Source organism: Glandiceps talaboti, chromosome 10 (assembly GCF_964340395.1).
Source record: "Glandiceps talaboti chromosome 10, keGlaTala1.1, whole genome shotgun sequence".
NCBI classification, from domain to species: Eukaryota; Metazoa; Hemichordata; class Enteropneusta; family Spengelidae; genus Glandiceps; species Glandiceps talaboti.
Genome location: NC_135558.1, coordinates 11,693,001 through 11,807,854, shown reverse-complemented (window position 1 = coordinate 11,807,854; position 114,854 = coordinate 11,693,001). Strand labels below are relative to the sequence as shown.

Below are 114,854 nucleotides of genomic sequence, written 5' to 3'. Positions count from 1 at the left end.
AATGATGTCACACAGTGATGTGAAATCATGAAATGACTCTCCAGAAGCAAAAAGAATCAAAAGTTTATTAAAATACCTTTATTTCCCGGCGTTACCCCCAACAATTTTGATGTGTTACTGTTTCATATCGATATATATATATATATATATATATATATAGTCAGTTTTGTTTTGTTGTTGTTGTTTCTTTGTCTTTGTTTGTGTGTTTGTTTGTTTGTTTGTTTGTTTGTTTGATTGTTTGTTTGTTTGTTTGTTTGTTTGTTTGTTTCTTTATTTCGTTTTTCGTAAACATAACTAACTAAACCTGGCCCCTACTTTCAGAGTTGTTGACTGTGAGAAGCACCCTCAACGGGGAGGTCCACAATGATGCACATTGCGAGTAGCAAACTATGGTAAGAAGTCAGTCACCTGATATCTGGGGCTGGGGGGGGGGGGGTCAAGAAAAAGAACGGTTAAATAATGGTAACAGTTTTTCAGCAAAAGTTCCTGCCCCATGGCGGAGACTCAAATTAAAATAGTTGGCATTCATCAACTTTCCAGAATTACACTAAGTATTACATTCATATTTTTTATCAGTACTCTATTGAGGTCAGGAGTGTCAATATAGACCCAAAGTGCAAGCATTTGAAAAGGTGTGAACAGTGATTGACAGATGTATGTATGTATGTATGTATGTACGTACGTACGTATGTATGTATGTATGTATGTATGTATGTATGTATGTATGTATGTATGTATGTATGTATGTATGTATGTATGTATGTATGTTTGTATTGTAACAAATGGGGGGGGACCTCTAATGTTAAGGTAACCCTCCTCTATGTTACTCTCTCTCCACTCTGTACACGGGATCGACTTGGACTTTTAGGAAATTAGCTCAAACTACACACAAATTAATGTTCATGGTTAACCTGGATCATTTAGAAGTGGCCACGGAGCAGATCGAAGCCCCTAGTCTAGGCCTAGCTGTTGCCTTCAGCTCCAACTTCCAAAGAATGAATCCATAATTTTATTATGCCATTAAATTCTTATAAACATAAAATATACAATACTCAAATGATTGGGTGATAAAATAATCAGCACCATAAATGACTAAAACGGAAGTATTGCCGTCGCCTTAATTCAATGCAAATGATATTGACAAATATGAAAACTAGCTAAACAATGTGATCACGTCATTGTTCTTCCAACTGTCTGTAATTAGTCATTATGTGACATCAACGATCTTTTAATAACTTAATGTTGTCATCTCAGAAGAATACTATTCGTGAAATGCAAACATTTGTTCTAAGTATTAATTCATGACAGCTGAGAGTTCACGGTGACCACGCAAAACACCAAAACTTAGCGATTATTAAAAAGTTACATTCTGCCATCCGTAACAGTATGTATGTATGTATGTATGTATGTATGTATGTATGTATGTATGTATGTATGTATGTATGTATGTGTGTATGTATGTATGTATGTATGTATGTATGTATGTATGTATGTATGTATGTATGTATGTATGTATGTATGTATTCATCAGTATACTAGCATCGAAATAGTAAGTAAAAGAGTTGATCGATAAAAACTGGAATGGGGATAATGAGTAATTGGCAATCCATGTATGCAGTGGTTTACAAGAATTGCCGAAAAGATGATGCCAAGTAACCCTTGGGAAAAAAGTTGATGTCGTGGTTTCCCCCCCCCCCCCCCGAAAGCAAATGGCTTTATGCTAATGGTCTTGTTACACGTTGTAACATTTGACTGTCCTCGTTCCAGGTATTGTCGTACATTTGTAGTTATCTTGATTAAATTAAATGCGAAATGCGCGTCCTTGCCTGGCCCGAGGATAAATGTCAAAGGTCACTGATACGAGTTTAGCTTGGGTACATTTACTATGTTCTAAACCATGACCAATTGGTAAGATGTCATTAGCCATGATATATCAATTGTCTTGATAACGACACTCATCCATCATTTATCAAACCCCACTTGTAAACATCGACTACCCATGTATAGATAATTCTATTTACTTTGGTAGGCCACCGCCTCGTACAGTGTGGTATGTTTGAATGCGATAAGTTTTAGCTGTGTGAGTACGGATAGCTGCAATAATTGTAGCGTTTGTTGTGATTTTGAGTTTTTCTTCTTCTTTTTTGTGCTCTTTTTCGTTCCGTCGTTAACCGGAAAACGAAAGTTATTCCGGTTAAACGATATTAGAACGAAAAAAAAGTACAAAAAATGTAGTTATCTGAAAGATGACCCCGTTACCTTTGACATGCCCCACGACCAGGGGTGCCTAGAGACTAGGTTAACAATTCTGAAAACAAACGCAGAGAGTTTTGTAAAAATATAGAACTTTTAAAAAAAAAACACCACAAGTTGCAAATAAAGAAAGTCTGGCAAAACTACTTTTAAAAAAATAATCGCTATTATCTTAAATGGAAGTCTTTAAACCTATCCTAAATAAAATAAAATTGTAAACAACAAAATCTAGAAACAAAAAGGCGTAGATGATGATACGGAGAGAAAGAGAAGGAAAAGTTACCTTCGCACTGGTGGATTTCCTCACCGAAATCCTAAGCGGGAACGGTTAGTACCATACTAAACGTAACTATTCGGAAATGGTACCGGGGATGTATAGTGAGAGACTGAAAATAGGACGCACTATTCCCTCTATCCTTGCATTGCATTTTCGTTGTGAGTCCCCAAACTATTTCTTTCTTCCACCCTGATTTCATCAGAATTTCAAAAAAGGACCAATGTAGCTATGTAGTTTATTTATCAAAATACATTTATTACTAATTTATAGACGGTAACAGGACAGTTACTGTGATCGTCGATAAAAAGGAGACATTTGAACCAATTAAAATCTATCTGTATATTGAGGTTATCAAGTCACGTGTGATTGGGTGACTCGATGCCCCTCCCTTCGTTCATAGTTTTTTTCCATTGAACTATTATCGGTAAACCAGACTTTAAACTCTTCAAATTACCCCGTCCCTTGACCGACAATATTTAATGAATGATTTCTTTAGATTTTCTGCAAGTCATCGTTGTGTTGTTAAATTATATTATTTATACTATTTATTCAAAGTCATCACATCCATCAACTAATATTTACACATTCATTTTACGTCTCTTAGCAATGATTTATTCAAGATGTCGAAATAGGACTGTAACAAACTCCTATCTCAAAGAAGCATATTCATAATCATCTGATCGGTAAGCAACCGATCCCTACTCGCAGACAAATTGGATTAACGGCTCATGTCGGATTTCTACTAAGTGTGAAAAAACATTTGTGTGGCAGAACTATAAAAAATTAAAGTTGATCCTGAACAAATGAACGACTCCACGTGTATATGTTGTCCTTAAATGGCTTCCCTGGTAACATAGCACTATTGTGAGAACATGGGAATGGAACACGGGCCTTTAAAAGATCCAGCAGCAGGGATTTCTGTGATCTACAGCAAAGGGCGTGGTTAAAATTGCATCGTCACCTTCGGGTTATTGCATCAGCATGCCGGGTACGGAACGCCCTTACTGTCCGGTCACATGGTCAGGGTATGCAAGCAAACAAAGGTAGAAATACTCGGTGTGACTATATCTCGTGTAGTCAACCTGCTGTAGAAGAGGTTTGCTGTTCCCTGTCTGCACTTGAATCAAGACATAATTTTGTAACCTTTCTATACAAACTGAGATTCTAACAATGGAACCAAATAACGTTAACATGGATGAAGTCAGACATCGCAAGGAGGCAGACACTACATCAGTAGTTGCTAGCGACGCACCATCCAGTGCAGTGGCAATGAAAAGACAAATTAACTTATTTGCCAGTATAACTATTATTATGGGATCTATTATAGGGTCTGGTATTTTTATTTCTCCGAAAGGTGTCTTAGAGTACAGTGGTTCAGTTGGCGGTGCTTTAGTAGTATGGTCTTTGTGTGGTGTCATAGCTATGCTTGGTGGCATGTGTTATGCAGAACTTGGTTCGTCGATCAAGAAAGGTGGCGGCGAGTATACATATTTAAACGAAGCCTTCGGCGAGTTTCTAGCATTTTTGATGTTGTGGGTAAATTTCATCATTGTGTCACCTGGAAATTGTGCTATCATTGCACAGACATTTGCTATCTATTCAATCGCGCCGTTTTATGACGATTGCGATCCACCTCCCTGGGCCGTTACCTTGGTAGCAGAGGCTTGTATTAGTAAGTATATACCTCTAAGTATTAAATCTATGTTACTTCTATTCATATATTTCCGTTCATGATTTGTGTTTCTGTGTACTTATTTAAAGTGATACAACTAACAACAATTCAAGTGTGGAGCACTCATATCTGTTATCTGATTCATGTCTTGTTGTTGATAGGAGGTACAAAAGGTTAACATTGGCAAGTTGCATAACGAGGCGATTTCTGTAAAGTATGATCAGAATCAAGTATATACCCATATGCGATACAACTTTAAAAAAAAAATTAAAAAACTTAGAGACCCGAAAATTATTGAATTTTAAGGGTACATGCTCCATCTGGATGAACATCGTGTCTTATCACATGAGAAATAATACAACTTGCTTATGTGAATACCTGTATAAGTAGTTTATTTTGTAGCATATACTTTTAATTATAACAAATGAACAAATATAACTATTTCATCTGTCTTTCTCTACAGTCCTTGTGTATAGCTATAACTGCTATAGTGTAAAAGGAGCTACATGGGTACAAAATATTTTCACAGTAGCGAAGGTCCTTGGTCTAGGCATCATCATATGTGCTGGTATTGTCTTCCTGTTTATGGGTGAGTCTAAGAATTAGACCTAGAGTCGATTTTATCAGACATCGCCAAAACTGTGTGGCAGGCAACCATATGTTTTATACTTGGTTCTGTAATATGGGTAGATATTAAAGAACAACTTTTCAGACATGCCGACACATTCTAAATGAGAACAAAATATAAAATGTACTACCAACTTTAAGAGAGTATAGACTTTCAAATAAGCGGTATGATTTTTTTTACATCTCATGCCATTTTTTTTACGAATTACATAAACAAATAAGAAACCCAGGTAGACGCGCACGCGCACACATGTAAAATGATACACTTTAGCTCACTTTGAACACAAGATCACTGTCCGATGATTCAAACTGTTTATTCATGTTCACAGTGAAATAAAATGTAACATTTTGAGCGTGTGGGTGCTATCAGATTCTGATTTTTTTTTATGTTGGCCGTCATAACAAAAAACATTGTTTGAGATGTAAAAAAACACACCATGCTACCTAATTGAAACGCTATGGTCTCTTAGGACTGGTAGTAACATAGCACGGTTCCACTGAAGTCTTCGAAATCTAGTGTAAAATTTAAATTTTATTTGTGTATTTTTACGAGACGTAAATTACTTGAATAGTATACAATATGCTATATATGTGGTGCTTTGTTTAAATTTGCTGTCTTCAGAGGTGTCCTTATCTACCTACATTGTTTAATAAAAGCAAACAAACGTGTTTGTGTGTGACACAGTTTCGAAAATTTCTGATGCAATAGACGAGAGTATATCTAACTATATGCCATATGTATCTAAAGCTGATCGTCTCAAAGATTCTAATTGATTCACAATTTAGAATCATTTTAATTAACGGTCATACATCCTTGAAATTTTAAAATACACAAAGAAATGAGATACTACATCATGTGAGCATCGTGTATGTATCTTCTTTAGATTAACATGAATGTTTTTGACTGGGGTATCTGACGATACATGTACTTAAACAATAGTACAATTATCCGACATCTGTACTAGGTATATAGATTAAAGCACACCCCTGTAGAAATACAATGGTAACCTCTTGAATATTTACAAACGGTCGCCTGGCATGACAAAATTCCAACTACAGCCTCTTTTACGGCACCGTCCAAGAGGATATCGTCGTAAACTACAGCCGCTTTTACGGCACCGTCCAAGAGGTGTCACCGAAGAAATAACAGCTCTGGTTTGTGAGAGTGTCCACGGATTGAGTACACATTGTTACGATGTATATGATTTATTAGTTATCAGCGAAGATAGTGGTAGCTCACAAGAAGAACATGTAGAAATATTAGTCAAAATTTATGTTGACCCAAACAATGAAATGTAGCAATATTAGTACCTGGTTTTGTAGAGCCAGTCGATAAAATGTAACAATTCTAACCAGACAAATTTGCCGACTGGATTCGTTAACACAAACGGCCCAGATCCACGCCCATTCTAAGACAGAGGTTGTAGCGCTATAGAGTAGTGTAGACACTTAGTCGATACATACAATTTTGTTTCCGTTCAATACCTGCAAAATGACTAAACAATGCTAAAAATTAGGTCAAAGTACGTTGATTCACATGGATGTTATCATTTATCACCATGCTTGATAAATAGTTGATTTTCAGTGTCCCATACACACAGATTCAACTTGTATTATGATTTATGTCATACATATTTATACATTAATCAAGTATATGATGATCGATGAATAATAAATCATTATAAATGTGTCAAATCATATCCTCTTGGTCTGTCATGTCATGTAATGTCATGTCATGTCATGGAATAATTAGTCATGTAGCGCAGATAAACATGATAAAAGGACATCCCCAGATGGGCTGATGGATGACAAGTCAGTATCTCAATTGTCTATGCTCAATGTAACTGTTCAGCGCATACTACAGCCTCACAGTCACTTGTGGTTAAAACACAGCCCGTTTCGTTTCAAGTTACCATTCACTGGCTCTGTATGATACAACCATGCAGAAACCAACAAGAAACTGTATATTCTACACTAAGGTAGCAAGATTTCTTGCTACATTTTGTTTATAGTACTTTGAAATAATCCATTTAAACGTACTGTAACTAGACTCGGACACGCTGGCACCAATGTTCTGATATCTGCATTTGATATCTGCATTGTGGCAGGTTAGTCACTCGGTTGAGACAAAACATAGCAAGTAACTATTCATTCAATATCACTATCTTGAAGTGTAGCATGTGCAGTTTCTTTAATATTGGTTTCTGCGTGGTTGCATCAAACACATCCGGTTAATGGCAAATTGAAACGGGCTGTAATTGCGTAACTAACTAACTAACTAACTAACTAACTAACTAACTAACTAACTAACTAACTAACTAACTAACTAACTAACTAACTAACTAACTAACTAACTAACTAACTAACTAACTAACTAACTAACTGACTAACTGACTAACTAAGTAACTAACTAAGTAACTAACTAACTAACTAAGTAACTAACTAACTAACTAACTAACTAACTAACTAACTAACTAACTGACTAAGTAACTAACTAACTAACTAACTAACTAATTCACTAACTAACTAACTAACTAACTAACTAACTAACTAACTAACTAAGTAACTAACTAACTAACTAATTCACTAACTAACTAACTAACTAACTAACTAACTAAGTAACTAACTAACTAACTAACTAACTAACTAACTAACTAACTAACTAACTAACTGACTAAGTAACTAACTAACTAACTAACTAACTAATTCACTAACTAACTAACTAACTAACTAACTAACTAACTAAGTAACTAACTAACTAACTAACTAACTAACTAACTAACTAACTGACTAAGTAACTAACTAACTAACTAACTAACTAACTAACTAATTCACTAACTAACTAACTAACTAACTAACTAACTAAGTAACTAACTAACTAACTAACTAACTAAGTAACTAACAAACTAACTAACTAACATTGATCATGAAACACCATATAACCGCATATGTAGGAGAAACGTAACCTTCGCGGTTACAGGGATGGTGTGCTAACATTGCTAATTATGCACACACACTAAACTTCTGATAATATGATTTTTTAAAAATAGGGAAGGTAGGTCGGGATTTTATTTTATTTTTATTTATCTTTTTTTTTGAGAAATTGCTTTGATGGTCGCTACAATACCTGAGTACTGTATGTGAAGTAGACGAACAAAATATGCAGACTGTACTATATAAATTCAATTTACAGTCTAAAAAAGACCGGTTATCTTGAATTATGAATTTTAGTAAATGACCATAGATACTTTGGCAAGAAAATTTACACTGACAAAAAAAAAAGTAAATTCGGACCATGTAACCTTTTTTTACTTTAATTTATGAAAAAAATAGAGTCGGAGGCTATAACCAGGATCATTAACGTTGCCAGAAACACACCATTTTTATTTGGCCTAACTCGAACAGCAATGAATTGACTCTTTACCTCCAGGAGACTGTTGTCTAGTAGCCATCGATTGGTTTTTGAATCTGACGATCTCGTCCATCAAGAGTTGGAAGAGATATCAGATTCAAAAGCCAACACATAGCCTCTAAACTAATGACTGTGGACACATATAATTCAATACACCAGTAGATCATATGCCACGTGGCTTACTCCCATAGTAAATTTGTGTCCATAGTGCGATGGAGTGTTGGGTCACAGAATACAAGCCTAGGCCTCAGCAATCTCTTTTACGTGTGTTGTGTTCCTAAATGTATTACTGTACCTAAACACACGAAGTGTGAGAGATAATTTGATATATCAAACATGAATTTGGCCTCACATTTTTATTTTACAGTAGTCAATTTGCTCATTTGGTACATTTTCCGTCATTTGACCACGTTATGTAGGCCGACTTCATACCACAACAGTTTGCTGACCCCTGCTACTTGTTTGACAACAATGCAGGTCGGACCAAGGACACGCTACCCCGGCGTGGTACGGGGATGTCAAAAACAATGTTGTCTGACCAAAGGCCAAAGGTGTTCATTAGTTTCTTTTAAAACGGCTACAATTATAAGTATAAGCAAAACTGCACTGGCATACATTACTTTTTTTTTTAAATATTTTACTAGAAGCAAATTTAGGAACGCCACAAACTTTTCTGACAAATTTTAGATGAAGCGGAAGTGGTGTTTTGTATTTGCAATTTTCATAATTTCAATTTGAAATATATTTGATTATCATATTTCTTATCATGTTTTCTTCTATGCAAAATCAAATTTTACCACACTGAATCAATTTTAATTTCCCCGAAAACAGAATTCTTGTTCAGTGATCTACGCATCGTGCAAAGAATGAAGATGTTATTTGACAATTTACGCATGCGTCAAAATATTGTCAGGTGCAGTCAGTCATGGTGTCTGACGTGAACGATGCCAGAGTCCTTTTCTATGGTCATAGAGCAATAAAATGTGGGGTTTTTTCAGTTTAGAATATGACTGATATTAAATAAATGAAACATGCAGCGGCAAGGAAGCAAGTGTATCATATACAGGTATATACGTCCAGTCTGAAAATGTCGCCGACAACTTTGTGAAAATTTGTCAGTTAGCCGCGACTACACGAAAAGTCTAATTTACCACCTTTCCCAACCTTCACTGTATCTGTGACCCACCTAACCACCATCTCTGTCCAGGGGTAGTACGAGACGAAGTATCACTTTTGACTGTCTATAGCCACCAGGGGAGAGATCACCGTGGGTAAATAAAGTTAAAGGTGGAACGTCGTCTCATACTCATCACATTTACACATCCCGACGTGACTCTGCTCAAGCTTTACCCCCGGTGGAAAGATGTGGTTAAATATGACCTTTCGTATAGTGTACGTATAATGTCACTGGTACCCTTTCTCACTTTAAACATTTCTTTTTAAAACACAGGACAGACTGAGTATTTAGAAGATGCATTTAGGGGGCCTGGAACAGACATTTTTCGACTCTCGTTGGCTTTTTATAATGGTTTATTCGCTTATGTTGGCTGGTATGTATTATTAATGACATTGTACATAGAAAGCTGGACTGGGCAAAAGCTATGCCATGGGCTGAGTGATGATGAAAATACTGCAAAACAATAATTGTTATTTTTTATGAACAAAATATCACAAAAGTTTAGGAAAATAACTACCCAAAATAGATCAGAAGGTGTCACGTGATTTTACGCCCAATCTGATTAAAACGATACAGGGGCTGTCCCGATTTACTTTTTTCCCGCCTTTATGTCTCACTTAATATTTTACCTTTAGGTATTCGGTTACATTATTTGGGTGTTCAGACGAGTGGGGCCAGTCGCCAATATCAGATTTTAATGATATTAGTCTACGATCTTGATAGAAATTTCGGATACTGTCTTACCTTCTCTTATTAAAGTGGCCCTGAGGTAACAAATTGAGATTTATTTTATATATTCTTATTCATAAAGCAACTTTACTAAGTTTCCTACTTGAAAAAAAAAGTGAAACACCATATTTCAAAACCATGTTTGTAATTTAGTAAATTTTAAAAAGCTAGAAAGTGTCTGAAAAGTTTGTTATTGTACGTACAATAACAAACTTTTCACACACTTTTTTTTGGCCATTTATTGAGTAACAAACATGGACGTGGTATATGTTGTTTAACGGGTTTTTTTCAGGAAAACACAGTAAATTAAAGTTGCTTCTTTATGAATGAAAAATTCCAAACTAAATACCACAATTGTCATCCACATGGTCACTTTAATGATGTTTTTACCTCGCAATCAAAGAGTCTATCTATAACACCTACTTTCCATATTCTGCACCACCGTCAGACGGGTCATGTTCTCGTTCAGAACATATACAAAATAAAAAAAACTACAGAAGGGCCAAATAAAAATTGTTTACTTTAATATTTTTTTCAGGGCAAGCATGAACAATATGGCTGAAGAAATAGTCAATCCTAAAAGGTAATGTTGTTATTTTATAATTATCATTATTTTATTATTTTTATCGTTTTATTTCATCAGTTTATTTTCTTATGAATTTCGACGTCACAGTTCATCTCTGTGTTTTCCGTTTGACTATTTTTTCCGTTGTTTGTTTGTTTGTTTGTTTGTTTGTTTGTTTGTTTGTTTGTTTGTTTGTTTGTTTACCCGTCGGTCTCTGACACATCTGGGTATCTACGTCTGTGGATATGTCCTGGGTATCCATCTCTACATGTCTGTCACCTACTGGCCCTATCTGTGTATTGGTCTGTTTATATATCTCGTTTTCTCTCAAAACAGGAATTTCCCCATCGCTGCCATATCGTCTATGGCTGTAATTACTGTCATCTACGTCTTGACTAATATAGCATATTTCACCGTACTGTCACCCCAAGAAATGTTGGCATCTAGCGCCGTTGCCGTGGTAAGTGTTACCCCTACTTTGCATTTGAATGAATATGATTATCATTAGATTTGAGGGGTACTATACGTTTACTTGACATCTATCCCATGTCTCTACCTGTGCATCACTGAGCTTCTTGTTATAAACTCAAATGCAGTCGTTGGCGGCGCTCCACGTGCGGGCGAAGACTATACTTTAGGTCGACCGTCAGTCGATGAGGCTAAATAGATTACTTTTATATAATAGTTTGGAGAGAGAGAGAGAGCGAGAGAGAGAGAGAGAGAGAGAGAGAGAGAGAGAGAGAGAGAGAGAGAGAGAGAGAGAGAGAGAGAGAGAGACAGAGAGACAGAGAGACAGAGAGACAGAGAGACAGAGAGAGAGAGAGACAGAGACAGAGAGACAGAGACAGAGACAGAGACAGAGACAGACAGAGACAGAGACAGACAGAGAGACAGAGAGACAGAGAGAGAGGGACAGACGGACAGACAGACAGACGGACAGACAGACGGACAGGCAGACAGACAGAGAGGGGGAAGAGACAGACAGAGACAGAAACAGAGACAGAGTTACATTGAAGAATTACATTATTTTATCCACATTTAATCACAAATATTAACAAACGTATTTAATTGAACTGACAGACATGGGGTGAACTTGCCTTAGGGAATGCAGCATGGTTAATGCCGGTAGCTGTTGCAATGTCTACTTTTGGTGCCGTCAATGGGGCTGCGTTGGCCAACTCCAGGTAGGATATTGTGTTTTAGTTTCGTATCCGTGAGTGTATGTATGTGAAAAATTATGGATCATTGCAATATGCCCAGTAAATTATCAAACAAAAATAAAAGAAAGCTTAATGTCTCCGTACTACTAGAGAATGTAACAGACCCAGAGCTTGGGATGATCATGAATGGCCAACAGTTGTAACAGTACATTTGAAACACTGAGACCATAGAGGGCGCTCCAACTACGTCCAAAAGTATTGTCCACTCGTATGACTATGACCAAGACGTCCCCTACAATGTCTTCTACAGAAGCCCGTTTTGAGTCAAGAAAATGTATGTACAGGTTGACATGTATAAATAAAGTAGTGTATTATTTGTTGTACGGACGAACGAACGCACAAAATTGAATGACATTTCTTAGTAAAAAATACCCATTAAAATATGACAAAACAATAATATGTTTCTGACCGTGTTTTGTTTCTCAGATATGCGTTTGTTGCTGCTAGAGATGGTATGCTGCCGACACTTCTTAGTATGATCCATATTAACTATCTAACACCAATGCCTACTCTCATTGCCATGGTAATCCCAAATTCTATATGTGTTTCTGTACATGTGCTAATTTTGACTTTGTTGTAGTGTTGCCTGTGGGAGGGGGGAGGGGCACACGAAGTATTTCAGGGGTGAAGATGTTTGAAGACGGTTACGTGTCCACGACGAAGGCTACATTTCATCCTCTAGTACAGTTGCAATGAAACAAGTTCAAGAACGGTGTATGGGTGTGTCCATGTAAAAATAAAGTGTATTAAAGCAAATTATAGTTCTGTAGCGATGGATTAACCCACACGGAAAGCTAAGTCGCTAGTCATTCTCAGGCCCGCGGGTGCCAGAATGATCTGCCGTTGTTTTTTTCTATGGCTGAGTATATATAGAAACGTAGTACATTGTTTTCTAGTGTACAGGCTCGTATATACATGTACATGTATAGATACATATGTACATGGGTGTAGATAGTTTTTCATGTCTATGTATTTTCATCTACTCATGCAAATTTTGTTCTTGTGTGTTTATTTTAATTGTTTGTTTGTTTGTTTGTTTGTTTGTTTGTTTGTTTGTTTGTTTGTTTGTTTGTTTGCTTGTTTATTTTACCCTTCTACTTTCAGATGATAATCACCTGTGTACTATGCCTGTATCAGGACACCGGCAGTCTCATCAACTATACCGGGTTTTCTTATTGGTTGTTTGTGGGTATCGTTGTCACAGGGTTGCTATGGTTACGATACAAACAACCCGATTTGGAAAGGCCGTTCAAGGTGTAGTTATTGTGTTAGTTATTCTGACAACGACAAGAGACGTACTTCAAACCATTTTGCTTGTGTGTGGCTGCGTGTGTGTGGGGGGAGGGGCATTTTATCCGATCATACTTATTTGTGTGTGTATGTGTGTGTGTGTATGTGTGTGTGTGTGTGTATGTGTGTGTGTGTGTGTGTGTGTTATAACGTAGATGGTATGACAAACATCGTGTACGTAACTTATAACTATATAAAAAAAAGGGGATTATTGGTAGTCTTAGTTTGTAATAATAGTAGTATGGGGAGATCAGAGGGGCTACCCTCTTACAACTCTCTGGGTAACCAAGACTGGATTATTTATGGTTACAACAATACTTGTTTACAAATGTAAACGATTTGTGTTTAGGAAATGATTTATACCACATTTCCCACAATACATCATTCAATATGGCGACTTTGCAAGTTCCCTATTGCACTTAGTCTCGGTTACCTCGACACTATATTGTACTTTCTCTTTCCTTTTTTAGGTACCTGTTTTAATTGCAGTAATATTTGCATTGATTTGCTACACTTTGGTGATTGTATCAATCTTTGCCTCGCCCTTTGAAGCTGTGTTGGGAACTATTATCATCATAACTGCGGTACCGTTCTATTTCTATGGTGTCCTTTGGAGAAACAAACCAACCAAACTTAGAAACTTTCTTGGTAGGTTCTTTTCTCTGTATAAATCACCGACAGGGCAAAGCTAATTACAAACGTATGTTCTTGGTATATAGTTTCGTCTAAAGTGTGCCAGTATTTCTCCGCCGAGTGGGGGCGATCTTTATTTGAGAGTGATCAGTTTTAAATATTTTGTCAACATTGCCTTAAATTGTATGGTCATATCACCAAGGAAACCAATGGTTTGTTGATACAAACTACTAAATTGTCACCACTATGCACTTTTCAATTTGGAATCAGATTAATAGCTCAAAATGTAAAAAAAGAAAAATTGGCAAGAACGAACTTAAATTTTAGTACCATTTAACCACAGGCACTCGAATCAATGTGTATGATTTTTAAAAAAAATATGTCTTATTTACATACATATTTTTTTTAAAATCATACACATTGATTCGAGTGCCTGTGCATTTAACCATAAACCCTACACGAAAGAATGAGTCCTATTGTTGTTGTTGATTCACATTTTGCGCATTTTTTCCTGGCAGACACAACATCGGCCTTGGCTGATAAGACTCGCCGTAGAGGGCGGTGATTTTGCGGTGCTAAAATTGATCGTGGTTGCTGTTGTCGTTCTTGTGATAAATATTACTTGGGGAAATTATTTCCACTTGTTTCTTCTGTTGCAAAACTGACCTAATTTCAATCGACAATTTTGACTTCTCAACGGCAAAATGTCATGCAGTCAGTTACAAATACCCACAAACCCTCTTGGTTTTGTCGAATGATTTATTAATTGTCATTCGTTTATTTATTTACCTTCAGATGCCTCGTTGCGGTTCTTTCAAAAATGGATGATGGTCGTTCGACAAGAAATCTCCACATTTTGAACAGTAGTCATGGTAACCATAAACGACGCACAAGTATATACAATTATATTTAAGTGTTTTACCGACCTGAATTAAAACCAAGAACTGGTTGTTGTTTTTGTTTCAAGTTTTCGTTTTCAGGTCAATGCGGTTGGATCCACGCGGTTCATCATCATTTTCCGAGTTTGACACCATCTGTCGTCGTCGACTAAGTCTCTACTATTCTTTTCCTTGTCTACATGATCATAGATGTCTTCCTTGTCTGTACTGTGATTTAGGCCAGGGATTAACTGCTTCTCACATTACTAATATCTGGTCAGTGGAGTCATATTAAAAAAAAAATACATAAGATTATTTTTTTCTTCAGGTTTATTTTTTTCTGTAGCTGTCACCAACTAATTTTTCCACCCACAGTTTAATCCGAACCGTGCCTTTAAAACCAGGAATTTACAAGTATATTCATCTACTTTGTTTAGTACTCTAGTAAATTGTTCGAAATTTTCCTTGCAAAAAATTTACGTATCATCCATATTGCTAGCTATCTCTGTGATTTGTCCATTCGATCTTTGTTTTGCGCGTTATTAGCATCAAGGGAACCTCCACTAATTACAAGTGGGAGGGCCGGGCAATTGGGGGAGGGTAATTTTTACAATTTGGTTCTCGGTGGAGGACCATATTTTTAAAAAAGATGTAATTGGTAATTGGTCACATTTTATTTTGACTAATTTTATTATCGGGAAGGGTCTCATTTTACGCAACAGACCGAGTTCGATTCTTCTTTTCCCCTGAATGCTACTTAACTTGTATCTATATATTAGAGCCATCTGTAGACGGGAAATCACTAGTGATGTATTTATAAATTGACTTTCTTTTATTTGAAAACTTTGTGTGAATCTAACATTTTAAGAGTTCGTGTATATAGGATCAAGATCAGGTCGAAAGGTTCGAGATATCAAATCTTACATTGTGAGTCCAACTTTCATGTGGCACAAAGCAAGCGTCATCAATGACGCAGTGATCGAAAAATTACCAGATGAACTTCCTACGTTTATTGACAATTGCAGTTGTAGAGCCTGGGAACTTTGAGGGCATTAAGGATCTTATTAGAATGAGTATATGTACAATTTAGAATGTCTACGTTCTGAACATTTTTTTTTCAATTTACATATTTCTGTACATATATCTTCACCTTTAATGTAATTGAATAACATGTGATGTTTTAAGTAGGTCAATAGATCAGTGTCAAGTTCAAGTTAGTGGTGAATTTAGTAGAATGGAGGACACAGTATGACATCGCGGTCCATTGTGTGCTTTGTACTCTTTTTTTTTTGGAATAGCCAGCAGCTAATCGTACGAAGATGTTAGATTTTATATCAGGCATTGTTCTCCCTGTCTCATAGGTCCGTTTGTGTCGTGCAAGAACTCTGCCAGAGCTTTAGTAAATAGTTCAATAAACACTCTCGATCCTTGACAAAACCAAAATGTGCTAAACGTTTCAGGAGAAAGCCATTTTCCTGTGCCGAACACGTGACAAACAATCCCATTTCATTGGTTTCAAGATACAAATTAAAAAAAAATTCATATAAACGATGGCACTTGTGTCTATTGGAACTTATGTCCTTCTTAGTCTTTAACATCTACAAATAAAGGTGTATATTTTTTAAATTAGTTAATTATTGTCTAGTGTTTAGTATAACTCCTGAATGGAATTTTAAAACGTTACCAAACTGTACAACAGTGTTTGAATCTCCAGTCAAACATGACCCCCCCCCCCTCCCGTTCACTGTCCGCCGGTAACAGTTGAATTTATACTTTTTCTCCTCCTATTTCACAAACAGTCGGCCTTAAAGAATGTTAAACCCTGTAGAGTTTAGTATGGTGTGGTGCGTTGTACTGTAAAACGTTCAAGTTCTAGAAACTGTTATTTAAAACCATTTTCGCTTTAGAAGTGTTGTTACTTAATAAATACCCCCAAACCTTTACTGAATCCATGGCAACGGTTGAATCAGCCAGGAATTATATAGTAGAATAATGTCTCTCTACTGATGTAATGTGTGCACTCTTAAAGTTTCATGCGATGGAACTGAACACGTTTCCGTAATTGGATGCGCAGTAAATACGAAATAAAACCATAATTTATAATAACTGTATATGTGGTATTTAGTTTACTGGAGATACATGCCCTGAATTGAATTACATGTACATCCTTATCAAACACATTTTCTTGTTTCTACACGAAAAATTGTTCATCGGCCTCAGGGCAGAACGAACGACCCGTCGGGATACAAAACAATTGCATTCCATTAGCTAATTTCTCATCTAATTTAAACACTTTTTTCAAATATGTGTGTAAGAAGGAAGTGAACACCTTGATGTTTTGTTAGCGATAATAGTATGAGTCAAATTGACTCTTCCGTAGTTACTTATACCATTTGAACTTGACCAAGAAATAAATACGAATTAAAAGATGTACGAGAAAAGATTTCGTATGTAAATGTGCAATCTGGTTAAAATCCGATGTGGTGAAAGTGGCTAAATGCTTTATTTACCTCTATTTCCATAGTTTTTTGTGTCGTTTGTTTTTGTTCCGAGTGATCGCCGCCTTCCCAACCGCTTTCACCACATCGGATCGATTTTAATCAGATTGGTATATGTGGTACTGTAGGTCTACCGGCATATAATGTTAGAATTCGGTTATTTGTATCTACTGCAAAGAGACCATGTCAACCGATGTAACATCAGAGAAGGTAAGAACGATATATAGTCTTCAAAACCTAAGTTTCCCAGCTGTTCAGTATTTCACTGTTAAGGCCTTCAGGGTTCAAAGTTCGTGGTCTTTTGATCTAAGCTGTCTCTGGGGCATCTACATTCACATGATCCTTGCCCCTCGTTGTAAATTTTTTTGATGACAATAACAGTTAGGTACATGTACTTCAATGAATGTCCAACTGTATGTGAAATACTACGGTTGTAATAACGACCTCGATATCAATTAGTTGTGCGTTAAAATCTGTATTTTGATATCGCAAACCGTGACTCTAGTTTCAAAAACGTGCAACGAAATCTTGCAAGCAAACAATATCACTTTCCCATGGAGCTTCAAACGAATAATATGTAAATCTCCAAGTCAATTCTTCAACGGCTTCAATGTCATTTTCTATCACTTGCCTTGCATGAATACACCTCAGCTCAATGTACATATCGCGTTCCATTTATTCGACTCTAGGAGGCGCCCTTTAATGGACACCTTTATTTAACAAGCACGCTCTCGGCTTCTTAAAGTCGACCACCTATTGCAGTATAGAGTATATTTGCAGGTGTACAATTATGTCTTTGTGGTTATCAACTTACTTCAGAAGTTTCCATCAAAGTCTAATTTATATATTAATAAAAGGTATACGTGGTCCTCTTTGTATTGTAAATCATACGCGGTTTAGTCTGGTTCTAATTCTTTCATGCATTGACGCGTAAGATCTCAATACTTATTAGTTTTCATATCTTATTCATCAGCCAAGCAATTGTATTGATATAAGGCACATATACCTGTAATTGGGGACGGTGTTTGGATAGACTTTCTGCTGTCGATATAATTGTTTCCCTATGGGACCTTAAGACGTTTTGTACCGCTTGAGTAACGTATAGGCTCTGTTGACCACAGAAGGCATTTCTAATGCCCGCTCCAATGCATGTATATTGTAAACATCACAGTCACTTGTGATCCAATATTCTATTCAAGGCTGGTCATAATACAAAATTATGGCGTTATTTACGAAATATTCAAAAAATGCCGTCACTGGGGTTTGCATTGAAAAAGAGTATACCATATTCCAATGCAAACACCAAAACACCGGTGACGGTATTTTTTGAATATTCGTAAATAGCTAATAACGGTATTATTCGTGTTTTGTATTTTGACCATCCTTGAATAGACTTCACAAGTGAGTGTGATGTACATCGGCAATTAGCCTTGGAACATGCAACGAAAAACGTGAGTGACAACTCCTTTGTAATTTGTGGCCAGTCCCCAAGAACTAATAATGACAGTGTTCTACATACACATGTATTTACGAAATAACAACACTCTCGCTAGATCATTCTCAATGAAAAGTGAGCTTCGGACGGTGCCGTAAAAATGTCTGTGGTTTTACGGTGATATGTTATTCAACTGAACTAGAGAGAATCTGATTCTAAATAATACCCCTGGCAGGTATATGTAAAAAAGTTTATGGTGGACTGACGCCATACCAAACAATGCTATAAAACGTCAGGAATTTGTATTTATTTCAAGAAAAATAAACACAAAAATTTTGCATTTTGGTTGATTGTAGAAAGTATGACGAAAGTCATCTACATTCAGTTAATTATTTCTTGTTTTTCAGAGTTTACAAAAAAACACTTTCTCGATCAGTTTAGTGTTGTATTTCCAAATTGTTGAATAATTAAGCAGAAGAAGCATTAAGAGTACATGCTTCAAATTTCGTGTAATTTGATAAAGACAACGAAAACAAAGTACACATGTTCTATGAATATTATTGATACAGCTTTTAGTTTTAATAAGTCATTTGCATAATTAATGATTTCGGTAATTAGGATATATCTTAAGAATGCATGCTAATTTGGTACACACAACTGTGTCAATTGCAAATTAAGCTTAGTTACGTTGGATCAAATATTACAAAGTGTTTCAAAGTTATTAAGTTATAATAGATATTTATATAGTCAAGTAGTTAATTCCTTTGATATTCAGTCTACAAGCAGGAAGTATGTAAACGTGAGTCACACTTTGGTCTTGCGGTCAATGGCCTAGGTTTGACCATGGAGCTGGTATCAGACCCGGGGGTGGTACCAGTGGCCAGCTCTTGTAGGGGTGTGTGACCAGTGCTGGAAACCCCCGGCACCCCATTTTAGACCCATTTTGACCAAAAAGCAATACCCCATTTTAGACCATTATAGGTTTTTTAAAAGATGAAAGTTTAGACCTAAATACATTTTCCTTAGCTTAGGAGGCAACATTTTGGGACAATTAATGGCAGTTATGATTTGGTAAAGGACAATGGACCACATTTTAGACCAAGCAAAATAACAAATAATGCAAAGTGGACCCCGTTTTAGACTCTTCAGCTCGAAAAAAAAACATACCCCATTTTAGACCAAAGGGCTAGAAAATGGATCCCAAAGGGCGGCACATATACGTATACTCAAATAAGGGGAGTAGCACCCCCGGGTATTAGACCCCCTAATACGTCCATGATTTGACAAATCTCAGATCACTAATAGAATTTTAGTTGTCTGACTCGGAGGACAAACTTACCAAATGAGTACTGGATTAACTTAAGTTAGTGATGTAAGATTTACATAATTTCTTATGCAAATCCAAGTACAATTCTTAGAATAATATTATGATATTACTATCCACTGATAACATATCATTTATTTGGAGAGGAGTTAGCTATAGAGATCCTTGCGAGTTTTAAAATAGTTGTGTTTTCTTGTGATTTGTTTGATTTTGGAAACAAGTCTCCTTCTCAGAGAAGAGCTGATCTGTTTTTGTTGTGAGCGGTGAGAAGTACGTCCCTCCCTGTGTATCTGACTGTTTGATAACTGTTCGTTAAGAGATCCGTGTGTGTATCGGTGTCCAGTGTGTCGGTGTGTGTGTGTGTGTGTGTGTGTGTGTGTATGTATGTGTGTAGGTGGGTGGGGTTATCAAGCAATTCTTATTTTTTTCATCTCAAAATCTCTTTAATATGGGGTGGGGGCCTAAAAACCTTTGCAAAAACTAACATTTTCCATCGGCATATAGTTTCTCATTAGCGAGCCACACCATGTTGTAACTTCTGCTCGTTCCCAAACAGCAATAGTGTTACAGTAACACTAACAGTACTTTAGCATAGGATATTTCAAATACCCATATTTCCTTACCTAACCTTTGACCTCGTCGGTCATCGACCACCACACACTCTTTATTTCTTAACTCTCGACCAAAAAAATGAATAAAGCAACGTTTACATCATTGATCGAGTTGGCCAAATATATGGACGGTGAATTGTGACTTTTTACACCGAAAATCGTTTCAAACTAACATCCGATTCAGTCCTTGGAAAATGTTCCTAAATCGTTTTTATAGAATTTTAAAACAAATAAATTTATGCCTTCGAGGGAATCGATTTTTTTGTATATGACACTACATGTAGACCAATTTGAACCCGTCTACCAAGGTGTTGTTAATTTAGTTCTGCTTTTAGAAAATTGTTTATTTATTTGTTTATTTTTCAGGAGTTCTTTACATTTTCTTGCCGAATACTAGTATCCGAGTACGCCCGTTTGGTAATGGTACTACAATAGGTCTGATCACGATACACTGTGATAAAACGTTATAGGCCTAACAGCATGTTTACATTATTCTGTTTTAGTACTCATAACACGACGAATTGTCGAATAAAAGTTTTTTATTATTTTCACGCTTTATAGCAAGCTCCTGTCTGCATCAGTGAATCAGACCACTTGTCAATGAGTAGGCAATGACATGCGACATATCACACAAAGTTGTTAAACTTTAAATAACACAATTCTAAACCACATTATTATTGTATATGGATAATTAGTGTTACGTGTCAGTTGGGGAAATGTACATAAATCTATACCCGTAGATGTACTATAGCTCCGAAATATTACCCCCCCAAAAAAAAAAACAAAAAAAAAACCCAAAACAAAAACAAAAAACCAACCCAAACGAACAAAATAAACCCGCGAAAACGTAGCCTAATCAATATCCATGTGGTCAGAGGACGAACCTTTTCATACAATCTAAAAGCAGACTACCTTTATTTGTTCTGTCGTATCAATACGTTCAATTTCCGTCAGGTTGTTGAACTACCTGACGCCCTCCAAATTATTTGTACATCAACATTTCTTCGAGCTGATTGGCTTAAAAAGTTAACTATAACTACGTCATTCGATATGCCGGAAATGATATCAATCTATTTGTGATCACGTGATTTCAGTAGCCCGTGATTCACCTTTGAACTCAGATCAACAAGCAATCAACGGAGGAAGGAAACGTACTATCGATATCGGGCTCCGTATCCTAACTGCTCTATTACGCGAGATGAGCCGCTGATGGACAGAACGGTGACAGTGAACGTCTATTTTGAGACATAAGATTCCCCCTGGTCAATGGAAACAGGTAATTTTACACTGAATGAATCTATTGTTAACCCACATGCAAAATATTTACACTTGAACGATTGCAAGCGACGCAGCGCAGTGATGTGGTACACCGTTAGCGTTACGCCGCCGTACACGTGTAAACAAGAACGTACGGCGAGTCCAGAGTCGTTGCACGACGAATGCATTGTAAGTTGGCAACGATTTTATGGAGATCGTTATCAGAATGTCTTTGTGTACTACTACGAATACGAGTACGTCTGGACAGTGATGACTGCTTACGTAACCACCACTGACCAGTCCAAGCAATGTCTGGCCAGGTTTCTTGATTCATGCGATCGATATTGCTTTTCAGTCCGAGTGACACATCAGATACATGTATGGACTTTATTTTGTGTGAATCAAAAGTAAGTGTCCAACGACCAGGTTGTCATTCATACGATCACGCACAAACATTGCGTGCTGTTTTCCAGTTTTATTAACGTCACTCATTGAATTCTGAGTAAAAGGTGCGTATATTTCCTTTGTTTGTGGGAAAAATCGTCTCACCTTGTTTGACCCAATATGGCGTCCCGTGGATAGAGGTGTGAGGAAGGTGAGACTTAAGTTGGAACAGACCGTTCTTTGTTAGGGTCGTTTCACATTTCAACGTACCATAACTCACTGCTGTGTTTACATTTTTCTCTCAACTCAAACAGCATCGCGTAACGACGGTGAATAGCAAAGCGTTTTGGTAGAAAGTGTAAAACCTACAGACAGTATCACAATGGATAAACTGCTCAAGAAAAGTCACAAGAAATCCAAAGAAAGCAAGCCTTCAAAATCAAGTGGCAAAAAGTCTTCAGATGTTGATGTGGACAAAAAGAAAAAGAAGAAGAAAGTGGAAGAGAAAAATGAGACTGACAAACATACAGATGCAAACAAACCAGCAGTCAGCGCCAAAGAAAAATCTGCAGACCGTCACACTTCAGAAGGTAAGTTGAATTAATTTAATTTGGTGGTTGAGTGATTGCTGTAATGGAAAGAAATGAATATGCTGTGAATAAAAAGTGTTATGCTCATACATATCTTACACCTTACTCACCAGTAAATGTGTTGTTGAAAAATAATTCTGACCTTCAAAGGAATTGTTTTGCTTCATGTAAAGAGAAAGTTAAATATGTAAACGGTTTGACCTTCGGCCTTCAAGTGTGAGTGACCTCAGGAAAATAAACTTTATATGTCGTCTATCTGTAGACACCGATTTTTTTAAATCTTAAAAAAAAATAGTTTACTTTAAAGTCATTTTGTGTTGCTTTGCAAGTATAAAACCACCTTTAGTGTTGACAGGGGTTAGGTTACATTGTATTGTGTTCAGTTTGTCTAGTCCGACCCGAGTGTGATGACAGTTTGTGGGTACACCCTGAAATGTTGTCATCAAAGCCCTTATTTAGTTTGCCTAAGTGCAATGTTTAAGATCTGCGGACTATTAGTGCTAATCGGACATACTACAGTAAGTAGAATGCTATAGGTAATTCTTCAGTAGGCTTAAAGCTGCACTTGCTGTAACTGTGGTATCATTTCATCGATCAGAAAACCAACTGAAATTCACTGAAAATTACTAAAATACCAAAAATTAGACACTGTACATGCCAATTATTGGTCTATTTTATCTAATAAGTAGTATTGTAATAAGTTAATTGTGATTCATTGGGGGCGCTGATTTCTTAATTGCAGACCAAAAAATCAATTTGATTTACATATTGCATCATACTATGTGTCCAGCTACACAAATATGTTTACCTACAGGTGATTCAATACTGTTCAGGGTGTATGATATTACAAAGTAAATCAGTATATCTAACAAAAAAGTCCCAAACCCCCATTCCAGTTACAGCCAGTGGAGCTTTAAAGATTTTAATTGAGTACATTCCTTTCATTTTTTCTTTACAAACAACTAAATACAGGAAACGAAATCAGGTTTGGGGTTTTTCCCCTGTAAAAAATCAGCTTTGATACCGCTATTGATGTCAGTGAGTGATCCTTTTAGCTTTGCATACCTGTTTGTTATGACAAAAATCAGTCACTATTTAACATGTTAGAAACCAGGGATCTAAATAATAAAAGAAAACTAAACACAGCAGAGTCAATATTAGGAGAATTTAAAACCTTTTTATGGTGTCTTTATTCAGATTTTTTTGTGGTTACAGCAGTACACTATCAATAAACAATATAAACAAGGCGATTTTCTTCTCATGAAATGATACATAAGTACTTAGTTGGCATGGTAACGAAGGTAGGAAAGTGATATTTAATATGTAGCTTTGATTTATCAGCTCACTGCATACTTCCGTGCAGTTGTTTTAAGAAACAGATTTCCGCATTGAAACAAAAACATCCTTGGGGGTTATTTGATATTGGTATAAACCGTTTCAATGCTAGTATTCCAGATATGTTTACTAAGTCAATACAGGTTGTAGTTGACAGTGGGAAGCACACTAAATTACCAAGGTAAGTCAAACAGATTGACACCTTGTTTGAAGGGAATGAAAATTGTTCACATATTTCAAGAAAAAACAAACATGGCAAATTTTTCAAGTAAATTAATTTGATTACCCAGTCTAGTTCCTATACAGTATCGGTACCATTTACACTGTACAACCATGTCAGATTAGAATTAAAATGACAGTTGTCTTATATATAATCAAATTGAAATTTCTACTCACAGAGTCAAAAAAATATTCATGGAAATGAATCTGTGACTAGAAATTTTTCATTTGATATATTGAACCCATGAACAGTTATTCTCATAACAGTTTTCTTGCATCGGAGCTATAGAAAGAATTGAACCAGAACAAAGTAGTGATTGTATTTAGTTCTTATAACCTCACTGATTAGATATTAGTTTTACCCTAATCCTGCCACGGCCATTGTTGTTTACATGAACTTGACCTGAAGAGTTATCCAAAACTATAGGATTCAAACATTGGGCTTTAAAACAACAGTCAATCTCATTTTCGACATATTTCAATGACAACCATAAACATATCTAGTCTAGTCTAGTTTCCTATACACATTTATACATGTAGGCGACAGTGATTGTAGAAAACGTCGACAGGTATAAGAATCCAGGTGATTGGGGATTTTGAATTTTGATTTTCCCATCTGGGAAATAACGAATTCAAAATCCCCACTCGCAAGGATTCCAGGCTAAGGACTAGACTGTAAAATATGCACAGCGAAATACTTTGATTAGTCAGAACATTTTAACCGTTGACATTTATAGTTCTCCAACTAAGAAAATGACATTTGACATATTTTAAAGGATAAGGCGGTTATTGCTGTTCACTTTCCATAAACCTATTTTTTATTAACTTTTTCTCCAAAAAATATAATAACTGTATTTAAATTTGCTCAACTTTTGGGATATCTAACCATGGCGGATTCCTGATGCTATCAACCAACTCTATGACAGTCTGGAATACAGAATTGGTTTTCTGTTTTCAAAATTTAACGGCTATTTTTAGATTCCCCAAAGAGTCGACTATCAAAAGATCTGCAAGGTTGCACCAAACAAGAAAGAGAAATGTTGAGATCACAGTAGTGACTACATTTCAATATCAGAACTGTTTGTTTTTGAGTCACCAATATGTTGTGTCATTGCCACAAGACTATAACATGTTAGATTTTAGCCAAATTTTAATGAAATAAATCTTTGTTTAGACTGAAAATTGAATAAGAGGAAAGTTGAATATGTTTGGATGAAGTATACATGTGATATGTTTAAAAGAGAGAAGTATACGCAGGGCAACTGTAGGACAGTAACTTGTCATGATTGAGATTACAAATCAGCTTTATGTTAGGGGGTCTAACCTTTTTCCATCCTATACCTAACCCTTAGCCAAACTCCCTAGCTTTGTTGCAAAATAGTATCATCTGTACAGGCCATCCACTGTTCTATATACCCTTGGTACTGTTAACCCAGAGACTAAACGTGAAGGTGCGTTGTTCACCTAAATAGCCTGCTAGCCAAGTCTCTGGGTTATGTTACTGCATACACTCATCTAAATAGCCTGGTTAATACTGCTGTAACATACCAGTAATACTAAGTGAAAATGATATCATGTAAAACAGCTGTGAATGAAGCACTGTAAAGTTGAGCTAATTATTACCTGTCGTGTAGTTTATAGTTGCGAATGTAAATAAGTTCAAATATTCATCAACTCAAAATCACGCATGATGACACATTCACAGTGAGTCAAGAACATGAGTCTAGTCAATGTGTTACATGTGAAATTGTTGTTTTTTATAGCAAATACCCAATGGCATAGTGGATTGTGAGTGAAATAAGTTAGACCAAAGCAGGATATTCAGTAGTCACTGGAGTGACTGTATGAGTCATCAGGGTATTGTTCTACATCTATAAATAATGGCAGGTGACTATGTTGCTATAAATGTCTGTATCAGTTCCTTACCACTTTTGCTACATGTAGTTTCACTTTCCAAATAAAAAAAAATATCTGGGAAATACAAGTAGTGTAGAGTGTACTAGAGTTATGGGGACGTAACACAGAAAATCACTTTTGAAAGAGTATTACAACCAGTAACACTGAAGTAAAGCACTTTCTCTGTGTGCTACACTCATTTATAGCATTCATATTACAACCAGTAACACTGAAGTAAAGCACTTTCTTTGTGTGCTACACTCATTTATAGCATTCATATTACAACCAGTAACACTGAAGTAAAGCACTTTCTCTGTGCTACATTCATTTACATGTATAGCATTCATATCAAGTGGAAAAGTACAATGTTTCAATTGGTTTATTTAGAAGCCCAACATGTGGCCTTTCTAATGTGGTCAATTAGCAAATGAAACAGTATACTTTTACAGTTGATATGGATGCTATAAATGCTTGTGGTATATACAGAAAACACTTTACTTTGGTGTTAAGGGTTGTAGTAAAAAGGAGGCGTATAGACTGCCTGACTATTGTCAAGGTTAAATAAATGAATAAATCAAAAATAAATAAATAGATAGATTTGTCATGTTCAATGTCACCGCTAGGATGTAGTCCAGCTTGCAGGTGAAGTACGGGACTTGATTCTGACAATGTCCCTCACACCGAAACAAAAAGAAAACGAAAGGAGAGGAACGTTGTCAGACTTTAGTTCTGACTTAGTTTGTCTGCAAGCAGGACTACTCAGGATGCAATTTCCACTGTATGTATTGTCAACAGCCTCGGGGTTGCAGCGAAATATTTCCCACCTTTGGTACATTGTGTAACACCTTCTGTAATATTTGACCCTGAAGAAGGGAAACAATACAGATTTGCATTTCAGTGACTCAGTGTTGTCGTAAAAGTTTTAGAGCTCTAATAACAGGGAAGAGGAAGTCTGCTTGAATTTGCATTAGGTGGTGCATTCAAGCATGTCTTTAATGGGAGAACCCTGGTAAATGTATTGGAGGGTGCAAGTAGATGTTACCTACCTACATATACAGCTCGTAACAAAAAACAAGCTAATTTCATGTCTTCAAAATGTGGCACAAAATCACTTTGCTCTCACTTCTTCACAAGTACGATGTACTTAATAGTAATATTGTATGGCTGTAGGGCAAAACCTTAGTAATAAGATAGGTACATGAAAGGTGTAAATTAAACGGATACATTGAAAAGACTAGACTAGAATCGTTGCGTCTCTCCCGGGGATTTATCGTTTCTGCTTGAAAGAGATATTGCCTCGGAGGCAGTCGTGGGACCGACGACTAATGAAAAACAGTTGTATCTCAGTGTATCATCGTATGTATGGGTGGTACATTCATGACTAGAATGGCAATGAAAAGGTAATAAAAATGACAAAGATGTCAGAACAGTTGTCGTACATGTACATGCAGATTTGTTGTACGTAGTATTTTGTTCAGATTTTAGAATTCTGGTAATTTAACGTACACAAGGTGATATCATAGTTTTCTATGTATGTTATACTTTCAAAAATTTATTGTGGTAGCCCTTAAAATGATTTGGGAAGTAAGATACCGTTATAACATAATATGATATAATAGGAACTACACTGATAATTGGGAAAGTCAGGAAGGACAGTCACATGCACAGTAGTGGACATAATCTGGACCCGGAGTCTGGAGGATTATCTGTGGCTTTGATTATCCTTCCACAGCAATGGATAACCTCTAGACTGCATTATGCATATCACAACTGAGTTTGGAATGGAACCCAGTAAAATGACGGCAAAGTGGGAGTTAAATAGGGTATATCATAATTTTGGTACGGATCCCAGTAAATGACAGGGCAAATTTGGACTGAGATATTGTATACCATATATTTTATCATGGAACCCAATAAAATGACGGCAAGTTTAAACTGAGGTATATTTGGTGTGGAACCCAATAAAATGACAAAGTATTAAAATTAGAACAAAGGTACCTTTATCATAACCTTGAAGTCGAACTCAGGAAATTAACTGATATAGGGCAAGTAATTTTGGACTGAGAGAGTACATTGTACATACCATAATTTTGTGTGGAACCCAGGAAAACGGATTTAACGATATTGGTACAATATTTACCATAAATAGTTTGGTGCGGAATTGAATAATATGACTCATACACATACAGAGTGCTGTTAGTTTGGATGGAACCAGGTTAAGTGATTGCTTGGTGACGTTTACTCACGGAAATAGAGTAAATCCCAAATGAAAACACTAAGGGTGTCTGCCATGAACCTTATGTCATCAGATCTTTAGAAAGTCTGGAGTATTTGTTGTTTAGTATTTGGATTCACCTTGTAGCCGACTATACTAATATTTGTGTCCATCAAGAAGGATTACAGTTTTAGTTAGTCTAGCTAACAATGTCTGCGGTAATCCGAACAATGTCTCTGTTGGAGTAATCATTCTCCCTAAAGGCTGACTGGATGACGACCCTGTGGATGATATGATATGATACCCCTATATACCAGATAATGGGAACACCACCCATCTACAAACTTCCGTTCACCTCCATGAAAATTTGAGATACACATAATACAGTCTGGAATCTGTGGTACCCTGTAGACGGGTACCCCTATATACAAAATATTGTGAACCCCACCTGTCTACAACCTTTAGTTCACCCTGATGAAAGTTTGAGATACAAAAGATATAGTCTGGAATCTGTGGTACCCTGTAGATGGGTACCCCTATATACAAGATAATGTGAACCCCACCTGTCTACAACCTTTAATTCACCCCGATGAAAGTTTGAGATACAAAAGATATAGTCTGGAATCTGTGGTACCCTGTAGATGGGTACCCTAATATACCAGATAATGTGGCTTCTGTCGTGTACTAAATTTGGTTCACCTCGGTTAGATTTTGACCTGCAGACACATAGTCTTGAATCCATGGTGTCCCGTTTTGTAGTCTGTATTTATTTAAATTACAGGGATTCTAGGCTACATAATTGTAAAGTCATTTAGAGTTCTTCGACTGACTTTCTCTGTCACACCAACAAAGTCATTTCACCTTTAAAAGTGAGCATTCAATGGGCTGCCAATTTAATCCACATTCCAATATAGAACAAGGTAAAACCTTTAATAGTACGGTCTTAGACAATCTAGCTGTGTGTGAAAACTTTAGGTAAACACACTGTGTACAATGCACTCCTTTGTGCATTGAGAGTGTGTGTGTCAGCGAGGTCACCAAATTCCACCTATTACAAGGTATGCGTCTACATCAAGCATTGTTCATCTTCCTATTCTAAACCGACTTTAATTTGGTGCTGGTACTCTTTATTTAGACATCGTTCGACTGTTGATCCCTCGTCTATAATTTTAAGTCTAGATCTTATACGTATACCTGTCTACATTTTCTACGATCATTATCCCCCATGATTGCGGTGATCGTAATATACATGTATAGGAACTAGACAGTGTTGGAATATTGAGCAAGACTGAGGAACACTGGCCCCAACATATTATGTGTTGTTGTAATGTAGTCTATTTGTTAAAAAGCCAAACATAAAGTGTGTAATGGACAAAACAAGTAACATTATCGTTAGGGATGTTTAGAGTACCCACTATGGCAAGACTAAAGAGCACTGGGTCCGATGTATATGTTGTGTACCCTTGTCTGTTTTGTAACCCAGACAAACTGTAGAAGACAAGTAACATTAGGGTTTGGGATGTTAAGATAGAGGCCACATGTACATTGATGGAACTGATTTTCAGAGGCTTCAACCGGTCTGTTACAGGAAAGATATTTTTAAGATCTGAGTTTGGCACACTCAAGTTTTACTCTTTACCTCAAGTTATTTATACAAGTCATATAGACCCAAGATCTATGCATATATAAATACATATATAGCTAAATAAATGTTTATAAAGTTATTTTTCTCTGTGAATCATTAATATGTTGCCTCGTTAGGCTTTTTGTGAGTTGCAGCAATCAGTCAGACATTAGCCTAGTCTTGCTGCTAGACGTTCGGGCTTTCTTTCGATACTATAAGTGAACGAAGTTCGCAGTGAGGGCTTGTCGATAGCGATGTTCGGGCGTGTGTCGTATTCTATCGGAAGAACATCCGAGGTCTAGCAGATAGACTAACATTAGCCCTGTCCCCACCTGAATCGATTTGAAACCCATCGATTCAGTTATTAAAATTGATTCAAAATTTGGTTCTGTGCCCACAAGATGACTAAGGAATGGATTTGAATCGATTCACTTTTGCGTTTGCGTTGGTTTTGAACTGATTTGCTTTGAAATTATTCAAAACCACTCCTTGCAAATGGTTTTGAACCGATTCAACTAAATTGGTTTAGACTAGTTTTAGTGCATGTTGGGGCTGGAGAACCGACTTTGATTTAATTAAAAAAATTCCATGTGGGGACAGGGTTAGTGAGGATGAAAAGTTGGCCTAATTTTTCAAATGGTTTAACCAGGTTGCGTGATAGAAAAGTATTGGCAAACATTCTATTTTAGCATTTGTTTGATTTACAAATAGTTGCTTGCTAAAAGCCTTAGTGGAAGTTGTAGACTGTGATTTTATTAGAATTTTTAAAAAAACTGCTGTTAACCTTCTAAATGGTAGCACATTTGCAGTGTGCTGATAACAATTAAAGAATTTAGAAAAAAAAATGAAATGAAATTAGCATGTCTGACTGCTATTGATTGTAAAGTATTTGTGAACTTTTGAAATTTTATGAACTTTTTGAAATTTTACTGCTAAGTGTTTTACGTTTGTCCACCTGACAGACAAAATCTGACCGTAATGTTTCAAAATGTTGCATATCAACTTATTAGGATGAACCAGGTGGCTATGAATTGCTGTCATTTTTCATTGCAACGGGGTAAAGGTGTGAAGATGTACAACAGAGTTTGCACGTGGAACGAAAGCCATAAATAATGAAATTCTTTCCCCTCACATGACATCATTACGCACGTTATGCAATTGTGAGTCACTGTCATTGACATGTGTATACAAAATGATGAAGTGTTTATTTTTTATGAAATTGTATCATATTGTTACTAACTGTAGATGAGTCCTATTGTTGTATAAAAAATCATTCAAATTCTTGCGACAATGTTAACGCAATTTCTCCCTGAAGAAAACAGGAAATTGCATTGGCTCGCAAAGAATGACTCCTCCAGAAAAAAAGTTAAAGTTAGAACACACGCACACCTGAAAGGTAAGATTGATCAAAGTCATATAATTGTCACGTTCATATTAGTAAAATACTCTGAATACTTTTGCCACTTAGCCACTGATATTTTACATTGTATCACTGACAAATGGACACAACCTAAATCATGTGTTGTCTATGTCTAGTCTAATCTATGAATGATTAATGAAACAAAGATAGGTAGAGGTTACAAATAAAAGATGGCACTTTACGTCATCCTCTGTTTGCTAGGTCAGACATTTGTTTGCCTCGTGCCAGACAGGACAAGACATTGTCTGTGGGTTAGTGTCTGGTTTGTAGCCATGTTGAGGATTGCATAAACTGTGGTACATGCAGATAAATTTTAATAGGTTGTTCTGTCTTTCTCCATGTGATAATTTTGAAGAACACTTATCATCTGTATAAATATATATATTCAAGTCCTAACGTTGACCTTCCATTAGCCCACAGACTTGTTGTTAGCTTTCAAATCATGTATGAATGTATTGAAAACTGACAATGAGTCTATAGCTAGCTGTCCATTGAAATGTGAATTTAACCTTCTTTTTAGGTCAACTCCATGTAAAAGACAGTTAGTAGTGCCATGGCAGGATTAGGGTTAAGTTCGGGACTTGATGAACTTTGGTATTCTCATATCAAAATACACTTCTTATTTCACCTGCTAGAAATCAAGTTATGAAGTTGACTTCAGGTGAAATGTGATTTTTAAGGAGCACAGTTTGTAACTTTATGGACTTTGGTATTTCCATATTAAAGTATACAATTATACGTGTTCCACCTGCTAGAAATCAAGTTGTAAAGTTGACTTTAGTACAACTTCAATGTGTGAATTAATTTTATGAACTTTATGGAGTTTGTTTTTTTCATATTAGAAATATGTATATCATTCCACCTACAAAAACAGGTTGTAGCAATTGTGACATAATTTTTTCAGTACCAATAAATTCCAAAACATCGCAGTATTGGTTTATAATCCTCTTCTAGCGAGTTCGCTACATTCGCTACTCTCGAACTGAAAGGACATTCGCCATTTGTGGATTATCATAACTATTGAGTTCAAGATTGGCTTCGCAGTCTATAGCAAATGGTCAGACTTGTATATTAAGACTATTTAGTGAAAGTAGCAAGGCAGTGAGAGGAGATGGGTATTAAAGAGAGTCTGAAATAAAGCTAACCAGACAATACACCAATTCATAAACATTGTGCACTGTATAATCTGTGTGATGTGCAAGCAGCATATATAGTGCGTGAGTAAAGCCTGTAAAGTTCAAGGTATACAGCTGTGAAACTCAATGAGATATTGATTTTCAGACGTGAATGAGAAGGCGGAATAGTAGAGCCTTCCCGATTTCCAACTGATCAAGATCTTTTATTGTCCTTTTCACATTTTGTGCTTTTCAGACTTTTTAGGCTTTGTGTAATGACAGGTATGAGGGTTGAATATTGAATAGTCGCCTATCTAAAGTGCAATCTACGGTTCTGTCATCAGTTCTGCGTAATAGAATAAAGTATTACATTGACGGAGAGCAGTAAGGGGGTGTATACATGCTATACACTACTGCAAATCACCCGCTGTTCTTAGCTGTCGTTGTACATACTAAATTTACAGCGTCGCGACAATACGTATCACAATCAGAGAAACTGGTTGATTTAATTAAAATCCTGCAGTAATTTGTTAAATCAATTAGGGATGGATCGCGCAGCTGAGAAGAGTATTAGATTTAGGTAATTGTGTTTTTTTGATTACCTACGGTGACATTTGGACTTCTGTGTGTTGTATGAATGATTGTTTTGTCAAGTGTCACAGATTGTCACATTTATACAGTCATCAAACCCCTCAGTTAGTCATTGATAATTGGAAGGCCCTACATTTATGTTTGTTCAATTACTTTTCTGTGTACACACACCATTGTTGATATAGAAGTAGTTTTGTCAGGGGTTGTAAGTAGGTAATGTCTTTATAAGTTTACAGTACAATTAATTGGGGTTTGTCAGGTAATATAAAGTATTGGAAAATTGTGAGGTTTGTTATTAGATTTTCTGTTAATTGTTTGTTAGTTTCAGTTGGTTCAGAAATGTTAGTGACAGTGATGATTGTATGGTTTGTGTGGTGGTTATAATGGATATGATGATTATGATGGTGGTTGGGATGGTGGTGGTTGTGATGGTGGTGGTTGTGATGGTGGTGGTTGTGGTTGTTGTGGGTATGGTGATGGTGGTAGTGGAGGTGATGGTGCTTGTGGGTGTGGTGATGGTGGTTGTGGTGGTGATGATAACTGTATAACAACAACAACATTGATTACGATGAGGATGGTGGTGGTGGTGGTGGTGTTGGTGGTGATGATAATGATGATGCTGATGATGATGATGATAACGATGGTGATAACGATGGTGGTAGTGATGATGATTATGATGGTGATGGTAATGTTGTTGTTGTTTGCTTGTTGGGTGAAAAAAAAATATAGTGCAAAATTCAATGTAGGTTTTGGTATTCTTATATTCACCGGAAGGCAAATTTGACCATATTGCTCAGAGTTATTATCCTTGAAAAGTTTACCAGGGTAGTAGTTTACAGAGTTATATAAAAAGTCTAAACTTGCACACAAAGCCCGCATCATTAACAGTTACATGCACTTTATTAATGTGGTTTATTTTTAGAGTGTCATGGGGTTTATTTTAAGAGTGTCATGGTATGCATAATAAAATAGAGTGGTACAAGATGTACTGTTCAGAAAATGGCAATAAAAATTAAGACATTATTTATTTAAAAAAATTTAAAATATTGAAATATTATAAGTCGTACACCGTCTCTGAAAGAAAATGTGTTTCTGAAATGTCTGTGAAATCAGCCTTGCACCATATTGTGTGCAAACCTCACAGATGTTTCAATAACTAAATACATACTTGTTGTGTACACAGAGCCAGTAAAATTCAAAATGTTACGTCAGATTCATAATGAGCAAAAAAATAACATCAAAGATGTCCAACGAATATTGCATTTTTGAATGTGTAATTGGTTTGATGTGAACCAACTTTATGTTTGAACAGGTTTGGCTGATCGACAAAATTCTTGGACTTCTTGATTGATGGAATACGATACCAAGATATCGAATATGACAGGTTCATTTTCATGTGGTGGTAAACAGCAGTTTTTGTAGGTCGAACAAACGGAAGTACAAAAATGTGTCAAATTCTATCAATTTTTCACAAAAAAATTGAAATCAGGTTGAATCCTGCAGAATTTAATAGTTTTCCATAATTGTAAATTTCAATAAAGTCATACTTGCTATATCCTTTCGACAAACGAAAAAAAAAATCACAAGAATTATCAAAAATTGTAAATGCAGAGTTGATAATTTGAGATGATGTAGTGATTCAATGAATTGTTTATGTCAGACTCCATTAGTCAAACTGTTGTCTGCAGACTTTAATGATGTACTATGCCATGTCTTACAGTAATGACTTTACAGACACAGCAGATGTGGAGGTTGTCATGGTAATAGTAGATGGGGAGGTGTGTATGCATGTATATGTAATGATGGTACATGATATATATATATCTACATTTATCTCAAGACATTGAAATTTTTTTTTTACAGGAGAAAATAGACTATAACACATTATAATGCTAAAACGCCACAGAAACGGCAGATGTGGAGGTTGTCATGGTAACAGTAGATGGGGGAGGGGGTGTTGTAACAGTATTAATGTACAGGTTAGCTCGTGACCTCAGACCATCCAACCATTTATTTCAATACACTAAAGGGTCTTTCCAGGAGAGAATAGACACAGTGCTATGTCACCACAGAAATGGCAGATGTGGAGGTTGTCATGGTAACAGTAGATGGTGGGAGGGTGGGATTGTAAGTTGAAGTAACAGTATTAATGTACAAGTAAACTTGTGACCTCGGACCAGCCAACCATTTATTTCAATACATTAAAGGGCTTTCCAGAAGAGAAAGGACAGTGCTATTACTTCACAGAAACTACAGATGTTGGGGGGAGGGAGGGGGTTGTCATGGTAACAGACGGGGAGAAGGGCAGGCTGTCATAGTAATGATGTGTATAGGAGGGTTGCAATGCCCTCATTTTAAACATGTACGGTAGTATGGTAGTAGACGCATAGGCATTTATTACTTAAACTGTCTTCAACAAACCACATATGCCTCGGGTAAGTACCGGTAGAAAATTGATCTTAAGATCTATAAAGAAAAGTTGATTCTTGTTTCTGAAGAGGTTAAGTATTGGATAGAAAATTTCCCCCTATTAAATTAAGTTTGTTATTAGCAGTTTTTTTACCCTAAGCTGGTACGTTATTAGCCATTTTATTTTAAATTGCCACTTATGCGACATGATTCCTAATTTAGAATGTAGTACTGCTTTGTGATGGCAGGCTGCTTGATGGGAAGTAGCAGGTGTAGATACCTTAATGACTAACCGTGACCTTTGACCTCCCAGCAATTTATGTATGCACCATGAGAACAATTTGATGTCATGCATGGTTAAATGATGTATAACACAAATTTATAGTCCTATGTGATCTAAATAATGTATGTTAATGTGTATATATGGCCATTATATAAATGTTATAGTGGATGTGGAGTTTCAAGGGATTCATATTTTAGTTCTGAAGACAAAATTTAGGCTGCCTTTAATTAAAACAAAAAGTAGGCTGCATATGGCCATTAGGCCAAAAATAAAATTATTGTTTGGTTCCGGTTTAACCCGACCCCACCTAGTTTTTCATACCGACGCTAACTTTTATTTGTACGTATTTGAGAAAAAAATGATAGAATTGCGAAAATTGTGAAGTCTCTCACAAGGAATAGTGGAGGCAGAAACTGACATCAACTTAAAAAGACAATATAAAACTGTTCTTCCCATCTGTAATGGCTGTACATCTGATGAGAAGAAATAAACAGCACAGAGACCATAACATAACTACCTGAACGAGACACTCACATGTAAAAAAAATGTATGAAAAAATAGAATAAAAAATCTATCTACCCCCATATTCTAAAATTGAATGTACTTGTAATCAAAACCACACAATTTTTTTTGTTAGAACTTATGTACATGCAATAGTGGACTTTTTTTTCTGAAAACAAAATAAGGCTATATTTGAAACAAAAATTATGCTGCGTATGGTATATGTACATGTCATATTGGTACTTGATGTTTCACAGGATTGTTATGTCTAGAAACAAAAATGAGAATATATTGATGGAAGCTTGAATGTTTAGGCTGCTATAGGTTACTATATCAACATTGAAATGTTAAGTATAATATTGAAACAATGCAATGTACCGTTGAAACTGATGGAAGCAAAATTTTCATTTATGTGTAGTGTTTCAATCGTTAAAATGTCAGTTTTGAAAAAAATGGTATGGACTTTTTTACTTATTTAAAAAAACATTCCGGAAGAATTTTGACCAAAAAAAGAAAGACAAAAATGGTCAGAATATTGATGACTCTGGATAAACATGATCACCTCACTCACAAGAAATAATTTCATTAATTATTCAACTGTTCTATAATGTCAGGTGTTATCATTTCAAATTGATAAATCCTTGCCTGGCCTATTGAATGTGTAGTTAAGCAGAAAGCAGAAATGAAGACATCATTTGATGATTTTGATCAAAAAATGAAGTTAAGTATTATGTATGTATTTAAGTCATACGTGATAAAAAAATTGAGGTGTTGGTCAAATTTTTGTGTAATATTTTATATGTACCTGAGGGAGTTTGTCCGTAGCCACAAGCACAGTTTATGATAAGGATTTTAACTATTTATGAAACTGTCCTAAAGAAATCGTAAAATTTTTGCAATGTATTCTCGTAAGCCAGAGTATTTTTTCCCTTGCGACTCCTATTTTACCGTTGCTATGAAGAGACACGATGGTGCAAACAAGGATGGTTTGAAGCCATGGACTTACAAAAAATATACTGTAGTTGTCAAATTAAAGGGGTATATGCTGAAGGAGGGGGGGGGGGTAGGGGAGGGGAGAATTCTTGCTGTATGCTTGATGTCATTTGCTTGTTCATGATTGGCTCTACAGTTGTCATCACTGAAGTAGGGAGGGTTATTTTTGTGTTTCCCCCCAGATCTACAGACTGCATGTGCTGGACAATCACACCAAAGAAGGCAGATGCAGGGATATTGGCCTAGTATTTGTAGTACTTAAACCTGTTATCAGGATATTATATTTAGAAATGAATTGATAACACAATTTAATACATACACTAAAATGTTCACAATTTAGTTGAAACCCAAAAATAACCCTCCCTACTTCGGTGAAGACAACTGCAGAGCCCAATCATGAACAAGCAATTGACATCAGCCCCACATACACACTTGCTCTAAAGTACTAAATAAAGAGAACTGTAACTGTCATAAATAGTAGACTGAGTGACATGTTTGTTGAGGATTTAAAAAAAAAAGACGAAGAAAAAAAAGCATGTTGTCGCACCATTTTAGACAAAATGTGCCGACCAGAAACAATTCTTTTTTATTCTTGGCCTAAACTAGGGTGTAGCACTTTTATTCAAACCAATCCTTTGAATAAATGTATATGATAAATTTGTGTTCATGGACTTAAAATTTTGAACAGGAAGACTTTTATTTGTAGAAAGTGTTGTACCCAAAAATATAAATGTCAAGCTTACATGTATGTAAGCAAATTATAAATGGTAAAGTGTAGTAACACTAGTAACACATGTGCAGTCACTGTTGTTGAGTTTTTGTATGAAATTATTAATTAGGGAGAGATTACAAAAGTGAAAAGGGTCAAATTATGTGCAAAGAGAACGTATATCAATCGTTCAAGTTATAAACTCCTTGTCAAATTGTTATTATTCATTTTGTAATTTCTCAAAGTATCCAATTTCCTGTCATTATGTGCGCAAACACATTCATTTATAAATAAAACATACAGTTATAAATGAATGCAGTTCAACCGTATGGCTACGTACATTTGAAAGCATCGCATGTTAACATGACAAATTTTTATGATCTGCTGTTTGCGGGGAAGGGTATTTTTTATGATATTTAGCCACTGGGCAGACATACCGATAGTATTGTGGTGTCACTTTTAAGTAGAATGCGGGGAAAAATATTTTAAGTTTATATCTTTGAACAATGATTAGAGAATCTCAGTAATTGGTACTAAGGAAAATTATACTACATTTGTCATCTTGCAACGGTGAATTTCAGTTACACACGTCAGAAAATGAGATTTCAATATTTTGGAAACGTTGAAAATATTACAATTTTTGCATTACAGTATTTGTTTACTGATGTTTATAGTGTGTAATCTAGGCCCAAATTTACACATTCTTTTTAATGTCCCGTTTACTTGCGTATTCTTACATCTGTTATATTCTGTATTATTTCTTTCACATGCATTTGACATTTGGCATTCCGATTTGTCTTACATTATTCTACATTCAACAATTATATTTCATATTCTTTTATTTATGGTCACATTTGACTTTTCTATTATGTATTCGTTTATTCATCATCACATTTGAGTACATTGCAAATTCTCTTTTTCACATATTCCTCTACTTAGCATGTTTATCTTGCATTCGTTAATCCAATTCCGTTATTTCTAGTTCTATAATTTTGTCATAATCGAATGAAATTAAAAACGCTCATTAATCGTTAGTGCTTTGTTGCCATTGGCACTATATTTGAGGGAAATGATTGAAGTGAGCATTGTTTAGGTGGGTCACCTAGATGCAGTTGCAGCAGTGGGTCACCTAGATGCAGTTGCAGCAGTGGGTCACCTAGATGCAGTTGCAGCGGGGGGTCACCTAGATGCTGTTACAGCGGTAGGTCACCTAGATGCAGTTTACAACTGTGCTGATTTTCACAATCTGAAAAATTTGCAGTAAACAGTTATACTTCGATGACAAAAATGGCACTTTTTTGTCATCAATTGAAATGAGCTTGTGATTTAAAATGTATCAATCCAAGTTGTTGATGTTTGTCAGTCTTTCATTCTTCCTGTCTTGTCAAAACTATATGAATAATACATAATAATCATTTTGATGGTATTGCCACTATATTTAGTTCTAAAAAAGTGAAGTGAGTAATATGTGTACCTCCCCTAGTTTTACACGTCTACAATTACAAAGTTGTAATATTGTCAGCATTATGCAAAAAATATGAAATAAACTGTTATACTTTGAAGTTTGATGACATTGGCAAATACTGTTTTTGGTCTTTACCCCCAGTGGGCACCACCCGGAGGGGCTATTACATTGGGTGTCATCCATCCATGCGCGCGTGCGTCCATCTGTGCATGTGTGCACATGCACCCTTATATCTCTGGCATACACAGAGCCATTTCAACCAAACTTGGCACAAATGTAACATACTGTGTGAGCCATATACATGTATGTTCATCACTTTGTTGTGTGACAATCAAATATGGCCAAATGGCGGCCATATTTGTTTTTTAATTTCACAATATGCACCATAACTTTGGAGGTGTAATACGTAGTGGCTTCATTCAAGTGTCTACACCCATGTTATCAAATGAGCTTTCTTGTAAAGACCTTGACCATTGACCTTGAAAGTGTACTTCAAGGTCAAATAGCCAAACTGTGGTTATCATCATAGTTTTTTTAATCATACATTTCAATTGATAATATTTAGTCATGACTTGGGTTTGAGTATATGTGAGGCATATGCAAGTCACTTCATGACCTTGATCTGTATAGCAAATTGGAGGTCATATTTGTGATAAAAAGCACATTTTGCATGTTATCTCCAGAAGTTTGATACATAACAACACCATCCAAGTGTCTACCCGCACATTATCAATGATGAGCTTTCTTATGACACCATGACCTTTGACCTTGGTAAACATTTTCAAGGTGAAGAGAGAGAAAGGGTTACATTCTAGCTGTACACTTGAGACCATAACCTTTGACCTTGACAAACACTTTCAAGGTGAAGAAAGAGAAAGGGTTACATTCTAGCTGTACACTTATTAAGACAACCAAATATTATTTGTTAATTATACTGAAAAGCCAACATTACAAATATTTACACCCCTGGAAAATCCAATAGAGCATTTCCATGTTAAACTTGCCAGTCATCTTACACAATACATTAACACACAAGTTGAGGGGGGGGGGACTATGTCTTTGATTGAAGGCTTGTAAGAGTTGAAGATAGTAAAATTGGATGTACTGTCGCTAAGTTGTGAAGGTTATATAGGTGACATCTCGGTGGAATATTTGACAGCATCCCCTAACAACTCTGTATATAATGCATATCTGTTCATTGCACAAGGTAAAAAAAACCTTGAAGGGGTTCACCTGGTAGACAATAAAGTTGTCATTGCATACTTTAGACAGACAGTAATGGTGTACAAAGCTATTGAAAAGATCAACTTAGATATAGGCAAGCTAGTAAAGTGCTTTTAGGGGTACATTACAGGAGATAATTGATGGTAAAGTCTGATAACGTTTGGGATTATATTATGATCAGCTAAGATATAATGACATGGCCGATGTTACTTTACATATTTACAACGCTTAGACAAATATTGTAAAACATTAATATATGTGTTCTATATCTTGAGACCCTCTCTCTGGAAACCCTCAGCTCACCAAAAAAGAGGGGTTGATTATGTTAAGTGTCAAAGATTGATAGTTTATGTTACCAAGACATCCACTGTGTACAAGGTTAGACAAATATTGTACTACACATACATGTGTGTGTGTCTGCCTCTTGACTGTACTTCATAAAATATTGAAAAGCTGAACTTTCCCCCTTGACAAAAAGGTAGATGTTGAGATTGGCAAAGTTTGCTATGGAAAGATTACTACCTGTGTTTACAAGACTGCAGAAATATAGGATATATTGATTACATGAATACATGTATGTTTAGATCTATCCACACCAGACTTCTGTACATTTTGTAAAAAGTGAGCAACTTGACAAAATGTGGAGGGGGGGGGGGGGGTAATTTAGTCTGTAAGATTAATTCATACCACACTTGTCTACATTCATGACATTGTATGACTTGGTTTAGAAGCCTGATGGGACTGAGCAACACAACATATTTTTCAGTCTATGGTTAATTTAGGGGTATATTTCGACATATTGGTAATTCATGTTATGAACGTATCAACTCTTCATGGAACAATATATTGTATATACAATGTACACATCATTGTCCCACAGTGCCCTCTAAGCTAGCCTACAGGCTCATCATTGGTTTACAAACCTAGCAATCATTTCCATTACTGGAGGATTTGTAGATTAGAAAGCCAACAGCAAGTCTCTTGGCGACTTCCAAGCCAATTTGACGTATCAGTAACACATGTAATTTGTTGTTCCCATATACCGTACTATCTGGTGACTCATGAGAAAACATATGTTGATCCACAACAAAATTACATGTCTGTTATTCAAGGCTACTCTGGTCTGCAGCTTGTATCCTGTTAGAAAGAGACACCCCTCCACCAGTCCTTACCCTAGCACAGAAATCTGTGCTACCCCCGACTATATTCATATAAACGTGATGACTTTATTGCGTTCCCACTTTATTTTAGTTTCAGACTGGGGAGGTGGAGTTCGGTTAATGAGCAATTGTCTAAAGGAACTAACCAAATTCAACTGCCTGTCAATTTGTAATGGATTATACCACTGACATGCATTGTTTACCATTTGCTCAGTGGTGTAGCACAGATTTCTGTGCTAGAATAATGACTTTGCCTATACGTGAGTGGAGATGATCGTAGTAATCGCAATGCGTCATGTAGGAACTAGACTACTCTATAGATTGATAAAGTTTATGTACACATACATTTGTGATGCTTCATTCAATTAATTTAGCTTGTATCATGATAACATCATCTCGTTTAGTATGCATGGCTGGTCGCTGTTTCCAACTGTAATCATGATAATAGAATGATGTATCTATGTGACATTAGAGACAAACAGGTACATGTAGTATGGTGTGTAATGTAGACATCAATGGCTGGTACATCTGTGTCTCTCATTCACATCCATATGTGACATACTGCATAACGGGAACTCTGTGTGTGTGTGTGTGTGTGTGTGTGTGTGTGCGTGCATGCATGTATATGTGCGTGCGTGTGTGTGTGTGCATTTGTCTCTCATTTACTGTGTATCCATGTATGTGATGGTAACAAACTATTATGTGTGTGTATGTACGTACATGTATGTATGTATGTATGTGTATATGCACATCTGTGTCAACCGTTCACTGTGTATCCATGCAGAAGTTTGATGTGTAGGTTCTCGCTGTGACAATTTGTAGTTATTTCCCAGTGGAAATGATTTATTTAAAATAGTATGGTACAATTGCCAAGGGAGTCTGTCATCTTCTTAGATGTCAAACCATTCATTGAGTAATGTGCTGTTGCATACATACTGATAATTCTGTAGTTAGGCCAACCAGAAAAAAAATTGTGGTTACAGTTTAAAGTTACATACCTTTTAATGAACAGGTGGGGTGATGTATTTAGAGCTTTTCTAATGTCTGTTTTTGGATTCCTGACATTTCTGTCTTTTTACTTCTTCATATTTCTGATTTTCAAGACATTTTTTGCAGACTACAAAAAAATGTATAGATATATGAATATAAATTTTTTTTTTTAGTCAATTGGGAGAAACTAGGTGAGGTTGGATAGTTGGAATAACACAATTTTTGCTTTGTCTGGCCCCTCCCTACCTCCTCACTCCAAAATATTTTGCCGCCAAAATTAGATAAACAGGATAATGGTAATTTTTGTAACTGTATTAACATATCTTGGTTTCATCGTAGGTTGGAATAATATACGTCATTTTAAATCAGATATCAAAAATATGATTTACAATATTGTCAAAAATGATTTAGACATAAAAGCAAAGTTGCATATATTCCTTGCAAATCTTGTTAAATCAGGGATGAAAATATATCACTGTGAATTATAAATGATGACTGAAAATTGGTTGCAGTAATACCCAGAATGATATGTGTATTTAACAAATATTCCCATGATTTATAGAGACCTTTGTCATACTTTGTTTCACTCACCATTTTTCACATGTCACGGCCGGCCTGGGAACAAGGTACATTTAACAGGACTGGGGAGTACCAAGCACCTGCTTTATTAACAAAATGAATATTATCATTTGAAATCACTTCATAAATAGTGTTAAAACAACAAATAGTCACCAGGTGCTTTTTTAGTTCAGAATTATTTGTGTGACAGAAATTTTACCTTCACAAGCTGGGTGTAGTCAGAATCTGAACATTTTTCAATGTTTCATGATGGCGTATTTTTTGAGGCCATCCAGAAATTGTCATTTTAGTAGAATCGTAGAGGAACAGCACATGAATCTGTTCATGCTGGGATGATTTTATAGTCAAGTCAAGGCGCAAATTGACATATCTGTGAAACTAGATGTCTTTTTACAGTAAAAAAATTTGCGTGTCAATTTCCCGGGTCAAGTTAGACTATGTAACTTTCAACAATAGGACCATAAACTAACATGATGAATTGAGGATGTGGGCCATTTTGTGAAAAAACTAACAGAATTGTGCTGCAACACATGACATCATCCACAATAAATGATGTAATTTGGTGTCCATCATAGACTTGATAAATTCATATACATACACATTATGAAGAGTCATGCTTGCCCAATGCTGACCTTTCTGTGAAAAATTCATGACACTTCCAGAAACCAACTGTAGAGGGCAGTATTTCAAATCATCATACTGCCTGACAGTCCAACCTAAGTCAGTGACTGTACTGCATGTACTGGTTGGCACTGTACATGTACTGGCTGGCACTGTACAGATCTCAGTTGCTGTTGTGGGTTTAGTGTATAAACAGAATTTTTAGGATGGTCTTTATGACCACATAGGATCATGAAATGACATAACAACAATGGTTTATATTACATAAGTTATAATTCTGTGTCTAGACCATTCATACTGACTTGTAAATAGTGTGTGTGTAAAACCTGTAATCAGTCCCTAATTAAGATTTTATAGCAAGTGATAGCTTTTACCAGTGAAAGACAAATTCTACTCTTTCATTTCTAAGATATTGATATGTACAGTGTTGTAAATAGCTGAGTAAGTTGATACATGAATTGACTTGAGTAAGAGCAATTCTTCATAATCTGGGTAAATCTGATGGCAAATTCCACGCATTCTGTCAATGTTGTTACAGCAAGAGGCCTTGCAAGCACAGGGTGAACTACTCAACATGTCTTATGTAACACACTCACCCGTAGTTAAAACAATTTTAAACTATATTTATAAGCTTATCTTTTATTTACAAAGTTTATGCAGCATGAATTTCCAATGTCTTGATTTCATATTTTTGTTTGTATGTTTGTTTGTCTGTGAGTGAGTGAAATTTTTTTTTTGAAAATCTGCCAAGTAATCTATCTTTGATGTCATATTTTGTGTCTTGCTATGTCCATTTCAGTAGCCGCATAGCAACCCTGCTTGTCATATCACATTCCTCCATATTATATGACCTTTGACCTTTGATATCTACTTTCATTCGACTGATGTAGAATCAGCAGAACCCAAGACAAATGGAGAAAGTCATAAAGTAACAAGCAGTGCTGGTAAAGCCGATGGCCCCGTGGATGTAGACACGACGACACCCAAGACAACACCCAAGACTGAGAGTGTGAAAACAGGCAGTGATAACCGCAGTGTAAGAAGTGGTTGTAGTGAAAGTGGTAGCTTCGACACACCTCCGGGTCCTGATAGTGACAAGACAAGAAATGGACACTCCGTGAAAACTAAACGACCAAGTGGATCCATCGCATCAAGCAGTGAATTCAATCGACGTCATACCATTGGGGGAGCTCATTTACAGCAAGCACTTGATTTTGAGCCCCCTCATGGAAAACAGGTAAATTAATTTTTTTTTAAATTTTTTATTCTAAACTTTGAATTCTATACTTTGAAATTAACCACTTTAATTCAGCTTTGCCAAGCTTTTCATCTGCTGAAACCATTAGCCATCATGTGAGATGGAAGTGTTATTTTAAATGTCTGGCACATAGTCATTAGATGAGACAAACTAGGGACCTTAAAATAGTTCTAAACATTGTATAATTATTTTACGGGAACTGAGACTAAATATGAAAACATTTCCTTATTCCTGGTAATTATTATTCATAATATTTTAATATTATCTGAAATATCAATAATTAATGTGCCAGAACGTAGATGATTTAAAATATTTTTTTATGATAATTGTTGTTCTTGCTGAAAGTAATAACAATATTTAATTGCTTTCTCAGAAAAATTGACGGTTTTCTATAAATGCAACGAGGGAAATACAAATACAGACAGCATAAAAGTTAATTGTCAAATTCTTTCTTTTGATAAAAAAATTGTTATTGCAGTATAAGGTTTCAGTGGATATAAATAAGGCTTAGAACCTAAGGCAGCAAAAGTGTAGAAATATTTTCTTTCAATCAAAAGTTTCATTAAAATATTAGATTTTAAGATTTTGGGACATAAGTATAAAAGATATCAAATGTAAAATGTCAATGGGTCGTTGAATTAAAGATTCAAATTTGGGCAACAAAAGTAGTTTTTTTGGGGGTCAGAAAAGTTAATCGTGAATGGTATGGTTGTACTTAATCCTTACTGTATCAATGATATGATATTGATATAAAAAGCAAGATAGTGGAATTAAAACATAAGGGTTTCAAAGTTCAAGATTTCAATTCCAGGTTTTTAAATATTTGTGTTATTATATCAGTGGAGCCGTAAGTATTACACAGGATTAATCGTCTATTCTGGGTCAACATTTCCTACAGCTCTGCCCAATAACTGTTTTCTTGTGTAAACTTCAACCTAATTCTAATAGAGCTTTTAATGAGTACTTTCATTCCCTTCAAAAATAAAGACAAAACATACTCAACGTAATTAGGTTTCAGGAGACAGAGAGCAATCATTGGTTTTATGGTCTAGTCCATCATAGCAAACTGCTAGTCAAATCACGTACAAATTATAGTGCATGTTTTAGTACAGGTTTTATTACGGCCACATTTTATCACAATCTCTACATTTTATCATTGATAACAGGGAGCTATACTTAACATATGGATAGACACACTTGCACTAATTTAATTGCCTCTAGCACAGCAGTAGGCAGGTTAAAGTTCTTGTGTGGAAACAAATTCACAGTTTAGTTTGAAATTTCAGTTATTTGACAATTTTGATGGCAATATGGCTACATTTTTGCACAAAAATACAACAAATACAAAAAAAAATGAAAATTAAAAAACCCACACTAATGTAATTACTTTTGGTAGACAGGTTAAAGTTCGTGTGCCAGTCAGACTTAATGAGCTTAGTTTATAATTTCATTTATTTGACAGTGTTGACGACAATACTGCTAATTTTTGCAAGGACAAAAACAAGCAGTCAAGAATCTATTTTTAGACGTACTAATGTGAGTACTTTCGGTCGGCTAGTACAGTTTTACATTTTGTGTAAAAACCACACTTATACAATTACTTTCAGTGTAGGCATGGTGAAGTTCTCGTGTCAAATCAAATTTACAATTCAGTTTAAAATTTCAATTATTTGACATGTTTGATGGCAATACTGATAAATTTCAAACACAAAATACAAAAAAAAGGACAAAAAAAAAATCTTCATCATCATTAATTGAAGTCGATTTCGTCCCCCTGGCAGGGGGGGGGGGTCACTGACTGTCCTTCTTTCCATGTGGCAATCACATTCCTCCATTTCTGCCTGTTCGCATAGTCATTGATGTTTAATCCAATCTTTTTACATTGTCCTTCCACCATACTCTTCCATGTCAGCTGTGGTCGCCTTCTCCCTCTTTTTCTATCCACCTCCAGATTCCATGCCCTCTTCACTCCTTCTTCTCTCTCATCTTTCCTCAGCACATGTCAAAATTAAAACAATCAAAATCAAAATCAAAATTTTATAAAATAATACTAATGTAATTACTTTTAGTAGACAGGTTAAAGTTCTTGCGTAAAACCAGACTCACAATTTAGTTAAAATTTCATTTATTTAACATGTTTGACGGCATTAATACTAAAAGTACAAAAACAAACATTTGAAATTTATATATAGACATGTACCCGGTACTAATGTAATAAGTTTCTGTAGACAGGTTAAGTTCTTTTCAAGAATTAAATTTTACAATTTAGTTAAGTCCATATTTATTTAACATATTTGAAAGCAATAATCTTCAAATTTAGAGTAAAAATGTAGACATATACTAATGCAATTACTTTTAGTGGACACAGGTTGAAAGTTCTTTTTAAATCTAATTTTTGTGGTTGGATCTATATTACTTGAGGCAAATAATAACGTGATAACTGTGTTTGTGGTGCAGTTAAATCAGAATTTGTCCTGTAGTAATTGTTGAATTTCACACGCACAGAAAATAATACTTTCGGTAAATGAATATTTTCAGAAATAATTTTTTTTTTTCAAATTCAAGTGAACCATTTTGACAGTATTCCATGTGTAATTTGCAAAATATTATACTATTTATATATTAGTCTAGTCCCTATACGGTGTTGCTACAATTTGTGATTTTAGAGACCACATTGCAATCCAGACTATAGATATATATAATTTAATTTTTACATATTTTTAAAATTATAATATATATGTATGTGTCTATAGTGTATATTTTAATGATATATATACTAGACATACTGTATATATGTATATCTTCATTTATATGAGTTATATATATGACAGTTTTAAAAATTATATATATGTACACTGCGTATGTTATATGTGTATATAAATATATGTATTAATGATGTTATATACATATGTATGTGTTTGTGTATGTGTGCGTGTGTGTGTGTGTGGGAGGGTGTGTGTATGTTTGTGTGTGTATGTGTGTGTGTGTGTGTATGTGTGTGTGTGTATGTGTGTGTGTGTGTATGTGTATGTGTGTGTGTGTGTGTGTGTGTGTGTGTGTGTGTGTGTGTGTGTGTGTGTGTGTGTGTGTGTAAAAGGTTATATGAGATGAAATGTAATGAAAAATAACGTTAGAGAAATTCTATTATAATTGATGTTCTCGGTAAGTTCAACAAATCAAGTAAATGTCAACTTGGGTCCCTAGTGTTTATGTTAGCACAGATAAAGAATTTCCCTAAGTACAGAGATAAATGCGGATGACATTTTTAAATAACTGTGGTATGGGACCAGACTTTGTAGCCATAGCAACCACAAATATGACAACCATGTACGTATACATGGATGGCTTTTTCTAGTAACAACAACAAGGGAGTCAGATATCCATACAATAGATCTTTCTTCAGTTTCACCCGTGGAATCTTCTTTCACTATTATGCATTTTATCATTAGCCAGGATTCCAATCTGAAAACCACAGTGACTCTGTAACTGTGAGCTATTTTTACCACATGCACGTTTTTGACCGTATTGTTTATATGTAGTAGATATAAAATTTACATATATTTCCATATTCTGTACCAGAACTTCGTATGGAATCTCAGTAAAGTACGGAATGGATACAGGTTGTAAATTTTACCTACAGCACTCAGTGAAAGCATATTTTGTTCAATCCATTCATCTTTTAGATCATCACATTTTGATTTGGTTCTCAAATTTTGTATTTTTTTGATAGAATTTTTGAAATTTTTATCCGTATAGATTAGATCTTTGATTCATGTGGTAGAGTTTCTGAAGTACGTGTTCTGATGTTTACATACATGTATTTGTTAGTTCTTTGAATTGTTGCTGTTGTGTCAGTTTTGAAAGAAACCAATTGAGGTTCAACATTTGTAGGAAATTCCAGCCTCAAATACTGCAGAATGATATTGTAAACCTCCTGCCATCATATGTAATAGATGCAGTGTAATACCTGGTTCTAAAGCTATCATGAATATAATATTTGCTAACAGAAAAAAATCCCCAGATAATTCATGAGGGGAGGGGCAAGAGCCAAAAATCTCCACATGACTTGTGAGGGAGAGGTGAGAGCCCATACAACTTGACTCTAAGCTGTAACTGCTGTGATAAGCAGACACAGATAGTAAAAGATACTCAATGCTAATGGTGTTCAGTGTGAAGTCCATGTACAATGTTGTAGATAACATGATATGACAGACTTGTACATGAATCCGTATCAGGTTTGACATCATACTGTGATGATTGACAATGTAGACAACTGAATGCAAGGTTTGCCAATGGTTACTTCTTGCAGACAGTTGGGGTTCACAGTAATTTAGGGTACTTAGGTAGTCCAGCTTGCAGACTGTAACTGCAGGATTCAATTGCTTTCTTTATTCTCAGTCCTGCAAATAAGTATACAGCATTGAGCAAAATGTAACCATCGCATAAACACAAGAATATTGCAACCATCTCCCTAACAAATATTGGCATCAACTGACTCTCTGAGAAGTATTACATTGCTCATGACATAAATAAAAATATACAATTCATTTTTGAAGCTACAGTTAGATATTAGCATGGTATGATGCTGATCTTGGATATTGGTAGTCTACAGGCTATCCATGGCTTTGAATTTCTTGGAGTAAAGAGAGAACTTGTGATTTGATACTGTGAATAGTACAAGACGAGTAACTTCTAGACTAGGATGTTGGAAGTACATTAAAAAATTTGCCCAATATTTATGCCACCTTGAGATAGCACATCACAGTACGATGCCCTCCACCATCTTGGATAGTGAATGTAGATTTTTAAGATATGCTAATTTTTGGCTTTTTTAGCAATCTCACCAGCACAGACTGAGAAAGAGTTGCCATCAAAAAATGAAATATTAGTCAGATACTGAGATTGTCCATTTGTACTGCCAGTATTTGAGTGCTTGACATGTCATTTCTTGTGTTTTGTCTGCATTGTCTACAATTTTGTAGGTGTACATGCTGTGTAAATATTCCACAGGACAGAGAAAATGAAGGGACAGCTGAGTGAGACTGTTTAGTTGTGTAATTATACTGTCTGCATAGTGTTCCAGAATATAAGCTATGCCTACAGCGATGTGTGTAATACAATACTTCCACCGCTAATCTAAAGAGTAAAGGGTGTTTGTAAAACAAGGACAGACCAGTAAGAAGGTTGTATTGTAGAATACTTTATTTAGCAGTGATATAATGTCACTTTAAAGCAAATTAAACGTAAGTCAGCTTGGATGAAGATAGATTAGGTAAAAGGATACACCATACTAGGATAATATTTCTGTAGGGGGGGGGGGGGTGTGTTTTTCACATTAATGAAAATAAAGTTTACTATGGAATTGTCGGAATATAAGAGCAATAAATTTGAAATGTGTTTGTAATAAATAACTTGTATCGAATTAAACTTTCGTCCTGAAGGCAAACTTGAAAATTCTTACCTGAAATTTTCGACTGCATACTTCAGTCTTTCTCAACAGATTGACCACAATTCAAAACATGTGACCTTATGGACATGTGAGCCTGATAAAAGGGTCATAGGTGCCTGGAAGTTTGTATCACTCTCTGTCTATGTTCAATGAGGATGCTTAGCTGTAAACGGATTCCTTCACTGCCTGTTCACTATTATTTTGAATCTTATAATATTGTTCATCATAACAACGTTACGCTGAGATCTGTTTATAATTAGAAATGTATGGGTCATTATGATATTGTGCGTCATTAGGTTTGGAATTCACTTACATTGCAAATAAGAAATGCAAAGACTGTTGACATTTTTAAATGTAGTTTAAAGACGCATCTTTTTAGACAACATTTCAAGTAATTTAGTTTAACTGGTTGGTTTTGTTGGAAGTGATTGATTTTAACTTGTCGGTTTTTATACAATGTAAATTATCCTACTAATGGGTCGGTTTTATACTTGGTGCTGATTTTATTCCTGTCTGTACAATGCACTGAGACACACATGTAGCGTGGGTTTTTTTTTTTTTTTTTTACAAGAAATAAATAATAACAGATAAATTCTTTTCATATTAAACTGCTTTGTGGTTTGAGACCTGATAACAGACAGGCTGAAATCTGGCAAACCTTGTACGAGATTTCTTTAGTTTACCTTGTACCATACTACTTTTAGTGGGGTACACTGGTGATAAAAACAACCTGATGAACTTAGATGCATTTTATCAACTTAGACAAAAAATACTGCATTTAGCACTCACTATCATGTTCAATGTCATGGCTACTCAAGATGACAATACTAATGATTTTGAAACTAAAAGTACCGCTAAAGTTGAAGTAAAGTAAGCAATTCAATTAATTCTGTACTAGGTAAAACTTTTTAAGTCCCAAAACTGAGAGTAATGTGGTGGGGACAGTGGCTATCACTTTTAGAATGGTCATGTGATTTCAAAACCCCTCAGCAGTGCTTTGTTAAGATTTTGAAACCCCATTATTTAAACATAGGCCATACACGTAGGGTACCAGTGGAAATGACATTGAATATGGTAAAACTTTTATTGATTTCAATACCTTGTTAATTTGGTGTGGAACCCTGGTACAGAGGGATAAATCTTGTAAAACTTAAATGTTTGCGTACCTTGTACCATAATCTTGATTGGTAACCCCGGTAACAGAAGGAGAAATCTGGTAAAATTTGCATAGATTTCTATATCTTGTACCATAATTTTGATGGGGATCTGATAACAGTGGTGGGAATCTGATAAAACTTGCATGGCTCTCCAAACATTCCATCATAATGTTGGTTAGTGATCCTGGTAAACTTGCGTGCTTGCATACTTAGTAATATAATTTTGGTCTGGGAACTCTGATTTAAGAAACCTGGGGAACTCAGATAGATTTCACCTCTTTATAAAACACAATGAAATGCAAATAGGCATTGTTGTGTATGCATACATCTTAGTGAAAAGAAAAAGTCAGAAACTATAGGATTATGTCGGCTTTACCATTGACGGAGAGATTCTACAAGATTTACCCATTGTTTTCAGCCTTTCACTTTAAGTAGTTACTATAAGAAAAAGCGTCGTCAGCCAGGCACAAAATAAATCCTCTTTCCTGACTCCCGGCTAAGTGTTTTTAGTTCTTGATACTTGTAGGTCAAAGTGCGTTGTGTAGTCATATCATATCATATCTCACGTCACAAGCTGAGCTAGGATCTATTTAAGTGGATGTGGGTTAAAAAGGGAAAGTATGGAATGCATTCGTTCATGATTTGATATGTGTTTTATATGTGTTTTTACATGTAATGTTGGGTTTTGAGGTGTGCATGGTTTAGTGTCACATTTGTTGTATAGTTTTTTTTATAGTTTTATATGTTTCTGTATCTTTCGATATCACATGTGTAGTTTCGGTATCAATACATGGTTTGATAATGAAGTAGTGTGATACGTTGTTTACATTATCTGTTTGATGTATAGTTACATGCTTTGATATCAAGTCAGACATAATTAGTGTGTACATATATAGCTATTTTTATAACTCCTATTACAAGTACAGCTCAAAGGGCGGACTATTGCAGTGGGACCCATCTGTCCGTCTGTGTGTCTGTCTGATGGGTGTGTGTGTGAAGTAGGGGTGTGAGGTATGGTTTGAGGTCTGTGTCTTCTATAATGACTTGTTTGTCTTCTTGAGGTATGTACATATGTTCTATTATTTGTAATTGTTGGTAATTTAAAAAAATTTACATAGGGTTTGAAATTACTTACAAATTGAATATTGACGTATGTTCTTTATAACTCTCTCTACAGGAACATCGTTATTTTAGTATAGATGATACTGAGATGGTAATGGAACCTAAGTTGACTGGTAATGAGTTTCAACGTGGCAGTAAATACCGTACTAGTTTGCCAGTCGTAAGACCTATGGTTAATATGTCTAAAGCAAAACCACTAGGTAAGATAATGGATTAATTAGTAGTCTGTTTGTTATTGCGAAGGTTGATGGATGATGTGGTAGTTATAACCTGTAGATGCATTTTGTACTGAGATGAATAACTAACCAAAATAATATGTATGTATGTGCGTGTGTGTGTGTGTGTGTGTGTGTGTGTATGTGTGTGTATGTGTGTGTGTGTATGTATGTATGTACATATGTACGTACATACGTACGTACGTACATACGTACGTACGTACGTATTTATGTATGTATGTATGTGTGTATGTGCATGCATGCATGTATGTATGTATATAATGTATGTATGTGTGTTGTGTGTGTGTAGTGCATGTGTGTATGTGTGTGTGCTTGAGTGCATGCATACATGCATGCGTGCATGCATGCATATACGTGCGTGTTTGTGTACTGGCCATAGTTTTAATTTGTGAAATTGTTTACCCAGTGTAAATTATGTGTTGCTCTGTTATTTTTCAGGTTTAATATATTTACAATATTTGAATGAAACCAAGAGAGCCTGGATGCCCAATGAAGTGACTGGAATTGATACAATACGGGCTCTCTTTGTCAGGGCTTTTCCCAGACATCTCACCATGCAAATGGTGACACAAACTCATCGTAAAATCTACATTAGAGATCCAATGTCTGAAATATTCTATGAATTAGAAAATGTTGGGTAAGTATTATGGGATATTTGCTGTCTAACCTTTGAACTACTGGACCGTTTTTAGTGGCAATAGTTTGGTCATTGTTTATTTTTTGAAAGATAGACATTTAGATTTTGAATATTTCACCTAGGTATCAAAATTATAAATATCTTTCAAAGGAGATCTGTGAATCTGTGAAAGTTCATGGTTATGTTTTTTTGCGCAAGAAATTACAAAATTTTATGCAACAAATAATAGTTTACATATTCTTGTAGAGATATTTCAAAAAGTGTTCTTATTAACAAAACTCCCGAGAAATTCACTATTCATTCATTCGATGAGAAAAGACACAGGTTACTAAAAAACATATGCATATTTTTTTTTTTTTAAATTTATTTTAGTGATATCAGAGATAGAAGTATTGTCAGACTAATGGAAGGGGCACCGTCATCCATTGATAAATCATCTGCTGCAAGTTCAAGAAGACCAGCTACAAGTTACTACTCTGAACCGGAGTACGAGGGAACAACCAACTTTCAACAACACAGACATAAAACGATAACAACCACTACTATCAATCACCGTCAGGCTGCACAAGACGACAACGAACCACCTCCACGCCCACCCCCTCCCCAGCCTGCACAGGATCCTTCCTCTAGTCCGCACCGACCTCCTGTACAAGACCTTGCCTCCAGTCCCCGCCCACCTGTTCCCCAACATCAAGTGTCAAGTCCAGTCTATATGTATAAATCAATGGATCACGTGGATAGTACTAGTAGATCTAATTATAGCCCTGCACTGCCAACTGATTCTATCAATACTTCAACCCTGCCGGCCAGGACAATGCATCCACAAACCAGACCAGTCTCTACAAGTATGTACATCTATTTGTTTATGCGTGTCTTTGTATACCCATCTGTCTGTCTGTCTGTCTGTCTGTATGTATGTATGTCTGTCTGTCTGTCTGTCTCTGTCAGACTGTCTCCACATCTTTCTGTCCTTTGTTGTCTCAATATCATTCTTTCAAGTTGCAAGTGAAACTCAATAGATAACCACGAATAAGGAAATATTTAAGCAATAAACCACCCCCTGGGGATGGTATACCAAGAGGTTTTGACCAGTGAACGAAATATATGCACGAGCGATAGCGAGTGCATATATTGAGTTCACTGGTCAAAACCGAGTGGTATACCTTCCCCAGGGGGTGGTTTATCGCTATTATATTATACCAGTATATTGAAAATATCGGAAACAAGATAAGAACTAACGTTTTCTCGTTTCATATGCGCCCCTGTGGCTAATTTGCATAACAATAACGCTGCTTTTCAAGACAGCTGATCTTGGCCTCAACGTGAACGTCGTGCAGCGACTGGATTTATTTTACCTGCGAATCGTTTCTAGGGATAATCTGTACATTGATCGGCTCATTAAAAGTGCACAGTGATGAATAAACAACCTGTTTGACTCAAGGTATAAACTTGAAGTGGTTTATTGAATACAGCGTGCTTCGATCGTTCCCGGCCGAATTCGCGACTCGGTGAAGTGATAGACAGGTTGATATTTACAATGTATTTATATTACTGGAAGTTACCTCAGTAGATTTTCGGGTTTGAGGATTTCCCTCTCTGATTGATGACTGATACTCTAGGACAGGATCCCAGACAAATTTATATTTAGATTAATGGTAAGTCGGCCAGTATAACCTCTTTCACTTGCTTCATTTTTATGACAGGACAGGACAGCTCACCAATGTTTCCACTCCAGCCGCGCCGAGGCTGGGATCTCGTGCATGCCAAGCGCCTTGGCCTTAGTACATGTAGTAGGCGATGATTTGAACAAATACGCGATGACTTGGTGGCTTTCGAAATTTCCTTCAATTATTTCTCATAAAATATTGTCTCATTGAGAGAAAATCCTCCTCTGACAATTCGAAGAGTTCACTATCAGTATCACGGCGGACTACAACTCAACGCTCGTAGACGAACAAAATTTGGACGCGTGCCAGCAGTGCATTATCACTCGTTTTAGACGCGCTAGTTCGATGTCTAGACCAATCAGATCACTCGATTTCCACCATCAATATACTGGTATAATATAATAAACGATAGTCTCTTGCAGTGATACCATGGTGACATGTATTCTTAAGGTGATATTCTTACATGTAATGTAAATAAATTATTGACAATATGTTGAATTTTATGAATTAGTAAAGTAAGCAAAGGTATGATAGTGAATGAATGGACACAGTTTTTCTTCCCAATAGTACTGAAAAATGAAGCATCATCATTACCAATATCTTAGGGGGTCATTTGAAACAAACCATGCAGAAACAGGAAACGTTATAAATCATACCACAGTATAGGTACAAGACAGCGATATTGAGTGATTTTTTTTATAGACGTTTCAACTTGTTTATACCATGTTTCTTGTTATTCTACAGTGTCAAGATCCTCCACTCTACCACCTGGTGGCAGGTCCTTTGAAGAACCTTTGCAAAGGAAACAGGTGTATTCACCAGTGAGACAGGTTGCCGTGAGTCCTGGTAATCGACCCCTTTCAGCTCCAATGAGATCACCTTCAGCATTCTCCACCCCACAGAAAATGGAATACACCACGGCACATGGCATTACACCAACAAACCCCGAGTACCTGCTACGACAACAACAAAGATCAATGCCGCAACTAAATAATGGTAGTATAAGTGATAGTGAGACGATGCGTGTTTATCAACAGTCGTTGTCAGGGAGATCTACACCGGCGATGAGTGACAGCGATGCCAGGTAATATATGCTCTTTGACCAGACTTGTGTGTACTTTCTTAATTTCATAGAACATGGTGAATAATTAGGAAGAACTGTTAGTGTATATTGTATGTAAGTGTGTGTATGTATGTGTGTGCGTGTGTGTGTGTGTGTGTGCGTGCGTGTGTGTGTGTGTGTGTGTGTGTCTGTCTGTCTGTCTGTCTGTCTGTCTGTCTGTATCTGTGTGTGTCTGTCTGTCTCTGTCTGTCTGTCTGTCTCTGTCTGAATCTTTGTGTGTCTGCATCTGTCTGTATGTGTCACTATGTGTGTGCACATGTGTGTTTATAAATTGGGGTCATGCTATTTTGATAAACGGTGGTTTCACTTTCACTGGTATTAAATTGTGTTGAATTATATGTATATATATATTGATGTGAATACAAGATTGTTGATGTATAATAAGAATAAAATTGTACAAATTAAAATAAAATTTGAACTCTTCTATATCTTCTTTTCCTTCAATGATCTATTACAAATATACTGACAAACAAGTTTTATAAGTTAGAACCATATAAGTCAATAGATAGTATATATCTTGATTCATCGTTTACTGTAACTATGGAAACTGTAGATTATTTTTGATGTGTTTATTGTTGTTTTAGTTTCCGTATGTCTATGATGGAGACGCAGATAGCAAACTTAGCTGGTTTGGTACATACAGCACTTGTCAAGCGAGATAAACAAAAACGTCCAGCTGCAGAAATACACGTAAGTTTAATATATAATAATGTTAATTTATGGAAAAACTAATGGTAATGTTTACTTTATTTGATAAAAATCATATTCACTAAGTTCTGTATAATTGTTTATTTTATGTTTTTAGTATAACAATGAATTATGTATGTTAGTACAAACTAAAGGGGCACAAGCTGAGTTTATATGATTTTTGGGGTGTAATTTTTTTCTTCATATTAAAAGGTACTCATAGTGTTTTACCTATTGATGTATACTTAATGATCACTTGCAATTGACTGAACTCAAACCTGGTATTAGGATATAACTTATAAATGATCTGATGATATAATTTATTTTACGTATCAAAATATGTACAGGAACTCTCTACTATGCAATCAGTAGTTCTAACAATACCAGAACACAAATTGTAATTCATAGAAGGCATGTACTGACATTAAAATTATACTGGAATAGTTTAATTGATGTTTTTTTTGTAAATATTTTCACGTAAGCAAAAATCATATAATGTCAGCTTGTGCGACTTTAAAGTCAGTCACAGTGTTTAACTTGATTGACAATATGACAGTGAAGAACTGAAATTTTGCATGAATTCAAAATTCGAAATATAAGTGTAATGAATGCAGACTAAACTAGGTGTAATCCCAGGGTCTTTATCAAATTACACTTCTGTATTTCTGAATCTCTAAGAAAACCTGGTGTCAAAAGTTAAAACTCAAATCGTAAGGCATCATTTTCAATGTATTAACCTGGTAGAAGCAAAATTAAGAATAGGGAAGTTGGTGTTAATTGATAGCAGGGATAATTATGTTGTCATGTTGAAACTAAAATTTGACTTTGTTGTGCTGCTAGTCGAAAGGTTCAAGTCTTACACTCAAATTTGACATGTAATAATGTTAGTAAATTGCGAGTGAAAACTGTGTTCATAAAGTTAACTTCATTTTGCACCAAGAAATACTAGTAGCTCACCAAAGCTTTTGCCAGGTAGCCACCAATGACTTCATCAGTGTTTTCAACGAATGTGTGACTTCATGCAATTATCTCGAGAATTTTGAATTTTGAATTTGGGATAACTGTCTGAAGTCACGCATGCATTGTGACTTCAGAAAACACTGACAAAGCTGTGATGGCTACCTGGAAAAAGATTTGGTGAGCTAATAGGATATCTTAGTGCAAAATGGTGTTAATTATATAAACATAGACTGAACGTTTGCACAGATGAGTCTTCATCATGCTAGTCAAATCATGTTCTTAAATTGACTTTGTTTTAATTCCAGTCGAGTGGTTCAAGTCAAGAGGATTTGGTGAATCTGAGTGAGGAGATAATGAGAACTACTAAACGTAGCAGCGTAGCTCTTTCTGAAAGTTCACGGTCAACTCGAAGTGGTAAGATAAACCACGTATGATCATTATATGAAATGATCCGTATCTATGGTGATCTGGAGTGTCGTGATTCTGTACTGATCTCTCTAATCTGTGTGTAATCACCCTATAAAGGGAAAGGATACTTTGTGAATTTACGATGTTTTGATAAAAACTTTGGCATAAAATGTGTCGGTTTCATTCATTTCACTTATCATTACAGAGCTGATATCGATCTGAACTTAGGCAGAAGTGACATGCAGGCCTTGATTGGAAAACTTCCATTAAATACGCTATTGACTTTCTATTGTTGGTGTAATTATATAAAGATAATAACAGTTGACAATATGTTCACTGGAAGTTCCGTATCAAGGCTCATATTTCACTTCCACCTAAGTTTAGATCGATGCCAGCTCTACACTGATAAGTCAAAGTGAATGAAACCCATTTTATCTTGTTTAACTTCCAAGTTTTTATTTCACAGAAGTGAATGCACAAGGTATCCATACCCTTTAATGTCAAAATCTGGGAATCAATCATCAAAATCTACAGGAATCACTCTGTTTAACTTTGTGTGTCAAATGACCAGTATGTAACAATAGAAAAATGACAATTTATTTGGGCTGTTCACAAGATGTATCAAACCGTGACAGTTCATTCATCTGTTCATAATGTTGTATTTCCTCAAGTCTCTTAGTTTGCCAAATTTGCAGTTGATAATAATGGAGTTGTTATAAATAGAACGCTTGAAAAAAATATTGAAGTTCAATGTCAAGTCCACAGAAATAACCAAACTATAAACTATGAAGTATTGTCACTGTTAGACTGAAGCAGTTCTATTGTTCATGTTAGAAAGGTACTTACTCAAAATGCTGATAAATTTATGCAGACAGCTGGTTAGTTTTGGCAGACTACTAGCTGCTAAACTGACATAACTTTTCAGCCAACCTGATAATTTGGCAAAGTGACAAATCAACAAAGTGATATAAAATGTATGGTACAAAAATAAGACACGCTATTGTTGCATACTGTCATTGCATGTTGTTCATGAACTCACTCACTCACCATCTTAACACATGGCTTTATTTGCATGATTCTTTGATTGGACAACAGAAGCTGTCTCCGTAGCCAATCAGAAAGGTGAGTCTCCTGTTTTCGTGTTCTAACATTTTCCATAACTTTCAATGTACGTCTTATTAAAACATGTCTTATGACAATTCAATGTAAAGTTGTATTTATGGTTTCTATGATTTTACTCACTTATTTTTCTTTTAAATATTTCACATTTGCATCTTGGCATATTCCACACAAAACCATATAGTTATAATAAAAACATATAGCACAAACTACAAATGACTGTACAACATATTCTGGTTATCAGAAAAACAAAGGATTTTCTAGTTTGGCCACTAGGAGTGCTGTTTACAAGCTCTGACTGGACTGGAAGTGAAGGCCATGATAGTTGAGGATTGTGGCAGTCTGTTTAGGAAAATACAATTTTCATGACCTCAGAATTAGTTTGGTTGGATGAAGTTTGTTGCATCTCCATGTGATTAGCATCTGTGACAAAAGTCTGGACACTTTTTCCCAATCTCGCAAGCCCTCACACAATATTTCTTTCAAACTTAGCTTCAAAGTGGTTAACTGAAGTATTGTGTTTTTTTGTCTCAGATGAGAGTTCTACTACTCCACATGCCATGTCACCTGTCAGAAGTGTAGAAATAATATACACTGCTCAGAACTTGAAGAAGACGTGTAAACAGTTACGAGAAGACTTGAAGAACATCAGAAAATTACATTTACAACAGGTCAGTTGTAACACCATAATCTACAGAGATTATTATGCGGATTATCTACTTAGCTAAACTCACAAGTCAATAATCTAGGGATTTTGGAGATTATCGGCATAGCTTAAGCCTTAACTCTTGAATCAATTATCCAGTCTGTTTATAGATTTATCTACTGAGTTGGAGCTTAACTTATCTAAAGTGTCAATCCATTATCTGTTTGGCTAATTCACAAGTTGATTATCTCGTATCTCGTGCCATGATTTACAACAGTAGAAACCAAGTGTATTACAAAGATAGGCACAAACTATAAAGTTGTTGTGGTGATCTGTTTAAATAAACTATTGAATGGAAACTGGTTTATTAACTGTACTCACAGGAGGCTGGTCTTTCTGATGACTTCCACGATCTAGTGTACATTTTTGTGAACTTACGATGTTTACACTATCTTGATTACAGGGTGATTAGATTCACCCAACAGGTATTTGTTATCACCCACTTGTGTAATGTATCACATTCAGCAACAACAGTTTTAGTTTGTGTCTGTCTGTCTGTCTGTCTGTCTGTCTGTCTGTCTGTCTGTCTGTCTGTCTGTCTGTCTGTCTGTCTGTCTGTCTGTCTGTCTGTCTGTCTGTCTGTCTGTCTGTCTGTCTGTCTGTCTGTCTGTCTGTCTGAACTAAACTGATAGCTCAGTTTCCGCTGTAGTAGTATATGGATCAGGTCTATTACTCAGTTGACAATTTCAAACGTATTGCTTCACAGTGATGCATGCATCTACTAGACTAATTACGCAATATCATGTACAGAGTGAAATTTTGATGACTCTGGTTTTTTTTTCTTAGACTCAGCAATCTAGAGAAATGTTACATCAGGCATTTAGTAATATCCAGTTTGTGTTACAAACAACCCCTTCAGCCAATCAACATCCAGTGAGAGCACATCGAACAAAGGGCCATCAAGAATTTTTACTGTATTTTCAACAGAATCAGAAGATCGAAAATGACCTAAGGTAATATTATTGAGACAGACTTAGTTCTATATTTTAAGGTGTATTTTGATGTTTTGTTGATTTCTGGCTATTTGTTGTATTTCTCTTTTAAAATCTTGTATGGATTCCAAAGCTGTCTCAAAATACGACAAAGTTAGCTTGTTTAGTTTTGGTTCTCTCATGAGAGAAAATACTACCATATCTAGTGAAATGTTTTAACATTTAGACCTGATGTCCATGTTGAGTGATTTAGTAACCAATTGGAGAGTGTACATACGTACAATGAACCAAAATACAAAATGTAGTATTTTCCGGATTTTTCTCGTCAAACCTGCATAATATACACAGCCGTCAAGGTACAATTTAATCTTGTAAGAAGACCTCAGATCAGTGCTCGGAAGGTTACTGAGCAAAAGCCAAAGATGACAATACCTCTGGTCCTCTGGAGTAACCCCCTTGACAGTGCCTTTGGTGCTGTGCAATCTGTAGTCACTTTTAAAAATTAACAGAATTGCCAGAGGGTGTAGCAGTAAGACTTGGCACAGCTTTGCCTACATCAACAATTAATGTTCTGCAAAATGATGGAATCTGTATATCATATATATATATAATGGTTCAAGTTAGCCAAGTTTTCATAACAAATTTTCAATGATTTCTTCTGTATCATTCCAGAGAGCTGGAAGCTGCAGTGGAGGAAATGAGAGAACATGTAATAAACAGACATTGCAATGTCAATGCCCAGGATGTAGAATCACTGGCATTGTCATTGGGTAATGTCAGTAAGATGTTAGCTGAACAAAAAGGTGAGATTCTCAACTAGGTTTCTGATGTCATGGCAACCATGAGATTGGAAGGTCCATTATTTTGTCACGCCCTATATATGTATATCTGCTAACTCTCATAGGGTGACAGTAGACCTGTTTGAGAACAGTGAAGGTGCAATAGTTTTCTAAATGTGGCGTTTCTCGGAAATTATGCAAGATTTATGTCATGTGAAATCATAAAATGACTCTATAGAACTTAAAGTTCTTGAAAATGTCTTTATTTCCTGGAATGGCGCTCCCCCTTTAAAACCATTTATTGAGCAATTTTAGTATAGTTGTATGACCCTTTAATCACTTTTTCACCGAAGTGGTGATATTTTGATGCATACATAAGAATTTTTTCATATTATTGTAGTCTATAGAATAAACCCTAGATATACCCTGGTACTGAATACGTACCTAAGGCCAAACAAAAACAATTGTTTTTGGCCAGCGCATGCATCACTTAAATACCCTCGTGTCAGTCTGGTTTTTTTCTGTGTTTGTCCAGACCATGAAGTCTGCAGGTATGGGGGAAAACACAAAAATAACCCTCCCTACTTCAGTGAAGACAACTGCAGAGCCGATCATCAACAAACAAATGACATCTGCCCCACATACACACTGGCTGTAAAGTACTAAATAAAAAGAACAGTAACTGTCATAAATAGTAGATTGAGTGACAGGTTTGTTAATTAAAAAAAAACTTTAAAGAAGAAAAACAACTTGCGTCACTTTAGACAAAATGCCCTCACCAGAAACAATTCTTTTTTGTTTTTTGGCCTAACAGTACACTAAGTTTTGACACTCTATTTGTGTTTTTTTTTACCAACAGTTAATTTCCCAATACTTGGAGACAACATGAAGAAAGTGATGACAGGTGAAATGGAGGTCGTGGTGCAGGAGGAAAGGTGAAAGTTCAAAGTTCAAACACATGTCATTAATTCTATTCTAGTATGCTGCTTCATAGTCCTACCATAAAAATTGATACTCTTCATGATAGCACTGCTGTTGAGACAGGAGTGAAATTCTTTCTGGATTGAAAAGAGATTGTAAATTTAGTATTGTTGACATTTTCATAATTTCTACTGTAGAGAAACTGTACATTTTGTCGACATGGGTCGCTGACATGAACCAATATGAAAATTTGATTTTGTTCATTTTTTTCTCCTCAGCAAAATATCAATGGATGTTTGAACCAAACATGAAAAAGATATTACTGCAACAGTATTTTCCTTTGCATCATTGTCAGTATTAATGTAATGCACTAGACTGAAGGATTTGTCATTGTGGGCACTTCATTCACAATGTTGCTTGCAAGGATGTTTTCAATCTAGATTTTACACATGTAACATGTTCTGTTAATATAATCATGATACAATATGATATTATAGTTAAGTCTTACGTTATGTTCGCATGGTTTGTTTGTTTTATCAACAGATTCCTGAAAGAAGAACCGTTGAGATTGGACTCTGCTTTGAAGAGGTGTAAAAAATTGACAGGGACACTGTTTACTTTGAAAAGGTATTATATTGGAAGATTTGGCTCAGTTTCGTTTTGGACATCATTTTTGATAGTTTGTGGCATTATAGTTTGGTATCGATGAAGCTTATTTTCATATCGTTACTTTCCAGGTTGAGTTCTGCACAAGAACAGAACACATCGTCGGTAGCAACGACTTCTACACCAACCCGTGTTGATACAGTGAGTTATACACCACTCCGCACTGACAGCACAATACATTCACCAAGCCGGACTGATGCTGTGATCCATTCATCAATTCGTACCGATACCATAAGTCAAACACCAACCCGTGTTGAGACCGTGAGGTATACACCAATCCAAGCTAATAATGCAATTCAATCACAAAGTCGTACTGCAAGTACAATTCAGTCGCCAAGTCGCATTGAAACTACGATTCAGTCACCAAGTCGCACTCAGTCTGATACCATAAGTTATGCCACCCGTGTTGAAACAGGTAGTCGCACACCAACTCGTACTGAATCTGCGATTCATCCACCAACCCGTATTGATACTGCGATCCACACACCAACTCGTACTGAATCTGCGATTCATCCACCAACCCGTATTGATACTGCGATCCACACACCAACTCGTACTGAATCTGCGATTCATCCACCAACCCATGTTGATACTGCAATCCACACCCCAACTCGTACTGAATCTGCGTTTCATACACCAACTCGCGTTGATACTGCGATTCACACACCAACTCGTACTGAACCTGCAATTCATTCACCAAGCCGTACTGATAACATGAGTTATGCAACAACCCACGTTAAAACTGTGAGCCATACATCAAGCCTTCATGAGACCCCTAGTCATACTGTAACACCAGATACTCATGATACCAAGGTACCAAGTACACCAGATTACACTGATGCGGCAATTCATACACCAAAGAGAGTGAGTTTGATGGAAGAATACAAAAGTATGTCACCTCGTCATACACCTATTCAAACCAATCGTACTATTGAAACCAGCACAGTTCATCATGTACAGGTAAATACAACATTTTACAATAGTATCCAGTAAATAAAAGACATTTTTATAATTATGACAAATTTATAACATTGAAATTTATAACATTGATGTGTATCTAGGGATGCAAGTATGCCAAAATAAGAACAAGAAAGCCATAGCAACCATGATCAAAGCCATAGCAACAGCATAACTAAAGAGTTTTTGACCAAAATGGGTATGATTGCTGGTAAAGAAGAAGCTTAATCGAATGTCAACAGATGGAAAGTTGGTTGATTGTAGTGAAATGTGCTCAGAATATTGCTTTTGGTATCTATTGTTAGGATTATTCTGGGTAAAGGACGAAAATCAGATGCATTTTTTGGGTCATAAGTCGCGAACACAAAAACTGCTTAGAGAAAATCTTTGGTTTGGATATTCTTTGTAGTATGTAAATAAATTAGTCTTTCCAATAAGATTGGTCAATTCTAATATGTAAATGAGCAAATATGGAATCTTGGTCATAAAACAAAGAGAAAAAACAGCGGGGCTGGTTGCTAAGTTACTTTATGGCGATGTTAGTTTTGATGTATATTTAAGGAGTGTATCAGATAAAGTGATCCGATTGGCTAAATCCAATTAGATTCTAAGAAATGTGACTATAATGCCACAAACTATCAAAAAAACCTCAATTCAGGAAGGGGGGGGGATAGTTTGTCTGCTTATAAAATCACTATCTCTCTATGTGATAATGTAGTACATTACAATCACTTGCATGTAAGTTTGATTCAGAATTTTGAATTTTGGTTAAAAATTTCAACTTCAATAAAAAACTTGGTGCTGTTAACTTGTAGTAGTGTGAGACCAGCTGTCTAAATTCCTGTGGTTGGCTCATTTTGTCTTTTTTGTTTTTATTCAGGCAACCAATCGAACAAGAGAACCCAAGCAAGGACCGATGACTGCACAGGAGCTGCATCAGTTTGAGAAATCTTTGCAGCTTGGACAGCAACAACTACGAAAGACTGACAATTTGAAAAAAATAAATGAAAGAGAGAACCAACATTTGGGTAGCATTTATAAACAAGAAGGACACCAAAAACACACGTCTAGCAAAAATAATAAAGTACCCCCTCCACCACCACCAAGGAAACCATTTTCTTCAGTGTCAAGTTATAGTCCGACTCCCAAAACCAGTACAGTACTTGCAGACAAAGTTAGTGTTCCATCATCTCCACTCAGTCCAGCTCCTTTAACTACAACAACTGTGATTGGATCAACCCCAGCAAGTACAACAGCTGTGATTGGATCAATCCCTACAAGTACAATAACTGTGATTGGATCAACCTTACCAAGTCCAAAAACTGTGATGCAGTCAAGCCCTGTAAGAACAACGAATGTGATTGGGCCAAGCCCAGCAAGTACAGCTGTGTCTGTTATACCAACTGTAACAAGTACAAAGTCTGTGATTGGACCATCAAAAGCTACTATAGGTATCATCAGAAGCACATCACCTCCAGTGGTGCAACATCAACAGCAACAACATCAACAACAACAACAACAACAACAACAACAACAACAACACCTTTATCGTAAGGAGCAACAACAACACCATATACAACAACAACATGCTCCGCAAAGGCAGGAGCCGCAGCAACTGCATCTAAAACAGCAGCAACCACAAGAAAAGCAAGAACAACAATTACAGCAGCAGCAGCATAGTGTTACCACGACAACTGTAACTAAGGAAGTAACTCAAAACAATGTCAGTAAATATATAACTGAAGAAGAAAAGAAAGAGCCCTCAACGCCATCAAGTGATGCTTACCTTGTTTACAAAACAACCACCGTCATGTCGTCAGCGCCACCAAAACCACCAAGACTTGCCACAGCATCTATTGATTCACCTAACACAACTACCACTACGGAGAAAGCAAGCAAGAAAGTACCACCACCAGTACCACAGAGGAATAAATCAATATTATCATCTGACAAGGCTCAGCACAGACACAGCTACCCACAACATCACCAACCGCAAACAAGCAATACTACCATTCAAGGTACCAACGTCACCGACTCCAATGGTGTCGCTCAGAACAAAGTTGTCAAGAAGTTCACCACACAACAAGGTAAAATAGTCAAATTATTTATCACGAAAACTGACTTATCATAGTATATGTTTAGAGTTACTTAATTTGAAGACTTGCAAAAGAGATTGGTAGATCAGGAGTTGTGATTCACTGTTATCCAAGGTATTCATGTAGTTGGGAAAATCCTAGTTGTCACTGAAATAAAATTATTTATCACGAAAATTGACTGATCTTAGTGTATGTTTACAGTTACTTAATTTGAAGACTTGTGAAAAAGATCGGTACATCTGTAATTGTGGTTTCACTGTGTTATCCAAGATATGCATGTAAATAGGACAACTCCATTAATACACACACTGTCAATGAAATAGGGTATACCAAGATGGTTATTAAGGGTGTTATCATGGTGTGGCTTTTCACTGTAACTATGGTGTTTAAATGTGGAATGCGGAGATTGGATAAGGGTGTTTATATCTCTCAACTTTCATTGTCAAACTTTCATTGTTAAGTTGGTCTCAATATTTTAGATCAAGTTCTTTGCAAGCCAATGGAATCCATCATAAAAATTCCAAACTGCCAGTGAGAGCTGATAGTCAACAAAAAACATCCACTTTCTGTATTTTTCAATGATTTTACTGATTATTTTTATCTAGATTTATCAAGGAATGGTTAATCTGTTTCCATTCCTACCCATCCTTGATTAAAAGTATATTGAAGCCTGCCCTCTGGTGGCCAGATGGACCACTTTAGTAATTCCTCTTTCAGTCTTTTAGTATATTTCCACCTAAATTTTGAGATCTTACACAAGAATTAGGTAAATCCCTGACCCCCCAAACCCCACCCCCACCTTGAACTTGAACAAAGTATTAAAGGTTGTCTGATAAATGATTCTGCCTAGCAATATCTCCACTCATTTGGAAGTCCGTCGATGGGTACTCCGCAGACAGTGACCATCTCTCTTGTTGCCAAATTTCTTCACCTAGATCCAGCATCGCCAAATAAATCTGATGACACGGAACGAGAAAGAAAGCAACACCTTGACAATTTATCTGCCGCCATCGCTGAACTTGAAATAGTTACCCAACAGACACAGGATGAAGCTGACCGATTAGCCAATGAAATAGAACGCACAAATCAAAGGTTTGAACAACGATGACATCACGCTGCCTTTAATCTCAAAACAGCAGTACTATTTTAAAATTTGGCCTTTTCATTTGTAGTTCTCTCAGTCAACAACATGATCAAAAGTAGTATTTCTTCGCTTGACCCCCTAGTCATGTATCCTGCCATCTTCTCTGAAAATTACAATGAAAGTCTCTGTTTGTATGGTAATATTAGCATGTTGTATATCTTATTACCTTATTTGGTTATACATATTTGCATATACCTTATTTTGTGTCAGTGCATTGCTTATACATATTTGCATATACCTTATTTGGTGTCTACATTGCTTATACATATTTGCATATACCTTATTTGGTGATAGTACATTGCTTACATTTGCATATGCCTTATTTGGTGAGAGTACATTGCTTATTTACATATTTCATTTACCTTTATATTGAGTGTACTTCATTGGTTGTATGTTCTGCCATATTTTAGTGATATATTTTCCATTTGTTATAGTTCATTGATTGAATGATTTTACCATATTTGGTGTTGCTATATTGATTTACTTCATACCATATTTGGTGATAGTACTTGTACATTATGCTGGTTGGTGATCATACAGTTGCTTTATGTAAATTTTTTCTCTCCATATTTGGTAATGATATATTGATTGTTTTAACGCTCTCATGAATTGGTTGGGTGTCTACCACAAAGTGGAAAAACTGAATCATCAAAGTGCTATACATGTATGGAAATGGGGAGCACAAAGATTTGGGTTTGTTACACTGATTCTGGGGGAAATTCCTAGCCAACCAAATTCATGAGAGCTAAGCATGTGTATGTATTCCTATACTGTTGTTTTGGTTGACCTTGCATTTTATCCCCTGCAGCTACCAGGTGTACCTTGTCATGTTCGTTGGGAATCACACCAGGTGTACCTTGTCATATGCTGGGGGTCATCATACCAGATGTACCTTGTCATGTGACATGGCCATCACACCAGGTGTACCTTGTCATGTGACATGGCCATCACACCAGGTGTACCTTGTCATGTGACATGGCCATCACACCAGGTGTACCTTGTCATGTGACATGGCCATCCAGCCAGGTGTACCTTGTCATGTGACATGGCCATCACACCAGGTGCACCTTGTCATGTGACATGGCCACCCAGCCAGGTGTACCTTCATATTTCATTTCATTCCATTGCAGTTCACATGATGAAGTCAAGCAAAGCAAGGCAGTCAAATTAATCAAATACCAAGTTTAGCTGAGTTTTAGCAAGTCTCAATTCCTAGGTTTGTAGTCCATCAATCAATCAATCAATCAATTAATCAATCAATCAATTAATCAATCAATTTGTGTCCGTCGTGTTTAGGATAACTTCCTGGTATGACAACACGTTTCTTAATCCATTAATCCAGATATTAACATCTTAATAAAACAAACGACAATATACGAAGGAAATGGAGGTAAATAAGTGGCCGAGTCATATTCTTACATCAGATTTTAAACAGATTGGGATTGCTGTGGCGCTGCAGCAAATGTGAAATTATGAGATTGGCTCTTATTTCAACGACGAGAAAGAGACAAACATTTTGGTCTGAATGATGAAAATTATCTAATTTGTAGATAGCAAATAATGACGTCATCACCTACAGTACTGGTGAGGTAATTGTGTATATTAGTCATCCAATGTTGATATCGTGAAGTATATTTTACAAAGATGTGATTAATTGTTAGGTATTGAAATAGTGGAACTACAAACTTAAAATTATCTAACGACTTGGGTTTTACTGAAAGGTTACATGCAGTGTTTACGATGAATACCTACATTTTTTTTATTATATCAAAAAGACCAGGAATAACCTTTTATATGACAAAGTTTGGAAAGAATTGAAGGACTATGATTTTCAGGGAATTTGGTCCCAAGGTGCATTGTACCAATAAAGTAGCGCAGTGCCGAAATGTGTCAATGGAATTTCCTCCGCAGAACAAAGAAAATGTTGTTAGAATGATCCTTAGATTTGTACATGTTATACCAGGAAGCCCTAAATTGACATAACGTTCACATACGCAATGTGTTTGAATTGTAACACAGACAGCTAGCCAAGTGTTAACTGATCACTGTATAGTGTGATGTGATGTGACAAACTGTAACGTAATCTGAACATTTACATGTAATGTATAATGTGATGTGATGTGATGAACTGTAACGCAGACACTATCCAATTGTTGTCTGAACACATACTGTATAAAGTGTTATGTTTCGTCATGTGATGTAGCATTTCATGTTATGCAATAATGCATGAACTCTAGAGGGCAGTATACTGGTATATTTTGTCATGTGCATGATCATTTCAGTTTTTGGTGTCATATTATATGTATTCCTGTCAAACCCTGTAATGAAACCCATGTTTTCTCCATTTGCAGCAGTTTTCATTTTATGTCAAATTTTGATTACTTTTATGCAGTCGAACAATTTTATTCGATGAGATTCATTCTAAAGGCAGCCATAGTGCCGGGACAACCACTGTCAAGCCAAAAGTACTGTTGTGTCCAAATGAATTCAAAATGATGTTATGTGAAAATTTAGTCAAAATCATGTCATACCAAACTGTGGTCAAAATAATGTTATGTCAAATATAAAAAAGTGATGATATATTTCAAAAAATTAGCCGAAATAATATAATTTTAAAATCAAATTAAAGTAATGTTATTTCAAAATTTATAGGCCAAAGTTATTTATTTATGTCAAAAATCTACTCAAATGATTCACCATTATGTGAATAACTCAAATTATCCAAAAATACTAAGTTAAGCAGTCTCCCTGTACTGACTTGATTTGTGGTTTTTGATTGGTAATATAGGTATGGCATAGAGGAAGACATTGGTGGACATCAGGCTGGCGGAGTCACCAGAACTATCGTAGCAACCAAGTCAGCCAGTCTACCAAGAACATCCAAAATGGCAAAGTCACAACGAGACACACCAAGTCCACAGAGATTATCAAAAACAGGGACATTGCCAGGAGACACAGCTAGTCCACAGAGATTATCAAAAACGGTGACATTGCCAGGAGACACAGCTAGTCCACAGAGAGTAGTTAGTATAGGAAAATTATCAGGAGGAACAGCTAGCCCTCAAAGAGTAACTATTAAAGAAACAAAACCAACAAATACCAGTAGTCCACAGAGAGTATCTAATTACAGTATAGGGACATCACCTGCTGGGGTAGCCAGTCCTCAGAAAAAGCCAAGAACTGGCATCCTTAAGAATACAACAACGGTACAATCAAGTACTCATAAACCTGGTACAAGCTATGAAACATTGATCATGTAGTACATTGCAATGAAATATTCAATCATTGTGAACAGTTTTTGTGTATATGTACCATACAGGGTATGATATGTTAATAATAGAATGCTATGTGAAGTAAACTAGTTCAGGGTTACGTACGTTGTACCTACAAGATGCACTAAAGTAGTACTTGCCTCAGAAATGAAAGTCGCTAACTTTTGTTTATACTTGGTTCAAGAAATCTCCACCCAATTCTGAGTTCAAATCAAGCACAAAAATTAGGGGTCACCATGTAATATTTTTGAAAAAAGAAACAAAACAGTCTCAAAATTTGCCACATAATACTCCAAAATGGCCACCAAACAATGTGTGAGTGCGATAGGAAAATAATAGTTTAAAGATTCCCTTGTAAAGAAGGTGGGGAACAGCCACATTTTTGTGATGATTTCAAAAGGAACCAGCTTTCATATGGCAAAGTTTTGGAGGATTCAAGTGACTTTGATTTTCAAATGAATTGGTTCTCAAGATTCTTCCTTCCTCATGTTATGTCAACATGTAAAGTAACAACATGGTTGTAACTATTGTATGTAGAGCTACTGAAGTACACAGCCTACACTTTTGGAACTCCACAACTGGTGTAATACAGTATTTGAGGGATAGAGGAAGATACTCATCTGCCTTCAAGAATGATTTCATCTTTATTATATACTGTATGAATGAAGAATGAAATTAGCATTTTTTACAGTCAAATGGGGTAAAATATCAACCACTGACATTTCATGAGACTGGCACCTAAAAAGTAAACAATTTCACTCTTTTCAGTACTGCCTGCAAAACTATATAATCATTTCTGTACAGTGGGGAATACTTGCTATAAACCTGGGTAGCAATGAGTCTGAGAATGAATGACATACAATGTAGCAAATTAATACCATATAAGGTGCAAATTGATCACGTGTCACAATATGTTGTTTATGTCACCAAGCTAGGTAGTCCATAGGTAGTCCATAACCACTATACAGGGTAGTTCGTTAGTGATTGACGTAAGACTTTACCATACCCAGAAAGTGTACTGTAATGCAGATATTATTATACATAGTAAATGTACTGTAACACAAACAATGATACCCATTATCTGTACTGTAACACAGACATTGACATACCCATTAATTGTACTGTAAGACATTGACATACCCATTAATTGTACTGTAAGACATTGACATACCCATTAATTGTACTGTAACGCAGACATTGACATACCCATTAATTGTACTGTAACGCAGACATTGACATACCCATTAATTGTACTGTAACGCAGACATTGATATACCCAATAATTGTACTGTAACGCAGACATTGACATACCCATTAATTGTACTGTAACGCAGACATTGACATACCCACAAATTGTACTGTAACGCATTGACATGCCCACAAATTGTACTGTAACAGATATTGACATACCCATTAATTGTACTGTAACACAGACATTGACATACCTAGTAATTGTACTGTAACGCAGACATCGACATACCCATTAATTGTACTGTAACACAGACATTGACATACCCATTAATTGTACTGTAACGCAGACATTGACATACCCATTAATTGTACTGTAATGCAAACACTGAACCATACCCAGTAAATTCATTGTACTGTGTTGAGTAGTGAGTGTTTTTATTTCAAGGATGCTATAGCATGCTCCCTATATTTCAGTGTGATATATCATTTCTATTGTATATAGTGTATTGTCTTCAAGGAGTACATCATATTGTTTTTTTAATTTTCAAGACATTGTAAAATACAGTACCATAGTGTTTCATCCACTTTAAGCTCTGTAGGTCGTCTGTAAGGTATGCTGTGATAGAGTGCCCTCACACATCAGTCAACACCTAGTTTGTGAGGTATGCTGTGGTGGGGTGCCCTCACACATTGGTCAACACCTCCCAGATAGAGCAGGTCAGTGAGTGACACGACATATCTTACAGTCTAGCTCTGTAAGATATAAGTGTAACTTACTGTAGGAAGTGAAAATGAAATAACTTGACTTTTAAAATTGAATTTGTAGATCATGGCTACAATGCTTCAATAAATAACTTATAATAATATGTACTATTTTATTGTAAATGCTGATGTTAATGTTAAAGAATAGTGTGACTCGTAAGTTTTATCAGATCAAAATTGGTGAATTTTTCTATGCAATCCAGTCATCCCCATAGTGGATATTTGGTATAGTCCTTTCTATTGTATGGTAGACTAGTCCACTTGATAATGGGGGAGGATGAACTGATTGATGTACATCAGGTATTAATCATTATGCAGGTCTTTTTTTTTAATGAGAGGCAGAGGTTGACTTTTCTACCAAAGACGACATGATAGGTTGGGGAGGGTAGATTTACAGAGTGAGGAGGGTAGTACATATAGAGGAAAAAAAAGTAATTTTTTTGAATCGCATATTTGACATGCAATACTTAGTACATTTAAAACATGGTGCACATAGCCCTCTAGCCTTCTGATGTCTTAGGGAAAAGATTATCACCTCACATACTCTCTACATATAATAACACAGGTGACTTTGATGTTGTCAGAACACTGATGAAACATTGTTCCTCATTGGCTGATAAGAGCTGAGGCACAGCCAACCAGATCGTGTGTTATCAAAGCACATTTGAAACGTCATTCCTGATTGGCTGATTAAAGAACCAACCAAATCATGTGTTAGTGAAACACAGCCAGCCAGATGTGTTATTGAAGCACACACATCATGAAACATTGTTCCTGATTGGCTGATAACAGCCACCATGTGTTCTTGACGCACAAATGGCCAACCAGATCATGTGTTACTGAAGCACAAGTCACCTTTCCATTGATGGTGCTGTACATATTTCAAAAGCAAATGCAGATTTATGAGAAGCAATCAAAAAATATCAGTTTTGATCAACTGGGACTGTTTTCACTCCCGATTCATGCACTCAATTGAAATAAATCGATTACACATTATTATTCAGGTTTAATCATAATATACCGGTACATCCATTTTTCACTTTGGTTTAGGTAATTTAATCAAGTCATTCAAGTACTAGAAATTCAGAATTTGTAACATTATCACATGTAAGATATCTTTTCTCGTCATCAGTTTGCTGGATGACAGAGAAAGGTGCTTGATACAGAGTGTTTTGATTAATGCTATTAAGCGCAAGGCAACATTATATATACATAGTAAATTTATACAACATTCTATGAACAAATGCTAAGTTACTACAAAACTATAAAAGAAGTTGTCATGACAATCATGATGATTTAGTAATGACAGTGTCTTAGAGTCTGGTTGCAACTGATTTGAACTTTGACCAATTGTCCAAATTGTGACCTTGACTTTCCCTACTAATATGACCTTTGACCTCGGGGAAGGACTTTGGTGTAGAGTGATAAAAACTTTAAGATTGGCATGAAAAAAGTGGGTGCAAAGTCAGGTAATCAAAGTGTTTTGGGTCTTGCCAGCTAAATAAAGATAATTTGTTTCAAAAATTTCAAAACCCCAGAAGATTTTTCACTTTTTCTTGTCAACTATGTCATAGATTGTTATGACAATTGCTTTGCCAGTGTAACTTGTTATGGATGTAGTAATTGTAGATACCAAATTTATGTGATTACAAAGTAGTTAGACTATTTGGTCACCTGATTGTCACATGTCAGTCACATGACCACTGCTAGTAATATGATTGGATTGTGCTAACACTACCATCTAGCAGTCTTAACACAGTAAGGTTGAGCAGCAATAGTAAATAGTAATTTAATAATTTTACTGTAAGATGAAAGCTATAAAGTAATTTAAGCTCTACGTTCCCTCTATTTTTTTGCTGTAGGTCGTGGAAGGCCATAAAATCTAAAACACGATAGATACAGAGATAAGTTTTATTGTTGAATAGCCATTTTAATTATGCATGTGGTATGTCTTTTAAATAAATGAATTTTGAATATTTTTTTTCAGTTTTATTTTAATATAGTGTTACGTAATAGATTTAAGCAAAGTATAATGTACTTAGTATGTAATTTATTTGTGTTTTTTTTTCATGCCTTTGTTTCTTTTTTTGCCAAATACTTGCAACTTTTCTCTGTACTGTTTAGTACTTTTGGCAATAAATTATTTCTTAGAAATCTTGTGTTTAGTCAAGTCTTTATTTCATATGAATTGTCACATTTATCAGGACATCTGATCAGTGTCAATTCGACATGCCACTTACGCACACACACTTTGTAGTGACGCAGCAAAATTTGGTGTTCCCCTATCTCTTACTATGTGGTGACTCACAAGAAATCCCAGTTTTTTCCTCATTTTGACTCGCAACCACAAAATTTTGGCTCTCAATAGAGGGCACACTGCATCTGATACACAACTATATGTTTATGAACATAGGTTGTCATTCCTCTTGACAAGTTCAGCAATATTACAACTATTGAAAGGAGAACACAACTCCAGGAAATAAAGGTATTTTCATCACCCATGGGTTCTGGAGAGTCATTTCATGTGATTTCACATCACATACATTTCACTCTTTTGCCAAGAAACACCAAGTTGAAACTTGATTTCAAGTCTATTCTTTCAGTTGCACACTATCTTAGCAGACATGAATGTGTATTAGATGAACAATGCATATTCATGACTATTTGTCTGAAGGAAATAAGCACTTAGGAATCATGAATATTTAAAGTTCATCTAATAAATATTCATTTCTGTTACTACCCATGATGCAACAGTGCCCCACTGAAAGAACAGCAGAGGTGAGAAAAAGAGTTTCAATCTTTCAATGTTCCATTTTGGCAATCCAAGCATGTATGTGTTTTGTAATCATCAAATGACTCAAGACCCAAACGTTTATGAATGTTTTAAGTTTGGAATGAAACTTTACTTGGGGAATTTTTTCTTGATAAATATCTAGTACATACATATTAGGAACAACAGTTTGTTTCCTTTTGAAATACTTGCATACAAAAAACTCAAAATGCCTCTTTATATGGTCATAAAAACTTTTAAATATCTTCATACAGTACTACATTTTCGTAGTTGTGATACCAAACTTGGTCTCATAAAAGTCATTTTCAGCATGATTATTCTTAGAAAAATGACTGGTTTTCAGTAACAGTCAGTCAATATATACAGAATTCATTGAAAGTTGTCAGTGTTCTAGGGTATATCAATGGAAGATAAAGATTACTGGAGAAAGTGTCACAGGAAATACAAACAAATAAACATTACACTTATTTATAATGGTACTTCCAGTTGAAGTATGAATGATGAATTACTGCAACATATTGATACATTACTAAAGTACATTTGTGTCTGTACAAAATTTAGTAGGGTCTGATCAAAGATGTGCCACAATTTGTGCAAGTCCTACTGATAACTTCAATCACAACAAATATCAAATTTGGTGCCTCATATATACAGTTACCAAGGTTTGTTGTTAGACAGCACTCCATATGTCTAGCCGTGTTGATGTCATCTATTAATACACCCAAGTTTATTTAAAGTTTATTTGCAACAATGAATAATAGTGTGCCTGTTTAGTGGTGTTATCAAAGTAAGCCGTTATTCAATTTTGCCATGCTATGTAGGCAATGTTGTGACTGTTACAGCTAAATCTAAGTCAATGCATCAGGACAAGTTTAGTAATGTATTAATATGTTGCAGTGCTTCATTGCTCATACTTTGGAAACACATTCTAAAAGAAAATATATAAATTACAAATAACGACAATGTATCTTAATACACAAACGAGAAAAGCATTACTGAAATAAAGTCTTGGCAATTCAGAAGTAAAGGAAAGCACACTGGAATTTATTGAAGATGTGAGTTTACAATTACATACCAAGCCTCATTGGGCAATAGTCCAATTCTTTTGTTTCAACATATGTTTATTTTGAAAAAATTGTTTAACGCCGAGTCTCACCATTCACATTATGTATAGACTAAGTAAGTAAGTAGATGGGGAAAAAAAAAAAAAGAAAAAAAAAAGTATAACAAGCTGACAATACGAATATAATTTATCTGTCAACAGTCTGTTTCCTTTCAAAAGTAATTATCTAAACAATAGAATGAAGAAATTTCAGAATTTCCAAAAGTTACAAAATTGGACATGTATAGTACAGAAAATATAATATATCATTAATTTGATAGCCTCTGAGCTGCACTGGAATTCACAGATAAAATTGGTATACAGTAGAAATATAAAAGCTGTCGTAGTTAATTCATATTCCTGATTAACAAATTGATAAAAAAATACTGTCTGCTTCAAAATCCACAAATATAGTTACTGTTGAATAAAAATAAGCACTTTCACAGTTCATAGGCTTGGCAATTCTGCTTGACAATGTTGTTTGCCACAAAAAGCGACAATTGACGTCCAATAGCCAAGTTTCAGGGCTTGCACTTTTTCTGAAATATACAATTCTGATAAAATCTTTAGTCTCAAAAACCAGTAATTACAGTGCCATGATTGTCAGAAAAATCTGATTTAGAAATGATGTAAAAACTTGCATAGTACTGTAACGGTCTTGTCTGTAGAAAAATTCTCACAATTGAGTGTTAGATTATTATAATTTTGTTGGGTTGTATTTCTACAGCATATCAAAAATTACATCTTTGGCTTTCAGAAAATCACTCTTTGTGTTATAAACCTGGACACTGATTCTACACCATAGTCGGTCTTGTATATTTAAAATCACACATACAACTTTAGACTTCTCATAAATAGCTTTGATCAGATGGTCCAGACTTGCCCCTTCAGCTGCTGTCGTCAGAAATGTTTTCTTACTCGTAGCAGGGAGAGCTACTAACCCCATGAAGGGCGCCCTCATGTCGTCTGGAATAGGCAGACTCTCTGTTTTCCATTCTTGTACCAGCATGTTCATTGCCCACTGTAACAAGTCCTTGTTGTATTTGGATATCTTTTCCTGTTTTCATAAATGAAAAGACGTAAAAGAAAACATAATATTAATAGAAATAAAAGCAGAACATTGAAAGGTACTTTGTGATTGTTACTTTGTTGCTAACTGGTGTACTGTGTACACATGTGATTGATCAATTTGTTGTAAGTAAATTGTTGAATTGCGATTGGTTGATAGTCATGCTTACATCATGATACTAAGTGTGGAATTGTTACATTGTTGCCAATTGTTGCAATATAATGGTTTTCATCATCATTAATTTTTACACGGACTCTGTATTAGCTTTGTGTTTGTTTGCACTACAAAATTTGGAGATTTTAAGAACTTTCAGGGAAATTGATCCCTACGACACATTCTACCTTGATATGACCACAATAAATTTATTGAAAAAAATACTTACAAAACCACCAATGTCGTTATAGAATTCAATTGCAGCTGGAGCACATAGATAGGTTGATATATCACGAGTGCCTTGCATAAAAAACTGGTTCTGTAAACTCTGCTGATAACAATGTGAGGTCACCAAAGGTTTGACTTTCTTGTAATGTTTTGGATGAACCCATAGAAGTGCACAACCACGGGGAGCAAACACCCATTTGTGAAGATTGCCTGAAAAAAGGACGAAAGACATGTTTTAAGTACCAAAGTAAGAGTGCTTTACATGAAGTGTGTTTATCAAATGAAAATTTCCACTAACAGAGTCAAATGTTTGGTGAAACAAATCCAAAATTGCATTACACCCCAGGGGGACTGACAAGACATACATCAGTGATTCTGTGAAAATTTGGGATTTGGTTCTTACAAAAATGTTTTGACTGTTGAGTACTTTAGTAGATTTGTGTCTTTCTATAAAAATTTAGTCAAGTCAGATCAAAGCAATTCTGCACAACTGTGTGTTACTGATAACTTTAAGTTGTTACAAATTTCAATTTGGCGCCAATTTCTGTTAGACATTAGTCCACATATAGACGAAGACAGTCCAGTCTGCATACAGAGATACTCTCATGTCACCATATATATATGTGTGTGTGTATGTGTGTATGTGTGTATATGTATATGTATATGTATATGTATATATATATATGTATATATAGACACACACACACACACACACACACACACACACACACACACACACACACACACACACACACACACACACACACATATATATATATATTGGTAACCCTAAGGGTTTATCACTGCTAGTCCAAGACTTCCAGGCCTCTATCATTACTATTTTAAATTCTACCATATAATAGTCTAAACCAAAAAGATTTTACACAAAAATTCTGTCTGCCCAATTGATTTTGTATTAACCCCCATACACACATTCAACCAACAGACATCTCTTATCTCAACTAAAAAGACAAATGAACACAACACACATATACTAGTTTCATTGGAAGCAAAATTTGAAAAATGTTATCAAGTCGAGAAAGTGTACCTACCTACGTAATAGTCAGCACCAAGTTGTTCAAGTTTAAGTTGTACTTGTCCTGGAGCATGTGCACCATCTACAATGACTTGTACACCTTTACTATGACATACTACTATCAATTCTTTGATTGGCATTAACAATGCTGTACCACTTGTAATATGATCTATAATAGCAACTTTGATAGTTGGCTCTGATTCCAGGATATCCCGGTATTGTTGGACGATCTCTTCCTTGCCAAGTATCGGAAGTTTGATTTCTAGACTCACAACATTTGGACCTAAAAAAATAAAATAACAAATAAAACATGTTTTTCTTTTGATAAAAACCCCCCCCCCAGAACATATATCTGTTTATCCCCCAAAAGAGGTTACATAGAATGAACAGTAATCCCATTTGTTGGTCTTTAATGATACCAGAAATCATTCCAATCTGAAAATACTGGTTTATAAGCTGGTTGAAAACACACTGAAAGTTGTCGACAGAATCAAATGAGTTGTACGACCTGGGTTTACTGTTTTGCTCCAAACATCAGATATAAAAAGACAGCCATCAGTAGACTGACAAAGTTAACACAAAACATGTAGTAACTTGAGCTACCGGTAACTATATCAGTCTAAGATAACCTTTGACCCTCACTATTTTATCTTTTGAAAACTCAATTTGTGTGACATGACACACTGAAGGCAAAGTCTAGGGTTTGTCACCAAGGTTACTATATTTGTAGTATATCTGCTGTATAGTGTATAATCCCATGTTTAGGGGGTGCAGGTGGGATTGGGATGGAGAAGGGGAGTGGGCTGGAATCACTACATATAATCAAATTTGTATTATTTCGTCTCTTGTCATTGCCCGTCCTCAGAGGTCATCAATAGATACTGTTACCATGGAAACAAGCAGGATAATCATAATGATATGAGACTCAGTAGAGGTTGGGTTAATAATGTTATGTTACCATGGGAACAACAGGGGACAGGAGTAATAGTTACATTCTTTTTATTCATGGTTCATACACTTAAAGTCAAAATAAAATTCAAGAACTTTCCAGGAGTTTTTTTAAAATAAATTTTCCCAGGATTATTCAGATCAACTTTGGTCATTTTACAGGAGTGTAGACCAGTGAAATACAATTAATTTGTCAACACACCTGCTTGTTAATATATATTTCTCACCTATCAAATCAAATCAGGCCAGGTGTAGGCAAAGCCAGGTCAGGTCAGGTCAGGTCAGGTGTAGGCAAAGCCAGGCCAGGTCAGGTGTAGGCAAAGTCAGGTCAGGTCAGATGTAGGCAAAGCCAGGTCAGGCCGGGTCAGGTGCAGGCAAATCAACATTTTTCCAGGACTTAAATTTTCACGACTTTCCAGGGTTCTAAAGAACACTCTCCCTGGATTTTAGTTTAATTAGGTCACAAGTAAAAACAATATACCTACCATGTTCTGAGTTGTCACTAACATCAAGTGCGGTATTTTTAATGGCAGGATATGTCAGACTACTGACTAACACACTGTCTCCTTTCCTCCATTTCATAGACTTCATTATACAGTTAATTCCTGTCACAAAATAATACCAGAATTCTGTGATTCAAAAACTTTTAAAACTCTTTGATTGTGAAGAAACTTTGTAGATGCAATAGCACATTCTATTAATTACTAACTATATGGTGGATAATAGCGGATAAAAGTATACATAACTAGTAAGAATTAAATTAACCAATTAAATTTTTTTAAGGGCATGACAAACATATTTCTAAAACACTGAATATTGCATAATACGGCATAAGATCAGGAATCATATTACTATTAGGAAACCTTTCATTGACACTTTGGAACAAGACTCAGGTATAAATTGATGCAATCTACCAGCAATCATGCAACATAAAGATCTATGGATATAAATTGTCAAAAGTGACTGAGCTAGCTCGACCTGATGATGACGATGAATGATAAAACATTGATTACCATGTGAACACCATCCACAACTTAGCCTGCATGATACAGATTACAGTGAAAACCATAGAATATTTCATATGTAAATATATTCACAAATTATGACTTTACAAATATCTCTATCCACACAAAATTCTTCATCAATCACCTCGGTTGTATTAACACAATATTTGGGGGTTTTCTATTCTTCTGAGTATATATACATGTATAATACAAACATAAATACAATTTAAAGTGGCCATTTGGATGAAAAATGAAAAATAGTAGTACAGAATACGGTCCATCAGGAACTTGACTAACACTGAGATTACCTGAAGTTGTATTTTCTACAAATACAAGATGTTCAATATTGGCACCGACAAAATCAGCCACACAGATCAAGGCTTCCTCATAAAGCATAGAACTATTCTTTCGGAAAAATTCATCCGGACATCTTTCCACTTCCCTCAAAATCCTGTGAAATGGGTCATAAATGTTTTATCAATCTCACAATCTTCAAATATTGTGGACTTGGTTCTGATAAATATAGCATAGTGACATTGTCAGTACAAAACGCAGGCAAGGCCAGGTCAGCTCAAGTCAGGTCAAGTGCGAGCAAAGTCAAGCCGGGTCAGGTCAAGTAAAATGCAGACAAAGTCAGGGCAGCTGAAGCCAGGTCAGATCAGGTGTAGGCAAAGCCAGGTCAGGTCAGGTCAGGTGTAGGCAAACAAGGTCAGACCGGGTCAGGTGTAGGCAGAGCCAGGTCAGGCTGGGTCAAGTGCAGTCAAAGCCAGGTCAGGTCAGGTCAGGCCAGGCCAGGCCAGGTGCAGGCAAGGCCAGGTCAGGCCGGATCAGGTGTAGGCAAACACAGAATTTCATCTTTCTGATTCAGGTTCAAATTTACCATTAACTTGTATCAGATTGAGTGCTTCTTTTTAATAGAATCATTTTATACTTCTGATTTTTTAGATGAATTTTTCTGATTCCCTGTAAGTTATATATATCTTTTCAAACATTAATTGCCATGCAGCAGTGTCTCTTGAATTTGGAATGATGCATGATTGTCTGGCCCGAGAAAAATTTCACAACGGTGGCCATTATATGAAGAAGATAAATACAAATATGGGCCATTTTGTTACATATATACACATAAATATATGTATACATGTATGTGTATATATGTGTATGTGTGCTTGTGTATCTGTTTGTTTGCTTGTGTGTGAGCAGACCTAGCTGATTAAAATCCGATGCTTGATACCTTTACTGGCCTCTATGTCCTTTGTGTATTGACGTTTATTTTCATTTTTATTTTTCCAAGAATACTCATCTTCCTAGTAAGAAGGTGATCACTCTCAGAACAACAACAAAAATTGAAAACCACTGACATATTCTTCTAGATTTTAATCACATTGTCACCAGACTTACCTTACTCTTGTCAACATGACTGTTCTAGGTGTTGTACCAAAGGAGCCATGATTACAGGGTATAATGTCTTGACCAAATAAAAACTCCTCATCACGGATTTCTTTGCCAAACTTTGGTTTCTCCTTCTTGGTGCTTTTCCACAGCCATGTGACAAGGAACGTGAGGATGCTCAATGTTGACGTGGCTGCTATGGCAACCATAAGGGGTCTTGGCATCATCATTTTCTTATCCATTGAGCTACAATCTCCTGTGATAAGAATTCAGTTGGTCAGTCAGTCAACGAAAGGAAATATTCATGACTGAAAGGGAATTTTATATGATTTTGTTTTATTTTAAGGTAATAAACAATTTAGGCAATGTGTGTCCACTAGGGCAAGGACCTACACAGGCCAATGAATGAGGAACAAGTTTCAACTCAGTTTTACTCAGCAATTATGCATATTTACATAAGTAAATACAGAGTGTCATACGATCTCCTTTAAGTGAGGCTATAATGTAGCATTCAACTCTCATGTTTAATATACACGTAACTTTTGTAATTTCCCTTACACAGCCTCAGGAACTGATAGCCCCTACCTCCTTCATCATGTACACAACCACAGTAGGTATATACTTACTTTACCATGTCCCACTCCTAGGTCAATTGTAAAGTCATGTGTACTATGTCCTTAGCAGCTTTAAGGTCACTGGGTGTCCTTTGACATGATACATACCTTGTATAGAAAACACCAGATGGTGTCGGTCTTGGACTTGTACCCTATCACAGTCTCAAATTTAGAATTGCTACAAAGTACTTTACATCAATACACATCCACAATAAAATACAAAGACACAGCTACACAGTATAGTTCACAAAATGTAATGTGAAATATCATCGTGGGTGGACCACTGGTACTCCCACTAGTCTAATGGTATGCGGGTGTCATAGACAAGAGGAGCTCCACCCAAGATACTACATTTTACTGTCAATGTATTACAGAAAAGCTGTGGAAACTATTCATCCCTAATCAACTACACTACAATACATGTACGTAGGCAAACAATTATTCATTAACCCTGGTTATTTACATCTATACGCTTACAAAACTAGGCTAATAGGTACTCAATGCCAATGTAGGTATGACCACAGGGGACAGGATGAATAATTTTTGTTCTCATGATTTTCCAGATTTCTAATATTATTTTCTCTACGTTTGTACTTCCATTAGTTGGATCAGTAGATGTTTACACTCACTTTGTAATGTGTTAATTGGGCAAATAACTCAAGAGTTTGTTCTAGGATTAGTAATCTGCTAATTAATGCAAAGTTGGTAAACTCTGTGATAAAGTAGGAAATAGGAAAAAAACAATGAGAGGAAACTATAGTTATGGTGGCAATATTTAAAACTTTATTTGAAATATAGAGAAAATAATATTAGAAATCCGGAAAATTGTGAGAAACTTTGAATTATTCATCCTGTACCCTGTGGTATGACATTTATGGCCAGGTTCATGGCAGCATCTGAGTGTTATCTTATCAGTGGCACGATAGGGATTTAACAAGGATAATTTTTTTTGTTCCAGACCAAGTTTTTCTATAGCTCTGCCAGACACCTGGTTTCCATGCCTGAATTTTAATTCTAATCTGAACTTGACCATTATCCTATTAGGATTGTTGGACCTTGATGTATCATGGCCATGGCTTTCACGACTATATCATCCCTGGTGTAAAAAACAGTCCACAAAATCAGGATTTCTGAAACATTTTCTGACAATTTTATATCATTTACACTGCTGTTCCTTAGCAACGGTTTTGGAACCCTGGTAACAAAGTAGGAAATGGGTAAACTGGATATCCCATAATACATAATTTTATTTGGGAAACCTGGCTAGTTGACTGGGGCCTGGAACTGTTAGGTAGATTTTACCTACTTAGGCATAAAAAAAAAATTGTTTGGTTCTGATTACATTCAATTTTTAAAAAGGTGGGGTAGGTAGATTTTTTTATTTTATTTTTTTAAATTTATGTTTTTTTCATATGTGAGTGTCTAGTTTAGGTAGTTATGTTTTTCCATTGTTTTCCATATGGTCTCTGTGTTATTGGCTTCTTCTCATCAGATGTACAGCCATTACAGATTGGAAGAACAGTTTTATATTGTTTTTTTTTCAGTCGATGTCAGTTTTCGCAAGCACTATTTCTTGCGAGACTTAACAATTTTCGCGAGTTTCTTATTTTTCAAGTTTTCTCGAATATGTAAAAAAAAGGTTTAGGGTCGGCGTGAAAAACGGGCAACCGGAACCATTTGAACAACTTTTTTTTATTTGGCCTTACTGCCCTAAAACAAAAACACTAGCTTTTTTCAACACATCTAAAAGACTGCACAAGGTTACAAAACAAATATATTATTCCAGTACAATAGAAATACAAAAAGCGAGACATCCATGATATATTAAAACTATAGCTATATGGGGCATTGTCAGAATCGAGTCCTGTAGTCCGTCTGCAAGCAGGACTGTACATTGTTATAAACTTGAATTAAAAATGAAGATATTTGAAATGCAAAGGTTTAATATCTGCGGCCTCACAAACCTCACTCTGGAAACTGTACAATATTGTCAACATTGTCAACAAGTTGTGCCTTACCTTTGTCACGTACGTATAAATGAAAAGCCACGTCCTGATTAGAGTGAAAGCCAATCAATGGGCCCAATGTCAACGGGTCACTGTACTGACATAATTTACGAGTACATACCCTTGAAAACGCCAGACGGTGTCGAGTTGCTGTTTCTGTCACAGTACAATTTAGTCTGATTCGTCGCTAATCATAACCATATACGGACGAAACCCCTTTCCTAGGTCCACCAGGCCAGGTTCCGACTCTAGGTCAACATCGATCGCTGAAAGTGAAAGAGTTATGATGACCCCCGGTGATGACCTGTAAGCGAGCTAGACTGTCGTGTACTCAATTGAACAATCAAATGAACTTTATTTACTCAGTGAGCGTCTGGAAGAGTTCATTTAGTACAGTAGTAGGGTCAGATACATTGATAACATTCTTCTGATAAGGGTGTTTTGCCTGAAGACGCAAAGGTACTCATAATCTATAAATTCCTTTACGAAAAATATGAGTTGTGATAAGCAACACTGTGGTTTGACATTACAGAATAGATTATCGAAGCCAATTCCTACATGTATTCACGCAATCTATCCTCCTTGCTTTGAAATCGTTGGTGCCGTAGTATAAAAATAAACGTGGCATTCAAAAGTATATGCGGGTACATACTAGTAGCTCAGACACAGCTATTGTAAGTGTCCACCCGGGCCGTACTGGTGTGTAATAGTCTTTCAAATATTATTGTGGTTTGGCAAATATCAATCAAATCGATCAATCAATCTTTTTTATTTACACTTGCAGAGTTGGTCCATTTGAGAAAAGGCCATTGAAAACCTGGACTTTCATTACAACTTACAAGAGATTGAAGCTCAATGGATAGGAAAATGGTGATACCAAGATCCTTTGTGGTTGCCATAGCAGCCACATCACTGGTTACAATGTTAATCACATGGTTGTGGAAACATACGAAGAAGGAGAAGCCAAAGTTTGGCAAAGAAATTCGCGACCAGGAGTTTTTATTTGGTCAAGACATTACACCCTGTAATCATGGATCATATGGTACAACACCTAGAACAGTCATGATGACAAGAGTAAGGTAAGTGCGGTGATGTTCATAGAAATAAACAAACTAATAAACAAACAAACTCATACATACATACATACATACATACATACATACATACATACATACATACATACATACATACATACACACACACACACACACACACATACATACATACATACATACATACATACATACATACATACATACAAACAAAGAACACAAAAGTTAATGGCTAGTAAAAGACAGCATATCAGTAATATTTTTGAACCAAGAGTATCATGATGTTGTTCCATATTGACAGTGCTGTTAAATTATGCTTAAATACCTAGAAAGAATCTGAGGTTTGGAGATAATATAAATTGAAACTTGGAGTTTGGTGAATAAACCTAATTTTTACAGAATTTTGAGGGAAGTGGAGAGATGTCCAGATGAGTTTGTTAGAATTACTGGTTCTAAGTTGTATGAAGAAGCCTTGATCTGTGCGGCTGATTTTGTTGGTGCTAATATTGAACATCTTGTATTTGTTGAAAATGCAACTTCAGGTATGTGATGGTAAATATAAGTCTCTGAAAATATCTACAATAACACATATTAAATATTCTATGGTGAAATATATAGAATTATGTGCGAGGATATTTATGTGCATAGTTGCTCAGGCTGCAGGGTTGCTCTGATATATATACATCATGCAAGGTGAAGAAGTTGTGTAGTACAAGGTAATGAATTAAAGACTTCACCATAAGATGATACCTTAGATTTCCTTTAATAATGTGGTTTCAAAGCATTTCGTTTTTGAGCAATGTTTTCTTCCTGTACAGGATCAAAGAAAAGTGTTCTATTTCAACATGGTTTCATCCATCATAGATACAGACAGCTGGCAGTTGAAGGGGTGTGTTCTAAAGTCACCTAAATTAACCATGGCATCCACCAGAAATATATACAGCTAGACAGAATTCAAACAGATTATTTACATTATATGAAGTTTCTTCACAATAAAAGAGTTTTAATAGTTTTGAATCACATTCTGTTATTATTTTGTGACAGGCATTAACTGTATAATGAAGTCTATGAAATGGAGGAAAGGAGACAGTGTGTTAGTCAGTAGTCTGACATATCCTGCCATTAAAAATACCGCACTTGATGTTAGTGACAACTCAGAACATGGTAGGTATATTGTTTTTACTTGTGACCTAATTAAACTAAAATCCAGGGAGAGTGTTCTTTAGGATCCTGGAAAGTCGTGACAATTTAAGTCCTCGAAAAACGTGACCGACTCCTAGAAAATTGATTTGCCTGCACCTGACCCGGTGAATGTTTTTATAAACTTGATGGCTACATGAAACTGCTATCATTGAGACAATGTTCTACTCTCAAGGTACAATTTTTTGAAAGTACTGAGGCTGGAGTGACAACTTGAACATGCTCACTGCCAGGCCCAGGTGATGGGGGGGGGGGGGGGGGGGGGTGAGGGTGAACTTGCATCATCAAACATGTAAAAGTGCACTAGGGATATGATAGAAAGTGCATCTTGAACATTACTCTTGGTATGTGGCCCCAAAATTGCCTGGCATGTTTCTATGGTAACATAGTTCATCTGTGATGACCTTCAATGAGACAAAGATGATAAAATATAGTGCCATCTGAACCCCACTCCCAACATCAACCCACAGGCCCCCCCCCCCCACCACACATACATGAACTTATATCAGATCCTGCTACAAATACTACAAATACAGCCTACAATGACCTCCTATGATATCCATAGGCATTCTGCCTTCTCTGTGTCATTTCACACAAATTGACATCGTTAGTTCAAGTTACTACATGTATTGTGTTAACTTTGTCAATTTACTGATGGCTGTCATTTTATATTTCATGTTTTGATCAAAAGATATGCAAATTTAATCTCCAGGTCAAAGGTCATGTGTGTCTGTTGACAGCTTTCATTGTTTCTTGACAAGTTTATGAAGTCAGAATGAAATTATTTTTGATAAATCCAAATAAAAAAAGTGGGGGGGGGGTTCTAATCTTTACCTACTGACCCTAAACTGTACAAAGTTAGAGAAAAATGTCTTTAAAATGGCTTGAAAATCAGAAAAATAAAAGGTATAAAATCAAATAATAGAGATATTACCCCAAAATTATTTTATAAAAAAAATCTTACTGCATCCAGTTTTGAAAATTATATCCCTCGCCAAATAGGAAAGGTTCCATAAGCTCTGAAACAGCTGTTGAAAAAACTCCTTGATAGCTATTTAAATTTGGGAGATTTTTATAGTAGTTATAATGTGATGAATAAATACTGCAGGAAGTACGCCCAGTCATATATCATCAAAAGTTCAATTTCTTTTTTTTCAACTTGACTTAAGGTCAAGTACATTTCTATCTAAAAGAGATTATAAACATGAACCTGGGGCTCAGTATTACAGTGGCATTAAAAGAGGTATGTTTATTGATTTGTCAGACCATACATGTCACTTATTGTTTTTCAAATTTGTAATGCGTTGTTTATATTGGGATAAAAATATTTGTATTTTCAGGTCCAAATGTTGTGAGTCTAGAAATCAAATTTCCGATACTTGGCAAGGAAGAGATCGTCCAACAATACCGGGATATCCTGGAATCAGAGCCAACTATCAAAGTTGCTATTATAGATCATATTACAAGTGGTACAGCATTGTTAATGCCAATCAAAGAATTGATAGTAGTATGTCATAGTAAAGGTGTACAAGTCATTGTAGATGGTGCACACGCTCCAGGACAAGTACAACTTAAACTTGAACAACTTGGTGCTGACTATTACGTGGGTAGGTACACTTTCTTGATTTGATAGGATGTCTTAAATTTAACTATCATCTGTCTACACCCCCATCTACAGATACCGTTTCTAATAAAGTCCATTTTAAATGATTCTGAATCATGTGCCAACTTTATACATAGTTTGAGGGGGTTGTGGCTGTGTTCTGCATTTGCTGTGTTACCATGGAGACTCAATATCTATGTAATTGTACTGTTTGTACTTTACACATTCACGAAAATAAAGAAATGCAAAGTTACCACTTGTCTCGATGTTGGTAGTTTGACGACATATCACATCTTTCTTCCTTTTTCAGGTAATCTTCATAAATGGGCGTTTGCTCCACGTGGTTGTGCACTTCTATGGGTTCATCCAAAACATTACAAGAAAGTCAAACCTTTGGTGACCTCACATTGTTATCAGCAGAGTTTACAGAACCAGTTTTTTATGCAAGGCACTCGTGATATATCAACCTATCTATGTGCTCCAGCTGCAATTGAATTCTATAATGACATTGGTGGTTTTGTAAGTATTTTTTTCAATAATTTTATTATGATTTGACGGGCAAAAATCAATCATGATACTTTTTGTGATTGTTAAGTGGATAGAATGACAATGTCATACTCAAGTTGACACCTTTCTGGATTGCTGCAGCTATTTCACTGACTTGTGTCGGGTGAGGGGAGGGGCATGGCAAGATGTTCGAAGTGCACTCGTAAATCTGTTTACATATTTATATAAATGGGCACATGGCAGGATGTGATATGATGGGTTGTCGGTGGCTGTGTGGTTAAAGCCGACTGCCTTTTACCACTACAGCCAGGGTTCAAGCCCTAGTCTGGGTTTGATTAAATTTACCATGTTGTAAGAAGAATGCCATTCGTTCAGTTGACTCTACCGAACACAAGTTTTTATTATGTGTTTAGTTTCCTCCTCCACTAACACTGCACCAGTGAGGGTAAGTCCTCACTGGACATCTTGGGAGTCAAATGCTTATATACTTAAAGAACTATCCTGTGTAAATTATCCCAGTAAGATTATTTCATAGGAGTAACAAGAAGGATTGTTTGCCCCAAACAGGAACATACAATGCCATAATTGGTAACAAACTAACAAACACAGTTATAACACTGCACAAACCATAGACCCTCCATCTGGGTGGAGGGTCTATGCACAAACTATACATTCAGTCACAATGAACAGTGTTTGCAAGTTGTTTCTTTCCTCTTTATTTATGTGTTTCCTCTTTTTCATGATCTTTTTATTGCACAGGAAGAGATATCCAAACACAACAAGGACTTGTTACAGTGGGCGATGAACATGCTGGTACAAGAATGGAAAACAGAGAGTCTGTCCATTCCTGATGACTTGAGGGCGCCCTTCATGGGAGTAGTAGCCCTCCCTGCCACTAGTAAGGCATTGTTTCTGACATTCGCAGCTAAAGAGGCACCACTCAAACATCTGAAAGGGGTCATTTATGAGAAGTCGAAAGTTGTATGTGTCATTGTAGATATACAAGACCGACTATGGTGTAGAATTAGTGCCCAGGTTTATAACACAAAGAGTGATTATCTGAAACTCAAAGATGTAATTTTAGATATGTTGTAGAGAAATATCCACAGGACCCCAGTAATCACAGTGTGTCTGATATCATTAAATCAGTGTACACAGCTATATCCACAGAACCACAGTAATCAGTGTATCTGATATGATGAAATGTACACAAAGCAATATCCACAGGACCACAGTAATCAGTGTCTGATATCATTAAATCAGTGTACACATAGCAATTTTCACAGAAGCCCAGTAATCACAGTATGCCTGATATCTGAAACAGAAAGTTAGCACACAAACTTTACTATAAGACCACTACAGTACTACCCAGTTTTATAAATCATACTTTTTTTCATACGATTATTTTATTTAAATTACTTATAAGAAATAGATTTTATAAGAATTGTATATTTCAGTGAAAATCTTCATTAAACAGTCAATGACATAAACTTTGAAGCACAGAGTATTTTCTTTTCTCGATACTATTTTTATCAGAAATATGAATTAAGACATGGTAACTTTTATACTTCTACTGTCTGCCAAATTTTATTTATGAATACTAGTGCAGCTTGAGTCAGAGGCTATCAACTTAATAAAGAATTACCCCCTCTATAGGTGGGTATACATAAGATTTGGGTATGATTTGTGACATATTGGTTAATAGGGAACTTGCAAACCTGCCATGTTGCATCATGGAAAAAGTGATAATAAATACTAATTATACAATACTGTTACATTGTTTATAACCAGGAACGATCAATTCATAGTCACCCTGACCATTGTGGGAGGTTTATTTTATCAGTTGCTCCTGATTAAGGTATTACGATAACAACAGATATAATCCCATAGTCCTTTGCATCTGAGCATGCTCAGTTTGGATTGCAAGTTCCCAATTAACCCAACATGTCAGCTACTCTTTCACAGTCTACATTTACAAATTTACAGAATTTTCAATTCATTAATCTGACCCGTGTTGCCATAGTGCCAACGTATATGTTAAACAAGAATATCCCATCCCATAATTTTTTGGGTGTGAAACATTCTAAGACAGACTCCACCACTAGTGTAGTTATTTGGCATCTAAAATATGGTCCTACAATCCTCAGTCAGTCTGTAAGGTACGCCATGATGGGGCGCCCTCACACATCGGCCAGTGAGGGTGTAACGACACGACATATCCTGCAGTCTATCAATCCCCAGTACCTGCAACAGAATTCCACCACCTATGCGCATCATAAAAGTAATGATCATCCAAATTTCTTGGTCAACACCATCACTTCCGCTCCACATATATACACCGTATTACTATACGCTTGCATGAGAATAAGTCAACCTTGTACTATTTTAACCCTCTAGCATGAATCAACACCATGACTTCCTCTCCACACGTATTAATATAAGCTTGCATGAGAATAAGTCAACCTTCTTGTTCTGTTTTAACACTCTAGCATGAAATGATATACTACTGCAGATACCAAGAATTTGTAACACATACATCATACTAGTGCTGAATATATATAAATACCTTCATCACTTTCAAGGGTTAGAATGGCAATAAAACAGAATGCAGATCCTTTGAGAATTCAAGATGTTTCAACTAATTATAGTGACTTTTGATCCATTTTCAATCAGCAGAGAAATATTGTAGATACAGTTATCAAGGCTTTATTACTAAAATAAATCATTACGGAGACACAGTCAATATTGTTCACGTCAGTTTATTTTGTCTTGGTATAAAACCCTGTTTCAAATCTAACTATATAACTACATACTAAACGTCTCAGTGTTGCTATGGGTATAGTCTTGTAGCCAGTCATATATCTCTTCATTTTTTGGATGTTTATCCACTTGCCTACCCATCTGTGTTTTTATCTTTGCACTATACTGCACCGTATGACTGTTGCTATGGGTATAGCCGTGTTGCTATGCATATGTGTTCATTGTTTGGATGTTTATCCACTTGCTTACCCACCCCTGGTGTTACCTTTGCAATATACATCATGCAATAATATCAATATACAACATCATATGACTGTTGCTGTGGGCATAGTCTTATTGCTAGGCATATGTGTTCATTGCTTTGATGTTTATCCACTTGCCTACCCACCCATTTTTATCTTCGCAATATACTGCATCATATGACTTGCTATGGGTATAGTCTTGTTGCTAGGCACATGTGTTCATTGCTTGGATGTTTATTCACTTGCCTCCCCACCACTTTTGCTATCATAATATACAACATCAGATGACTATTGCTACGGGTACAGTCTTGTTGCCAAGTGTTACAGGTTACTGTGTCAGTATTAATGTTGGAGGATTTATGAAAAACACAGTATCATCAGTTTTAAATAACATGATTTCATATTTATTAAAGTTGTTCTATGTAATACTTACATGAGCATTCTAACAACTTCTAAACTATGGAAAATGTTTGGAGAAAAATGTGAAAAATTTACAAGGTACTTATGTAATATTTACACTGCCATGGTAACACATTACCATGATATTTACATATACATTGTAGCAGTCCTACACTTTCCTTTACTCAGACATGCTGCTGATGGTCACCTCACATCACTGAAAGTGCATGTCACGATTTTTTTATCTCAGTTTATACAGTATTGGTATTTTTTCAAGATTACATGATTAAAGAGGGGTGAGAGATTCACTGCTTTTCATTAACTTACTAAAGGGTAGTGACAGAAACATGGTTTTCCATTGGCTCATTCACAGATATGAAAGAAACATTGTTTTTCACTGGCTCACTAGCAGGTGGTGAGAGAAACACTATTTTCCATTGGTCCAACAGCAGGTGGTTAGAGAAACACTGTTTTCGCATTGGTCCAACGGCAGGTGGTTAGAGAAACACTATTTACTGTAGGCTCACTTCATGTATCCTTCATCAGAATCAGACTCCTTAGATACACCCTCAGTGGGTGCAAATCCTAACAAGTGACTTGTAAGTAAACTGTCAAATGTTGTATCAAACCCTAGGATACTTGGTTGATGTGATGGTGTAGGCTGTACCTCACCAACACCAGACCTGTCTCTATGTTGACCATAACTTGTGGCTGTGAGAATACTCGTTGCATCATCAATATGTTGACCAGAAGTTGTTGTCACTATGGGAACACTGGTCCCACTGCCAGGCTGACCATAACTAGTTGTCACTATGGGAACACTGGTCCCACTGCTAGGCTGACCATAACTAGCTGTTGCCTTGGTAACACTGGTCCCACTGCTTGGCTGACCATAACTAGCTGTTGCCATGGCAACACTAGTCTCATTGCTGGGCTGACCGTAACTAGTTGTTGCTGTGGGAACACTAGTCTCTGGTTGACAACCACTAGTTGTTGCTATGGGAACACTGGTTCCTTCACTGGATTGATTGTATATGGATGTTACTATGTCATCACTATTGTCATCTTGTGATTTTTGTGTGACAAGACTTTCTACGAGTCTACTAACCATAGTTCCAAAGTCCCTACTATCAGCAATATCAGTTAGTTGTTCCATTGACAGACCAGCAAAGCCACTGCTTCTACCGTGGTAGGATTCACTGGAAGGTGCTGCTTTTTGTTCTTCTGATGGTGTGCTTCTCTTGGGTTCATCTATTGTTGGGCTTTTGGATGGCAACAACTTTCCTATGGGACTTTTTGAGCTACTGCTGGAATGTAGTAAAGATTGCTCGAAACATTTCTGAAAGCTGAAGGTACTGCTAGGAGGTGAAAAACTACCAGTGCTTGGAGGTGATTTCATGTCTGCCCTCAGTGGGGATTTACTGCCAACTCCTGTTGGTGACTTGGGAATAACCCTTGTCGGTGACTTAGTCAAACCCCTTGTTGGTGACTTAGGGGTAACTCTTGTTGGCGACTTGGTGAAAATCCTTGTTGGTGACTTGGTAGCACCTCTTGTTGGTGACTTGACAACACCTGTTGTTGGTGATTTAGCACCAGTCCTTGTTGGTGACTTGGTGAAAAGCCTTGTTGGTGACTTGGTGACACCTCTTGTTGGTGACTTAGTGAAAAGCCTCGTAGGTGACCTAGCACCAGCCCTTGGTGGTGACTTGCTAACACTTCTATGTGGTGTTTTACTTTTAAAGAGTGGACTACTTCCTGTTGAAGCAGTCAAGGAGAAGGGCCTTGTCACAAGATCTGATTGAAGTGTAGATGCCAATGTGCCAGGAATGTCAACATTGGAGACGATATTTTGAACTTCATTCAGACTATTGCTATCTTCACTATGTCTGCTCATTTCTTTGACTGTAGCGCCCTCAACAAATGTGTCAGATTTTTCCAAACTTTCCGGTCTCTTACTAGATTCTTTGACGTCACTGCCACTAGGTTGGATATCTGATTTCCTCTGTGTTGGAGTCTCAGCATCTTCTTTACTTAGTAGTGAAGAACTCTTGGTTGACATAGAAGGCCAAAACATGGACTCACCATGAGTAGGTGTCTGCAATAACAAATAGCAACTTTGGCATTACAAAAAGTCATGAACATCATTACATTGTGGATGACAGACAGACAGACAGACAGACAGACAGGTACACTGATACATTTAGGCTGACAGCCAGACAGCTTGATACATTGTGGATAACAGACCGACAACATTAACACATTATGGATGACAGACAGACAGACAGACATACATACATACATACATACATACATACAGACAGACAGACATACACACACATACATACATACAGACAGACAGACAGACATACACACATACATACATACATACATACATACAGACAGACATACAGACAGACAGACAGACATACATACACACGCATACATACATACATACAGACAGACAGACAGACAGACAGACAGACAAAGACATTGCTACATCGTGTAGGAAAGATAGGCAGGTACATTGATGCAATGATGGCAAAAGACAAACTGGGACATAGTTACATTTTGGATAATAGAAAGACTGAGACACTGATACATCGTATATAATGGATAGCACAGGGAATGACATACACTCATATAATCTCATCCTCATAAACAGTCACCTATAACCTAACATGAAGTGGTTAATATGGTGCGCCCTCTCTGGCCATTACATTTGTTTCTCATTGAAATCGATTAAAGTCTCGTGACAGTTAGAATTTCCTGTCATCTCTGATTACTATTAAACTTGTTACTTACCTGTGGTTGTTTATGTATATTACTATGTTGATTACAAAACCTAATAGCTTGTTCCAGTATGGGTATACCCTCCTCCACCTGATGACAAATCATAAACTGTGTTAGGCTACATCATTAAATTGGCACAAATTCATTAGATATTGATAAAAAGTTGTAAAAGTGTAAATATCTTCGACAAAGCTCTGTATGTGCAAAGAACCATGTAGTACTTGGCTGTTTTTGTATAAATTTATACATTGCAGTTGAAACTGTTTTAACTAAGGAAGACCTAACACACCTCACTTTCTTTGTAGAATCTATGCTGCAGCAAGCACTATTTTAGTACTTATTAGAGAAGACCTAACAGTGCTCACCACATTTTCCTTGTAGGATATGTAAGCTGGAATTGTTCTTTGTTGATTAAACTGTATTAATTAGGGAAGACCTAACAGTGCTCACCACATTTTACATGTAGGATCTGTAAGCTGCCACTTGTACTTTGTTGATTAAACTGTATTAATTAGGAAGACCTAACAATGCTCACTTCTCCACTTTCCTTGTAGGATCTGTAAACCTCAACTAGTATTTTGATAGTAAAACTTTATTAATTAGGGAAGACCTAACTATACCTACCTCACTCTCCCTGTAGGTTCTGTATGCTGTACTTAGTAGTTTGTTGGCAGAGTCCATCTGAGTCTGTAACTTACTGGACCCATACTGCCATACTTTATAGGAGGCCAACAGTAACTGGAACAGTTCACCATCATTTTCCTTTTCCTTCATATGTTCTATTTGACCTTCTAGGACCTGTAGTGCATAATCGTAGGCTAGCTTGGCTAGTAGAACTCTGTCTACATCACGTAAATACTTCCTGTAACAAAAGTGAATCACATGACATTGAAAAACAAGTCTTCATGGATGATAAACACCTCCTGAACAAAGAGATATTTCAAAATTATTTATTCTTAAGAGAATTCAATACCAGACTCATATCACACTTCTCTGTAAAGCTTCTGCACAAATTGGCTTGATTTGGATAAAAGTATAAAAATAGTGATCATTAATGTACGACGGCATCACTAACTCATAGTTGTGGATAACTTGTGGGTGTCACTTTGGCTCCCATCTTTTTCTATTATTCCATTTCTTTTACAGTTTAATTAGGGTCCACTGTACTACATTCACTTCAATATGTATTAAACAAATTTTTGACATTTGACCTTGAAGGCAAAGGTCAAGGTCAAATGTAAGGATACTAGCAGAAATGCCACATATGATAATATAGGATAAACATTTCAACAGTGTCTGTGTATGTCATACTTCCACAGGTATTTACAATTAATACAGTAATCATTTGGACTTCAGTATGAATATAGTATTGAATTAAACTTTTGTTCCAAACGCAAACTTAAAAACGGTACCTGCAATTTTTTGACTGCACTATTTTTACTGTCTATTTCTAAAACTGCTGTGTCCATTCCTTGTTGCAGCTTGATTAATGTTCACTGTACTTACTTTCCCTGATCTGGTGTTCTCTGTAATTGACTGGACACAAGAAACAGGACTTTGTAATCTTTCATTTTTAGAAGTACTTCCAGCAGCAGAATGATGGAGCGATGCATGTGAGATGGAAAACTACCAGGTCTGAAAAAAAATTAGGACATGCCGTTAGTATTTCCAGTTGATGGACAACTAGTTTCATAACATTTGATAAGAAAGAAATAGAATGGCCCACTAAATTTATCAAAATATACCACTTTGTCATGAATCATTCAACATTGTGTATCTTCAAGGCTTTTACATGTAATTTCATATACTTGAAGTATTTTTGTGTATGTAATGTATTTAGCTACTGTAAGGCACTTCAATATTTACTCAATGGTATAGTGTTGGTATCTAACTTGATCAAGCCATAATGAACTGTGACATGTTTAGGTACATTATAAATGTTTACGATTGAGTGACTGACTGATTGATTGATTGATTGATTGATTGATTGATTGAATGATAGACTACTTGATTGATTGATTGACTCACTGACTGATATCTGATTGACTGGTTGATTGACTGATTAATTCTAGATTGATTGATTAATTAATTGATTAACTGACTAATTGATTGATTGATTGACTCACTGACTGATTTCTAATTGATTGGTTAATCGACTTATTGATTAGCTGACTGATTGATTGATTGATTGATTGGTTGGTTGGTTGGTTGGTTGATTGATTGATTGATTGGTGATATCACTATTTATATTCTACTATCTAACCCTTTACTTACCTGTCAATCTCATCCACTGGTATTCTCCATATACCATTAAAGAAATTACTTTTATTGCGTTCAGCAAACAATCCTTGTGCTGGCATATGACTGCAGTGATGCCATGGTATGTTACCAGTCCCCAGTAACAGATCTCTACTCCATTGGATATTCTGAAGACAAAATGAGACAAAAAATCATGATGAAAATTTCATAATTTCAAACACCTTTGAACATGTACAGTATTTACAACCTGTAACACCAAAGTGATCTCGATTTGTGCCATAATCACCTACAGCTTTCATATTGTGTTTTAAAAGTACAATGTATCACAATACTGTATATTTTTGTGCTGTCTATTTTAAACGAATGCTGGATGGCTCCATCCACTGCCATCCACTGCAAGGAGGTCCCTGTATATGTCCAGTTTGTGGTCACTCTAAATGTAACCAATCTGTAAACAATGTTACAGTACCATTGGGAGGCATGTAAGATAGATGGCAAGATATGTTGAGTCACTCTGCCCTCGTCTATCTGCTCCTAAACGGTTGTGACCAGTGCATGAGGGCACCTCATCATGGTGTACCTTACAGACTACATGTAAAATGAAGATTTCATAAAACAAGTTGTTTTTTACCTAATGGAGTGCTAAATATAATCCAAACTATCATGCTATACCATTCACCGTAACCAGTTGACTGTTTGTTAGCTGAAAACATAGTTTACAAATTGACGATATAAGGGAGGTCACATACAACATGGACAATCAAAGCATTGAAAATTTGTTATCTTACACTTGATACGAATGTTATGAATAAGTGTGCCTCACAGTGAAATTGTTTTACTTGAGTGTTAGGGGTTGTATTAATGTATGAGAGTGTCTCAGAGTGAAATTATTTTACTTGAGTGTTAAGGGTTGTATTAATGTGTGAGTGCATGAATACGGTTAAATCTCACTTGGTAGGAATAAACTGTATATTTTACCTCATGAGTGGACGAGTAGAGGTAAATCTTTGCCATCCTGTAGAGTGATTTGTAGTGTTGTGGAAACCGAGACAGACACAGTTTTAAGGCATCCAAACACAAATTAACCACTTTTAGTTTTTTCTCCTTCTCTGTTGTTTCCTTGCAATCATCTTTAGTATCCGTTTTCCCATCTTTATCCATCTTATCTTCCTCCTTTGCTTTTGTTATCTTGTCTTTATCAGCAGTATCATCTTCAGTTACTAGGGCCGTTGTTGGCAATACTTTAGTGTCCTCACATAGCGTCATCTTTATTTCACTAAAGACAGGTTGGACATTCTCGGTTTCCTGGACTGTTGTCTGTAACTCTGTTGGTTTATTGGTGTCTTGGTTCATTTTTGGCTTGGTTGTCTGGTCATTTTTTTGTTTTGAAGCAGAATGTGTGAGAGTGTAATCATGGTCGATGGGAGTGGCAGTGAAGGTTGGTCTGGGAATGTCTTGTGACGAAGGACTGCTGGTTGATATACTCTCAACTTCCCTAAAATGGAAAAAAACAAAACATTTTGACACTTGTGACTTTGATGTCTGCTGAGGTATATCTCTGATAAACTCATCACCACTACCTCATTTATGATACAGTGTGAACATTACAACTGCTGACATCAGACCATGGACGAATTACAAACAGGGAAAGTAAACAAATGAATTAGATTATTAACACTTGGCTCAGCATGTTGAAAGTACAGAGACTTGTATTACATTCCATCATTTGATATGAACAGTTTTATGGCCTCTTTACACAATAGTTCACCTTCACAAACAAATGTCCAGTTCCCCTGGCATTTCATGTACACATAAAACAGCCATACAACTGTTCTTATCAAACCATGGTGTGTAATACAAGTCTCTGTACTTCCAACATGCTGAGCCAAGTGTTATTAATCCAATTCATTTGTTTACTTTCCCTGTTTGTAACAGGTTGTGTTCGTCCACGGTCTGATGTCGGCAGTTGTATCAACAAAGCTACACCAAATGAGTTTTAAAACTGAGGTGCAAAACTAGTCGAAGATTTAGTTGATACATTTGTTGTTTGTATGTCCATAGTTTAGAGTCAAAACACACTTACTTTTGTTGACCTTTGGCAAATGGCCCACCAGTAGCTTCCAAGATGTAATCTTCTAATATCTTATAGTCTACACTAACAGCATCACTGTCACCTAATAATTTTATTACCGATGCATGGAGTCTGAAATGAACCTGTACATACAACCATAGTTAATAAATTAGTTTTGTCTAGCCTGTAGATTGAAAAATCCATCGTTCTTTCCGCTTATGTATACTGGGTGGAGCAAGTGGTTACATAAGCAAAGGAAATGACAAATCTTTCGGGTCTATCCAGCGTGGCGTAAGAAATGAACATTGCTTTTCCAGATAAGTGTGTGCATGCAAAATAATTTTCAGATAAGCACATGCTTATTATGTTTACATGTACATGCAAACATAATCACTGTCTCTTTCTGAGGAATAAAATTTCTTAAAAAACCCAAATATTTAATTTACTAGACTTTGACAATAAGATCACTGTATACTTGATTTGATTAGATCACATACTTGTAGTTTAGCAAAACAAGATATTCACGGTAGTGGCGCAAGTGCTTGTGGTGTTCTTTGCCACCATAAACGAGTACAAGTGCAACAAGAAAACATCACTCAAGTTCAAATACCTTGAGTACTCACACACTTGTCATGGGATTCTATTATTAATGCATATGCTTATCTGAAAAAGCAAATTTCAAAAAAATATAACTGTACATAGAACACTCATTTGCATACATGTTTAAACATGTAATCACATTTGCAGTGTAAATACAATAGTTGTGCACAGACTGATGCAAGAAATCAAGGGTACATAATGTAACATTAATAATGTACTATTCTTCTCATCAAAGTGGAAAAATCCACAATGTTGTTCCTTTTTATTCTATCATTTGACAAAAAAAAATGGGAGGGACGCATATTTTTCAAGCAAAAAGTGTCTTAATATCAAAGTCATACACACAATAGATAATTTACATACTTCTAATGCCTCCATGGCCAAGTCTGGTGGATTATGGTAGTGTATCTTTCTGGGATAACTGGCATCATCCTCATATAAATGATTGGCAGCCTGGAGATAAACAAAAACATTCAAAATCATTCTCAAGAATACTAGCCATATGCCTTATACAGATTAGGAGTAAAATTTAGGTATAAAGAACAGTCGACTGGCAGAGATATAGATCACAAACAAAGCATGGTTTTACCCAGTTCTCAGTGAAGCAACTGACAAACCTATCAGAAGCACTGTTACTGTCAAACACATAAAGCCACTACACAAACGTATCAGAAACACTGTTACAACTTAACACACAAAGCCTATCAGAAGCACTGTTACTGTCTAACATGTAAAGCCATTACATAAACCTATCAGAAACACTGTTACAGCCTAACACATGAAGCCACTCCATTAGCCTATCAGAAGCACTGTTACTGTCTAACATGTCCCACTACATAAGCCTATCAGAAACACTGTTACTGTTTATCATGTTAAGTTTTTACCTAAACCTATTAGAAGTAATGTTACTGCCTGACATGAAGTCACTCATCTCAACCAATCAAAAATATTGTTACAGCCAGTAATGCATACCTGTTTATAGTGTTCTAGATAGACCTGTGGAGGGCGCCGTTGTTTCTCTGCAATCTTTCCTAACATGTAGTGTATCAACCATTCCTCCTCCTCTCCATCACCTTCACAGTCTTTAGCTTTTCCAAAACACTTCCTTGCTAATTCCAGCATCTCTTCTCTCTTGCTCTTCAAAGTTTGCATCATCTCTGTTGTCATGGAAACCTGGGTCTTCTGCTGAAACAATTGCAACAAATTGTTTAATATACAAATGTATCTAGTAGCATAATAGAAGTTGGTATGTGTAACATTTCACTCTGTGTACTTTGATGGAACCCTATGTTGTATGAGTGACTGTGCAGCGTACTTGTGGTCTTTGCATGAGCACTTGAGGTGTTCTAGATGGTTGTACTTTCACAAGCAAAGTAGGAAACCTGGCAAGCTTGAGGCAAATATCCTGAGTACCCACATAGGTATTCACACATCTGGGATTCTGTTCTTATTGCACATCATCCTTCAAAACAGTAAATTTTGTAAAAACGTAACAAGTTCACCTAATTTCACGTACATTGAATTCTAGTATGCTCATTTAAATACACAATATTTGAAGAATTGCATTACAGTGTATGTACCATTGCTAAATGTGCACCCCACTGATGGAAGTAATCACTGCTACATCATGCGTAATAATGATGTAAACAAGCTTCATATTGTAAGACAAGTCACAGCCTATGAAGTCCACAATCACTGTCCATATCAAATTTGCCATTAACTAAAGTTTGATATTTCCCAAATCAGAGTAAGCCTACCGGGGCTCTGAATCAAATCTGGGTACGAGAGTCACACAATGTCCCACATGCTCAATAAATGAACATCGTTCATTTAGGACACCCCTCCGAGCACTGTATCTCACATTAGAAGTAAATTTTTAGCAACCTATCACATCTCAGTAGTAAATACAGAAGATTTTATCATTGAAGGCCTGAAAGTATTCAAAATTTGGCTAGAAGTGCAAAAATGAAGTTCAGCAATCACATCGATGCCAGACCCCCTTCCCCCTTTGTTGAGTTTGTGTGACATTGTGTGATCATTCCAAAGAAAGGGTTTGAAATCTTTTTTGTTACCTGTTTAAGTTGTCTGGATGAGTGTGAATGCAAGGCATATGCCAAGGAACCATATTCAATCCATAAAGTGTAGTTACTAGGGTCAATCTCTAGAGCTCTTTGAAAACACCGTAAGGCAGCAGCCGCATTCTTCTGCATTGCACTCTCATTCTTGACATCGCACTATGAATAAATGAACAAACAAACATGGGTATATACTAAACAAACAACCAAATATGGGTATATATTAGACAAACAAACAAACATGAGTATAAACAAACAAACATGAGTATAAACAAACAAACAAACAAACAAACAAACAAACGTACATCAAAATAGCCACACACATATACATACCTATAAATACATCTGGTATATCCCCAAATGTTGTGTAAACAAACACATATAAACAGAAATAAACAATTATGATGAGCAAAAAATACACAAATACAGTTACTTTTGTATTTTGTCAAGTAGTGATTCTGATTAATTCATTGGTGACACTGGTTTTTTTTGAGAGTGGAAGGGAAGGTTTAATGTACAAGAAGTCTCCAGGTATTTTATCAGTGTCCTCTGTCAAAATTGTGGTACAAAGATACTGAAGTCTATGCAAGTTCAGCTGAAAACTACTCTGTCTTCAATAAGTGCATTTTCTGATCAGAATATGCTATGTAAAAACACCCCTAGTGGCCAAATTGTTAAATCTTTCATTTTTCAGATAACTGATTTGATGTATTTCACATTTGCATAATAAAACACACAGTGAATCCACTAAACCTAACAGTATGACATGAAATGAGTTGTGTAAGACTTACTGAACTCAGTTTAGCTTCCAGTCTACTGCTTCTTGCTAGGGCCATACCAGCCCAGCTATCAAAACGGTCTGGCCGCACACAGATGTCATGCATGTAGAACTTGATAGCTTTCCTGAAATGAAGTCAATTCCCTATTATACACCAATGTGGACAGTACTCGACAAATCTAGGCAAAACAATGCTAGTTTGCTAATGGCAAAAGTCCTGTCAGATTTATTTCTGGTTTAAAAACACTTGTATAGATTAATATCGCTATCAATTTCAATGGAACCATATTGTCTGCCAACATCTGGTGTTTATCGAGTAATAAATAATTGTCAGTTATCACATGTCAGTACTTACCCCCATTCTTTGTTCTTAAAATAATAATCTGCTAGCAAATAATATAATTCTTTCACAACAGGTCTGTAAAAAAAGAAATAAGATTTATCAAGTTATAATCAGTGGAGTTCTGAACTAAGTATTGTGTCATCTGGTTATGTAGACCTCAGTAAATACATGGTGTGTGTGTGTGTGTGTGTGTGTGTGTGTGTGTGTGTGTGTGTGTGTGTGTGTGTGTGTGTGACTGTATGTATGTATGTATGTATGTATGTATGTATGTATGTATGTATGTATGTGTGTGTGTGCGTGCATGTGTGTATGTGAGTCTGTGTGTCTCTGTCTGTCTGTGTGTGTGTGTGTCTGTGTGTGTGCATGTGCATGTGTGTTGTAAACTTGAATTCAAAAAATTAATTTTTTTAACTTTTTCTTTTGATTGAATTCTTGGCTTTAAATAAGCACTATTAAGTTCATTATTTGTTAGTACATGGACTTAAAACCAGATTGTGAATTATGATTGTTATCACCATATTATATATATGTTGTAGGTCGATGACCTGTTCATAGTTTTATCAGCACTGTTGTAATATCACTTTACATTTATAATTCAATGTTATAATTAAAGTATATATCGGTATATACTAAAATATCACGGAATCCCCTATTAAACCATTAATTAACTGATTTAATTATGCCACAAGACAATTCTTAATGATAGCTTAGATATGTCTTCAACATTATAGAACACCATAACACACTAAGTATATGTTAATCAAGGTTTTAGTTAAGTATTACAATTGTGTATATTACTTTAATATCATTAAGATTTTGCATTTCTTTATCATTTACCACTTTCTAACAAAGAAACAAAGAAACAATGAAACAAACAAACAAACAAGGAAGTGTTCGCTTGAAAACATTCACTATTTATAGAGCTGCGTCATTCATCTACAATAGGTATTAAACTATCAAAGATCAAATTACTATGAGGAAGTTGTACACATGACTGAAGTTGAAGAATAAAACCCAGGTGAATGTAAAGTAGCCTTCATTTAAATATCAATAACATAAATTTGTTAACATTCATAGACACAGCTCATCTCAATAGGCTTTTATTCACACAAGACAAGATTTTTTTGGGGAATTTCCAAATTGAGGCATTTCACCTCTTTCTACTTGGGGTATATTCAGGAACACTTCTGAATCAATACATTGCACCTCTCGGTTACTCAAGACTCAGGAGCATTTCTTGAAGAGACCTTACTTCCTCAATCTGTGTTTTTGACCAGCTTACAGAAAAAAAATCTTAACTGCATATCCTGTGCGTGACAGACAACACTCTACTCTTGACTTGGGGTATTACTACAACTCCTTTAGTCAAAACTTTTGCTGTAAAGTGAAGCTGGTGAATCAAGTTTCCTGACAACAATGGCAGTTAGATTTTATAAAATGGCAGTATTTATTTTTCTTCTGATTTGTCAACTTAGAGTGACTGAAACAAGACAATCGGTATGTAAAGTTTATAACTACACACACGTGGACTGTGAGTCTAGAGGACTGACATCAATTCCAGACACTTTGCCAACATTTGCAACACATTTATCCTTGTCTGGTAACTCTCTCTCATCGTTACCATCAAGTGGCTTTGTTGGCCTTGGGAAATTACAGGTACTGAGTATTACCTATAATATCATCACAGAACTGAGTGACACCTGCCTTAAAGGACTTCATGAACTCAAAGAACTGAATATCCAAAACAACAGAGTTGCAACAGTTGATGGACACATTTTCAAGTATGTGCCTCGACTTGAAATATTGGATTTATCTTCCAATAAACTCACTGAAATTCCAGATCAAATGCTTTCTGCACTCCGAAATTTACAGACACTGGACATCAGATGGAATGAAATTATTTCATTATCATCATCATCATTTCAAGGTCTAACCAATCTACAGACATTACAACTAGAAATTAATGAAATCACTCACTTACCAGACAATATATTCCAAGACCTGAAACAACTGAGAATACTAAGTTTGTTCAGCAACAAACTATTTTGTTTTCCAAACAAACAAATTCAACAACAGTCAAATATTGAGACTATCATCTTTAAGGGACCCAAACTGAATCCAACATGTAGTGAAGTAAACCTGAAAAACTTGACAACACTCAAAAGAGTTTCACTGTCAGCAGACAATATTCAAGACCATGTGATAGAAAACATGAAATTACCAGATTATGGATTAGAAGAGTTGGATTTATCAGGAAATACGTTCTGTCTAAATCTGAGTGCAATGATGAAAAACATTTCAAAGCTACGCCTGGAATCCTCCTGGCATGACGACCTGTGCTTACAGAAAGTATTTGAAGATCTTCAACATTTTGCTGTCAAAGATCTCACCCTTTGGTACACACACAATCTATCCATGGTAAACACGACAGGTCTGCAAAATGCACAAGTAGACAAGCCATCGAAGATGACACAGCCCCCGCAGTGGATGTTTGAGACTTAAAGTCCTAGCCCCCAAAAAAAATAAAGTGTGTTTTGGTGGGGACAAAGAAAACAGTATTGCTTTTGCAAATTGCCATGATTTGTCAATTGGATGATAATAATGTGTAACTGGTGCAGAATCACTAATGATTTTACAATCATTATCACTGTGCTGATAACTTGTTTGTGAAACAGTTCTTTGTAATTTGTCTGATTTACACACCTGTGTCATGCTATGGACTCTATATGTAGCTATCTCACAAGTGTTTTTGTGAGTTAATGTTTGTTGTTTTGTTGAATATATCTGTACCTTTTTTAAATGAGGTTTTGTGACATTAATTTTAAGTACACATGACAAAGGTTGTGAAACAGTTCTTTGTAATTGGTCTGTTTTACACACCTGTGGCATGCTTTTGACGCTACATGAAGCTGTTTCACTAGTATATTGTGTTAATGTGTCTTGCTCTGTTGAATACATTTGTACTTCCTTTAAATCAGGGTTCGCGACATTAATTTTACGCGCACATGATCTTTCTGTTTTTGAGAATTTTTTTTTATTATCAACTTTAAGTGTTTGTTTCGTCTTATGTATATACTTTTCTTCAGTTGTACATGTTATGATGGCAGATGAACATATCCCATAATGTGCTGTAAGGTTAAAGGAATCACTTGGACTATTTGTTGTATAGACTAGTGTAGGAGTAATTTCAAAAGCCACACTTGCAAGAGAATCCTCAGTCAATATTGATGTTAGTTGTCTTAAATGGGTACAGAGATCATGTATTGTCTTGAAAATGATAAGAACTGCATGTCCATCAGGCATTGAATAACCTTGATCATTTCTGCTATGAGGATCGAACAAGTGGAACTGGTCATCTTGAGTAAATAATGCCATACCATAGTCTTTCACTATAAGAATACACTGGGATGAAATTTCTAGAGCACTCTCAAATACACTCTCCATTTTATGAAATTCAATATCAGTGGTAGGAGTAAATTGTTGGATCCTGTACTGGTTTACAAGCATACAGACACAACAAAGGCACACACCTTGCACAACAGACATAAATACAATAACATAGTTCTCAGAACCCGAGAACACTCTTCAGTTGAGGAGGTTAAAGTAGGATTTGGGCACCGTCCCAAATTAACTGCTGGTCTGAACATAGACCACTAGAGAACTAGAGAACACAAAGAGAACAAAAGCAAAGACAACAACCAAAATCTAATAAAACACATGTGATAGGACAGTACATACATAAAATAAAAGACAGGTGATAGGACAGTACATACATAAAATAAAAGACAGGTGATAGGACAGTACATACATTATTAGAAACTTGTCCTAGAACTCACTACAATATAAGTTGTACCAAGGATACAAACACTTGAAAGAACTAGAAATAGAAAGTTCAATTGTCTTAGTTTATATTTCAAATTACTGACTAGGTATTAGCAATAAAACAATCATGGGAATGTGTGTCCAACAATACAGGCAGTCTGTAGGAAGTTTTTATTCTGTGCACTACATGATCAATGTAAAATTAACAAAGATATTGTCCTTCTGCTGCGCTTGTATTCTTCACCTTTACTTGTATTATAATTATTACACCAGGATGTTGCTCCTGCTTGGAGGTGATATAGAAACAAACCCAGGTCCTCCAACACCAAAACAGACTTGCCCTGGTAAATTTGCAATTATTGGTAGTATACATCAAGGTTCACCCCAATTTTTGATTACTGAATCTGGTGCATGTCATTCATAAAAATTAATTGAAAACAATTCATTTCCCTTTATTTCTCTAAAATTTGATATCCTTTTAATTTTCATGAATGGAAAATGATTTTTCATCCAAATTTGCCGGAAATACGTACATTTTTAATGTGACGAATTTGGGCTAAGAATAACCGAATACGTTCAGTGCAAATGTGCAGTAACAAACATGGCTGCCACATTGGAGCTACCTCGTGGTACTACGATCGCGATTCACATCCAAACGTGATCATTTAGGACATAAATTTTACCATGGAACCGTACCGGAGTAGTTATTTCTAAAGAACATGTATAAATTTTAGGATTTTGTTCGTATTTATCGATACAATGCGAAAATTGCCGTGACATCGTACATCGTATGCGTACTGTATTACGTATACGGGAAGGCTTGGAAATTACCGGCTTGATATACCCGGCCATAGAAACTACCAACATACCGTCTTCTACTTTACGACGGTACTACATTTACTGTTTTTGTTTCGGCTACCATTGTTATAATCAAGGCGATAAATAAGTTCATAAATGATGATAGACGCAGTGTCGCTGTTCACTTCCTTCATTAACGGCATTGAATAGAATCTCTTGAAGACGTTCACATCAAAACAAAGGGGCGCTGAACGCAAACAGAGGGGCGGTGCGCCCCTCAAAAACCCCTCGTGGAGAACACTGATAATGTAGGGTTAAACTTACAACGGAATCTACTGTATCGTGGAGAATGGAAGAAATTTTGTGCGAGCACTACAATTCATGAATGAAATCTAAAGCACATACGTCATCAGCCTCTTTTTGGATGATAACGTTGGCGATCTTGCACAATATTCTCAGATTTGGATTCACACTATTAGACATATTCATATATTAGACGAATTGGATAGGGACCAAATAATTCTCAAAAAGTACAATAAACCGTTTTCCGGCCATATTTGATGATTTTGATAAACAAATATGCATACTTGCGCTTACAACTTTCATTCAAAAGCTTTATTTACACACATACCATTTACCACAAATGTACAATTATGATTGGCACAGCATGAAATGCATTGTATGTAATGAAGTGTGCACTAGTTTTCATACAGGTACAAAGCGCATTGACAATAAAGATTAATAATTATCCAAAGCACATTGACAATAAAGAATAATAATTCTCCTTACCTTTTATCGATGCAGATATAAAAAACACAAGTCACTCTTACAAACATCCGAATCTAATCTGAATTTGAATTCGATAATCTAAATTTGAATTCGATGATTGCAATTCTGAACCCATGTTCATACACATGTACAATTTACTCTACAAATTATTGTTACAGACATGTGAAATATTTTAAATGTTTGTAAATCAGCTAAAACACATCGCATCCAAAAGAAAATCAGCGTGCATATGTAACTCATATCTAATTATGAATGTACCAATTTTGGAAGGAATCGGTCCATGATTGTCCGAGATATGGCTGAGGACGGACACACGCATGCATGCATGCACGGACGGACGCACGCACGGATGCACACACGCACGGACAGAACCCAATTTATAAAGCCCCCGCCTCGGACTTCGTCCGACGGGGGCTAAAAAGCTAGATTTGAGTCAAAATGAACTCACAACATTTACAGACAATTTTTTTGAGTGGCTGCCATCTTTGAAAATATTGGATGTAAGTTTTAATGATTTTGAACATCTGCCTTACGTAAGTTTGGCTCATCTTAAATTTTTGAAAGAGTTGTATTTTTTAGTCAACAAGATAACATCACTTGATGCTAATCATTTTACCTCCTTAACAAAACTTGAAGTTTTAGATTTATCCAACAATTTAATAACAAAACTGCCACATGCAGTCTTTGCTCCTCTCATCGCACTAAAATCACTTCACTTAGATGGTAATGCTATACAAACTAACATATTTTATCATCCTTTCCAAAATTTACCCAATTTGAGGACATTATCTATATCTTGTAATATGATTAGAAATTTGCATTTAGGCGATGTTCCAACTCTGCATCATTTATCTATAGTTGGTTTAAAAGATCGAATTCTTTCCACAACCATCCTATTTGATTTCTCCATGAAAAATCTTTCACAGCTTGAGATTGAGCAAACTTTAATTTCATTTGTCGAAGATCTTGAAAATCCATTTTCATCTGTAACTGTGTTATCATTGACTGAAGTTGAATTTTCTTTCAGCATGACGCCTTCACAATTTTTGGGATTCTTTCCAAATGTCAGGAAGATCTCATTAAGCAGTATGAGCTCAATACAAAATATGGAAGACATTCCCAAATCTTTAATACACCTTGAAAGTTTGCGTCTTGATGACACAAAAATCACACAGATTGACACAAAACATCTTCATGTTTATCCAAATCTCACTTCCCTTCATATTCTGGAGCACGGTCCATTTGATTGTTCAAAGTGTGGTGCAATGGCAGAAATGATCGAATGGATGAGAACAGACAAAAAACTACAACTATCGATCTCACCAAATCTTTGTTCATTCCCGACTGAAATGAAAGGAGTTTCAATATTCACTTTGGAGTATGGATTAGAATGTAATTTAGCTTTCATGGTTTCAGTTCCTATAACTTCAATTGTTGTCTTTCTTGCTGTCTGTATAGGATTGTGTAGTCATTTTCGTTGGTATATACGCTATGGTTGTTTCCTCATCAAACTAAAACGTGGTGGTTATCAACTCCAAATCAATGATGAGGAGCAGCCATTGAATATCAGATATGATGCATTTGTTTGTTACAATGAAAATGACAGAGATTGGGTCATGCAGCAATTACTTCCTCATTTGGAAAACATTGATCCACCTAATTTCAAACTCTGTTTACATGAACGTGATTTTATGCCAGGTATTGATATTTTTGACAACATTCTTGAAAGTATAGAGACTAGTCACAAAACTATGTTGATACTGTCACCTGGCTTTGCACAAAGTGAGTGGTGTTATTTTGAGATGAGAATGGCTCAAGATCATTTATTTCAACAGAAGAGAAATCTTCTCCTTCTTGTTAAGTTGCAGGAGATTCCTGACAATATTATGCCAAGAATTTTACGAAAGATGTTACTCACTCAGAAATATATGAAATGGCCTGAAAATGAAGTAGGAAGAAGACTGTTTTGGGAGAAACTAAAAGTTGCACTGAAAACAGATAATAGGGTGAACAGAGTGGCAAATGTTTGACCTTTGACCTAACAGTAAATTTCCCAGTTTTTATCAAAATATTTCAACATTTTAAATTTCAGAGTTTAATTTTGGTCAGTATTACCTGAGACTAAGTAATATTTATGGATTCATTTTGAATTTAGACTTTTACTTGGCATGTAATTCACTATTTGTTAGTTTATTAGCCTGCAACAGGCAAGACCTAGAGGAGGCTATAAGAATGAACTGTGTTCATATGTCTGTCTGTCTGTCTGTCTGTCTGTCTGTCTGTCTGTCTGTTTGTCTGTCCATCCATGGACAGCCATATCTCTGTCACCCACAAGTAAATTTCAACCAAACCTGGCACAAATATCAGACGTTTTTTTTTCAATTTTGATCCAATAACTTACACTCGAGTCTACTTGAATGATTTGAAGAACAGATAGTTCTTCTTTTGGTATTAACCGTAATATACAGAACTTTTATATAGTTATTTTACCAACAGATATTAATTTGTCAAAGTTAACTAGCTTTACAATAGATTTTTAGGCAAACAGTGAACTTGACATTGTAGGATATTGTGTACAATAACAGCCACAGGCGGTATTGGAGTTTAAATCCAAGTACGAGGCTGTGGTTATGAATATATGATATGATATGGTGTTCATATCATATCATATTATTACTAATTTCTTTTCATTTTTCTATTTGTATTTATGGTGCAGTTACACACTTATACGTTTTTCTTTGAATATTTTATTTTGTCAGGATCACAGACTCGACAAGTTCAGATTGAACTATTTCTGTGGTCTTCACCAAATGTATTACCACGATAATTTCTTTCAAATGTAGGCACTTTTATTCTTTTGCATCTGGTGTATAAATCAATTCAAAATCAATGGGTATGAAACTATCATAAATCATATTACTGTGAGGAAGTTGTACACATGACTGAAGTTGAAGAATAAAACCCAGGTAAATGTAAAGTATCATTTATTTTAAATATTAATAACATAAGTTTTTAAAAATACCGCCAATGGCGTTGTAGCACAACTGTACAGTTTTTAAAAATGTTTATCCATATGGTAGTCCATGCTAACAATAAGTGTTCATTTGGTGAATGACTATCCAGTTGCCTATCCAACCATGTTGCTATCTTTACGATATATGCTATCATTTGGCTGTTGCTATGGACGTGGTCTTGTTGCTAGGCATATTTACATACATTTTTTGAATGTTTATTCAGTTGTCAAAGATAAAGATAATCCCCATTGTTATCTTCGCAATATATGTGATCATTTGGCTGTTGCTATGGGCATGGTCTCGTTGCTAGGCACACTTGCATACATTTTTTGAATGTTTATTCATTTGTCTTTCTATTCCTGTTGTTATCTTTGCAATATACATGATTATTTGGCAGTTGCTATGGGCGTGGTCTTGTTGCTAGGCAAATTTACATACATTTTTTGAATGTTTATTCAATTGTCTATTAATCCCTGTTATCTTTGTGAAATACACGACCGTTTGGCTGTTGCTATGGGCGTGGTCATGGTTGCTATGGTATTTGCATACATTTTTTGAATGTTTACTCATTTGCCTACCATATGATGTTGTTATTTGACCAAAATATACTGCCATTTGGTTGTTGCTAAGGGCGTGGTCATGGTCGCTAGGGCCAATTTTGTCAAAATGTTTTGAAGAATAAAGCTCAGAAAACATCTCACCAAGTTTCAGACTCGGTGACCAAGTACTTTTTGAGATATAAGTTTTTGACCAAAAATGAACATTTTTACACCTAATTTGCACATCACTCATGGAATCATGGTATGCTTAATATTTCTTTGTCCATACATCCCTAGATACATTCCCATTAAATTTCAGCCCAATCTGCTCAGTAGTTTTGGAATGATAGATTTTCAACCAAAAAGACACATTTTTAGCCCTAATTTGCATATCACTGATGGAATCATCATGTCATGAACAAATCTTACTTTACACCCCCTAAAGAATGTTCCCACCAAATTTCGCACCAATCTGCCCAGTAGTTTCTGAGTTTAAGTTTTTTGACCAAAAATCACATTTTTTGACCCAATACACACCTGTGATGTGATCATTTTGATTTGGACAATTTCCCAACTAGACACCCAAGGTAATGGACCCACCAAATATCGTGGCAATCGGTTCAGCGGTTTTTGACTTTAAGTTGTTTACACACACACACACATCCACACACACACACAGACAGACAGACGCCGGGCGATCCCTATAGCACTACTGAACCTCAGTTCAGTTGTGCTAAAAAACATTGACACCGTTCCTCTCAATAGTTTTCTTATTAACACATGAAGTGATATATTCAGGAACTACAAATCACAGACAAGGAAGGAATTCTCGCACTTCTGCCTACTCAGGGTATATTCAGGAACACTTCTAAATCAACACATTGCACTTCTTGGTTACTCAAAACTTCGGAGCATTTCTGGAAGAGACCTTACTTCCTCAATCTGTGTTTTTGACCAGCTTACAGAAGAAAATCTTAACTGCATATCCTGTGTGTGACAGACAACACACTACTCTTGACTTTTGGCATTACTACAACTCCTTTGATCAAAACTTTTGCTGTAAAGGTAAGCTGGTGAATCAAGTTTCCTGACGACAATGGCAGTCAGATTTTATAAAATGGCGGTATTTATTTTACTTCTGATTTGTCAACTTCCAGTGACTGACACCAGACAATCGGTATGTAAAGTTTATAACTACACACATGTGGACTGCAAGTCGAGAGGATTGACATCAATTCCACACACTTTGCCAACATTTGCAACACATTTATCCTTGTTTGGTAACTCTATCTCATCGTTACCATCAAGTGGCTTTGTTGGCCTTGGGAAATTACAGGTACTGAGTATTGAAGACAATGTCATCACAGAACTGAGTACTACCTGCCTTAAAGGACTTCATGAACTCAAAGAACTGAATATCCACAAGAACAGAATTGCAAC

General features: G+C 35.9%; 6 protein-coding genes across 6 annotated transcripts; 3 read left to right on the top strand and 3 right to left on the bottom strand.

Annotated features, from left to right (window-relative positions):
* Nucleotides 1-3,721: 3,721 nt before the first annotated feature.
* LOC144440591 (large neutral amino acids transporter small subunit 1-like) lies at nucleotides 3,722-14,715 on the top strand. Its single transcript, XM_078129977.1, has 10 exons — nucleotides 3,722-4,202; nucleotides 4,666-4,791; nucleotides 9,692-9,791; nucleotides 10,686-10,730; nucleotides 11,049-11,172; nucleotides 11,793-11,896; nucleotides 12,359-12,455; nucleotides 13,037-13,186; nucleotides 13,693-13,870; nucleotides 14,651-14,715. The coding sequence occupies exons 1-10, from the start codon at nucleotides 3,722-3,724 to the stop codon at nucleotides 14,713-14,715; spliced, it is 1,470 nt and encodes a 489-aa protein (XP_077986103.1).
* A 7,027-nt stretch (nucleotides 14,716-21,742) lies between these two features.
* Nucleotides 21,743-75,576, top strand: LOC144441200 (uncharacterized). Its single transcript, XM_078130751.1, has 18 exons — nucleotides 21,743-21,877; nucleotides 22,557-22,832; nucleotides 45,072-45,418; nucleotides 53,223-53,367; nucleotides 53,842-54,040; nucleotides 54,413-54,885; nucleotides 56,452-56,791; nucleotides 57,415-57,520; nucleotides 58,783-58,905; nucleotides 60,505-60,675; nucleotides 61,497-61,663; nucleotides 62,315-62,445; nucleotides 63,281-63,356; nucleotides 63,886-63,969; nucleotides 64,080-64,968; nucleotides 65,846-67,052; nucleotides 68,003-68,153; nucleotides 70,994-75,576. The coding sequence occupies exons 2-18, from the start codon at nucleotides 22,625-22,627 to the stop codon at nucleotides 71,463-71,465; spliced, it is 5,289 nt and encodes a 1,762-aa protein (XP_077986877.1). The 5' UTR covers nucleotides 21,743-21,877; nucleotides 22,557-22,624; the 3' UTR covers nucleotides 71,466-75,576.
* A 2,468-nt stretch (nucleotides 75,577-78,044) lies between these two features.
* On the bottom strand, nucleotides 78,045-86,092 carry LOC144441416 (uncharacterized). Its single transcript, XM_078130987.1, has 7 exons — nucleotides 85,786-86,092; nucleotides 83,163-83,409; nucleotides 82,070-82,212; nucleotides 81,243-81,362; nucleotides 79,826-80,092; nucleotides 78,775-78,983; nucleotides 78,045-78,380 (listed from the first exon to the last, which is right to left on the bottom strand). Exons 2-7 carry the CDS (start codon nucleotides 83,393-83,395, stop codon nucleotides 78,045-78,047), a joined length of 1,308 nt encoding a protein of 435 aa, XP_077987113.1. The 5' UTR covers nucleotides 83,396-83,409; nucleotides 85,786-86,092.
* A 532-nt stretch (nucleotides 86,093-86,624) lies between these two features.
* On the top strand, nucleotides 86,625-91,438 carry LOC144441424 (uncharacterized). The gene is made up of 6 exons (XM_078130996.1): nucleotides 86,625-86,852; nucleotides 87,225-87,367; nucleotides 87,870-87,989; nucleotides 89,366-89,632; nucleotides 89,939-90,147; nucleotides 90,895-91,438. The coding sequence occupies exons 1-6, from the start codon at nucleotides 86,629-86,631 to the stop codon at nucleotides 91,228-91,230; spliced, it is 1,299 nt and encodes a 432-aa protein (XP_077987122.1). The 5' UTR covers nucleotides 86,625-86,628; the 3' UTR covers nucleotides 91,231-91,438.
* A 1,521-nt stretch (nucleotides 91,439-92,959) lies between these two features.
* On the bottom strand, nucleotides 92,960-97,897 carry LOC144440590 (uncharacterized). The gene is made up of 4 exons (XM_078129976.1): nucleotides 97,833-97,897; nucleotides 96,951-97,188; nucleotides 96,339-96,416; nucleotides 92,960-95,631 (listed from the first exon to the last, which is right to left on the bottom strand). Exons 1-4 carry the CDS (start codon nucleotides 97,895-97,897, stop codon nucleotides 94,060-94,062), a joined length of 1,953 nt encoding a protein of 650 aa, XP_077986102.1. The 3' UTR covers nucleotides 92,960-94,059.
* A 2,767-nt stretch (nucleotides 97,898-100,664) lies between these two features.
* LOC144440589 (calcineurin-binding protein cabin-1-like) lies at nucleotides 100,665-104,215 on the bottom strand. The gene is made up of 5 exons (XM_078129975.1): nucleotides 104,123-104,215; nucleotides 103,329-103,490; nucleotides 102,229-102,441; nucleotides 101,620-101,709; nucleotides 100,665-100,799 (listed from the first exon to the last, which is right to left on the bottom strand). The coding sequence occupies exons 1-5, from the start codon at nucleotides 104,213-104,215 to the stop codon at nucleotides 100,665-100,667; spliced, it is 693 nt and encodes a 230-aa protein (XP_077986101.1).
* Nucleotides 104,216-114,854: the final 10,639 nt, after the last annotated feature.

Excerpts from the sequence above, each read along its gene's own strand:
- LOC144440591 (XM_078129977.1), top strand. The coding sequence starts at position 3,722 with ATGGATGAAGTCAGACATCGCAAGGAGGCAGACACTACATCAGTAGTT. Across the intron at positions 13,187-13,692 it reads ATTTGGAAAGGCCGTTCAAG|GTACCTGTTTTAATTGCAGT; the intron begins GTGTAGTTATTG and ends TTCCTTTTTTAG. Across the intron at positions 13,871-14,650 it reads CAAACTTAGAAACTTTCTTG|ATGCCTCGTTGCGGTTCTTT; the intron begins GTAGGTTCTTTT and ends ATTTACCTTCAG.
- LOC144441416 (XM_078130987.1), bottom strand. The coding sequence starts at position 83,395 with ATGGATAAGAAAATGATGATGCCAAGACCCCTTATGGTTGCCATAGCA. Across the intron at positions 81,363-82,069 it reads TGTAGAAAATACAACTTCAG|GAATTAACTGTATAATGAAG; the intron begins GTAATCTCAGTG and ends ATTTTGTGACAG. Across the intron at positions 78,984-79,825 it reads TGGTGCTGACTATTACGTAG|GCAATCTTCACAAATGGGTG; the intron begins GTAGGTACACTT and ends TCCTTTTTTCAG.
- LOC144441424 (XM_078130996.1), top strand. The coding sequence starts at position 86,629 with ATGGATAGGAAAATGGTGATACCAAGATCCTTTGTGGTTGCCATAGCA. Across the intron at positions 86,853-87,224 it reads GTCATGATGACAAGAGTAAG|AATTTTGAGGGAAGTGGAGA; the intron begins GTAAGTGCGGTG and ends TAATTTTTACAG. Across the intron at positions 87,368-87,869 it reads TGTTGAAAATGCAACTTCAG|GCATTAACTGTATAATGAAG; the intron begins GTATGTGATGGT and ends ATTTTGTGACAG.
- LOC144440589 (XM_078129975.1), bottom strand. The coding sequence starts at position 104,215 with ATGCATGACATCTGTGTGCGGCCAGACCGTTTTGATAGCTGGGCTGGT. Across the intron at positions 102,442-103,328 it reads CATCCAGACAACTTAAACAG|CAGAAGACCCAGGTTTCCAT; the intron begins GTAACAAAAAAG and ends CAATTGTTTCAG. Across the intron at positions 100,800-101,619 it reads TGGCCATGGAGGCATTAGAA|GTTCATTTCAGACTCCATGC; the intron begins GTATGTAAATTA and ends TTGTATGTACAG.
- LOC144440590 (XM_078129976.1), bottom strand. The coding sequence starts at position 97,897 with ATGAAAGATTACAAAGTCCTGTTTCTTGTGTCCAGTCAATTACAGAGA. Across the intron at positions 97,189-97,832 it reads AGAACACCAGATCAGGGAAA|GAAGTATTTACGTGATGTAG; the intron begins GTAAGTACAGTG and ends CTTTTGTTACAG. Across the intron at positions 95,632-96,338 it reads ATATACATAAACAACCACAG|ACACCTACTCATGGTGAGTC; the intron begins GTAAGTAACAAG and ends TTGTTATTGCAG.
- LOC144441200 (XM_078130751.1), top strand. The coding sequence starts at position 22,625 with ATGGATAAACTGCTCAAGAAAAGTCACAAGAAATCCAAAGAAAGCAAG. Across the intron at positions 64,969-65,845 it reads GCACAGTTCATCATGTACAG|GCAACCAATCGAACAAGAGA; the intron begins GTAAATACAACA and ends GTTTTTATTCAG. Across the intron at positions 68,154-70,993 it reads ATAGAACGCACAAATCAAAG|GTATGGCATAGAGGAAGACA; the intron begins GTTTGAACAACG and ends TTGGTAATATAG.